The 134571-nt window shown below is 42.8% G+C and overlaps 8 protein-coding genes across 41 annotated transcripts; 5 read left to right on the top strand and 3 right to left on the bottom strand.

Moving 5' to 3' along the window:
• Positions 1-1577: 1577 nt before the first annotated feature.
• Positions 1578-5882, bottom strand: vps29 (VPS29 retromer complex component). 3 transcript variants are annotated; one of them, XM_026331558.1, is made up of 6 exons: positions 5804-5867; positions 4254-4265; positions 2757-2948; positions 2433-2668; positions 2009-2152; positions 1578-1696 (listed from the first exon to the last, which is right to left on the bottom strand). In XM_026331558.1, the coding sequence occupies exons 1-5, from the start codon at positions 5804-5806 to the stop codon at positions 2035-2037; spliced, it is 561 nt and encodes a 186-aa protein (XP_026187343.1). In that variant the 5' UTR covers positions 5807-5867; the 3' UTR covers positions 1578-1696; positions 2009-2034. The 3 variants fall into 3 exon arrangements, with proteins under 3 accessions (XP_026187343.1, XP_026187265.1, XP_026187424.1); XM_026331480.1 differs by having other exon boundaries at positions 1632-2152; XM_026331639.1 differs by lacking the exon at positions 4254-4265 and having other exon boundaries at positions 1632-2152; positions 5804-5882.
• A 383-nt stretch (positions 5883-6265) lies between these two features.
• Positions 6266-13696, top strand: eif5 (eukaryotic translation initiation factor 5). 4 transcript variants are annotated; one of them, XM_026331355.1, is made up of 12 exons: positions 6266-6361; positions 6960-7183; positions 8730-8870; positions 9085-9166; positions 9590-9762; positions 9945-10056; positions 10465-10595; positions 11325-11486; positions 11708-11869; positions 12105-12269; positions 12584-12724; positions 13258-13696. In XM_026331355.1, the coding sequence occupies exons 3-12, from the start codon at positions 8799-8801 to the stop codon at positions 13354-13356; spliced, it is 1299 nt and encodes a 432-aa protein (XP_026187140.1). In that variant the 5' UTR covers positions 6266-6361; positions 6960-7183; positions 8730-8798; the 3' UTR covers positions 13357-13696. The 4 variants fall into 4 exon arrangements, with proteins under 4 accessions (XP_026187140.1, XP_026186920.1, XP_026187000.1 ...); XM_026331135.1 differs by having other exon boundaries at positions 8591-8870; XM_026331215.1 differs by having other exon boundaries at positions 6356-6443; positions 8591-8870.
• Positions 13697-15469: 1773 nt separating this feature from the next.
• mark3a (MAP/microtubule affinity-regulating kinase 3a) lies at positions 15470-56948 on the top strand. Of its 23 annotated transcripts, none has more exons than XM_026302008.1 (19): positions 15470-16031; positions 20621-20803; positions 22000-22053; positions 30248-30296; positions 32101-32166; positions 35318-35388; positions 36286-36342; positions 37643-37879; positions 38108-38248; positions 39324-39423; positions 42143-42255; positions 42880-43027; positions 43762-43979; positions 44241-44344; positions 47240-47512; positions 48456-48482; positions 51811-51890; positions 54408-54452; positions 55845-56071. In XM_026302008.1, exons 1-19 carry the CDS (start codon positions 15981-15983, stop codon positions 55919-55921), a joined length of 2094 nt encoding a protein of 697 aa, XP_026157793.1. In that variant the 5' UTR covers positions 15470-15980; the 3' UTR covers positions 55922-56071. The 23 variants fall into 23 exon arrangements, with proteins under 23 accessions (XP_026157793.1, XP_026157809.1, XP_026157661.1 ...); XM_026302024.1 differs by lacking the exon at positions 54408-54452 and adding an exon at positions 52076-52123 and having other exon boundaries at positions 55845-55956; XM_026301876.1 differs by lacking the exon at positions 51811-51890 and having other exon boundaries at positions 55845-56948.
• Positions 56949-57572: 624 nt separating this feature from the next.
• ckba (creatine kinase, brain a) lies at positions 57573-60584 on the bottom strand. Its single transcript, XM_026302078.2, has 8 exons — positions 60417-60584; positions 59943-60144; positions 59205-59359; positions 58987-59119; positions 58546-58717; positions 58336-58459; positions 58044-58233; positions 57573-57917 (listed from the first exon to the last, which is right to left on the bottom strand). Exons 1-8 carry the CDS (start codon positions 60573-60575, stop codon positions 57739-57741), a joined length of 1314 nt encoding a protein of 437 aa, XP_026157863.1. The 5' UTR covers positions 60576-60584; the 3' UTR covers positions 57573-57738.
• Positions 60522-72716, top strand: trmt61a (tRNA methyltransferase 61A). The gene is made up of 4 exons (XM_026302092.2): positions 60522-61353; positions 62343-62689; positions 67258-67524; positions 72061-72716. The coding sequence occupies exons 2-4, from the start codon at positions 62359-62361 to the stop codon at positions 72372-72374; spliced, it is 912 nt and encodes a 303-aa protein (XP_026157877.1). The 5' UTR covers positions 60522-61353; positions 62343-62358; the 3' UTR covers positions 72375-72716.
• An 11870-nt stretch (positions 72717-84586) lies between these two features.
• Positions 84587-97218, bottom strand: bag5 (BCL2 associated athanogene 5). Of its 3 annotated transcripts, none has more exons than XM_026301082.2 (3): positions 97163-97218; positions 90841-91737; positions 84587-90175 (listed from the first exon to the last, which is right to left on the bottom strand). In XM_026301082.2, exons 1-3 carry the CDS (start codon positions 97216-97218, stop codon positions 89635-89637), a joined length of 1494 nt encoding a protein of 497 aa, XP_026156867.1. In that variant the 3' UTR covers positions 84587-89634. The 3 variants fall into 3 exon arrangements, with proteins under 3 accessions (XP_026156867.1, XP_026156868.1, XP_026156869.1); XM_026301083.2 differs by lacking the exon at positions 97163-97218 and adding an exon at positions 94471-95292; XM_026301084.2 differs by lacking the exon at positions 97163-97218 and adding an exon at positions 94933-95291.
• Positions 95583-100699, top strand: coa8 (cytochrome c oxidase assembly factor 8). 2 transcript variants are annotated; one of them, XR_003295349.2, is made up of 6 exons: positions 95583-95888; positions 97788-97985; positions 99452-99515; positions 99833-99923; positions 100239-100347; positions 100559-100697. XR_003295349.2 is itself a non-coding variant. In XM_026301086.2 (5 exons), the coding sequence occupies exons 1-5, from the start codon at positions 95730-95732 to the stop codon at positions 100674-100676; spliced, it is 630 nt and encodes a 209-aa protein (XP_026156871.1). In that variant the 5' UTR covers positions 95584-95729; the 3' UTR covers positions 100677-100699. The 2 variants fall into 2 exon arrangements, 1 of the variants encoding a protein (XP_026156871.1); XM_026301086.2 differs by lacking the exon at positions 100239-100347 and having other exon boundaries at positions 95584-95888; positions 100559-100699.
• A 1273-nt stretch (positions 100700-101972) lies between these two features.
• On the top strand, positions 101973-133697 carry klc1a (kinesin light chain 1a). Of its 4 annotated transcripts, none has more exons than XM_026303932.1 (16): positions 101973-102407; positions 107926-108193; positions 108755-108985; positions 110000-110078; positions 112549-112777; positions 113640-113727; positions 115744-115845; positions 118267-118440; positions 118785-118884; positions 119225-119277; positions 119789-119856; positions 120225-120333; positions 121197-121331; positions 127756-127889; positions 129800-129866; positions 131535-133697. In XM_026303932.1, exons 2-16 carry the CDS (start codon positions 107927-107929, stop codon positions 131598-131600), a joined length of 1902 nt encoding a protein of 633 aa, XP_026159717.1. In that variant the 5' UTR covers positions 101973-102407; position 107926; the 3' UTR covers positions 131601-133697. The 4 variants fall into 4 exon arrangements, with proteins under 4 accessions (XP_026159717.1, XP_026159631.1, XP_026159796.1 ...); XM_026303846.1 differs by having other exon boundaries at positions 121197-121358; XM_026304011.1 differs by lacking the exon at positions 129800-129866 and having other exon boundaries at positions 121197-121358.
• Positions 133698-134571: the final 874 nt, after the last annotated feature.

The raw sequence follows: 134571 nt of genomic DNA, 5'->3' as shown, positions 1-134571 counted from the left end.
TGTATTTTGTTAGTAACTCGATTCTGAAAAGTAACTAAAGTTCAATTCAGTTTTATTTGTATAGCACCACACCACAATACAGTCATCTCAAGGCACTTTACAAAAAAACAAAAAAACAGCCCTAACTATACGCTTTGTCAAAGAGGAAGGTTTTCAGTCTAGCCTTAAAAGTACAGAGAGTGTCTGCCTCCTGAACCCAGACTGGGAGCTGGTTCCACAGGAGAGGAGCTTGATAGCTAAAGGCTCTGCCTCCCAGTCTGCTTTTGGAAACTCTGGGAACCACAAGTAGACCTGCACTCTGAGAGCGAAGTGGTCTATTGGGATAATATGGTACTATGAGGTCTTTAAGATATGAAGGAGCTGGATCATGAAGGGATTTGTATGTGAGAAGAAGGATTTTAAATTCTATTCTATATTTTACAGGGAGCCAGTGAAGAGAAGCTAATATAGGAGAAATATGATCTCTCTTGCTAGTTCCTGTCAGGACTCTGGCTGCAGCATTCTGGATTAACTGGAGGCTTTTTATTAAGATATTAGGACATCCAGATAGTAATGAGTTAAAAAAAATATATAGTTGAGTACATTTTTGTTTCTGAAATGTAGTGAAGTCAAAGTATGAAGAAGAAGTGAATAGAAATATTCAAGTAAAGTACAAAGTTCGTGGCATAATCAGGAAGTTTTCATAGAAAAGCTGCAGCAGGTTGTTTTGTGCTCTGGTGCCCCCTAGTGTCAGGCAGAGGAAACGTTTCCACTTCATTTCCAGGAAATCACATTATTTACTGTTAAAGCTGAAGCATTGCCTCGGTTTATAAGTGTTAAGTGTTTGTATGATTGTCTCTTTGATGAGACAACTATGGAATGAGATATGTGACGATAACAACTGAACAGAAATATGGTTTCAAGTCTCATTTTCTCAGTTTCAATTTTTCATTTTTCAGTTTCTTTTTTTTTTTTCAGTTCTCATTTTTTCCGTTTCAGTTCTGACACAAACAAACACAAAAGTTTGCATGTTCTCCCTGTGCTTGTGTGGGTTTTCTCCAGGTCCTCTGGTTTCCTCCCACAGTCCAAAAACATGTATGTCAGGTTGATTGGTGACTCTAAATTGCCCATAGGAGTGAGTGTGAGTGTGTGAGGTTGTTTGTCTCTATGTGGCCCTGTGATGGACTGGGGACCTGTCCAGGGTGGACCCCTGCCTTTCACCCAAAGAGCGCTGGGATAGGCTCCAGCAGATCCCTGGGACCCTGGTTAGGACTAAGGGGGTACAGATGATGGATATGTTGATTTTTTTCTGCTGTAGCCTGTTTTACTGGTTACAGCCAGTGTCACAAGCCAAACATTTACCCTTTCTGACACCTATTGTGAGTGTATTTCATTAGCTTCTACTCATTAATCTTAAAGTCAGGGCCATAACCAGGTTTTTAGAAAGAGCCCAAATTCCTCCACTGGAGCTCAGCCTCAAACTTTTGTCTGTAAAATTTATTGTTTTTCTCATTTTTACTTTCCCACAGTATTTTTTTCTTCCACTGTAACTACGTCTGAGTAAAACAACATCACACTGCAGACTGTGCACTGCATTATAAAGTATGTCCCCTTAGCTATATGTTTATTAGACTTTATGATAACAGAAGAGATGGAGTGAAATTAGATTTTTATTGTGGGGAAAATAACTGAAAGGTCGACTACACAGAGCTAAACCCTGGTGGTTACATGGACAGGACAAGGGTGGAAATTAAAAAAAGAAATAAAATGGCACCAAATATTTCTTTTGATAACAAATACATGTGACATTACTGTATTCTCTACAGTTACCAAAGGACAGCTTAAATGCAAGCAAATGCCGATGACATATAAACAATATAATACATGTGTCTTAGAGTTAAGTTAGCGAACAGTTTGTTACAGTGTGGACGTTGTGGTGACTGGTGGAGCTACTGGTGGAGCTACTGGTGGAGCTGCTGCTGCCCAGTGGAAAGGAATGAAATGATAAACTGAAGCACGTTAACCTAACTCTTCCCCTCTGCCTGTCGCCGCCCTTTAAGATTTCTTGTACTCGATTCGTTCAACTTTGACGTCGTCACCGATCAGCTGATAGACGTACGTCACCACCGTAGACGCCTGGATATCCATTAATACAAAAGACGGGATGATGTTGCTGTAGAGAGAGAGGTCGTTTTAATATTTAGCAAAGAATATGAAAAAAAAAATCATATTTTTGAATGTTATCTACGAGCCCCACTGTAAACATCTTGTAAAATCAGTTCACTCAGTAACGACTGGTATTAGATAAAACATCCTACAGTGGAAACAGGCTTGTAAAACAAACTAGTCTTAACATAATTAGAGATGAAACACAAGGAAGTGTACATGTGTGAACGCAGCCTTGGTGGCTACAGGAGCTGAAAAAGCAAACAGGGTTTTGTCAGTGGTTCTACCTTTCCAGTGCGCTGTAGGCTCCTGTAGCAGAACCAGGGTTGATGTAGAACTTGTTTTCGTTCTCGAATGCTTCAAACTTGTGTGTGTGCCCGGAGATGAGGATGTCGACGTCCAGCTGTCTCTGGAGCAGCGCCAGACTGGCCATGTCGCCCCATGGAATCACCTGGTGGCCGTGGATCAGACCGATCTTAAACTGGCCCACAGTCACCACCTTCTGTTCTGGGTAGTTCAGGTTCTGATAGGGGTCAAAAAGAAAAAAAGAGAGAAAGACAATGAGGTATATTCACTTGTTTTCATTTGACAGGGCAGTATTTACTACATACCTCATCAAAGTCCCCTCGGACTATGTGAACGTCTCCAGCAAGTGTCTTCAGGTAGTCATAGCTCTCCTTGGTGCAAAGGTTTCCTGTGCAGAGAATGTGCTGGATCTTCCCCGGGACCAACAGCTTCTTGAACTTGGCTGGCAGAGTGCTGCACCGGTGGGGGATGTGCAGGTCACCTAACACCAGGACCAACTGACAGCATCGCACAGGACACACAGACAGGTCAGTCACCATCCGATGAGCCCTGTAGTGTCTGAACACTGTGAAAGGCAGTGGGCCAAGAACAGAGCCCTGCTGCAGACAGTGATGCACACAGACTCCACCAGAACCACTGTACTCCACAATCATTTTTGTTAAATTGTCTGGGATCTTTATCAATATAGTGTCAGGTTTAATGTTATTGCACTCTATAATAATTTAGTACAGCGGATCAAGAGGCTTAATTCATAAAGCTCAAACTTGTAAATAAGCAATGTTTGTGAGTAAGAAGCTAAGTATATTAAGTGTCTGAATTCAAACTGGCTTTTAAATATTACTAATCAGAAAACTGCCCATGGTGAAGTATGAACTGAATCAGCACAGCTGGATTTCAGACACTCAATAACAGATGTACGACATGAGAGAGAAAGATGTTTGCTTTCACACAACACAAGAAGTCAATACCAAACAAACACCAATAGCCTGAGGGTTCATATTAACATGAAACCCATATATAACCTTATAAATCCATCAGACATCATCGAACGCTGTAAATCAGGGAACTCCAGTCCTCGAGGGCCACTGTCCTGCCTGTTTTCCAACTCTCCCTGTCCTACCCACTGTTGACTGCCTGGATCAGGTGTGTTCAGCCAATCAGAAGACAGTGTTTCTCAAGGACTGGAGTTTAACATCCCTGCTGTAAATGTTAGTTGTGGTAGTGTCTTACTGCTTTGGCGAATAACAAACCAACATGTCATGGTTTCATCGTACCCTAAATATCAGTTTAGGTGAACACGGGTGAAGATGTTCTGAAATAAACCAGGAATTGTTAAAAACTGTGAAGATGTTCAGTTGTAACAATATTTTTGATCAAACCAGGTGGAAAGTCTCCAGATTTGTAATTAATGAGTCACTCGTATGGATTTCCAAAAAAAGGAATCATTTAATTGGTGAAACACCTTCAGGAACATGGCCATCAAACCCACCTGAGTATCTGCAGACTTCTATACAGGGTCTTGGAATCTAATATGGGGAATCTTTAACTTTCCTAGTCTGACTTCCTGCCTCTCTGGGTAGATGAGTAATTACTATTTTGTTGTTGTTTAGAATAACAGCAAAGAGCAGGTGTAACTTAAGCACCAGAGTCTGCTGGGCGCCGGATTAATGCACTGCAGTTGCTGTGCTAAAAGATGCAAAAACAGCAGACCTCCAAGGCTGTGCAATCCCAATCCCATGTTAGTGTGCCAGGCAGAAGAGCGAGCAGAGAACAGGGGTCCAACACAGAGCGAGGGCACTTACCCGGTGACCAGCCTGGTAGATTGGAGACAGGCAAGGAGTAGGGATGGAGGAGGAGACAGGGGAGTGGGTGAGATAGGGAGGAAGGCGTGATGTGCATGGAGAGAATGACGTGAGGCATGATCAAAGATTGGGAGGAAAATACGCACATACACACAAAAAAAAGATAAAGGGGTTGGGACAAGGGGTAAACTGAAATTAGAAATTAAAACGTGAATGGATTAAACAGACAATCATTCAAAAAAAAAAAGTTAAACGACAGTGTGGTTGAATCAGTTGTTAATGATGGATGGTTAGTGATAACGATAGAGCAAAACCATTGTAATCACGTGACTGAGTGAGAGCAAAGGCAAGAATTATGTGATGTTGATTTTGAGCTGCACCTAAACATGGCCTTTATACAGTTACCAAAACACACAGAGTGCCAAGAAATGGGTGATCCTTCATATGGAAGCTCCCTATCTAGACTGAACCGTCATGTGGCCCCAGAGAGGGTGGGGGGTTATCAGGCCACGCTGTCACAATCTTTAAGGCAAGACTGTGCTCCAACCCTCCCTATCCTAAACCTGGTTGCACATTATATCCTATGTTGCTGACCGCGCTGTCTCCACTAATCTACTGATGTTGTTGCTTTCATTTCTTCCAAGTAGGGTCTCAGTGTGGGTGGGAGGTCTACAGGGCCATCAGGTGGGCACCCTCTCCATAATGGAGACAGCTTCCCCAGAACCCCCTTCAACTCTTTGCAAATATCTTCCTACAAACTAGAGTTGAAAACTATTACCTGATTGACAGAATCGGCACCTATTTTGGTAATCAATTCATCATTAAGTGACAAAAGTAAATGCACCTACACTTCCTGTCTTCACTTTATGTAATTATAGGCTCAACACTTGTGCAATTTGAACTGTCAAACTAAAAATACACCAGAAGACATAATCTTGGAGTTATCTGACCAGCATTTGGTCATTTTATAGCTCAAACACCAATCAGGTTTATTGATAATAATAGTCAGTTGCAGCCCTTCTCCAAACTTCTGTGCAACCTCTGCAGATTTCAGAATGAATGAATGAATGAATGAATAGTTGTCCTAATATGAAAACTGTAATTTCTAAGAACTTATTATTTATTACTATTATCATACATTAAAAGTGTCTCATTAGATGAAGTAGCTGTTAGCCTGTTAGCCCAGCTAGCTAACTGTTTGCAAACAAGTTAAAAGAAAAAAAAACGCCGTGATCTCAGCTAAACAGAAAAAGGACAAAATGACAAACCGAAAGAGAAATGGAAAGAGTGACTTTAGGGCTGCTCACAGCTTGTTGCAATGAATTTTTGGGGGACTACGTTGCTCAACTGTCATGTGATCGTTGATCCTTTCCAAAATGGAGCTTCACCTAAAAGAAAAACTATGAAACTGATCCTGTGTGAACGAGACGAAACAACGATCTTGTTCCCCACGCGTCGGTATCTAGTCTTAGAGAACCTCCCGCGAGTAAAGTGGTCGAAACGCCTGCTAAATGTGGGAAATCGTGGTCTTTTCGCCATTTTATACTCACCATCTTCTATTTTGCTGTTTCTGCTAGTCAAGTTGCGGAAGCACATACGCACGTACAACGTCACGCCGTCAGCCAATGGGAGGAGAGTGTTTTAGAGCGTGCGTCAAGCTATATAAAATACGTCCTTTGGTCCTTTCAAAATAGTAAAGAGGTCAACAGATACTTCTGCTGTAGCTTTCGCCATAAGGGCCTCGATAATGGATGAACCGAGCCCGGGGATACAAGACTGACCTGACGTCTGAATATCCCTAAATGCTGAGGTGACTATTATAGAAAACTGGAAAACTAGCAAAAAAGATCATTCCATCATCATTTCATTCCGGTCTTAATCATCCATACATTCAGTATTGTTTTACTGAAAATATTTTACTAAATCCATACTTCCGTATAATATATATATCTTAATGGAATCAAGTACCACATAAACATGTGACGTATAACGGTAAACGCTGGCGTTTAATTTGAAATATCACCGGAAGTAGCTTGTAGCTGTTAGCTTGACAACGCCAGTAAAAGCGACGTGAATAACAGCATCGCGCAGAACATTCGAGAGGAAAGGTAGGAATTAATTTCATCACATTTTCCTCGGCTCACTCCGACGTGGATTTTACATCCATTGTTGTAGTTCCACGGAGAAAATGTAGGTAGTTAGCTAGTCATAATTAAAAAATGCGACGTTGTTAACGTTAAGTTGTTTTCACCGTGTCGACAGCTCTCGGCTACCTATTAGCTTCACTTTAGCATCTGGGCTCTGACTATTACCTGGTGTCCTACTGTTATGAGCTTTCATAACGGGTGAGACTGAAGGCGAAGCTGTAATTAGATATTTATTTGTAAATCGTATCACATCTCTTTAAAACTAACCGTGGTTTCATAAATTACTAAGCGTGTTTTAATTCTGGGGAATTTAGCGAAGAAACACGTGTGACGTTAGCTTTAGCCAGTTAGCTTCTTACTGACGTAGATTTTTAAAGCTGCTTGACGTAGCTGTTTAACTGTAACTGTTATTATTTTAACGGTTATTTCGCTGTAGTGGCTTTTACTGAGCTACTCTCACCCAGATGAAGAACGGTCGTGACACCTGACGGTGCTAACGTTAGTATTTGGTTTGTTGTTTAACAATAACGTTGCGCTTCCCCCCCCCCATCCCCTAAAGGTTCTTCTCCCAGACCCCAGGACTTTCCAGATACCCTCTTTCTGTGTCTGAGTCTGGCACCTGCACCGTTTGACGCTTCAGGGTGTTTCAGTGTGCGTCTTTGAGAGCCACAAGCCCGATCAAGACCCAGCTGCAATCAATACACCAGCCCCAGCCATCGACCACCGTTCACTGCGGCTCTTGGACGATCAGCGTTGTGTTTATGTCTTTGTTTTGCAGAAACGGTGAGTTGTGGGAACAATTCAAGACCTGTTTTAAATGTGTAGTGAGACGTGTGGTGGTGGTCCTAGTCTTCCTGGCGATATTTTTGCAGCGTGACATGTTTTCTGTTGCTTCAAAATGGCGTCTCCCACCCCAGTCACTCGTGTGCACTGACTGTATGACGCACTCTGCACCAAGCAGCCAGTAAAGCGAACCAGCCTCCTCCTGAAATAGTCCTGACCTCTGCCCTTCTCTAACGCCTGGCCCTGGACGCCTGTGTGCCAAGACGAAGCCGTCGTGAGTCATTTGATGTGGAATCACACTGACATGGCTGAGGAAATCGCCACCACAGCCTGGGTGGTTGGTGTTAAAGCAGGGGAGAGTTGTTTGGCTGCTGGGCCTCCTGTTGGTGACCTGTTAACAAGAGAAAGCCGGAGGCCCCCCCCCCACATGTAGGACAAAGGGCTTTCACTAAAACCTCTTTTGTGTATGTATGGTCCAAAAAAAAAAAAAAGGCTTGAAAAGGCGTCCACTCTTGTCTGGGTTTTATTTTTCTACTTTGGACTAATCTGTTCTTGTTTTTTTTTTTTTGCTCACATGGGTATTTTCTGGGTTTGGCTTTGTCATCTGTCTTCTGTCTTTATATTTTAATTCAACTGTTAGTCCAGGAATTTATGCTCAGACTTGATAAAGAGCAGAAAGATTTGTGTAAGGCGCCCTGCAGTATCCTTCAGCTGTCTTTGGGTCTGGGCTCCTCTGTCGCTGCAGAGAATCATTGCGTACAACAAGAAGTAGGTTTATTTGGTTATTGTGTGTTGTGAGCTGTTACTGAACGGACTACATTCATTCTGAAATCAGTCCTATATGTACGACTGGATCCGCAACTAATAAGTGTTAACTATTTGTTCTGTGAACTGTCATATTGATTTCACATTAGTATTTGAACTATACGAAGACAACAAATATCTACAGTTTGACCCACAATTAAAGCTCAAATCAGATATTTTCAAGTTAAAAGTCAAAGTCTGCTTTGTTGTCTGTTCTGCCGCATGAAGAGCAGATACCAGGAATCGAAATTGCATTACTCTCAGACCCTTGGTGCAAACAGATAAACTTTAAATGGGGGTAACAAAGTGATTAAAGTCATGAGATTCAGTAAATACAGTAGATGTTTCTCCCTGAGCACTGTTGGCTACTTAAATGTCATAACTGCATATCCATACATGTTACTAGGAAGACCGCACTTCATTCAGTCTAGGGTACACAATTAGGGCTGCAGCTGATGGTGTCACATTTTCTCAATATTATTTTATTAGTTGCAGCTGTGCATTACACAAAATAAATGGTTTAAGCTAAAAGACATGAAGTTACTGTTAAACCACTTCTTTTTTTATTAAACATGGCTTGCTTTTGTCCCTGTCCTCTTTCAGAGCTGTTGCGCAGCCGTTGGAACCTGTGTGGTGGAAATCTAGCCTTCAAGCAAGGAGCTTGCGGCCACAGCGGCACAACGTTTTTCATGTCAGAGACCGAGCACGCTTGCAGTCGTTTATGTCATCCCCTCTTTTCCAGACAGAAGATCCCGAAAAATCCCCAACCAAGATCCTTTTATTTTGCTGATAGTGTTAACATCCAGCCAAAATGTCTGTCAACGTCAACCGCAGCGTGTCAGACCAGTTCTATCGCTACAAGATGCCCCGTCTGATTGCCAAGGTAACACTTCTCAGGGTTTTGAGTTTATGTGTCCAAGCTGATATAAGTGTCTGAAGTTTTTACAGGAGAGGAACAAACCACAGCTTTGTCAATTTGACAAAGACAGCAGTGTGTTGGGGACTGATGAATGGAGGCTGTATCTTCTCTCTGAAGGGAAAATGCATTTTGGACTTGAGTTGATGGTCTGTATTTTTTGCTTTTATTCTCCACCCAGGTTGAAGGCAAAGGGAATGGAATCAAGACGGTCATTGTCAACATGGTTGATGTTGCAAAGGCACTGAACCGGCCTCCAACATGTAAGTAACAGTGTGTGTAGTATCATCTCATCAGACCAAACACTGTGGTAAAGTCAGTTTGTAACGAGACATCGACCTAAAAGCACCACAGGTGACTTACCCTGCTACAAAGCTGCGCTTCTGTTTTGAAATTCTGATTTGCAGTGCACCCTCAGTTATCACTTCTCGTAGATGTACTGCTCAGCCAAACAGTGTTGATGGATTAAAGTAAGACTGATTTAGTCTCCCCCCTTGAGGCAGGATTTTAGTGGAGGAAAAGGTTTGTATTATGCGAAATGTAAAACACCTAACTGATGAGGGAGGATTTGTGTGAATCACATAGAAAACAAGGTTTAAAAAGTCTTTTCCTCACATCAGGATTATCTTTGTTTTTTAAGATCTGGCCACAGGCAAGAGTCACGTTCTTCTTGCTCTCTTTCACAGACCCGACCAAGTTTTTTGGTTGTGAACTCGGCGCTCAGACCCAGTTTGATACCAAAAATGACCGATACATCGTCAACGGATCCCACGAGGCGAACAAGTTGCAGGACATGCTTGATGGGTTCATCAGAAAATTTGTGCTGTGTGCCGAGTGTGACAACCCTGAAACTGATCTGGTAAATGTTCTGCAGCAGCTCTAACCCAAGTCTGAGGCGTGAAGTGCTGCACTAATGTTTGGTCCCAATAAGACCTTTGTTCCAGTCTCTGTTGTATTGAGTTCATTTGAACAAGATGATTGGAGGTAAATGACAATTGTTTCTCCTTGTAATTCTAATAAAGTTTTGTGTGTGTCTTACAGCATGTCAATCCCAAGAAACAAACTATTGGCACTTCCTGTAAGGCCTGTGGATACCGCGGCATGCTCGACACCAGACACAAACTCTGCACATTCATCCTCAAAAACCCACCAGGTGAGGTTTTCCTTGTTCGTGTTGATCAAATGTGCACCAACCCAACTGGATTCGATGGTTGGCTTCTCTTCTCTTCTCTTATCAAATGAGTCAAGCCTAAAGGATTCTTTAAATTGTTACGTGAAAATGTTCTTTTCAGTGTTTAGTTCTGTCGTTTTCTCTCCTTAGTCCACCAGTTTTCCTTTTAACTGCCAAACTTTAAAAACTCAAGGCACTTTGTGAAGCGCCAGTGACGTATGAAGCTTCACACGTGGGTTTCTTCATTTAACACAAACCGCAACACAACGTATGAAAAGATGGGACTGACATTGTCGTCCACTCACTTCCACTCTTTCATGCAGTGATTAGTGTAAATGATGCTCAGGCAGCAGGACAGTTCTGATGAAAGCAGTTTGTTTCTCCCAACAGAGAGCAATGATAGTGGATCTGCATCTGTGAAGAAGGAAAAGGAAAAGAAGAACCGCAAGAAGGACAAGGAGAACGGCTCTGGCAGTGGAGAAGCTGGGAACCACGACAACTTTGACGCCCCTCAGGCTGTGGTGGGTTTTTCCTACCTTACCAGGTTTCTTACTGGGCTCTGAGACCCACCAGGGTCTGGTGCTGGATTGATGGGTCACCAACACAGTCCAGAGCTGCAAAGTCTTAATCTTGGTCATGTGTTTTCTCAGACCCTGTGGTCCCTGAGTTCAGTGATGTAGTTAGTCAGGTGCTGGTTTTAATCATGAGCACTCAGTCAGACCTTAGTCAGTATTTCAGTCTGTCGTTCTCATTGAGTTAAGGGAACTCTCATAATTGTTCACATGCTTGTTAGATCCCAGAAGGACAGTAACGGTTCATTTTGAGACCAACCTCAAACTCCTGGTTAGTTCTGCTGAGGAATCCTGAAGGTTTTACATAGTGCTGACCTGTTGACTCAGCTTCTCTTGTAGGAATCAATCGGTCATTTTTAACAGCCCACTCTACTGTGTGACATATTTACACTTCGTTTAAATCATTTTTATTAAAATCCAACTTTTCTTTTCAAATAGATCAAATCTTTACAACAGGATGACAAACCTGCACAGATGTTTGCAGTGCAGCCCTCACATCTGGAGGTCATTTTGAGCTAATCTTTCTTCAAACAGTTCAGACTGTCAGCTCAGGCTCACAAGGAATCACTTTAGTCTGAGCACTTGTCTCTCTGCCAGTTTGGGAGATGTTTTACTCTAATTTAGCAGAAGTCACTTTCCTCACTCGCTGAATGTCACTTTCTTCTGACCGTCCGTCAGGACGGAGACGACGACGACGAAGACTGGGCAGAGGAGACGACGGAGGAGGCCCAGAGGAGGCGAATGGAGGAGATCAGCGACCACGCTAAGAACCTGACGCTCAGCGACGACCTGGAGAAACCCCTGGAGGAGAGGGTCAACCTGTTCTACAACTTTGTAAAAGTAACAGCTCTGAATTAGGTTTACCTTCTGCTTGGACATTTGTTTTCCTCACATATCTGCCAGTGTTACCCAGAAGAATCTTGAGGAGTTTGAATTATGGAGACAATCATAGTTTTATTTTAGAATCTAATTAGCTTATCGGTTTAAAGTTTCAATTTTTGACATAAGAATTAAAGAAAACACTTTATGTAGCCACCTCCTAACTTTTCTTCTATCCACAGCAAAAGAAGGAGAGTGGAACCATCGACGGGGCTGATAAGGATATCTTGGCGGAGGCTGAACGTCTGGATGTGAAGGCCATGGGCCCTCTCATCCTGAGCGAGCTGCTCTTCGACGAGAACATCCGTGACCAGATCAAGAAGTACAAACGCCACTTCCTGCGAGTACGTTGGATGACCATAGTTCGTCTTTATTCTGGGCCCACGTGAATTGAAAAGTTCAGCTGTACAGGATCATTTTCTGACCTTTTCTGCTGCACCTCTAAACATTTCAGTAACTGCAGCCTGACGTTTTACACGTGAACTCAGTGAACCGTGTCTTAGCTCTCATCAATATGAAGACTTAGGGTAAACTCTTTCTTCCTCCCCCTGACCTTTTTCTGATTGCATTCCACTTCAGTTCTGCCACAACAACAAGAAGGCCCAGAAGTACCTGATGGGAGGCTTTGAGTGTGTCGTGAAGCTGCATCAGGTCCAGCTGCTGCCACGAGTTCCCATCATCCTCAAGGACCTGTACGACGCTGACCTGCTGGAGGAGGACGTCATAGTCGCCTGGGCAGAGAAGGTGGCTCACTGACACTGGCTTCCTACAGATTAAGATAAAAATCCCTTAAAGTTTCTTTAAATTTAATTTGATGAAAGTTAAATTTGTGCGTAGTAACTGTGGGTTTGTCAAGTCATTGTTTGATTAAAGCTGATTTTGCTGATGGTGATTAAGCTGTTAAGCTGATGATGAACAGTGCAGGAGATAAAATAACTAATCCCAACACTCATCAAACGTTGTGCACGCAGGCGTTGGGATTCTCTTTTTGCCTTTGAACGCACCACGCTGAACTTAGGAGTGAGATAATTGAAGTCGCCTTTGTTTTTCTCCACCAGGTTTCTAAGAAGTACGTCTCTAAGGAACTTGCCAAAGAGATCCACGCCAAGGCCGCGCCGTTTGTCAAATGGCTGAAGGAGGCCGAGGAGGAGAGCGGGGGCAGTGAGGAAGAGGAGGTGGAGGAAGATGAGAACGTTGAGGTAAATGGACAGAAATAATGAATCGAAATGATTTTATGTAGAAAACAAATTGTTTTAAATTGACATTTTGTTTACATGCAAATGTTGAATCTACTTTATTTCAGTAATATTTTTAGTTTTACACCAGAATATAACTTGAGTTATAGTTAAGGTTACTTTGGTCTAAATGTGGTTCAGGTTTACACCCCCTGAAGGTCACGTGTTCAGTGTAAAATGCTGAAGACACTGACTTTCAATCAGGATCAAAACATTTTTGGTACCAACACTGAATTTTTAACTCAAATCATTTTTTTTATTTTTATTTTTTTCTAATTTTACATAACGTCCCGAGACACTTCACTTCATTTGTCTCCTCAAACCTTCAGTGGTTCAGTAGAAGCTTTAACATGAGAACTGAAACAGATGAGTTAGATTAAATTATCAGAAAATGTGTTGGCAAACACATTTTTACGTATCTTTGGAGCCGAGCGGTGAAGGTTCAGTGAGTTTTAGCTAATGGAGGAGACGTGTGACCTGCTGTTCTCCGTCCTCAGGTGGTGTACTCGTCCTCTGCCCGGGAGCTCAAAGTGGAGACTGTGAAACCACACACGCCTGAGAAAGAAGACGACGACATTGACATAGATGCGATCTGAGCGACTCAGATGATGATGATGATGATACTTTTCTTGTTGTGGCTTTGACCTGCGATGCTCTGTAATGACCTGAACAGCCTGGCTTTTCCTTCCTTTACTACCTTCCCCACCCTCACCCTCCTCTGCTTTGTGGCATGATGTAACGTAGCGCTTTACTTGCGGCACATTAACTCGCTCGTTTCGAGATGTATTCAGTCCATGAAATGAAGTTTGCTTTGGGGTTTTAATCATGGGTGTTTTCGGGTATCAATTTAACTGCACATGTTTTGGTTTTTTTTTTCTTTTTTTTTTGGTCCCTGTATTTTTCCAGTCAATAAAGAATGAATGTTTTGCTATCCTACCACATGGTCGTTTGATTAATATCCTGCACGTCGATCATAGCTGCAGGTTTTCCATAGTTAAAAACAATGAATCGCCAGCAGTTAACAGGAAAGTCTTTGCTTCCAGTGTCTTAAATGTGAGGATTTGCTGGGGGGGGTTTGTCTTGTAAAGTTATGGTCCATACAGTTCGTCTATAGTTTATATATAGTTCATTGAATTTCTTTGGGTTTTGTTCATTGGACAAAAAAAATACATCATCTTAAACTCAATAAAGGAATTAATAGGTCATGCATGAGTTGGATCATTTAAAGACTTTTCCTAAAACCTTTTGAGTCTGAAGGCTTTCTGTTGTCCACAATGAGATTAATGTGGAATTACATGTCTTTGGTTGTGGTTTTGTACAATTTTGCTGCAGCCTCTTGGGCGTTTTGCAACAGATTTTACATTTCTCCTAAAGAATCTCTGTTTAAAGTTGTGTTTGTGTCAGAGGGTGGACAGTTAAAGTTTCTATCAGGAAATGGTTCAACTAAATATTTGTTCATATGATTGGACAGTTTAAGCAAAAGGAGAATGCGTATTAAACATAAGTAAATAAATTGTTGATGCACGTGGCTTTTATTTCACCTTTTCCAGGTTATGTTAATTAAAAAAATGAGAGTATTTAAGTTAAAATATAAATCAGCTGGTGTGAAAACAGGTTTGATTAAAAGGGGGTCTGGGTCTTATCCACAGTACATATGTTTCCTCTGAAACCAAATAAATTCCTGCAGAGACGTTTCCTCCTGAATGATGACACAGTCTTTGTACTCGGGTCCGATGGGACTGGGGTCAACTGGTTTCCTCACGTCCTCCCGTTCAGCTGGACACCCCGCTGCTGCGTTCAGGTGCCGTGGGACATTACATGACATTTCCCGTTCAGCACAGCAAACCTGCCACAGCTTCCCTGAAAACCTTGAAATCAGTAGTACACAAACTGGTATACTATTTTGCTTTATTGGTATGAAATACAAATAAATATACTGTTGGGAGTATAAATATATATATTGTTGAGAAATAATGCACATGAAACTGGATTCAGAACAGTTTTTTGTTCCACATCCCCTGGAATAACTGGAAAAAGCAAAATCCCCAACCCTGCTTTAATTAGCTCATACAAAGATATAGTTTAGTTTAAAATGAATTTTTGTCATAATCTTTAAGTGCTGAAAAAATTTATTTATGATGATGATTCTGGGCGGAGCTGCAGCTGCTATTTTGATAATAATTCAAGTAATTTCCATCCTATCCATCCTTTTTCTTTGCTCCTTATCCTGAAACATCCAGGTTAGCATGGACCGTACACCCTGGACAGATCACCAGCCTGCTGACACACAGAGTCAGACAAACACATTCAACTAGAGTATTAAGCAAAACTTCCAAACATTCCCTTAAGTTCAAAGTACATAGGCAAGAATTTAATAAAAAATTAACTTAAAATGAAATGACAAGAGAACGAATGCAGATAAAACACTCTCAGCTGCCACATGCAGAGCTAAAAAGAAGTTTTAAACCTGGACTTAAACATGGTCAGAGTCATCAGGAAGACTATTCCAGACTTGAGCTACATAAAACCGAAACGCTGCTTCTCCCTGTTTATGCAGGAACGATGGGGGTATTTAATTAATTGACCAAAAATAATACATTTAATAAAATAGAAATAATAAAACAGCTGTTGGTTGGTCGGCGGGTCCTGAAAGCTGTGTTTTCAGAGCCGGGGCGGGGTCCGTGAACGCAGCCTAATCCAGCCCAGCCGCTGAGTAGCCATTTTGGTCCCACCTAAAACAGACGAACCAGCTTCACTTTGGGCCGCCGGAGATGGAAGAAACCGAGCCCACTGCGAGTCTCTCAGCCGCCCGAGCCTTTTGAATCCCCCCCCACGAAACATCCACCGGTGACACCGGGCGCCATGGCTCGTTTCTAGCTAGAGTTTTTTTGTGATTTTTGGAAGTGGCGACCGACAGCGCCTCAACGTTAGTTTAGTTAGTTAGCTTCACTGACCCGAACCCAAACGGACCGACGGACTCTGGTTTCGTTTGAACACCGTGTACTCGCCATGTAAAGACCGATTGTAAGATTATTATGCTCGTTTTTTTCCGGTCCCTAACGGCTCAGGTGCTCGGCTCGAACACGTCCGGTCTGGTTTGAAGATCGTGTCGGTCCATGCTGAGACGGTTTACCGGGGCAGAGCTGCAAAGCGAAGCTATCGTTTAACTTCGTGTCCAAGACGGTGCCGGTGGATTTTGGACCTCAGGAAGGACTCGAAGATGTCAACAAAAACTCCTTTACCGACGGTCAACGAGAAGGTGGCGGAAAGTGTAAGTATCAGTGGTTGTTTTTGGGCTGTTTTGCTGCTTCGCGGCCGCAAAAAGAAGGAGCAGGTTAATATTTGTATTTTCTAATAATTGTGAATTCTATTGGTGTGTTTGTTTGTTACTGGGCAGGATGAGAGCTGGTTGTCTCACACTGGGGGTTACACTTTGTTGGTAAACCGTAAACAAGCATATCCTCTATGTCCAGCACGCCCTGGGATTTTCCTCTTTGTTAACGTGGGGACGTATTTTCATATTATTCGTAGTTTTCTCGTAGAGTAGTGATTTTTACTGTGACTGCAGGTAACTGGGATGTACTCAGGAGGAGATATAGGCCCAACCAAGAACAAAACTACAGTACTTTGCCTGCTGGTCCTGGCAGGCAGCAGTAGTTTCTTCTCAGCCTGGCTATTGGCTGTCTCAGCTGTCACTCAAAGATTTTAACCGCTCAGCTTCCAAATATGGACTCGTTTGTCCCGCCCCCTGTGCACAGTAAAATCTTCATCAGGAAGCACTTCCGGTCAGCATTTTCACAATTAAATTAAGATTTTTATCCCTAGCAGCAAATAGTTAAAAAAATGATCGTGTCACAAATATAGAATCGATAGACATGTCCCTAACAATTATTAATATCGTTTTATAATTAATTATATTTCACGTATACTATTTCATTCCCACAACGCACATTTTTGTCATATTCAAATGAACAGTGGCATTAAAAATGCCCAAATTAATGAGTTAAAATTGATTATTTCCTCAGACCAATAGTTTAAAACCAATAATATATTATATTAAGTTTGAAGCAAAAGTGGTGGAAAATGTGAACCTAAACAATAATTGTTACATTGACAGTTTTCAGTCCATCATATTGATTAGTCATTTGTCATTTTCAGTTATAAAAAACATTTACTTCTCAAATGTGCGAATTTTCTGCTTTAACAGTCAACTTGTTTTTGTCTGTTAGCTGAACAAATCAAGCAATTTAATATAATATATATTAGTAATTGTGCAAATATTTGACAAAGTAATTAATATTGAAAAGCTGTTGGTTGGTGTCATAGATGTTCCACATATAAAAACTTTTAAGTTGATCTAAATGTTGTAAATTTAAGGTTTGTGTCTATTAGCTGCTTTGTCCATTTCTAAAATCCACAATTTTTCGTTCTTGCGCTGTTTTTGCCACATGCAACTGTTGAATTTATTTAAATTTGCATCCTGCTTATGTCCATGGTGCTGTAGCTTTGTCATGCGTTTATTTTTCTCCCCATATCCCATCTGTGAAGCTGCAGCCACGTAATTTCTACATGTGATATCATCCGAATCTCATGACTCATCATAGCAGCAGAGGAGAGTCAGCTGGAGATAAAACTCTCAGTGCACAAACAGGGCACTGAGGCAGATAAGATGCGGTGAAATTTTATTGGGCCCTAGGGGCAAATTAGGCCATTTAAGTGGCAGCAAATGTAAAGCATCAGTAGCTGGGGAAGCCACATAAAACCAGTGGAAGCAATGATGAAAGCAGGGAAAATAATATGTTAAATTAATGCTGCAGTATTTCAGCAGGTGAATCAGTTTTGATAATTAGTAAATAATTAGGCAACGCTTCATGTGGAAATACCAAAGATTTGATGGTTTCAGGTTCTTGAATGTGAAAATGTGCAGGTTTATGGACAATTTTATATGTTTGGGTTTTTGACACAAAGACAGTTGAAGGCTTCAGCTCGTGCTCCTAGTGAACATAGTCTCACAGTTTCCTGGTCTTAAAAAAAAATCTAGGGCTACAACTAATCATTAGTTTATTGGTGATTAGTCTCCTGTTCATTTCTACGATCAATCAATTAGCTGTTTGTAATCTCATGGAAATTTGGACTTTTTTCACTATTTCCTAAGTCCTATGTGACATCAGATAGACCAATAATTCCAAACCCAAATATATTCACTTTAAAGTGAGGTTAGATTTTTTTGGAACTGGAAAAATTTCAGCATCTGTGCTCAGAAAACGGTTGAATTATAAATTATCAAATGACTGTTAATTATAATTGTTAGGTGCAGGAGTAATTAAACAGATTATGAAGAAGTAAAACCGTGTTTTAACATTTCGTTAGCAATTGTAAGCAAGAGAGTCCTAATCATGAGCTGGGCACAGAGATGGTGTCTCACTAGATGCTTTTAATCTGAAAGGATGAGTTCTGGTTTCCGGTTCTGGTGTCCTGGCCATAGTGGGCTTGACTGGGACCTGAGCGTTCCCCCTCCTGCTGTCTCTCTGTGGTTATCGGGGCTCTGAGTTGGGAAAATCTGGTGTTGTGGGAATCTCTATGGGAATCATCAGCGTGTTCCTGCTGAAACATGACGGGCGCGCAGGCTGCCAGGAGACACCGCAGCTTTGTGAGTAGCCACGGAAAAGGAAAGGATCACATTAAACAGGATTTTCTTTCTCCTACAGGAAGTTATTAGCTGGAAGAATGGAAATGGTGTTTTTTTTTTTTTGTTTGTTTTTTTAAATGCAGATGTCCTGAGGTTTCTACAGGCTTTTTGAATGTTGTTTTTGTTTTTTGTGGTGTGTCTGTGGTATTTAATGCTGACCCTATCCCAGTTGATGGTATTTTTATCTCCACTGCTATCACTGTAGAAGTCCTAAAATACTCTTTAGTGACTTAAAGTGTGTCTGTGCTGCTTAGGACAGTTTAAAGTGGCCTTATTTCACTTAATGGCAGTCAGCAACTCCTGTTGTGTTTTCTTCTAGAGATTTTAACGCCTGTGGTCTTAATTACATTTATTGTGACCTTGGTATCTGTGCTAATCCTTAATTAAAGCTGATACTATTTCTAATATTTACACAGTATCTTTTAGAATTAATTATGTGATGCTCTTGTTAATTGGAGAGATGCTCTATGGAGTAAAGTACAGTTTCTTGTTTATCATGTTCAACCTCTGCTGGATTTATGTACAACTTCACTTTAGCGTGACACTTCACTGTTCAGGGTGAATAACGGGGTCAATGACGTTAATGATGGGGGTGGGGGCAGGTGGAGCAGGATGGGGCAGAGGACACCACCACTGTTAATGAGGCCTTAGCCAATCGATACTGAGGCCACGCCAAGTATCTATCAGGTTTTTTTTTTTTTTTTTTTTTGGCTTTTGTAGTCGCAGGACCAGGGAGGGCTGCCGCCAGAAAATCAATCAGTGCTGTCAGTCCTGTACAGCCCAAAGTCACGACAGCAGGCCTCTCTGATACAGACACGATCCAGTTTGTGTTGGGTTTTATGTGCGTTTATCTTTCTGAAGTTTCTGTTCTCAGCTTTACCTCCTGAATATGTTGAAATTGTTTTTGTTTTATTTATGCAGTATATATTTTCTCCACCAAAGTGTGGCATTAAAATCAGACTTAGTGAGGGTGAAAAACATAAACAAGATTTTTTTTTTTTTCAGTGATTATTTTTGTAAAAAATTGATGAACAACAACAAAAAAAAAACAACAGAAAAAATCCCTCCTGAAAGTAAATATGGTCTTGAAATTGTGTGCTTTGTCCCACCAACAGCCCCAAACACCAAGACCATGAGTTTACTATCAGGTTAGAAAGAAGAAAACAAACCAGTGCGACGCTGGAGCTTAAAGACATTTTGGCAATTTTAATGAAAAATTCAGAAAACTATTGCTGAATAATCAGTCAGTGCTAATGTCATTCAGTGGAAAAGGAGCAGACAAGCTGTTTCACACAGCAAATGTCAGAAAGGTTTAAATTACCATCTACTAACTAAACTGCTCCTGAGGCCTTTTTTTTTTTTTTTGTTGTTTTTTTTTTTTTAAAACCACCTCTGCTGCACAGTTTCTCAGGCTGCATCATCTGAACCAGACTGCTCTGATGAACTGACCCTTTAACTTTCACTAACCCCTTTGAAAGCTGATTTGTTTCTGTACGTTCGACTGTGTATCCTGTTTTCAGAACATCTATGTGCCAACCACAGGATATGAAGCTGCTGCCAACCTGATGTTGTTCAATTTGAAGTTTGTTTTTTTTTTTTTGTTTTTTTTTTTTGTTTTTTTTTTTGTTTTGTTTTTATCTAGTCTGTGAATTGTGCATCAGTGTGACTTTTATTAGGTGATTTTAATAAAAAAATAAATAAACCACACTCACATCCAATGTCCCTAAACTGATAATCTGTTTATCTTCATGGTGATTATGTTCATACGCGTTGTAGTCAAACAAATATGAGGATTTTGTGCTTTTTGAGGTTTTATGTGATAGGAAACCTTTTTCAATATTTTCTTATTATTGCTCTGAAACTGTTACCAAACTGTTGTAAAATTGGAAAGGGAGCAAAAAAGTGCCTCTGGCCTTGGTGTCTCTGATGTTTGCATGATGAAATGGTCACACTGGTGGGAAAATCCCAGGTTTATCAGCTGCCTGTGGCTGCTGGGAGAAAAATTTTCTCCGCTGGTCTGGGACCAGAACTGTAAATGTTATTTTTCCTGCAATGTCTTAAGTGGACAAGTCACGGTGGGTCAACATGAGTCTCCACTCACACGTGGAGGTTTCACAGTGTGTACGATTCAGCGACCTGCTCTCCTTTTAAACGCTGTGTCTCTTCCACAGCACACGTCTCACACTAATGGACGCCAGGAGATCAGCACGCGCTCGGGCCGGACTGGCGTGCGATCCCGCAGCTCGGAGGAGCCGCAGCAGCCGCACGTCGGCAACTACCGTCTGCTCAAAACCATTGGCAAGGGCAACTTTGCCAAGGTCAAACTGGCCCGACACATCCTGACCGGCAGAGAGGTGAGACGCACACAGACCGAGACAGTTAATTGATTAAAACAGCAACAGTCCCAGAAATATTGGAACCAATATTCCAGCGTTTTTGAAATTTATTATAATAATCAATGAAATTGTATTTAGCCTAGTAGATGTATGTAGTATTTCTTCTTAAATACATTGTTTACACTCTTTTTAAAGTAAAAATTTAAAACAAATTTAATCCACTGAATAGTAAAACTCAAGCTGGTGAGATTTGTGCTCGGTTTAACCTCTATGAATAACGTAATCTATATAAAGACGCCTCTTTATTCCTCTGTAATCCCAATGAAGACGTAGCTACAGCAGGGAAACATACATATGCGAGATAAGATTAAATACTATTTCATACATGTAACCGAAAGAAACCCCACTCTTTCCTGTTATGTGTAATATCAGCAGCAGATATATCTGGCACCAGTGTTCTCATTACGCTTCACTACTTTCATGTTTAAAACTTTACCTGACTTTGACATTGCAACACAACAAAGCTCATACTCATAAAAACAGAATTTCACACATCAGCATGTCTCTGATATGAAAACACAGCAAATCAAAAATGAACCGTGCTGCGTCAGAGCCAAAAGCTGGCACCAAACGTTTGGTCAGATTTGTGCACTTGTTTACTCATTCAATTGCTGATTTTAAGTCAGAATTGTGTTTTTGTATACCTGCTTGTGTCCTGGTGTCATTTATACAAACCAGTAACACATCAACTCAAGACGACATCAGGTCCTTTTCAGCCCGGACGTCTCTCTGTGCTGCCTGACTGAGGGCTCTAACCCTCGTCGGCAGTAATGGCTGTTTTCATGCAGAGCCGACGCTGCTGAGCCTTTGATTTGTCCATAATTGATGAACAGAAAGAGCGAGCTTCTTCTTAACACGGCAGCTGACATTTAACAAAACAGCGTCGCTCTTTTCCCTTCAATCCACCCTGATTCTGTTAATTATTCACCAATTGTGTGGCCATATTTTATCTTGGGGGAGGATGTGGTAACTTTCTTACTGCTCTTTGAGTTTTCTCTGGAAAAAAAAAAATTCTGTGCTCCACAGAGTCAGTGTCTGTGCTGGTGGTTAATATTCTGTGTTCATATTCCACTTCCTCAGTTTCACACGTCTCTTCAGCTGTTTTGTCCCATTCAGCTCAGTTTCTATGCTGTTTCTCTTCTTCTTCTTCACAGGTGGCAATTAAGATAATAGACAAGACGCAGCTGAACCCAAACAGCCTTCAGAAGGTAATTTACCCCCTTTCCTTTTCCCCCCTCCCTTCAGTTACACTCTCACACTGTGGCAGAATCCATTTACTAATTCATGAAGCACAACAGATTGATTATTAATTGTGTAAGTGGGAAGCAGGGCGTGCTGGGGCAGAGTGTGTTCTCCATATAGCTTCAGGTTTGTAGCAGTGGAAGGAGATGATTCAGCTTCAGCACAGGCTGTTTCACAGGTTTTGCATGAACCTTCTGGACTGTAAAGCTTGTTAAAGGAGGCTGTGTCTGTGTTAGAGCTGGTTTAATCAGTTCTGTTCAGCCAGTTTTGGAAAAGAGGAGTAAATCTGAGAGTTTTTAAAATGCTCTTCAGGTTTAGATTAGTTCCCATGAAGGCATTTCTCTTTTTAACTTTGTCTCTGAATGTCTGCCCCCCCCCCAGGGAGATCAGTTTTTTCTTTACCTTGCTCCAGTTCATGCTGCTCAGTTGTTGTGCAACTGGGAGTGACAGTTTTGTTTTCCTTGTTATAGCACCCACATGAGGAAGTGGGTTTACTTTTAAAATGCAAATTTCACAGGCTGAGAGTGAATGCTGCCTTTGCTGCCCAGTGAATAGCAGTTTCACTTTCCAGTTTGAAGTCAGTCAGAGTTGAGAATGAGCTGCCCATAGCCCCGTTTCTTTTTTCTTTTTGTGTGTACTCATTAGTAGGGGAGATGTGTGTGTGTGTGCGTGTGCATGATTGTTTTGATCTGTGCTGCTGTACATTTTGGCTCCGTTTCATGGCCTGGAAGTGGTTTCGGGGAAGTCAGAGCGATATCGACTGGGCTGCTGCAGCTCTGGAGGCTTCTTTTTTTTCCCCTCATCAGACAGATAAGAGCGGACGGGGCAGAGCACAGCAGCTGCTGCTGCTGGTGGTGATGATGTTGGGTGTTGATGTTGAGCTGGCCCCCGCCGCCCGGCTGCTCTCTCCCTCGTCCCTCTCAGCGGTCGGCTAGTGGTTTTCCATCAGTTTTTCCAAAGCTCCATTGATTCTGGCCTTTGTATCGCAGGCGCCCAGGCCCTTTGGCATTGGCTGGGACACAACACTGACAGAAAAACACTGAGTCATGACAGCGCTGTGCACCGAAACACAAAGCGCGAGGCTTTTGTCGGCGGTCCTTGTTGTTTTTAGGTTACTGCTTTGTCCCAGTGAAGGAAAAATAAACTCTTTTAGGGATTAGTCAGGTCATGTTTCCTGTTGTTCCACCAGGGATTTAGATTTTCTTCTGATGTTTATTTTAAGAAATTAGGACTTGCTTGAAAAAGAAGATAAATTCAGTACTTTTTGGTATTTTTACAAGATCGACACATTAAACATTCCTGCTGCTGTCATGTGTTTCTATTTCTAGTTTTTGCTTTTTGTGTTTTTTTGTTTTTTTTCTGGTTGAGTTGGAGGAAATCCAAACATAGATTTGATTTGTGCCTTAATTTAAACAGAGGGACCTCAGTGATTGATCCTGGTCCTAATCTTGAGGGTTTCATATCAACATGGGTCACTCATGTTAAAGGAGTAATTCAGCTTTTTGGGGAAGTGATTCACTTTAATACTGAGAGGTAGATGAGAAAATCAGTCTCCCCAACACTCCCATGTGTCTACAGTAAATATGAAGCTAACGCCAGCGGCAGAGTGGAAACAGGCTGGAACTGATGACTTTCTGGAAAGACGCTGGTCCTGAACAAGATCTGCTGTGACACACAACCTACAACATTTAGTTCTTACGCTTCAGTTTTATATGGATTAAGCAAACGAGATGTAACGTGTTAATGAGCGTTAGAGGTGCTTGTATTGGGATGATTTCCCTTTGGACAGGATTCTCCTGCGTCTGTCTTTAAGCCAAACTAACAACCTCTGGCTGTAACCTGTTTTTCTATAGACATGAGTGTGGTATCCATCATTTCTAGTGATGCAACTATTAGTCAATTATCAGATTAGTTGCAGACTCTTTTTTTTTAATTTTTTTTATTTTACGATCACGTAATCGTCCAGTTTCTTAAATGTGATTGAGACTTTTTGAGACAGTTAATCAGACAAAGTAGGATATATAATATCAGTTTGAGCTTTGGGAATTCATAACCATTATAGTTATTCTTGTTTGGGTTGTGTGTGCTAATACTAGTCTTCGGCTGTTACTGAGCCTTTTAAAAAAGTGATCTGTTTTTAATGAATTTATGTCATCATTAACAGTGAGAAAGGCTGTACCACACATATCCTAAATATATGGTATGGTAACTCCAATTTAGGATGTGTTTAGGTTCAGATGAGTTTCCAGTGATTGGGCTGTGTGTTGTTTTTCTCTGTGCTCATCTTTCCTCTGAGCTGGTGCTACAGCCGGTGCTCCGCTGTGTCCTGATCTCTTATGTAACTGGAAGAATTGGCGAGAGGCTGATAGCAGGGATATCGTCTCTGCAGCCTAAATGTTTATTTTCAGTCTCTGTTCTTAATAGTTTGGAGGAGCTGAGTCGACGTTCACATCTGTCAGTGGCTCCTGGCAAACTGCTCTCAGCTCCCACTCTGTCCTCATTCAACCTGCTGGGTGTCTATTGTCATCCAAGTCAAAGGTCAGAGGAGTGAGTGTGATGCTGGGAAGTCTTGATTAAATGTAAACAGAGTCAAAGGGTTGGAGTGTGGAACAAGAAGAACCTGTGCTCTGTGTGCGCTGAGGTTTTCCTTTTTCATTAAATGTTTTTAGAGCAGTACCTTAATCTGCAGTTCTCATTTGTCACACAGTTTCTCAGTGTTTTAATTAAACAGGAAAAAACTGACAGTAGCATCTTATATAAGAATCTTACATGTTTTCTGTCAGCAGCACCCATGGTGGTTTCAAATGACACTTATGGGCTAATGCTAATTGCTAAACATTAGCTCAGCATTACCCTTGGTTAGTCTCCTGAATGTACTGGCCTGATTGACACTAGAACATCTGGGAAGTTTGTCTTGTTTTGGGAACCACTGTGCTAAATTAGTGTGGCAAGAGAGAAGTTAGAAAGTTGGTGGTGAAGTTTCTTCTTCTTTACGTCTGCAGTGGTCAGACCACCAAAAGGCATGTCTTCATTCCCGGCCTCATAACTTTAAAAGACTGAGCTGGACCTGTTTTCTTTAAAGGGTCCTGGCAGCAGTAAATTGGAACCAGTGTGTTTATTCCCCCAGGTTGACTTTGTTTGTCCAGATGAGAATAATAACATTCAAGCTTTTGCAGTAAGAATCAGTGCGTCTTGCTCAGAAAGCTGAGCTGAACAATAAACTCCAGGGGTCAGTTACAACGGGGTGCTGACATCCATCGCTCCTAGCTGACGTTGCAGGGGCTCTGACTCACCTGAAAGTCTCTAACCTGGAGTCTTGAAAGTTTACAGAAAACGTGCACTAAATAATAATAATAATACATTTTATTTCATGGTGCCTTTCAAACTCTCAAGGTCACCTTACAGAGAGAAAAAGGAAGCATACAGCATGAAATACATAGTGTATTAAAACAACAATAAAATCAACCATGCATAAACAGAGGGCCAGAATGTAAAGGCAAAAGTGCGGAGCATCCAGGAAGTGGGCGATGTACAGCAAAAGCAAATTGAAACACAGAAACCCAGATGACAGAACAACAAATATGAGACAATATGAAATAGGCGGAGGGTGGTAGAACATCACGGGCTGCTATGAGAAGTTAAGAGAGTTAGGTGGAAAACGCTATACGGAACAGATACGTTTTGAGTAATGATTTAAAAGTTGATAAGTCCGGAGACGACCGGATGCGATGAGGGAGAATGTTCCAAAGGCGGGGCGCAGTGTGGCTGAAGGATCTAGCGCCCATGGTGGCCAGGCGCGCTGTAGGGGTGCAGAGGAGAGTGGAACTGGAGGAGCGGAGAGGACGAGGCGGAGAATAGATATGAAGTAGTTCAGTGATGTATGGTGGGGCAATAGAGTGGAGGGCTTTGTAGGTGAGAAGGAGGATTTTATAGTTTATACGGAAGGACACAGGGAGCCAGTGAAGTTGTTTAAGGACAGGGGTGATATGATGTGAGAATGGAGTTCTGGTGATGATTCGGGCAGCAGAGTTCTGGACAAGTTGAAGTTTATGAAGTGATTTGAGAGGTAGACCAGTGAGGAGTGAGTTACAGTAATCCAAACGAGAGGTGACAAAGGCATTAACGAGTATGGCCGTGCTATCGATGGTGAGTGAAGAACGGATGCGGTTTATGTTACGGAGATGGGAGTAGGCCGACCGGGTAGTGGTATTGATATGCTGAGTGAAGGAGAGAGTACCGTCTAGGATGAGCGGGTCCACGGGAGTTTGTTTACAAGCCTCACATCACTTGTAATTGCGACAGTGTTTACTGAAACTGGAAAAAGCAGGTTATGGAAAGTTTTCCACTGGAATCTGGACTCATAGAAGCCCAGTCTGAGTGTGACTTCATCCCCTAGCTGTGTGTAAGCTGGCCTGAAGATGCTATGTATTGATCACATGACCTATTGTGTAATCTGGGCAGCTGTGCATCATTGTGGTGGCATGATGGGATCACCAGCAGGTTTATGCCCTCGACCTCATGGTTGTATTATGCAGTGAATCATCAGTCTCTCCCTCTCCTCTCCTCTTCTGTTTACTGTATACCATACCTGACAGAAGTATTCCCATATACCTGCTGGTCTGTTGCTTCCCACACCACCCAGGTGTCTATGTAGGACAGAACAGACTGTGCCAGAGACGCAAAGGAAAGGGATTAACTTAACTGTCCTCTTCTCTCTAGTAACCAGATGAGGTAAAGTTTCTTATTCAACAGCAGTGATGTTGTTTCCTCTGTCACACAGAAAACCAGCTCAGATTTATTCCCCTCTATTTTCTGGGAGCTCAGGAGAATATTTTCAGTATAATGACGGGCAGAGCGGGATCACAGGCAGAGTGTAATGACAGTGAGGAGACCTCAGGCTCAGTCCTGAGCTCTTCTCCTCCTCGTTGTCAGCAGCCACACTCACCCTGGCTCCGTTTGTTAACGTCTTCCAGACCACTCGACTCCATCCTCAAGGCCTTGCTGACCAGAGTTCATAATTAACCCCTCAGTTGCCTTAAAACCAGGAATGAAACAGGGTTTGTTGTTATCTCAGTTACCTCTTCCAGGCAGCGTCTATTTTAAAATAAGGACATTCCTGCGATAATATTTGTCTCTGTGGGTATGCCTCTGTTTTTAAGATGGACTGAACATGTAGAATATCACTTATTGACAGTTTTTGGGAGAATGATTATATATCTATGTATTTTTGTTTTGTGTTGATCATTTTACACAAAGTTACTAACAGGCCATCTGAATTCCTTAGGCCCAAAGCAATGACTTAACATGGCTTGTCATTTTTTCCTGTTGTACTGTAATTTGTTATGATCAGGTTTATGTTGAATAGAGTCCGATGTATTAGCTGGGCTGATAAACAGTGATGCACTGCTAGTCACTAATTTGACTTTTAACCACTGATTTGACTACATTTCCAAGAATGCTTTTAACAGCCCTGTGAAATAGTCTGAGCCTGTGAATGCATGTTTGAGTCTGTTTTTGGTTTTAGAAAGTTATTGGAGCAGCACAGCTAACAAAGTTAATCCACGAGAGTTAAAACCAAATGCAAACAAAGACGTTTCTTTCTGTGATGTAAATTAACTGTCTGTGCGTTGGACCCGTTAACCGAGGACCCAGATCACAGGGCACAGGTTGAAACACGAGGGACCATAAACAGTATCGGCTCTGCACATTTTACCGGATTGTGTGTGTGTTCAAACAGCTCGGCCCGCTGCATCGCGCAGAATCCAAAAACAACACCCGCTGTTCGTCACCATCTGTTTGCCTGTCGGGCAGACCCCAGCAGTTCTGGGTTCAGGACAGGAGGCTTTGTCGGGGCCTCAGTGGATCAGTGGATCCGTGGGTTCAAATCCGTTGCTCACTGAGGGAACAGATTCAGGCTCAGGGATAAAAATGAACAACACACAATTAGGCAACTATTTATCATCACAACAAGATGTTTAAGCTTTACAGTCAAACATTAATTTTTAAAAGCTAACCTCCCAGTAAAAATCAAGGCTGTGTAATCAGTACATTCATTTCTGTAATATTTAGATAATAATAACCTAAATGCAGCCAGAACACGCTGTCTGACAGAGATCATCCTGTGGCTGCACAGCCCTACGATCTGCTGGTCAGTACACTGTGGCTGCTCCTGCCTCATGAAATATTGAAACCTTTTTATATTTTTATGGAAGGGAAGAAAGTGCGGTGTAGTTAACAGCCGATCAATAATAAATAGCACTCAGTTCTCTTCGTGCCTCGCTCAGCCGAAGACTAAAAAGCATCTTTGGCCATTACAAATCTGCTTGTCTGGTCACTCTGAGCACTGATCGGGATGAGAAAGTGCATAGACGCCGTCTTGTTATTAAAGTGAGGTGGGGAGATACAGTGGTGCATGTTTAACTTAATTCAGACCCGGGTCTCCACACCGCAGCTGGGATGTCAGCTGTTGTACGAGCACTGCGGGGGATCCCTGTTGTTGTGGTTCTGTACTGGTGTTGACAACATGATCACGTTTCCCTGACAAATGTGTTGAATTTAGAGTAATGACCAGTGTTTGGTCTGAGGTTCTAAACTGTCTGAGAATAAGTTAAGAATAAGAACAGGAATGTTAAAGGGGAACCTGGTGTTTCCTCATTTCAAGATATATATGAAGATGAAGAAGACGGAGACAGGAAGAGAAATCTGCCATCAGAAATGAATGTGTTACCAAGTATCAATTCAATTCAATTCAATTTTATTTGTATAGCGCCAAATCACAATACAAATCATCTCAAGGCACTTTACAAAAACTAAAACTAAAAACCCAACAATTCCCTTATGAGCAAGCACTTGGCGACAGTGGAGAGGAAAAAACTCCCTTTAACGGAAGAAAAAAACCTCCAGCAGAACCGGGCTCAGTTTGGGCGGCCATCTGCCTCGACCGGTTGGGGTGAGTGGATAGAGCAGAGAGAAAAGAACAGCAACAATAAACAACAAATAGACACTGCAGGTTGGTGGGGCCAGTAACTGCACATCAGCGATAAACAGCTCCAGGACCAGGGACACCTGCAGAAGGTACAGAGAGAGAGAGAGAGAGAGGGAGGGAGAGAGCACAAACTAGGGGAGAGAGAGAGCACATGGTTAGTAACATTCAATTGTGGAATATACATGAGGTGGGAGAGAAGGGGGGGGGGTAGGGTAGGGGAGCGGAGCTCAGTGCACCGATGGTCCTCGGGCAGTCTAGGCCTATAGCAGCATAACTAACTAAGGGATGGTTCAGGGTTGCCTGAAGCCAGCCCTAACTATATGCTTTGTCAAAGAGGAAGGTTTTAAGTCTAGCCTTAAAAGTACAGAGAGTGTCAACTCATTTAATCCGGTCTGCAGGCAGTCACTATTCTCATTGATTAATTTGCCATTAAATATCAGAAAATACTAGAAAAAAGAACATTTTTAACAAGTCAAGCAAAGTTATTGAGATTGTCTGAAAAGTAACTAAATGCATTGATTAGTTTATCAATTAACTAATCAATGCAGGTCTAAATTTAATCATTGCTTTATTGTGGAGAGTTACTATGTTACACGTCAATGCCCCTTAATAAGTGACTTTGTCTGAAACCTTGTGGAGACTTTCACATTTTCAAAGTTTACTCTGAGTTGAATCAATAAGTTGATTGGTTCTGTATTGGTAATTAATTATTGTTAAAGTCTTTAAGCAATAAATTCCAAATATTTGCTGGTTCCTGAGTCTCCAGTGAGAACTTTCAGATGTTTACTGCATGGTAGCATCTAAATTGACCAGTCAACAACATTCAACAGATTGATTGATAATTAAGATCATCAATAGTTGCAGGTCTGTCTATAACGTCCACATTTAGGGCTGAAGCTGTAGAGACAACTTGGGAGACAATTCCTCGCCCTTTGCTTGACACGTTCACAGCTTTTGTGTAAGCAGCACCACACCTGTTGTCACATGTATTTGTCTTTTGTTTGTAGTGCGGTTTTTACCTGGTGTCATCAAATAACGTGACTTTACCTCCTATTTTATCTTTTGTGTTGGAAGTGAACCACCAAAGCAAAATATTTGTGGTAACTATGTTGAACTGGCTATAAATCATTGAATATGGAAACCTGAGTGAAGTATGAACTCTGTTTCATTTTCAGCTCTTCAGAGAAGTTAGAATAATGAAGATCTTGAATCATCCCAATATAGGTAAGTGGATATTACAAACACACACTGTCCACGTGAGTTTTACTAGTTGATGATTGGAGAGGAACGTGTCACCAACATACTGCCACCCTGAAGTCGTCAGCTTGAAGTATTGTTTAAGCATTTTAGTGCCTTTTAGTCTTGTTTTGGTTTAGATAGGTTACTGAGAAGATGGAGTGTTCTTTGAAACCAGATAATCCTGTTGAGTTTCTGTCAATATGGACAGAGGAGGACATGTTTTGGGAAAGTTGAGGTGAAATGTTACAGCCTTGGAATAATCTGAGAATAAAATGTCCCAGATGGACTCTCGGGCCTGACTCCTAGGATCAGAAAATAAAGCAGTTTTCATCAATAAACAAAAGAGTGCAGTGCCTGAAGTAGTAGCAGACTTTGGCATCAAACAAACAGCTGCAGGAGGAAATACCAACTAACACCAAACCACTGCAGCAGCAAGAACCCAGCGACACAAAAAACCCTCAGCTGCTGAAGTCTTTAACCACGACCCAGGAGCTACAGGGACGGGAAATAGCACTGTGGTCTTAAACAGGGCTGCAAATAATGGTTATTTTAAATATTGATTAGTTGGCTGAATATCTTCCTTCTCTGATTGGTAATTGTGATTGATTTATACAGAAGTAAAGAAAACAGTACAAATGCCCCACACAAGCTTTTTATGCAGCATATTTCATAGAAAAACATCCTGTACTGTGATGAACCAAACTATTCAGAACGGTTTTAATTTTTCAAGAATTGGACCTATTGAGATTTAATTATTTGCATTATCAATGTGATAACCTGCATTGATGGTTTCGCCTATACAACAGTAAAAAATTAGCCTCAAATGCCCTTAAATAGCTTCTTTTGTCCTAAAATGCTACAAGTTATGGACGTGGGAACATTTAAGCCGGTCCGCCATTATTTTTGGCTCTTCTGAGTTAACATGTGCTGGACATGTCAACAGTGCTGCTGCCGCCCTGGTGTTGTTGTTGAACTGTATTGTGTTAAACAGAGGTGTTTATTTCTATAACCACCCGCTTTAGGACAGTGGGACTAGTTTATAAACAGAAACATCTCTGCAGAGCGGAGTAGGGTTCAGCAGCAGCAGCAGCACAGACCAGCAGCCTGAACACAAACTAAATTTGATCCCCTTCATGGACGAGGATTTACTGCCTACAGTGTTGGATTAGACTCAGTTTAGTTTAGCTGGGTGTAACTTATAAACTGGTAAATTAAGATTATAACACCCACGAAGGAAGAATCTATATCAGTAGACTCTTCTATGACACAGACATGTACACTCATCCACCACAACAACAAACAGACAAAACCTGCCATGTTGCGTTTGATTTTCAATATGGGATTTCCTGCTAATTACGTTTAATTTCCTTTCACTGCACTCCCTGATTTCCTCTGCAGAAATGTGATTATTATTATTACAGTGAGAGCTTACCAGCCCATACACTTGTCTTTGTCTTCCTTCCCACTTTGTCTATTTTTAGAGTGCAGCCCTCAGCCGCTCATCACACACTCCTTTATATCTCTGAGCTGAACACACTGCGGTAAAAAAAAAAACACAAACAGGACTGTACAGTAAATATTGAGCGCTGCTCGGCTCGATGCTCCGCTCTACACGGTCATGACACGCACGCACAGATCCACGTGACTTCACTTTCCCCCTTGAAATCTCTCTGTGTCTGTCTGGAAACACGTTTATGAATTTATTACTGTCTGAATCGCCCCCATCTGTTGACATGATTAAATATATAACTTCCCCTTTTTTTTCTCCTCACTCTGTTTCCTCCTTCAGTCAAGCTTTTTGAGGTGATAGAGACGGAGAGAACACTGTACCTGGTGATGGAGTACGCCAGTGGAGGTGAGACAGTGTTTTCTTTTCTTTTTTTGCTGTAAACTGTTAATTAAGAGAAATCTAGAAATCTAACTCCTTTAGTAAAATGAAAATGCAGTTTTAGGCATTTATATTTTTCATATTGAGCCCAAGGAAATTTATAATTCCCCAGATAAATAAAACTGTACAACAAAAAGATAAGTGGAGAAACATTCTCAGCCATATCTATACAGCTGCTGTACAGATCAGCAGATACAGGCAGTAGAAGTCTGCACACTGTGTGCTGCTCCCAAGGTCCCAAGTATAATTTATTAAAAGCAAATGTGATAAATGTGGGTGTTTAATAATTTATGCATGTGGGGGGCAGCATGTAGTCTGCAGACTCTGTTTCTACCTGAAAGGACAAATATAGAAGAACGCAGATCTGAGGGGCGTTTAATGAAAATGTGTTAGAGGTGATTCATACTGATGCTCCTTATGTTGTTAGTTACAGAAAACATAGATGTGCATTTGAGTCCACAGCCTCAGCATCTTCACAACCAACCCTACACTAATGGTATATTTAGAGTAGGTTTATAAGCAGTCCCTGGATGAAATGTTCCCTTTAAGCTCCAATATTTATTCGTCATTTATTCTGTACATCATATACAGTCCTGTCCTGCTGCCTGCAGACCTAAGGGTTGGGTTAGTTTCGAATAAAATGGGAATAATTGACTGGTGGTGTATCTTGTTTAGATGTGCTTTTCAGTTTGCACATTAAGATGCTTCACATAATTTCTTTCATGGTCAGGTATTTCAAAAGGTTTTTATACTTGACTGAGGTTGAGAGTTCAGTCTGATGATAAAAACAAAGTGAGATGGAAACAGACTTGGTGAATAAATCAGGACGTGCCCGTATCACCGAAGAAATTGAAAGTATCAACGATGAGAGTACACTAACAAGCTGACATTGTCATATTTGCATTTTTGCATTTGTGGTTTGGCTGGTGCTTTTTTTTTAATGACATCATCTTGTGTCTTCTGCACTGGCTTGAGTTTGCGTCACAGACTAACTTTTAATAACCACATAATGCTACTGGATAGAAATTTGCATTAGTTTCTGTTTGAACAACTTTCACAAGATTATTTTGAAATATTTGAGTTGTTTTATCTATAACTAGTCTGCACGTTCACAGTTCTTTCCAGTCCTAGATGATTGTGGGAGAAATTTATCAACCCCCATTATGGCCATAGTCTTGATCTCGAAGTGTGAGAGCTAAGCTTCCTTCCACCAATCAGGAGATTTTCAGTTTCTGACTTAATGCAGCGTCACGCATACCCAGATGCTAAAAGGCGCAGCTTGTCATTGATTCCTGGAAAGGTCGCGTTTGGGCTGCTGAGCCAAGCAGAGACGACAAATTGTGAAAACCTGCATGTTGAGGACCAAATCGTATTACCCCTGAGATGGGAGATCTGATCATAGGCCAATTGTGTTAGATCTTGAAGTAAATCTAATATTTCTTTCTGTTTGGCATTGATTCTCTTGGAATTGAGGCCGAGTCTTAAGGTGACCCGTGCTCTCTGCGGCACAGCAGATCGCCTTCTAACCCCGAGCCAGCACATGAAGCCTGACGAGATTGTAGATCTCACTAACTGACCTCGTCATGAAAGTTGTTGCACAAATACATCATCAGATCAGTTGAGTGTAAAGTGACAAACACATGATTCATTTAGAGAAAAGTCTCTCACAGGACAGATTCTCCACCAGAGTGCTGCTCCAAAACTCTGTGCTGCCTCTGGTGGCTGGAAGCTTTACTGCAGAAATCCAGAACCTGGTTTAGTTTATCGGTCTGTGCCGTAGACCTCCATTGTTGTCCAAAAACTATTGGAAACGCAGCAGTGAGCCACACCGCTACACTGGGTGACTTTTGTACGTGGGGTATTCTAACTGTTGCATGAGAACTAGGAGCTGAAGATCACATGCACATGAGCCCATACAGAGCGATGGCCTTTTTTTTGCATTTGAGCTCTTTAACTTCATTATGTTAACAGTGTAAACATGTTAGCTTGTCAATGTTAGCATTTAGCTCAAAGGTACAGCATCAGAGAGCTGCTAACATGGCTGTACGCTCAGTCTTATTGTTGTTTACAGCCTGCTGATGCATTTTTTTTTTTTTTTTTCCTCAGTTCATAGGTTGATTCAAAAGATTTTTTTGGATCTAGTACTGTGCTTTTTTTAAAAAGTTTGTTCCAGGAACAAATCTTTAGGAGCAGATCTGTGTGACTGAAATGTGCAAGACCATGAAATGCAGTTTAAAGACCTGGACCAGTCTTCAAACAGTAAAATGGAAAATCTATGGGGCAATGCCATTTGTCAGCACAGCTCAAGATGTTGCCGGAGAATTATTGAATTTACAAGAATGTCATAATTTAAGTCTGTGGCTCACAATCCTATTTCCATCTTTTTTTTACATATGTGTTTAAACTTACACATTCTTATCCCAAAGGTTGTTACAGTTTTCATTCGACTTTCCAGATTTGTTCCATAATCTCCTCCCCATGTGCAGCACACGGTGTGCCCTTATCTCTGACATACAGTGTTAGCTGGCGTGTTCTGTCTTTAGCAGTTGAGTCAGAGAGTGGCGATGAATTGTTGCTTTTCTGAGGTTCTGAAGTACAGAAACACACACTCCGACCGCCCCTGCAGGTCAGCGCTCAGCGAGTGGGAGGCGTTCAAGGATGAGGAAAAGTGGGAGAGGTGTTTTTTCTTTTCTCTCCCAGGTTTCGCTGCTCGTTATTTTCTCTTTTCGCCTTGATGTGGACACACACATGCCAGCCACTCGAGTTCAATTAGCACACGAGCGTTCATAATCACGTTTTGGCTGGAATATGCACAAGTGTGGGCCGAGGGAAGGGTCTGCTGCTGGAGCCGAGCTCGGCAGCAGCTTTGTGCCTCCAGGAGAGACTCGGTGTAGAGGAAGCAGTGCTCAATATGGTCAAGAAACACCCTCAAACTGTGCACATGGGTGACGGTGCAGGCCAGCTGCAGAGAAAAGTTTATCATGAAGTTGTTTTTATAAGTTTGTTTCTCTGCTGCTCTTGTCTCTTCCTTATTCTCCGCCTTCTCATTCATTGCTCCTCCTGCTCCCTCGTTTTCAAACACACTTTCTATAATTCCCTCTCCTTCCTTCCCTTGCAGGAGAGGTGTTCGACTACCTGGTCGCACATGGAAGAATGAAGGAAAAAGAGGCCAGAGCTAAATTTAGACAGGTACCCAGCTTTCTCCCCCTGCAGTGTTCTGGTTTTACACCTCTGCTCCCGGCTCTGCCTCAGACAGGCTGCAGTCCTCTGTCCTACCTCAGGGACGGCACCTCCTCTACAGTCTAAAGACTGATGAGAAACATCCACACCTGCCTCCTTCCCAAATCAGTTAACTTTCTCACACACACACACACACACACAGTCCAAGGTCACCGGCTGTTGTAGGAACTGGGTGTTTTATTTAGATCTGTAGAGCCGATTTAATCAGCCCAAATTAGGACCTCTCAAAAATTAGGTGTTTTGTGACACTCACTCTGAGGTTTTCATTGTAAGTAAAGCAACCAGATGTCATGTTTTCAAATCACAGAAAGAAATAAAAAATGAAGGTTTTTGTTATAGCAGGCTGAAATCAATTCTTTAGACTTAGTGTGTTGTCAGGTATTCATTCTCCAGGGTATACTGTCCAATAGCTTCGCTAGGCATTGTGGGATTCCAGGTAACACAGCACTGGCCTGTAAAGTGATCAGAGAGGAGTGGACAGAAGTGAAAAGAAGGAGTGTGGATTGTGCATCATGTGGGTTTACATGAGGATCTTTAAATGTGGAGCTGAAGATGCAGAACAATGAGATTTGAACTTATAAAGTGAGAATGTAGGGACCATGTGGGCCCTGATGTTAATGTGACACAGGACTTTGGTCCAGTCTAAGCTGTAACAGACAGAGGAATATACAGTAGTGTCACCGCACAGAGGAAACCTGCTCTCTCACCCTCTTCAGTGCCGTCTTTGTTTTGTCTTTCTTGTTCTTGTCAACCGCACCTCCTCCTCCTCACCACCATTTCCTTTATCAGTCTGAGAACATGACACCAGACATTTAACTTAACCCTGCTTCTCTTTTCCCTGTGCAGATCGTATCGGCGGTGCAATACTGCCACCAGAAGCACATTGTTCACAGAGACCTCAAGGTGAGTTCAGAGAAGCCACAATGGTTTGTAGTCAGTTCAGTAGCTGCGGGAAACTATCTCAGAAAAGGCTGAAGCAACAGCTTCTCCACTGAGCCCAGTGTGTGTGTTATTGGGCTCTATCACAGAACCATGACTGTTCTCAGACCTTCTCTGAAATCTGAAGAGATTATTTTAAACACAAATTTCAGGCGAAGTTATTCATCCCTGCTGCACATGATGAATAACTTTTTAACTTGCTTGTACCTGTGTTACACCATTTATAGCTTCTTCTTTTTTTCCAGTTAAACCTGTGATGTTTGTGTCTTGTTGGATTGACTGTGTTCTTACTTTTCACTGAACAACCGATCAGGCTTCATCAGTATCAACTTGAACATCTGGTTTCCAAATTTTCCACACCAGTGCTGATGTATCTGTGATCTGCTGTCAGCTAATCAATACCTTTACTGATGTCTCATTGATTGATCATATGTGTTTGTCGGGGTGATTGATGGTTTAGTTCCTATTTCCAGCTCCAGAACCTTAAGATTGTTTAGCTAAGTGATTTCATATTTTTAGTAATATTTGTTTATGAGTAGTCAGTCAGCAGAGTGTATTATAATTACCCCAATTCACAGCAGATGGAAAGGTCACAGTGTAGGAAGCTGACGTTAGTGTTGCGTGTTTCATGACTTTCATCTTAACTCCCATATTCCCACGTGTCTAATTCCAAAACACCGTGTCTGCTGCTAATGAGGCTCGACTTTGCCCTTTTCTGACGTTCTCCATAACCGCACAACGCCTTCAAAATTCAGTCAGTGAGGGAGTGTCTGATAATGCAAACAGCATGCAGCCCCTCTCCACTGCTCACATGTTCTCCACCACATCACCCACTGGAGTGTAAATGGACCTCCTCCATTTTGTAGCCGTGATGCGTTTTACTTCTCCAAGTATAAATATTGATGCGTCTGTATTTTTATCTCGGCGTCAGTGGGAGAAGCCTGTGTCTGTTCAGCTGCACGTCCAAACTGTTTCCTCTGCTAAGCTTCATAAATGACCCATGAGGAGGGAGACATGAGTCTCTTCTGCCACCGTTTCAGATGCAGTGAACTGCATGTGTCCTTGTGTGTGTCCGTATCTCACAGGTGTGATTGTGTAGACGTACCCCACAGAATATAATGTCCACAGTTAGATTTGAGCTGCCAGGTGCGTTCAGATGCGTCTTTGGTCGTAACCCCACAGCTGCATGTGAGCAGATTTTTTTTTTTTTTTTTTTTTTTTTTGATGATTTGATAATTGCCTCTGACCGTTGTTTGTCTCACAGGCTGAGAATCTCCTCCTTGACGCGGACATGAACATCAAGATCGCCGACTTTGGCTTCAGCAACGAGTTCACTCTGGGCAACAAGCTGGACACGTTCTGCGGTTCTCCACCGTACGCTGCACCAGAACTTTTCCAGGGCAAGAAGTATGATGGGCCGGAGGTGGACGTCTGGAGTCTGGGGGTCATACTGTACACACTGGTCAGCGGCTCGCTGCCGTTCGATGGGCAGAACCTCAAGGTGGGTTCTTTTTTTTTTTTTTTTTTTTTTTTTTTAATGCATAGTTGTGCGGTTCTACCTTGTCCCACTTTTTTTTAATAAATTAAAGCCGTGTAGAACCTTATCTCTGCATTGGGGACACCATATTTCCATTGTCGGTAAATCCGTTTTCCTGACTTCAAACAAGAATCTGACATGCATGTCTCGTATGTCACTATTTTTATAACTTTGTCGTCCCGCTGTCTGCAGGAGCTGCGGGAACGTGTGCTCAGAGGGAAGTACCGCATCCCTTTCTACATGTCCACCGACTGCGAGAACCTCCTCAAACGCTTCTTAGTGCTCAACCCAGCCAAGCGGGGTACTCTCGAGGTGAGGGAGGACGCAGAAAATGTAAATATACCTCTCAGTTCTTAACAAACATCCCCAGCACGTCTGCACCACCAGAGAATGCCATCTATCCTCCACCTCCTCGCCCCTCCTTCTGGTCCCTGCATCCCCCTCTGCATCATCTCCTCTCAGGCCCACAGTGTCATATTTTATGTGTGCACCTGGCCCACACTCCTCCTCCTTTCTGATGTTGTAACCATAAATAATCCATTGTCGTTCTTGTTCGTCCGTGAGTCGAGGACATCTCATAGTTGTTAGGTCCGCACAGTCGTTCTAAAGGGGCTTTATCCATGACGGAGACAAGGGTGGATTAAATCTCATGTGATGGGAAAACACCCAAATCTGCATTTTATCGAGGAATTACATTTTATTTGACTTTGACTGAAGGTTTTATTATGAAACTAAAGTATCTAAACTTGGCTTTTTAATGTTGGTCCATCTTAATGTGAATTGAGCTGATTTAAGCATTTTCATGTGTAAAATCTTTTGTAACTGGAGGAGAAATAGTCTGAAGAGGCCAAAACTCCAGCAACACTCGTAGCATGAAGAACATCTTAAAAGTGATTAAGATGATCCAATAGGCAGAAAGGAAGGAAGGACATGTTCCTCAGGTCAATCACAGCCGTGATCAGTTAATGATCATTTCTTTCATCTTTATATGTTCTTGCCTTCCTGACACCCAGCAACACAACATTATAACATTAGCATATGAAATACAAATTTCATTTTTGCAGCAGCATCATTTTAAATATGGCAGCTGTTTTGTTCCATTTATGAGAAGGAAACTGTTTTATTGCATCTAGTTGAATTGAATTGATCTAAATGTAAGTGAATTAAACTGCGGTTGGCTTGACTCAGTCACGTTTTGGCCTCAGATGCCACATGATCGTCTTGGATCATAAACATCAGTTACAGTGGAGCATGATCAGTGCTAATTGGTTTGGCCTCCAGCAAGGCCATTGATCAGCTGCAAATTAAAAATAATTATTAATTACAGTGTTACAGAAAAACACAGGTTAATATTCTTGTAAATGTAAAATAACACACAGTCTCTAATTGTCCTGATCTGTTTTTGCAGCAAATTATGAAGGATCGATGGATCAATGCAGGATTTGAGGAGGATGAGCTCAAACCTTACACCGAGCCAGAGCTGGACATTACGGACCAGAAGAGAATAGGTACGAAATAAATAAAAACCCAGACTGATGCTTGTTAAACTGTTGACGTTTCCAAACCGTGTTTGCTTAGTCATTCTTAGCGAGCTTTACGACCACTGGGCCTGTGGTACCCAGTTGCGTAGTTAGAAAACTGCACAAGTATCAGAAAAGCATCATCTCCTTTTCCTTTATCACGGTCAAAACAGAGACTGTGGTTTGTGTCCAGTGGTGAGGAGATGTGTGAGGTGTTATGGCACTGAGGCGATCTCATTATTTCGGTGCCGAAGAGCTTTAAAGAAAAGATGAAACGTGATGATGAATGAAAAAACACGAGCAGTGCTGGAGATGCGTGCAGAGAGTGCAGATGCGGAGAGAAGCTCCCCGTCGTGCTCTGCATGAAAGCTGCAGACGGTGGGGGCTCTTACATAACAGCAGCTGGGGTTGCCTGTCAGCGCACATGTGTCGGTGCAAACTCCCAGTCACCCAGGGGAAAAAAGAAAAGAGGAGCAAGGTCTTTATCTTTCTGAGGAATCCCTCCATTTTAAATAATACATGAAGAATTTTACATAAAACATTTCCTTAAAGAAGAAAAAGTGTATTTGTGGAGAGATGGTGTCTGTCGCAGCAAAAGGCTTTAAGGTGTCATGACTTCAGACAGGAGGGGTACCAGCAGGATCTGCGAAAACAGACGAGACAGGCTCTGTGTTATGTAATCGTTACAGCAGTTTACATATCGATCTAATGTCTTATTAAAGCTCTGAGTAAATTTAACCCAAAAGTCACTGTGGCAAAGTCAGAACTAGAAACGTTTCTGACTTTTAAAGTGAAAGCTGTCCGATTAACGTTAAGGCTGTGGCTTCATAACATCAAATTTACAGCAGGACAAAGATTTTAAGGAGAAATTCAGAGTTTTAACACTAAATAAGATGGTCTTCATCTGTTGGGCAGATCAGAGCTGAAAGGATTAGATGATTGATTAGCTGATTGACTGAACATTTATCTCCAGCTGTTTTGAATAATCGTTTGTCATTTTTTTAAATCTCATAATAATCTTCCAGCCTGTCACATGTGAAGTACTGCTCCTTTGCTTGGTTTTCTCTGATAGTAAATCAGTCTGGGGGCTTCCTTCATTGACACGAGCTGAGAGATGAGAAAGTAATGTTCTTTCTTCTTTTCTTTGGTGATACTTTTAGTTTTTATTAGCAATCGATTAATCGTTTTGGTGAATTTTAATGCAAAACTAGTGAAATATTCTCTGATCTCAGCCTCTCATCATTTGTAAAGAAATGTTTTTGTGTTTCTAGACTTTTGAAGGTGATATGTGCAGCATTTCTTTTACAGGTTATTTAAATCTAATCAAAATCTGACCTCAAACATATCATTGTTGTTTGTAATGCCTCTGTGGTGAAACATGTAATGAACAGAAACTGAACTGAGAAGCAGACGTGCTGAGGGGGAGCAGGAGGGTGAAAGTGAGAAAGATGAGAAGGAGAGAGGGCGGCAATGGATGAGAAAAGATGGTTATTTCACGTTCTGCCCGGTTACAGAGGCAAGAGCTCGTTTCAGTCGCTTTTACATGAACTGAATCAAGTGGTGGTTTTTAGGTACAGAAGAGTGACAGAGGTTTTGAAGTCCTGAGTCATGCGTGTGTTTTTATTAGTGCACTTAGATTTGTCACGTCTGGCAGAGCGAATTACTCCACGCGGCTGTGGAAGGATTTAACATGGCCAAATTAGAAGGAGGCAGTCGGTAAAAACCTGCGAAGGAAAGCTGTTAACCCACTGAAAATAATGGCATTAGTACGGTTTTCAGTGGAGAGCTTCAGTGTGACATGATGATCAGAACGACGCCTGAGAGGCTTTTCCACCCTAGTAGGAAGAAAGCTGTCAGACAGGATGAATCAGTTTTATTTCCAGGGGATTTGGTTTCTGAAAACATTATACGTAGAGAATTTTCTGCTCAAAAGATGCAACTTTTCTTTCAGCCTGCTCCATAGACAAGTGGTAGAAGCTAAAATCGAAATTGAAAGGGTTTGTCGTTAGATTATGAAATGAGGTTTTACTCTGATTATTGGCACGTTACAGGTCACTATGGAGCTCATGAGTCATTTTTACACATTTTAAATTAACAGCTTTTAAAGCTCAGTGCCTGAAGACGTGATCTGCTCTGCTTAGAAATGTTCTCCAGCATGTTTCCAATTGAGGAGGCTTTTAAAGAATGAATTGGGTGTACGGTGCAGAGATGATGGGACAAAAGCCTTTTGCTGCTGCAGATGTGATCAGGAAGATGGGGAGGTTTCACGTCACGACCACTTGTGTGTTTCTGTCGTCATGTGGACAGAAAACCCGTGTGTCACATGACGAGTCTTTGGTCTTTCTGCTTCTCATTGATCGAGGCGAACCTGAAGCTGATTACCTGAGCTGCACCACTGTCACACTTCAGCCAATCACCGTGCAGAATGTTCGGCTTGGCATGATGTGTAGTTAAAGTTTGTGCAGCACTGGCTTCAGTGGTCAGTTTATTAGGTACACTTAGCTAAAGCCTTGTCAGACCAACCCAACAGTCTGCTAATGCTGTTTTTCTGAAACCGTTTTAGAGACGTGATGATTCTTTTGGAGGCCACTGCCTTAATGTAATTGTCAGCAATACAAGTCTTTAATTAATCACTTGTTCTTCAGATTTCGTTATGATTTGCTTTGTTGCTCTGCTGATGATAATGTTTTTGAATGTGTTTGTGCAGATGTGATGGTGGGGATGGGCTACAACCTGGAGGAGATCCAGGACTCTCTGGCCAAGATGAAGTACGACGAGATCACAGCCACCTACCTGCTGCTGGGCAGGAAGGCCTCTGAGGTGCGGCCCTCAGCCAGTGGTTATTATTACACTGCGATAGAACACATCAGCTGAACGTTACTGCAAAGTCAACAGAGGGGAGAGCGGGTGTTGGGCTGGAGACCAGTGTGTGACTCCAGTTTGTGAAATCCCCATCGTGGCTTCTGGTTTATTGGAGTCTATAAAACATCCTGAGCCAGGCTCGGGTATTAGTTACAGAGGTCGTTGTTTGATAGTTTAATTTTACGCAGATTTTCAAATCGGCAAAAATAACATGCTCTAGGGAAAAAGAAGTGTCACATTTTCCAGCTTGGTCTGGGTAGAACGCTGTTTACAGCAGTATAGGCATCAATTCTTCACTTCCTGTAAATTAAGTTATGGCTCTGGGGGAAAGTACGGAAAGTCTGAAGTTGATGGAGATGAGATGTTTTCCTGTTTTCTTCAGACAATGGTTTTACATGAAACCTTAGTTGTTTAGTCTGTTTCTGACCTTAAAATAAATCAGTTAAGTAGATTTGTTCTCATGCATGTAGAATTTGGAGTTCTCGACTGTAAGGAGAGTGAGGCCAGGTAATTACAGTAATCAGTAGTCAGAGGTTTTGGTTTCTGCTGGATGTTTTGACTCGGTCTGTCTCTGTTCCTCAGCTGGAGCCCAGCGAGTCAGCGTCCAGCAGCAACCTGTCTCTGGCCAAACCGAGACCCAACAGCGAGCTCAACGGCCAGTCGCCCTCCCACCTCAAAGTCCAGAGGAGCGTTTCCTCCAACCACAAACAGAGACGCTACAGTGAACAAGGTGAGGAGGACACGTTTCCCAGGCAGATCTGTTTTTCTCTGAGTCACATTTGAAAACTAAATACCAAACACTGAAATAGCTCTGTTGGTTTACAATAAATGTTTACATTTAGTTCTTATGTTAAACGTTTCGTTGCCGTGCTGGTTTTCCTTTTGCAGCATCAAGTGAAAACGAAGCACACAGTTCAGGCTCCTGATAAAGGTTTCTGTCAGGAGCTCATTGTCAGGCGGATAAAAACCATTCAATTGGCGGAGGCTTTTAACCTTTGGCTTATTTACGCAGCTCGCTGCTGTCCGCTGTGATATAATGCTTTGTCAATAATCTCCTGTGACTCTGCAGCTTAAATACCAACACAGAGAACCTGTAAGCTCGGACTCTAACGAGCATTGGTCCCCATGTTTTTGACTCAAACCACAGGTTTTTAGTCTCTGTGACACAACAATAGTTCAGTTTATGCATCACTGCACCAAATTAGTCTTATCACCACTTCAGCTGCCGGTTACTTTCTCAAGCAAACAGCCAATTTGTTTGGCCTAAAAAATGTCTGAAATGGTGACAGACTTCTCAAGTTCACATTTTGTTATTTGATTATAGAAAAATAACTCGCTGTTTAATAATTAATCAGCTGATCACTATGCACCTGTGTCAGTGTTGTTCTTCCTAAAATGTAGGTCATTTCATTTTAAGTAAAATTGGCCAGATTAATAAACGGTGTCTGCTGTGTCTCTGTGCAGTCGGTCAGAACGTCCCTCCAGGGATGGCTCATCCAAAGAGGAGTCAGACCACAACAGCAGAGAACAGCGCGAAGGAGGAGAGTGGAGTCCAGCTGCGTAAACCCGGCACCCCAGGGAGCCGCGGCGCTCCACCCTCCAGTCCTCTGCTCGGCAACGCCAACAACCCCAACAAGGCCGACATCCCTGACCGCAGGAAAGGCGCCACCACCGGGCCGAGCGTGAGTTACAAATAAAATTACAGCTTAGCTCACCCACGTCAGGAAATACTCACTCAGCTGCAGCGTCATGTGCAGCTTCATGTCTCCAGAAAACTCTGAAGTCTTTACGGCAGAGCTGAAATACAGCAGCCAAAAACAAGCTTCTGATTATGTGAAGGAAGACGAACGATGAAATAATTTTTAGACGCTATTCTATACAGAGCCCCTTCAAATCAGAACTGCCCCAGCTCACACTAGATTTTTCCTTGTCTTGCTTCACAGAACATCACTGCGTCTGCAGGTATGACCAGGAGGAACACCTATGTCTGTAGTGACAGAAACAACACGGACCGCCTCTCCGTCATTCCCAACGGGAAGGAGAACAGGTGAGAGGAGGAGGTTTGCTTTCAGCACGGAGTAGAATTGGGCTTTGACCTGGCACCTTTTTGATTTCTCAGTAAAAGTTTCATCATTTTACTTTTTAACTGAAGGACATTTTTAAGGAGGTTATTGATCTTGTACATTTTAGTGGAACCTGTTATTGAGGTCAGTGTGTTTAATTTCACCATCAGTGAGGGTCGTCCTTTGCCAGTGCTGTGGTCTGCACTGTGTTTTAGAGCATTTTATATCTAACAAGAATGTTGTTATATGCATGAATGTGGTCAAATCTAAGTCTATTAAATGTGAATATTTGTAGGGTTTGCACAAAAGTATCAGTGTCAACTGTCCAAATTCATTCTGGTTAAACTCTTAATAGTGTTTCAAGATTTCAGCCCAGATTTTCTGATTTTTTTTTTTTTCCCCTTTATTGTTAAAAAGAAAGTCCATACAAGATCCCTAGAGATTTCCTTTGTTTCATTCCTTGATTTTCTTACTTTCTGTTCCTTCTTTCTTTCTTTCTTTCTTTCTTTCTTGTATTTACGTTACCATTTTCCCATCATCTTATTTTTCATTTGTGCCTGTGTTTGTGGTTTGGGGTGGGGTGCGGATGGTTTTGTTTTTTTTGTTTTTTTTTTGCCGTGGCATGACCAGCATGACTGAGATGGCTTGTGCCACTAGCCCTTCCTCTGCCTTTGTGGCTGCTGCGTTCGGTGCCTCGTCCAGTTCGGTGCGGCTGAGGTATCAAACCGTCGGCCCTTTGTACGCTTGCCAGGCAGGCTGGGCCACGCTGCCCCACTCCTACTACGCTCTGGACTACTGCTCCCCCAAGTAAGACGGCAGGGCCTCCAAACCCCCTGTCTGTCTCCTCTCATGTCTCAGCCCCTGTTTGGCCCCTCGCTAACCCACACATCCAGCCAGCTTCACACTCTGTAACCCCCCAACTAAACCATGGACCATTTCCTGCAAAGACCAGTCAGAACCCTGTGCATCCAAATGCATTAATCTTTTATTGCCGTCAGTGTCTGAAATGTTTAGTCATCAGCCCCGAGCAGGTAAAAGGAAAGATTTTTTTTTTTTTTTCCTGTCAAGACAAAAACAACTAATGTGCGTTTAATTAAAGTTTGCCACCCCATTTGTTTTTAGTGTTGTGCTTACTGTAAAATGCGACGCTGTGTGAAACAGCTGCATATGAGCTGCTATGAATTTGTAGTTAAGTCCGGACACTGGAACAATAGTCCCTCGGACTCTCAGACTGAGCATGCTGCATCTTAGTCAGCACTCGTCACCCACCGGGGCTCACCTGGTGAATAGGTGTTCACAAAAAGAGCTTAATATCACAAAAAAGGCTTATTATCAGTGAAGCGCATGAAAGTGGATTTTTCTACAAAAACAGTTTGGTTTATTTCAGACACTGATAAAATTGGAGGCACAAGTGGAGAAAAATATGTACACACACTGAAATCAAGCAGCACTGAGAGGTCCAGTCCTCTGTGTGTGATGATATTTTTCATGTTTGCATCATCCCTCTGCCCACCATAAACTGGAGGACCTTTTGGCTCCACTGCAAACATTTGCAATAACAAACGTTCTCAGCTCCTGGTTTCTCCTTCATCCTCTGCTGTGAACTTTGACCCTTGATTTTTCCCATCTGGATCCCTCACCTGTTCGTCTCCGACACGATGGCCGAGCTCCATCACTCAGTCCCAGCACCCTCCGACCATCGTCTGTTTCTGTTTAGACTCTAACTGATCAGGGACACGACTCTTCTCGCTCTTCTCATTGTTCAGAGCTTTGATGTCCAGGGTGGGAAATTACCAACAGCTGGTGAATTTTAGCTTCAGCTGCTAAATTTATTTACACTCTTTTCTAAAACTCATTTCTCCCATACGTACTAATACTCCCATACTAATCTTACTTAACGATGATTTGATCTTGTTACCTCAGTAACTTTGCCAGTGGTTGGAATCTTAGTCCTCATTTGACTGGAGGAACCAGCATCAGTTGGTTCTCCTGCCATCGTTGTTAACTCTCCCCACTCAGGGACTACTTGTGTCAAAATATGTAATTACTAATGTGTGTCTGAAAGTTCCTCATCATCACAGGTAACAAGACCACATCATTTTTAGGTAAGATTTAAAAGATAAGCTGGACATGCAAACAGAAAACCTCAGAAAGGACATTTTGCAGCTAGGATACTAATCTCAGAGTTGACTGTTCATTCTGTTCAATTCAATATTTTTATGCTTTTTACTTGAGTCCTGGTAGGATCAAAGTTCAGACCAGTTTTTGCCAAAACCATCACTGACGTAGTATCCACCTCTGGTCACTTTCAAACTCACACTGCACATGACTTTTGGAGTCGAGCTTTTGGCTGCACAGCTCTGTCAGACTAAAACATTTCCTTTTATTTATAATATAACCTCTAAAGTTAAAACTATTTTAGGAGTTAGGTTTTTTTTCCACCTACAGATCAAGTTTAGCAGCCTCATCATATCAGTTTCTTACTGAAGTGGCAATTTCCTACCCTGTGGACATCGAACAGCCAGAACTAATGCATTTAATCCATGTCAATATTAGAAATCCATGTAGGAATAACAAACTGTCCTGTCCAAGATAATGAGGGGGTGTTATGTAAGGGCAGTGAGGGTTTTTCCGCTGCAGCAGGATGCTTGTGTACCAGTGTTGGACCTTCTCTGTAAGCACTGAGCAGGTTTCATCTGTTTCTTTTAGAGAAGACGACATTTGAAACTGTGTCTCTCTAAAATTAAACCAAATTATTTGGCTGTGTCACACGGGTAGACGTTTGGGTACATTGAAGTATACATCTGCAGTGGAAAAACTGAGCCTGTGTATATATTGTATTGTATATATTGTAACCTCTCCCCCTCCCTCCACCTCAGCAGTGTTGCAGTGTCGCCCGGTGGCCAGAAGAACCCGGTGGCGTCGACCCACAGCGTCGCTAACGCCACCACGCCTGACAGACTCCGCTTCCCCCGAGGCACCGCCAGTCGCAGCACTTTCCACGGGGGGCAGCTGAGAGACCGCCGCACGGCCACGTACAACGGGCCCCCGGCTTCGCCCACCCTGTCCCACGATGCCACCCCTCTCTCCCAGACCCGCAGCCGTGGAACCAGCAACCTCTTCTCCAAACTCACCTCCAAACTGACCCGCAGGTACGTAAGGAAACACCTCACATCAGTGAAGCTCCGAGGGGTCGGGCTGTAGCTGTCTTTCTGCTCTGTCAGCCTTAAACCTAAATTTTACAACTGTCATTTTCACGCACTTCTTCACTTCTTCTGAGGTATTTCTGTAAATGCTGAGACCCTCCTCAGGCCTTAAATACAAAGTAGAGAGGCTGCAGCCCTGCCCTCTACGGAATAATCTCCTGACTCTGTTTGATGGAGAAACCAGTCGACATAGTGCCTTATAGGTGTAGGATGATTGATTTCACGCTGGGGGAACACTTCACTGTCCCGAAGGATGTGATTTATTCTGAAATCTAAACTGCTTATCTGTCGCTGTCTGGTTGCCTGCCAGAGAGAACTGAAGCTGCTCTGAATGAGCCACAGTTTGACCCCAGTGTCACTTCCTGGGCTGTAACATAACAAGTCAACAAGCTTTTCTTGCAATACAGAGTTTAAACACTAGCAGCTTGTAAACAGAGCTGGTCAAAAATCCAAACTACTGCACGTTCCCCAGCTCCAGCCTCTTAAATATGAGTATTGGCTGTTTTTCACATTTAATGTCAAACTAAATAATCCTCACATCACTTTGGGCTTGTCACTTGCCAAAATAAACATGGAGAAAATAACCAGGAGACAGTTGAAATGATTTTTAACAGCAGCCCTGATTTTAGTAAAGCATCCCAGCAAGACCTCACAGATGTTCTGTGCTAGAAAAGGCTCGAAGCACAGCCAGACCAGCGACATCACTCCTGCAGTGACTGACCTCAAATGAGGAACTGATCCGATAATCAAGGAAGAAAATGAATCTTCCCCCTTCAATTGTTGTTGATTCCAATCTCCATATTTTTGTTCACTCATTCAGACTCCTCATGCCTTCCCCTCCTCCCCCTCTCCACTGTTTTCACTGTTTCTTTGTCTGATTCTGTTGTAGAAACATGTCATTCAGGTTTACCAAAAGGTAGGACTCTTGTACTGCCTTTCGCTCTGTGCCAGAAATAACAAAAACTCTCTCGCAACTTCCTCCTGAAAGTTCAGCCGCGTGGGGCTGCTGGCACTGAACTAACACCCCGCTTAGCCAAACTCTCCCTGGGTACATTTACACACACAGGTTACAGTCAGACTCATGTGATCGGGCTTCAGTTGTGACCAGACTCAAAGTGATGTTTCTGTTTAGTTAAGTAGTCCAAGCTAACATCTCAGTGGGCTAGTTTTATTCTTACAGAAATAGTTTGTCATTTCGCTTTTTTGCTTCTTTTGAGTTAGATCGATAGATAGATTGATGCTGCAGCCAGGAGCTGGTTAGCTTTGCTTAACACAGTGCTAACCTGGACCTGGTGCTAACCTGAACATGTCCAAGGCCAGCACCTCTGAATCCACTGTTAATGATAACATGCAGCTAGCCCATTAGCTCCACCGATACTTGAGTCTTTTGGCTCTCTGCAAAACCAGACTGAACTCTGCCAAAGATTTTGTGAGTGAGAAGACACATCACTCTGTACTGTTTTTGTAGCGTTTGGCTTCTTGATGTATTTCTCTAAGGATGACTTAACATTTTTGATTCCGATTTCAGGAAAAATTTCTGTTCAAACTTTAATCATGAATAACTATCTCAGCTTTAAACAAAAAAAAAAAAAAAAAAAAAAAAAAACGCTCTAGATTAAATTAATGACATGTATGTTAATTAGACACTGGTAGGCAGATGTCAGCCCCTTAGGCCTGAGCCAGGGGAGCTGTTTCCTCCTGTGTCTGGTCTCTATGCTAAAATAAAATAACCTGGCATGAGGATTATAGCAATATTCCCACCTGACACTTTGCAAAAAAAGCAAATAGGAATATTTTCCAAATCTGTTCCTTTTAAGAGGGATGCAGCACAGTGAGGATGTTGTTCTTAATTTCCACCTCACACACCAAAGAAGATGACACTTGTGTAAATCTGGCCTCGACTTATTGAGGATCACCTCATCAGAGTCTTCCATTAGTGGGGTTTTAAGTCCTGTTTCTGTGTGTGTACATGTACTCACCTGGCTGTGGTTGGTCTGAGCAGATGAGGCTGATTGGGAGAGCCGACCACACTCCTTCAACAATCAGTCGATTAACCAACAGCAACAACAAAGCCGCTTGCCACTAATCAATCCCAGTGCATGCATGGGGTCGCTTCTTACTGCTGCCATTCATTGTGGTTTGTTTTCTCACCACAATGATATTTGTAGCTAGATGGACACATTAGTGCTTTAAACATTATTCTGCTGTATTATCCACCAAAACACTCTCTCTGGCTCAGAAGTTATTTCTTATGGTTGTCACATCGAGCAGAAAATCCTGTTTTCAGACAGTAAAGAGGAAAAATGCCCAGGCTATAAAAACCTTTTTTTTTTCTTTTTTTTTTTTTTGTGTCCTCTCTGTGTAGGACTTCGATTTAACTGATGGTGTTAAATGTTTCGTTTTGTCGTTTATTGTCACTTAAGTTTAGACTGAATATTTGTCGTCGATACTTTTTTTTCCATTTGCAGTTTGCTGTGGAGTTTTGGGAAAGGTTGGTGTTCTTGATCAGGTTTTCTGTTGGGGAAAAAAAATGTAATGTTGAAACAAAACCATCAGAACCTGATTTGTTTTCAGCTGTCAGCTCCATCATGGTACTGTCTGAGGCTATTTCTGGTTTCTTTTTATGTACTTTATCATCATTGTCCAGAGAAATGGGGGTAAAAAGGGATTTATGTAGTAAAAAATAAGTCCGCACACCATCTACTTGATTTATTGAACACAGAATACTGAAGCCTCACTTTATCTGCTGGCCTTGAAATGTCAATTTCACAGAAAAAGTGGAAGTGAAACAGCTTTTTCAGGGTTTGTATAAACAGGTGCTTCTGTGTGTGGAACTGTGGGGATAGAAAGTTGAAAAAAAGGTGAATTTATCCTTTAAAACATTGGTCCCTTTGACAAACACTCCTACTGCTCTGAAACTAATATTTGAAAACAGATATGATCAGACTGTAGCTCCTTATTAGCCCTCCCTGTTTAGAAATCCAGGACACCTTTGTCTTCAGGAGCAACTTGTCTTATTGTCCCAGTTTATGAAAAGGCTTTTCAGACATTTATCACATGCAGACTGGTGGTTTCCCCCACTAATGAGGACCAGTTTTAGAAAAAGAGGCTGTGAAACTGATCTGTCATCAGTTAAACTTCACAATTGGTTTTCTGAAATAGATATTGGTTAGCTTTTGGATTTCTGTGGTCAAACTGTGATTAACAGTATCAGCTGTCTCGAGGCTCAGCAGCGCCCCCCTGTGGCTGGTTTGTAGACGGTTTTCTTCCTCTGCCAGCAGCAGCAGCATCTTCATCATCGTCATCATCAGAGATTTATCTCAGCCAACTCTGATTTCGTCTGCCATCACCGTCCTCTCGTGTCAGTCCCATCACCTCACGCTGGTTTTGTCTTGGTTTCTACGGAGGCCTGAAACTGACGAGATGTAGTCGGAGGTTTTCAGACAAGTCAAAAATCAGACTGAAAACATGAATCGGTTATTCTGCTGGTTCAGACAAATAAAATGGAGTCTAAAGAAATATAAAGGTTTATACATTTACTCTTAACCTCCACTAAGTTGATTAAAACTTTAATAGAATAAATACATACCTCAACTTATTTTTTACTTCCTTCTTTTCTCATGACCACTGAACCAATTAGTGCTCTGCAAATAATTATATTCATCATCAATTAATTTACTGATGTTTTTCCTAATTATTGATTAAAAAAAAAATCATTAAACTAATCAGAAGAATCTCCCCCGTTGGATTTCAGAGCTGATGTGATCAGAGTCGAAAACCCTAAAATATTCAGTTCATTATTAAAAAAACAAACCAATGGAGGCCAGTACAATTAATTTTTAATAATTAATATATTTTTATGTGTCTGTTTTGATTTGTTTCCATCAAAAAAAATACACTAAAATTGTTTGTATATCTTAATCTTATTGACCAGCTGATTGGAGGGTGAGGGGGGAAAAATATAAACGTTTATTTCTCTTTCAAATCCATTTTATTTAACTAACAAGGATATTTTTCTATCATTTTATTCAGTTATATTTCTGTCTTGTCTGATAACTTCTGCCTCTACTCAGTCAGTTTGGAGCCTCCATATTGTTTCTGTTAAAACACATTTTGGGACTTAAGCACCTCAGGGTGTTTTTCGGTTCAGGCCCCTCCCTCCTCACGGTTTGTGTGTTGTTGTCCTTCCTAACCTTCCTGTGTCCTTTAACCTTGACCTCTTGCTGCTCTTCCTCTCCGCCTAGGGTCAGTATTGACCCGGCCAAACGGCAGACGGCCAAAACAGGGCCTGCCATCCCTTCTACCCAGGGAGGAAAGACCCTTAGTAAGTCCTCTGCCCTCCTCTCTCTATCAGCCTTTCTTCCTTATCTCCATCTGTCCATGCCATTTCTCCATTTGTTGGCCTCTTGTCATGTCATACATTTTATTCTTTCCCTCTCTCTTTTCTTTTCTTGTCATGTGTCCATTTTTAAATTCGCCGTCTCCTCAGATTCCCGTTTTTTCTTTCAGATTCAGGAGCAGAAGATATAGAGAGTTGTAGGACGATGAAGATTTAGAGTAAGGGTCTGTTTTTCCTCTGAGACAAATGAGTAATGTGGAGGGACTCCCCCCCCACCCACGCTCTCACCCTCTCCTGTCACCCTCACCCTGTCACTCCTGTGACTTTCACAGCCTCCCGACCGACCCAGGACCTGCTGTCAGTCCTGTCTGTCCGCTCGTCCTCTTGTTTGTCGAGTCTCTCGAGCCGTCAGGAGTTTGGAGCCACTTCCTCCTCCACCCGTCCTGTTTTTCTGTTCTTCGGGCTGCAGTGCATGCTGGGAGCCTGACACCATTAAATCCATCCTGTCACAGGAGCAGGGAGTGTACTGCTTAGATGCTTTTGAATCTTCTGATATTATTCTGACATTTGTCGTCTGATTCGAGGACCCATGTCGCCAGTAAAAGTTTTTCTTAACTCATACATGCACGTTAGCACGCCGCTAAAAACAAAACCTGACCGGTGTTTTCTTGGTCCTTTTTAGTAACCCTCAGTGGGAGTGAGTGATATGGACAGAATTCTCTTTATGTCATTTTATATCACAGATTTAAAATAATGTCATAATATTGTACATTCTACTGGAAAATCACTGAACCCGTCTCAACCAGAGCAGGTCAGAACTCCAGCAGCATAAAAACCAGCAGCAGGGTCATCGTGGGTAAAATAACCAGACAGAAATGTGTGGTTTTTATTTAACACCTGTCAAAGTAGCTCCTTACATTGAGGCGTAGGGTCTTTAGCTGTACCTCAGTTATTCTGACAGACTAACACTGTGTGTGGCTGGAGCTGCAGGTTTCAGTAGCTTTTATTAAAAACAACAAGCAGATCTTGACCCAGTGGTTGTTGCTGCTGCTTATTTTGAGAGTCAGACAGTTTGATTTACAGCAGCTGTTTTTTTTTTTTCTAAGGTTGTTGATGGCGTCATACGTGGTGCTCAGCTGTAATTGGATGTGACGGTTCATTAGGAAAACCCTGAATGACCTAGTGTCGACCTCAGGATGTATATTCCTGTATTTTTTTGTCCCTGTAATCAAACCAGGACAATGATTGTATGAAGACAGATGAGGAAACGTTTCTTCTTCTCTCACCTTTAATCTGTAAACCTCAGTAGCTTCTGGTCGCTAATATTAGTGAGAAATAAAAGCATATATTGATCAGAAAGATTTCCCGATTAGGTTCAGAATAGACCTAAATGCAGCTTCTTCTTGGCTTTTCACCAAGTGTCTGATCATGTGCTGACGAGCACGTCGAGCCAGTTGACACCAGGTCTGTGCTCGTCAGGAGGATCCTGCCGAGCTGTTAAATGTGTCGCTGCTTCAGTCACAGGCGCCGTTTACTGTCGGTTTGAGCTTTAGAGGCTCCTGTTGAAGATTCAACCTGCGTCTGTGTCCACGACGTCCCAGCTGTGGATTAATGGAGGTGCCAGGGTTCAAATGAAAAAATGTTTTATTCTTTAAATCTAATCACAGTGGAAGAAAAAAATATGCAGCCAGTGACCACAGGTTAACCAAAGTCTGACGACAGACGATCAAAGGACAGAAAGGATCGATTAAATCTGTTAGAGATCTAAAAATATCAGAAGGGGCTGGATGATATTTCATTGTTATTGACTTTCCTTTAAATATCAAAAAACTATTTTAAGTGTTTGATGTACCAGGTGGAACAGTTTAAAGTTACACTTACTTTGGTTTAGGATTTTCATTTCAGTGATGTATGATGCTGTAAATCTCTAAAAATCTACCTTTAACTTCTTCCATATCACCCACCCCGACTTTAAACCACCCAAAAGAGAATAAACGGGCGTAGATGAGAAGCTTTTCAGGTCAGATATGAATGTGAACAGTGTTTTGGATTAAAAAGTATCTGAATTGAAATAAATACGTGAGGGATCCTAGCACTGCACCGTCGTCTCAGTCCTTTTCTCAGTTTCTGTTTAAAACTGTTGCATTAACATAATTTCCCATCATGCTCTGTGTGAAAAGGTGTTTTTCTGTGTCGGCTGCTTTTGGTTTCAGTTTGGGATCATTCAGTCTGAACGTTCATCGCTGTTTCTTTCTCCCATGATCCTTTTCTGGTCATGATGGAAGTCAAATCTCCATTTTTGTTTTTCGGTGGTGGCTGTCATCTTTGTTGGTTCAACTCGGTGTCGCCCTCCTTATTCCACGTCACATATTCTCTCTCTTTTTTTTTTTTTTTAAAATTCACTGGAATTGATCTAAAATTATTTCTCGTGCACAATCCACATCTTTTTCTTCTTCTTCTTCTTCTCCCCTCCTCCCTGTCTGATCTTCTCATGCGCCTCAGAGTCTCAACCGAGTTTGAGAGAAGCGGGAGACTTGAGGGCTCAAGGTGAGGTTACCTGCCCCCCCACCCCCCACCCCAAAAAAAATCCCTGCAGGCTTCAGTTTGTCCCGTTTGTCGTGGGATGTTTAAATGTGTCGGGCCGTGTGTTATACTTGAGCTTTGCCTTTTGAGTGTTTTTGGCCTGGTTTAATTTAATGTAACGTTTGCATGGCACTGTGCTTGTGTGCTGCTCTGTTAGCATGGCACGTTTGTATGAAATGCTCCAAACAGAAAAACAAAAACTAGTTATTTCAGCATGGATTTAGCCCCACTTTACGTTCACAGTCCCAGAGGTGAGTTTTCCAGAAAATAAACGCTCTCTGTTCTGACGGCATTTTCAGAAACCTTTTCTAAACTGGAAAGAGACGATTTCAGCCTGTTTGACAGTATTTCCTCTGCTTTCAGTTTATTCTAAAGGACAAAAACGTAGAATTTCTGTAAAAAGAGATTAATTTACTGTAACATCAGTGGACAGGGTTAACTGGTAATGAACCGCTTACAGACTGAAGAAGCTGATTTACAGCTGAAATAATTAGTCGATTAATGAAAAAGAATCAACTTTTGACTAATAATCATTTTAGTCTCAAATGTTTGCTGGTTTCAGTCTTATTGAACGAGACCATTGGATTCTGTCCTTTTCTACATGATAGCAAATAGAATAAATTGAGTCAGACATTTTCAGTTTTTATCAGGTTAATATATAAAGAAAATGATAATTAATTGTCAGTTGTTGGTGCCTGGAGAGGAAACGGTCACAACATCAGAAAAAAAAAAAAGTCTAGTGTTTAATTTATGGACCTGACAATAAGGAGATATTATTAATGATTCTGGAAATACCTTCAACGCAGCGATTTGTGTTAAACAAGTTCATTGTGTGTTTTATTTTTTGGAAAAAACAAATGTTTAGCTCCGACTCTGCAGCATGAGAGGCGCAAACTGGGGCTGGGATAGATCCTGGGTGGAACCAGCCACTTATGCTTAAAGGAACAGTTTTGGGAAATACACTGGTTTGCTTTCTTGTTGAGAGTTGGATGAGAAGCCAGTCCAGAAAAAGTCCAGGGCAACTTGAACGTTTAATTTTTACCCTTCAGTTTCCATCCAGCTTAAAACAAAAGAGTCGATTGGTGATTGTTAGTGCTAAGCTAAGCTAACTGGAGCTTCCTGTTTACTGTACAGACAATAGGAGTGACACGGATCTTTTACTCTAACTCTCAGCAAGAAAGTGGAAAAACACCAAAAATGTCAAACTGTTCCTTTTAAATCTGTGGCTCATAGTTAGATCGTTCTACAAACTGCTGTGACTGATGGAATCACTTTTTTTTTAATTTAGATTTTTTTCCTACAAAAGCACAAAAAGCTGGTTTCTTTCAACTGATGCTCATCTTTTTCTCCCGACAGTCGCCATGTACCTGGGGATCAAAAAGGGGAAAATAAAGACAGTAAACCCCGCTCCCTCAGATTCACTTGGAATATGAGGACCACCAGCTCCATGGAGCCTTGCGATATCATGCGGGAGATTCGCAAGGTGCTCGATGCCAACAACTGCGACTACGAACAGCAAGAGAGTTTCCTGCTTCTTTGCGTCCACGGGGACGAGCGAGCCGAGAACCTGGTGCAGTGGGAGATGGAGGTTTGCAAGCTGCCCCGCCTCTCCCTCAACGGTGTCAGGTTCAAAAGGATATCTGGATCATCTATCGCTTTCAAAAACATTGCTTCCAAAGTTGCCAACGAGTTAAAGCTATGAACAAAAGGGTTTAAAGTACACACACACACATATATGTGTGTATATATATATATATATATATATATGTGTGTGTGTGTGTGTGTGTGTGTGTGTGTGTAGAGAGAGAAAAAGAAATATTTAAACTGTACAATCATCCTGGTAGCAGTTTCCAAATGTCTCCTTTTTTAAACAAAGTACAGAGTATGTATTGAATATTATAATGTATAGATTAAGGCTTTTGGCAATAATCACTGAATTACCTACTAATATCTGAGTCTGTTCTGGCCACACGGGGTCGACATTAACGAGTTGAATATGATTTGTCATGCTGTGAATGTGGACAAAAAAACATTTCTAGTCTTATTTATTTCAGTTTTGTTTTCGTTTTCTCTCCTGGAAAAAAAAAAGAAAATGACTTAGCGTTTTGTTTTCAGTGTAAATAATGTACCTTTTCTTTCAAGACAGTTTCACTGCAGTACTCATTTTTTGTTTTATTTCCTCTTTTGTATTTTGTTAAAAGTTAGAGGTCGGGGAGTCTGTAAATGCCCACATGGTTAAGGGTCACTTGTGTCGCAATTAAAGTGTCTTGTCAACTTGAATATCTCACGCTGATCATTTGTATCAGGACACGATCGATGTGAAAGTATGAAAATGTTTTGGTTTGTGGCTTCAGTGAGAGTTTTGTTCTAGTATTATATTAATCATTGCTGAATAAAATAACAGTTTAACCATCGATATATGAAAAAGGACAAATATGGTCAAATTAAAAGCTAATGAATCTGTACGTCAGCACACTTGTCTTCCTGATGTCATATTTCAGTTACGTTTATTTTGCACATTATTTCAGTATTAGATTGAAGTAGGAGCCTTTGCATTGTAGAAAAACAAGAAATGAATACACCCTTTTTTTTTTTTATGGTTTTAAGCTCCAAAAACTGGATCCTATAATTCCCATGATGCATCTCAAACCATTTGGAGCTGTTACTTTGTAGTGCAGGCTTTGTTTTTAAAGTTTCCATCTCAGCCTGGTCACATCTGGTAGCAGGTTTGTTTTATTCAGTCAAGTTGTGCATTTTCAGTGATTCCTGGTCTGAATAAGTTCAGGCTCCTGTGACTGAAACATTCATGTACCTGTAAGCAGTTATGTTTCTGTGCTCATCATATGCTGCGTTCAGGGACAGAGGTCAGTTAAACACTGGTGCTAAATTCTCCAGTGACTTTGGTTTATGGACAAAATTCTCCAGTTGAGTCTTTGTCAAGTGAAAACACCTGAATCTGTAACTTCGTCTTTGAAACTACAACACTGAAATCTCCCACTGATCCATGTTCCTGAACAGAACCACATTTAGAACCAGAGGCGGTTTGTTTAGAGTGAATGCTACAGAGCACATAGGGTCACAAAGTTCAACTTCAAGCACATTTTTATTTTTTCCATTTCAGATCCATCCGGACCTCACAGGGACCAATTCATCTTAAATAAATCCAGACAGTAGTATGGAGTCAAACATTCAGAGGGGAGGGGGGGTGCTGGGGAAGGTGTGAGGGGAGGGGGGGCACAGTAGGATGGTTTCACTTCTGGGCAGGTATCAGGTCGTCGATGGACTGGCCTTTCTCCAGCCTCTTCTCCATCTCAATCAGCAGCTTGATGCCGTCGACCACCATCTGCACCAGCTCCACCTCAGAGAAGCCCAGTCTGTCGGCATTAGAAATGTCAAACACTCCGCCAACAGCAGCCGTGTCCACGCCACCTGATGGGGAAAAGCCAAGGTCTTCAGTCTCTGCTAGACAAACACCTGACCAACATTTACTGCTCTTCTAAAAACAGAAACATGCAGAACGTAGATGAGAAACAGTGACGAATGTGAGGGTTGTACCAGTTCCACGTTTCTGGAGCCTCAGCCTCTTGAGAACCTCCTCAAACTTGGCGTGTTTGCTCATGTTGGGCAGCTTCACGTGCACACCTGCACGCAGGCCAGTGCCCAGGTTGGATGGGCAGGTGAGGACATAGCCCAGGTGCTCGTTCCACATGAACGCGTGGCCTCTCTCCTTGAACAGGCTCTCGATCTAAACAGACCCAGGCTGCTGAGGTCAACAGAACCTCCCACTGCAGAATAGTGACTAGTTCTGAAGCAAAATAATGAACCTCATGTTTTTTTTTCTACCAACCTTGGTGAGACCAGTGCAGAAGCGTGTGAACACTTCCTTCATGTTGCCTCCTTTCTGCATGGAGATCACACGCAGGTGGTCCTCCTCGTTCACCCACACCAGGAAGGTCTTGTTATCATTGTGCCTTAAGACAGAAAGACAAATCCAGCTTCCTTCAAGAGAGAACACTTGACACAAGGTTGGTGACAAACGGCAAAGATCAAGCCTCACCAGATGCCCCTGGCGTCGGGCCAGTCACGGGCCATCCCCGAGGCCAGCAGCAGAGGGGACACTGGCTTGTCAAACAGGAAGTGGTCATCAATGAGCTGCTGCTGCTCAGCGTCCGTCATGTTCTTGAGGGCGTAGTATTTCCCCTTCAGGTCTCCAGTCAGGGAGGCCAGAGCTGCAGAGAGAAGTTTTAAAGCCATTTATCTCAGATTCCAAACAGCATCAGCTGAATTAAGACAGAACGTGTTATTCTACCTGCTGCCACTAGAGGACACCCCTTGCTACAAAGACCAACATCACGCCTCACCTCTGGCCGTCAGAGTTTCAGGCCACAGACTAATGTTCCAGTGTTTTACAAAACCACTTCTCCATCCGTGATGGAGTCAGACTGAAAGACAAACATTAACCACTAGCTCTTCAGTCACAGGTGGAAGTGGCGTCTACCTTCGATGGAGAGCTTCTCCACAGCGCGTCTCTCCCCTCGGCTGCAGTGTGGGGGCAGGCAGAAGCCGCGGACGCTGCGTCCTGTTCGGACACGGGAGCTCAGGACGTAGTTGGGGTCGAGGTCATCCCCGCCCTTACAGAGGAGGACACGCGTTAGTTGCTCTGTTCGGGTGCAGCGTCACACTGAGCCCGGTTAGAGGTCAGCGGTGCTGCGGTACCTTCAGGTTGCTCGGGTTGAGGTCAGTCTTGTGTTTGTCTGTGGGTTTGTATCCTCCGTGTCTGTCCTGGATCACAGGGTCCAGCAGCTCCTTGAAGACGTCGTATGTCTCCTCATCTCCAGCGACACAGCCCACGGTCATAATGAAGGGGTGACCTACACACACACACACACACACGGTCAGAGGAGACACTGGGCAGAAAACACACACTATAACACCCTCACTAACTCAGTGTGCTGAGTGGCAGCAGGTCTCTCTGTGTTACTGTACCAGGATTATCAACCCCTGTCTGAATGACTCCATCTATGGTGAAGCCGTTGGGTGTAGCCCGCTCTCTCAGCTTCCCGTACATGTCCAGGGTTAAGAACTTGGCCATGTGGTTGTTGTGCTGACTGAGGTCTGGGAACTCGTCCTCAGCCGACAGCCTCTTCAGCGTCAGCTTGGCCACACGCTTCGAGCTGAACAGATACAGTCTGCAGGGTGAGAGGTCACCTGGGCCACACAAACCCTCAGAGCCCACATCATGACTGTGACAGCAGCGCTGGATTATCAGCCGCTGCCCTGCCCCCGTCACACACAGCCCTGCTGATCTTTAGGCTTTGGGAATATTTGACATGTTTTATTTACAAGGTGTAAATGCTCGGTACAGTTTTGTCCAGGTCACAGTGCAAAGAGCTGCCAAGTCCCTGCAGGAGTTTTTATTATCATCATCATCATCATCATTATTCTTATTATTACCTGGGTTATCAACCCCGGTCTGAATCACATCATCCAGAGTAAATCCGCTGGGTGTCTGTTTGCTCCTCAGCCGCTCGTACACAGCAGGAGTCAGGACCTTGGCCATGTGGTTGTTGTGTTTGCTGAGGTCCGGGTACTCCTGCTCCGGGCTGTACTTCAGCTTCGTCTGGTTGTGCGTGTTACCGAAAGGCATGGCTGATCCCTGGGCGGGGGGTGGAGGGAGGGGACGGTGAAAAGAAGCGGACAGTCAGTACGGACCGGCGCAGACCGACACTATTATCATGGTCGTTAACATTTAGCGCCAGTGACTACACGACTGCACACAGACGAGTCAACATCCGGACCAGCACTTGCAGAAATGTGCATCAGTGGCCAAACATCAGCTCATTTTATATGGGACTGGCCCGAGTTAAGCGCCGCACCGCCCTGCAGTCGGTAAAAACACATTTCAGCCTGGGTTAAATGAAATCCTACCTGGTGTTGTCGGGTCTGTGAACTACTACTACCAGCGGTCGACACAAAGATCCCTATGTTTCCAGCCGAGCAGCTCCCGAACCTCCAGCAGCGTCCCAGCAGCTCAGGTCGACCCGACGGCTTCAGGCCGGATTTATAGGAGACCGTCTCCCTTCCCATTGGCCGCTATTTGCAGTCATTCATTCAATTGGACGCGGGGCTTTGGCTCCGGCCACTACACACTGAGCCTTTACTGCTAACTCACAATTAGGCAAATCAAATATAATGAAACGACAAACTCCAAAAACTTTCAGTTTTTTCAGGATAGTTCTCAGTGGCAGCAGCATGTACGGACTCTACTTTGTCAGTGTACATCTAAATACTACTGGATGGATTACTTTGACGTTAACTACCTTATATACTTCGAATTTGAAGTACTTTATATACTGCTGGGTTGCTGATGTTAACTACCTTATATACTTCTAATTTGAAGTACTTTATATACCCCCGGGTAGCTCATGTTAACTAGAGTATTGACAGTACTTAGCTAGTAACTTTCCACCACTACTACTTTGTAAAATATACTGTAATGCATGTACACGATCATCCTGATCAAAGTGGGAGAAATAACATATAAAGTGTGATGATGATGATGATCATCTCCAACAAAGTGTGTCAGTTTAAGTAAAAGCAAAACTACAGACGCTGCAGTGAAGCGCAGATCTACAAATCACCTGGACGGCCATTTTGAATAGACTTTGTCTACGCAGGGAGTTTACAGATCCGTGAACCGGCTTGTCATCCGGTCTCGTCGACTCAACTTCCCCTGAAAACAACACCACGTGTGGGGAATGAATGGGTGCTGCTCAGACGCACCAGCGTTAATAGCAGAAGTTATTCTCCACTAACTGGACTCTGTTTGCGCTTTAGACCCACAAGGACTTGGCGCCTGGAGGAGGTGAGTTAGGCCGAGAGTCTAAACCAACGGTAACCTTAGCTAGGCTAACGTTGCTAACGCTAGCATGTTAGCACTAGTTAGCAAGTTGGACCTACATTTAACATTCAAACGTAAAACTGATTAAAATTAGTTAATAAGTTAATAAGGCAACCTGTTTGCACTGTGACCCTTGTGTCTGAGCAAAATAGCGTCAATCAAGTCCCAGGTCTCTGCGGTAACGGTAGCTAGCTCGCTAACCGTCGTACAGCTAGCTAGCGAGCTAGCTACCGTTAGCGCCAGTTGGCTTGACGCCGTTAGTCAAATGGGTTAAAGTTACAGAAAATCTTATTCAGTCGGGGTTTGTGTCAAAGTATGTTCGTGTTTTTTCTTTTCACTGGGACATATGACGATACGTGAACGTTGCTAAAATAAATAAATATCCACCGAGGCTAACGTTAAACCAAACCAGCTGCAGCTGAAACTAGCTAACGTTGTTATTAAAGTGGGAACAGACTCCGACACAAACACAAACCCAGATGTTCTGACTTAAATCAGAAGTGAAACTTTAGCTGAACATCTGTATCAGTCGTTCATCCCACTCACATATCCTGCATGTTGTCGGTCCGTCTCCTCTGCGGTATCCAACCGCTGAATTAAACGTTTTCTCGAGTTTCTAAGACAAAACGCTGATTTTGAAGAATAACCGAATGTGATGTTTTGAAACGGAGAGGGTTCCTGTCACTATGGCAACGAGGTCTACCCTGCCTCCCATCCAGTTCCCGCAGCATCAGCAGCAACAGGGACTGTGTTGGCATAAACTGCTCAGTCCAGCGTCTGTGTGGTGAAAACGCTGCAGAGAAACTGGAACTAAAATAGTAGAAGTGTCACATAGTTTTGTGCTCAAACAACAGGGTGACCTGGGTTCTGGTGTCTGCGGTCATAAGCCTCAGACATCCATTCTAAATACAGTAAAGCCAACCTGTGTTCTCCTGTTACCTTTTTGCTTACAGGGTGACTGGGCTCATCATGAGTTTTGTGGAGTACTCAGACTTCATTCAGGACGGGGACGTTGCCATCATTTACCTGGGCCATGACTCCATGATGCCTGTCAAGGTGCAGCAGGGCGCCCAAACGCAGACTCGCTATGGCGTCATTCGCCATTCCACAGACCTGATAGGTCAGCGTTATGGGTCAAAGGTCACTTGCAGCAAAGGCGGGTGGGTGCATGTGCTCCACCCCACACCTGAGCTGTGGACAGTCTGCCTGCCACACCGCACGCAGATCCTCTACACCACGGACATCGCCACCATCACCATGATGCTGGAGCTGAAGCCGGGCTCCATCGTCTGCGAGTCAGGTGGGGGTGGACTCATACTCAGTTACTCAGTTACTAGTTAGCCATATACTAACTAGTCAATACAGACAAATAATGCACAGCATAGTCCAGTAACATTTTCAGGTCACTTATGGTTTATGGGCACAGTACGGTTTTAAAGGCTGGGCACACACTAGATGATTTTAATATCTTAAATGATTTTTAGAAGGTGGGAGATCACTGACATAAGGACAGTTTCAGCTGATTTTAATTGTCTGCCTGTCTGTTGGTTTCATTTTGATTCTCTACCATGTTTGTGAGGCGTAAAAGTACACAACATCCGATTGGTGACGTTTTTCGGACTGCTCTCTCTCATTGGCTATCGAGGGCATTCTGTTGGAGACTCCCCGATTATGAATCAAACGTGTGGTATTTACAATCGAGGCTCCGACCCGACCAGGAGCAGTAAAATAATCGTGTTGACACCACACACTTGAGGATTCTTTAGACAGATAATCAGTTGCCATGCCCCCACAATCACTAAAGGGGGCAAATCGGGCATGTAATCGTTTAGTGCGTGCCCAGCCTAAGCTGCAGTTTAACAGTCACATAATAACCACCAATGCCTGCACGATCTCTGCACGTTCACATTTTGTAAGTCCAGTTTATACGTATTTGCATAGAAAATATATAGCTCTGAACAGTGAGTAGAAACATTGCAAACCAAAAGCCTTTTTTTCAGCCTGTCACACTGAATGTCAGCTGCAACAAAAATGCTGCTCGAACAGGACATCAAGAACTATGAAGCAGATTTCTTGCCGTGACTCATACTGTTGTGTTCAAAATGGTTAAGAAAAATTTGAAATGACTTGTGCAGAGTCATTTAGCAGCACACAGCATGTTGATGTTGATATATGTGGAGCTTTAGACCTGAGGAAATCACCTGAGCAACACAGACAGAGCCGTCTAACCTGCCCTGTAGCTCATCTTGTTTCATAACAGCAGCATTTAATTTGAAAGATTGATCAGGTTATTTTCATTATTATTCTAATCTGCTGATTATTTTCCCAATTAAATGATTAACAGTTTGCAAAAAAAAGCCTGTCAAAATGTCTGATGTCACATTGTCAGTCATTGTCTTGTTTTGTTCAACAAACTTCTACAGGAATTTTGTTTGTGTATCCAAATCCTCACATCTCAGAACCTGGGATCACATATAAAACAGGATTTAATGAATTGAACATCAGACTAGTTTCTCATGTCATTTTATTTAGCCAGCGACTCACATTGAGTAATTGGCTGCAGCTCTACTTATGATGATTAGGCCATGGGGTGGGGGGTGGTGTATTCCAGTTTATATTTTATTATTTAGTAAACACTGATATTATTTTTTTTCCCCTTTTGCTAGTGTTTAATTTTAATGTGTTTACTCTCAGCCAGATGTTTTACCCACAGAACCTCAGCTGTCGATACTGAACATCATGAGAACACTCAGGCGTTATGTAACATGGCTTTTTTTTTTTGTTTGTTTACGTTGTCACGTCCTCCCCCTTATTTTCCCCATGGTGCGGCCTCAGACCGCTGCGTCTCCAGCTTCATCCTCCATTTCCATTAGTGTAATTGCAGCCGCTCAGAGTGTTGCATGATCTGGCAGTCCAGCAGCAGTGAGGGGGTGGGAGAGAGCGTTTGGCTGTGTGGTGCAGTGCTTCATCATGTCATGTCACGTTATTGATTAGACTTAGTGCTGTGTGTTTGTGTTTGTGTTTGTGTGTGTATGTGCATGTGAGTTGAAACTGGAGTGGTGTCTAGGGTGATGAATGACTTCTGGAAGAACTCTGTTTAGTCAGCACACCATCAATACAGAAAGGGCTGCATTCAAATGCACTGGTATCACATTACTCCGGTGGTTTTTTTTTTAATGGCTGTTTCAAACGGTTCATACACATAGAGCGGGTTCAGAAAGCGTTCAGACTCTTCTCCTTTTACCCACTTTGTGTTATAAAACCCACAATGTGCCCACAAAGTTAAAAACTGGGGAGAAAAACTAAATCTGTCGTTAGTTACAGCTTCAGATTGGCTTGGTTAAGTGTCTCCAAGCTTTACACACCTGTGTTTGTGCAGTTTATCCTGTTGTTATCCTCTGTCAGACTGGATGGGAAGTGTCTGAACTACCATCCTCAGAGCTGTTTGCTTCGTGTCATTGTCGGGCTGAAAAATGAAACTGACTGTTTTATTCCTTTAAAATAATATCTAGAGCATTAATTGTCCAAGGGTCTCAGTACTTTGTATATTGTACTTTATTTTTTGCATTAAAACAAAACCATCTCTTCAGAACTCTTACCATGTCTAAATCCAGAGAGTGTCTGAATAGCAGATAAAATGCTTGGTTTATACATTTCTGGGGGAATGTGTCATTTTATTAGCTGCGCATAATTACATGTGTTAATGAGGTGCTAAAGCAGTGTTTGTGCAGCACCATGGTGCCTCATAATGTTCAGCCTAATCGGTCCAGTATGTGCTGTGGAGATCACAGGTGATAATAAATGTGTTGGCTTCTCCGTCAGCGTTCGGTCAGTCAAAGGAGTCACCTTGGGCGCAGGTTAGTTCTGGAAATCACCCTGGCTGGTTGTGTGTTAGACGCTAATTATTGACTGTATGGTTTTTGTTTTTTTCACACGTGTATCAGTTCCTCACATCCAGCAGGTCCAGTGCAAGTATACTCAGCAAATACTCACTGCAGCTCAAGGTCTGCTTGTGTTAGTGACCTCCGTGGAAGTTAGGGTGCAAGAAAACAGCTAATTCTGCCCTTTACGTGCAGGCAATGACAAATTAGGTCGAAATTCGTGGAGATATTGTTGTGACAGGATATAAGATTTATTTAAGATTTTACACATCATCAAACTGCGAACTGAAGAGCAGCAAAAGTGTGCGTGTGTTTCCACTTGCTTCTGCTCGGCGCCCAGTTCCTACAGCTGCAGCTCAACTCTCTCTCCCTCATCAGCTCAGGTGCAGTGTGACATCCCCATCGTGCTCCAACCTCGAAGCTGAAATAACTTCTTAGCTTCTGTCTCCTTATCAGAACAGACAGGCGTGACTTTAGTAACAACATTGACTTTTCCTGTAGTGACAGCAGCAGGTCGACAGTGGTGGTTTTGAGTGAAATGTCTCGATAACCAGTTGCGGCATGAACTTTGGTTCTCACAGTTGGTTTACGACCAAGTACCTGCAAATCTGTTGACATCACGCCACATTAGCAAGGTCAAATAAGATGAGGATGGTGAACACAGCTGCCAAACATCATCACTGTATGATCTTCATGAGGATGTTACAGTAACACGCTGACGTTAGCAGGTAGCTCACACTGAATGGAGCCTCATGGACACATTACTACCGGGGGGGTCTTGTCCTTTTTCTCAGGAGAACTGTAATTGTAAGTGATCCTGTCAGCACGCTGGCTTCAAGCCTCAGATCCAGAGTCACTTCTGTGCTGATTGTCTGTTCGTGCAGATTGAGTTGAGTGTTGGACTCATTCGTCTCAACAGTAAACTCTACGGTTGAGGATCAGTTTCTCTCTACAACACATTTTCTGTGTGAGTCTGTGTGAGAATTCGTATTACACCTAAAGCAGAAATTATACAAGTGAAGAAATCATTTGAAGATTTACTGATTAATTCATTTGTTTTTTCTTGAGCCTGGGTCAGACAAGTGTTTGGTTATTTTCTAGGTTCTTGTAAACCTGTGAGGTATGGTAGTTGTATTAGATTATAAGCACTTAAAGCTTGTTTGAGTGTTTGCAACTCGCTGTCTCCGTCTCTGCTGTAGCTTCATATGGGGCTTTTTATTGTTTATTAATTGACTTTGTATCTCCCTTTTCCATCTGCGTATCCTCGTGCCTACAGTGCCTACTACGATCAGAATCCATCCACAGTTTTACCCATTCACTGTTGTTTCCAGCCCGAGAGCATTTGGTTGAGCAGTGTGAGGTTCTAGCGAGTCAGAGTGCTGCTCTGGGGTAAACACTGACCTCTTTGTCGCCATGCAAACAAAGGCGGCAGTGACGTAATGTCAGGAGGAGGTGTGGAGGTCGGGATGTGCTCCATTCCTCCACCCCAGCAAGAAGTCACATGACTGAGCGTTATTACCCTTCTTGTAAAATCACACACACTTGCATCCTCACTCTTTCCCAAAGTGTATTGTTTACAGCCTCAGGGCAAAGGAGGCCCACTCAGACATGTAGCATCCACTTCTGAGCAGAGTGGTGAGCAAAGCATTGTGGGTGTGTGTTGTAGTAACAGCTGGGAGCTCCTTGTTTTAAGCGTCTTAGCAGCACAGAAAGTGTGTAATGTCATTTCAAGACCCCAGTTTTAGTTTTTCTGAGATTATACTGCTTTATGTCCACTCTGCTGCTGGAAAACATTGTTCAGTACAATTTTATCCTTTTAACTGAATGTTTACAGTGACCCATAATGTTTTTGTCTGGCTCCAAATATTGTTAACAGAACACCCATATTTTTCTGGGCTTTCTGTGTGAAGGAAATAGTGTAATTTTCTTGCATGAACTTTCAGTGTCTTTATCAAACATGCACCAAACTGTGGTGTCTGTGCTGCAGGTACGGGCAGCGGCTCTCTCTCCCACGGCATCCTGCGAACCATCGCCCCCACAGGTCACCTTCACACAGTGGAGTTTCACCAGCAGCGGGCGGAGAAGGTAGCTGAGGAGTTCAAGGAGCACCGGGTGGGACATCTGGTCACCGTCCGGAACCAGGACGTGTGCAAGGATGGGTTTGGAGTGACGGGGGTGGCGGACGCTGTCTTTCTGGACATCCCGAGTCCCTGGGAGGCAGTGGGGCACGCCAAGGCTGCTTTGAAGACACAAGGTATGCTGGTCACCACCATGTAAAGCAATAATTTAATTTTAGGCCGTTAACACAACACGTTGCCAACAGCAGCTTCTTCTCAGACGTGTTCTGGACTAGAAGCAGCTAGAAACCGTCTGTGGTGTGAAAATGGTCACAAACACTGCTTTGGTTACTCTTTGTATATCTGCAGTATAGGTCTTCCACTGTCCCTTTTTCAATCACCAATACAGACTACTGCCCCCTGCTGGTGTGGAGAGGTATTTCCTCTCACCAGGCGCAGAACGTACGAGCTGGGTGGCTGTTGGCTGGACTCTGTGTGGTACGTTCATGGGACAGTTTGTGGTCCAGACAATGGGGACGTTCAGTGACACAATAGTCGTCCTTTGTTACAGAAGTTAATTGCTGTGGTTGGTGTGTTTCTGCCGTTATGGTGACGACCTGTTTGAAGGTCAGGCTAAGCTTTGGGTTGGGGTACGTCTCTGGAAAATGAGTGTCATTAAATGAGAAACACAAAAGGAGAATACGTTAGTGTGTTTTTGTGGAACAGTCACCAGCACCTGATGATGACTCTTCTCTGTGACTGTGGCACCACAGTAACGTGTCAGTGACTTGGTGCGGTAAAAATACCAGTCAATCAATGTATTTCCCCCCCAGCCCCATCACCGCACTCTGCACTCCCTGGATGGCCATTGATCTTGGCCACGACAGCTCTCATTATCTTTGCCCTTGTGTTCATCTGTTAGCTCCTGGCCCCAGGGGACCAACGTGAAGTGAACCACTGTTTGGGTCTCTCTGACAACCAGGAGCAGCAGCATGTCCAGGCAGGTTTGTAGTTCACTGAGGAGGTCAGTTCTGTATTTTTCAGGCAGGGTACCTAGCGACTGAACGTGTCTGTAAACATCCAGATTATCCTGAGAAGAAGCCTTTTGGCTCTAGCTCATAACTCTGGTCTGTGCTGAGAGGTAACTCTACATTTTACAGCTAGAAACATCCAAATGAGCAGAAGAGAAACTGAGCCAAGGTTAGAGAGGAGCAGACATGATACAAATGGCTTTGCCTCAGCTGTTGGTTTTGGCAGAGTAAAGAGAATATGAGGCCTGTAGTTTAGGGTTTGGTTTGGGAAACACTTTGGAGCCACATGTTTGAATAGGACCTTCTGCTTTGTAGAGTAGAAGAAACAGGATTTGGAGACTGATGGTCCAGGACAGACTAAAACACACCTGAGGAAACGCTACCAGGGCTGAAGTGTCTCACGGAGTGTCAGTTTCTTAAAGTGTCTCATCTTCTCTCAGATTTTACTCTCAGATTTGTTACACATGCACCAGTCAGTCTTTCTCTCCAGGAGCAGATTTGTGATGCACATGATCAGACATTTATGATTCTAAAATCATTTCTATTGCAGCATCATTTTATAAAGTGGGGCCCAATATGAAGAGGAATGCAGGAGGAGCGAATATGCCGCTCTGAAAATCTTCCCCCACCTCCTCTCTGAAGCCCTTTTATGGTGCCACTGCTACATATTCCTTTCATTAACATGCACACACACACACACACACATGCAGATATAGATAAACAGAGTGCAGCTATTGTAGAAGCAATCCCTTGACCATACAGGGTAATGCTGCAGGCAGAGCTGGTGAATGTGGCTCCATAAGGAAAGGTCTGATTTACTTCCCCCTGCACAGATGGGATGTTTTCTCCAGAGATCTGGAGCCAAGATGAAAACCGCTGCCCCAAAATGCTTCAGCAACCAGAGACCAGAAGCTAGAAAAGTTAACAAAACCAACCCAGACTATAGTGTCGTGTACCTTATGAGAGGACGTTACCTCCACTAAGGCAATCAGACAGGGTTAGTGTTGTAGTTTGTCCTGCAGATCAACACACACAGCTCATAGTTAAGATAGTTAAAAACACAGCAGGTAACAACTCCTCTACTTTCTGTCATAACTCGTGTTTTTAGCTTCAGGGATCTCAGCCATGAATCTGTTTAGAAATCACAGGAAAAACTGCCTGTTCAGTATTTAGCGTTTTCTGTTTACATCTCCCAAAGCATTATGGGAACAAGATTGTCAACATTGACAAATGGGGCTGCAACAAATGAATATTTTCACAGTCAGTAAATCTACCAATTATTCTTTTGATTTTTCATTTGGAAAATAGTGAAAGATGAACGTAATCATTTCCCACGGAGGTGAGAAGAGACACAGGAGAAGCTGCAACTTTTAAATATGTTTGTGAATTTAAATAGTTATCAAGATATTTCCCTGTGACCCATTCAGTTCTAGTAAAGTTTATTAATGTGAGTTTGAAAAGCTGTCGGCTGACTAATGATCTCTGAGGCTGCAGAGAGCGGGTTTACAGTGGTCGACAAACCTTCAGACAAGGGACAGAGAAATATTTCTCTTTCTTTCCTCCCTGTTGTAATTCTTCTAATGTTTTGGCCTCCAGCCTGGTTCTGTTTAGCTGCTCTGTGGATCCGGACAGAACTGACCCTCCCTCCTGGCTCACTTAAAGACTCAGGAGTCTTATTGTGCACACGTAAAACGATCGTGCCATGGTTACAGTCACTCATGAACTCTGAGTTTATGTTTCATGCATGTGTAGATGGAACAGCTTTCTAAAGCGCTCTTGTATAACCATCAACCAGGCCCCTCCCTGTGTGTTGCCTGGAGAGCGCTGAGTTGTTTTGATGGCGTGTGGAGGAAACACTGGGCTGCTGGGTCTGAAACAGCCCAGCTCCTCTGTAATGTTCAGACACTATGGACTCTTTAACAAGGCTGCCCTCTGCAGACTGGTTCTGTTTCCTTAACTCTGCACCGTGTGTTACATCATGGTTGCTTCTCATTGAATTTGAGGGCTCCATGACTGACGGACACTATTTCCCATCAGCCATCTGTTTGTCTGCGTTTAATACTGCAGCGTTTTTCCCCATGTCAAATGAAGTGGGCAGGTTGGAACCTGGCTGTGTGGATGCTCAGTCGGTGACAGGATTAGAGTTTATCCTTTAATGCTAGTGTTCTGCTAAGGTGCCGCTTTCACTGGGAAGACCAGACGCTTCCTAAATTTTAAAAAGGTCATGTTGGAGTTTTTGACCTTTAGCAGCTATGAAGCTGTTTGGTGATGGAGACAGAGCAGGCACAGACTGGAAACGTGGATCTAAACACTGCAGGATGCAAAATAACCAGCTTCTCAAATGGTTTCTGAGGGAATACACACGAGATCTTTGTTAGGTCCCATAAACACACTATTCATCCCATGGATCTGAGTGCCAGGTTTTTAACAGTTTGGCCATGAGGAGGTCTCTGGGGAGCAGGTCCAGACCTGAAAAAACAACTTCATTTTTAAATCCAGAAAAATGTAAAAGCACAAACTTCACACTGGGACCCTGTTTACATGACAGCTGAGACCTGTCCCAGCTTCAGGCTGGACTGTGTACAAGTCCAGCTATTTTCCAACCAACGTGAAGTTTGACCAGTTGTTTGAAGCTTCACATCCACTTGAGTGCCAGAATTCAAGACCCAGCCTTTAAAATGTTTTCAGAGTAGAAACTAGAAACCGAGGTCATTGCATTAAGGCTCACTGTTCCTCTGCACATCTGTCCTGCTCAGTCACATCCTTCACTCTTCAGGTCAGCCGGTCTAAGTTTTCTTGGCTCGGTGCTCCACCTCCCACTGCGATCACCTCAGGGTTTCATTTGGAGACGAGAGGCCGCAGCTGGTAGTTGATCTCTTTGTCCTGATGATCCACAAACTCCATCCTGGAGCCCCACGGGTCACACGGCTGCTTTTAAGGAAAGCTAATACACTTTGAAAGTGCTGTTGGCTGTTGGGTGTAAGAGAAACACGTTATTAATAGTAGTGATGTGTGATGTGTTTCTCTGGAGTGAGACTAAATGTCTCCAGTATGGTATAAAGTTTTCTGTCAGTCACTGGTTTTTTAGTGTGATCTTACACACAAAGGAAAACTGCAGCTGCTTCTACAGCCTTTTTCAGACGAGATGCTTTGAGGAAGATTTCATTTGCCTCAAGGTGTGATCACGGATGTCTCAGCCGGAGGAATCACACTGGGCGATGTGATTTACCCTGAAATCTTTGGTTCTCTGTTGTCAAAACAAGCAGCAGTAATAACAGCCTGTAGGACCATGTTCATGTTGATGCAATTTAAATTTGGACGTCATGAGCCTTTTCAAACAAATGTTGGCTGTTCTCATCCAAAAAAACCAGACCCATCATTTTGGTTTTTTCACCTGAACTTTATTCAAATGCCTCAAAGCCACAAAGCTCTGTCTGTGTCTCTGTGAGAATTAGGATCAGCGTTTTGTATCGACGTCCACAGCTCTGAAAGGATTTGGTCATAACTTAAAGAAGAATTGTTACTGGGTTTCTGCCCAGGCCTTTAAAAAGAAGATGTCAGGTGTGTCAGAGAGTTAAAACGGACGACTGGTCCTTTCTGATGGAATCAAAGAACTGGACGTGCTGCTCAAATGAAGTTGGCGTATTTACCGACTGTATCTATCTACTCTTGTCTTGTCCTCTCTCTCATCTCTTCCTCCAGGGGGGCGTCTGTGTTCGTTCTCTCCGTGCATTGAGCAGGTTCAGAGGACGTGCGAGGTGCTGACGGATCATGGTTTTGAGGAGATCAGCACCATGGAGGTCCTGCTGAGAGTCCACGACGTTCGAACTGTCCCTCTTCCGCTGCCCGATTTCGGTCCTGATCCCTCTGCTCAGACTCAGCCGGAAACTGGAGAGGAGCCGCATCCCATGTGCTCCCCAAACCCCCCCTCCATCACCATGAAGACCACCACACCCCCCAGAGAAATGCCAGGTCACACAGGGTACCTCACCTTCGCTACCAAACCGAGAACCTAAAGCTCAGAGCCCAGACATGGTTTATTAATATTCTGCCTCGCTCTACTAAGTTAATAAGACTGTGATAATCCTGCAGGGGGGCCACAGTCCTCTGGGTCCAGACCGGCACTGCATCGCTAAGAGGACTCACAGTTCTGTGTTACATAATTTTGTGCTCCTGTCACTTGGCACCGGTTTGTTGCTTGCATCAAGCAAGAGTGAAAATTACATTGACAGCGATTTCATTTGATTGTCTCCTCTTTAATAAAAATCAGTTTTCATCGGTGCTTTCATTTCTACGAGGAGGAGCAGTTTTTATTTTTGCCCTTTTGTGTTCAAGTAAAAACAAATGTGTGAAAATGTCGTTGGTTTTCTTGTGTGTTGCTCCACAGGCCTGAACAGAAAGCAACGAGAGCAGAAAATGCAGCAGCAGCCCTGTAGGTTTGAAAAGCTAAAACCAAACTGATGAACCAAAGTGCAGTTTTTCCAGCCGCAGTGACGTCTGACGGTCTTTGTTAAACCACCCTCCTGTCTCTGCGCCGACAGGTTCGATGTTCCTGGTAATTTGTGAGCGTCTGTCCCTGTTGGCTGCAGCTAAACACAGAGCAGCTTCAGTTTTCCTCCTCCCAGTCACAACCACCCTGACTCACTACGGAGTCCAACTCGTCCGTTGAGCTTTTCCATTCGCCTCTGACACGACAGATCCGCACCGGAAAATCATTACTGCTATATTTAATTTTTTGTGTTCTCGTTCGTCTTTCCGAAGCAGCGCAGGAAGGAAGCATGTCCCAAAGTGTTGTAAACCAGAGGATTCTCACTTTGTGTCACTTGTGAGGAAATGACGTTTTTTGTGTGTACATGTTAAATCTGACTGATTTTGTGTTTGTTCCAACATCCGACTGCTGCTGCTGCTGTTAGTCAAAGCCTCCTGCTACATTTAGAGGCAGCTGGTGTGTATTGGAGACAGTATGAGCCGGTTAACAGCATAATCCCCGATTTACTGTGGGTTATAAAAAGCGCTGTGGTTGTTTTGGTCCACTGTGTCGGTCTGTGTGTGGAGACGAATTGTTGCCTGAGTGTGTGTTTACCCGGGCGGCTGAGTGAGCACAGCCAATTTTCCACCTCGGGACCTGAGCAGCAGCCTGGGATTGGAAAATATTCAGCTTAACTGTCAATATGTTGGCAACAACACAACAATCAACCAGACGCATGTAAACAGAGTAAAACCAGAACATACACAGATCAGAACTAAGCCCCTGTGCACTGTGGGAAACAGGGAGGTCCTTGAATTAGTGAAATGACTGTTTAAGTGTCCTGAGTGTGTGTTGCCGCTGCAGCAGCGAGTGTGTGGGTGGAGGAAGTAACGGTCCTTGTCGAGGAGGTGGGTGTTGCTGGGATTAAACCGGACTCTGTGAATCCTGCAGCTGGTTTTGTGGGTAAAGCTGGAAAGAATGTGCTTACAGTTTTACTCTAAGTATTGAATGCATGACCTTACACAGAGTATTTGTATTTAACGCAGTTAAGTGAAGATAATTTAGTTTATGACCAATAATAATCAAAAGACTGTGAAAGGAGTCACCAGTGCCAGATCCAGAGAATGAGACAGCAGACTGATGATGATTATCTGCAGTCGACGTCAAATAAAGACACTTGTTTCTTGAGACATGTTAATTGAGTGAACACTGAAATAATCCCTGAGTTCCAGTGAACCATCTGACCCACAGAGCAGCAGTTGGCGGCTCTAATCTGCCCGGCTGAGACCTGGAAAAGCAGCTCTGAGCTGCTGGAAATCGTCCTGGTTAATCAGATTATCTCCTGGATTCCTGATACCCAGCAAACGTCCAGGCCTGAAGACCCGCTGCCAGAGAGCGTGCACGAGACAGGACACGCCTTCACGCTGCTGCAAGGTGAAAGGGCGTGTCCTGACCACTCAGTTGTCTGGTGCTTCTTAGGGACAAGACTGGACCAGGAGGGGTCAGGTGGAGACCTCACCTCTGTGGATGCAGCTCTGCGAGCCAATAGGAAGAGACCATGTGGACCATATGAAGTGGGTTGGACTCAGTCAGCAGCTTCTTGTCAGTGGTAATGTGTGTAAGGGCAGGAGGTCGGTCTGCAAATGCAGTTTATGACACCGGATAATTAATTATATTAAAACCAGAGCAGTGTTGGAGAGATAAACCTGGATAAATCTGTCGTCACATTGATGAGAAACTTATTTGTTCCAGTTGTTTCCTGTTACAGTCGATCAGTTTTGATTTTCATCCTGCAGAGAAACACAAAAAAAAAAAAAATCCACATTAATCACATAAAATATTTGAATTGGATGGAAAGTTTACATCCTTGTTGCTATTGTCCCTGCTCTGTGTGGATATAAATTGATTATTCATCTTCCATATACGATCAGCTGAGACCTGAGAACCGAGTTGTGTGTCTGAGAACAAATGGGCTGGGAAATAAAATTGGGGATTAAAAAGTTGTTTCTCTGTTTTCGACCATCTGCTGAGCTTTAAGAGACACTCACCCTGGGAACCAGGCTCATTAAAACGCGACACCACCCTTGTCTTGTCGTGACCCTCGGCCGACATTCCTGCGACACAGTTTGGATGCAGGCCAGCCGTTTTCAACGCTGAGGTGTAGCAGCACAACAATGGAGGCTTCAGCGGCGTTTCCCTGCAGTGGCTCAGGGAGGGCGGGGGCCACTCATCTTTATTTAATGGAAGAACTGGTTTGGCAGTGGTCCACCAGTGAGAATGGGCACTCAGCGGTGGGTACACTGGGGGCCGTTATGGGCCTGGGAAAACAGGGCCTGTTGTGAATGTTTGAAGGGGGGTTTTCTCCAGCAGGAACACAACAAAATAAAAGCCCAGTGTGAGATTAAAAACAGGCTACACACAGTCAGAGCAGGGTCAGGTCAGTGAAAAGCTGCAGACTGTCTGAAATCATGGAAACTCACTTTGACTCCACAATGTAGTTAAATTTACATGAATGATGCTAGAAAATACCACATGATCTACACACGTTATAGTAAAACAACTAAAACTAGGTCCAGGTCTCAGCTTCATTGTTCTTTCTGTTTAATGTGGACTATCGTCCCCTGGACGGGACTTTCCTGTCAGAAACCCGGACCTGCAGACAGGATGTGTCCAGGCCTGTGAGGCCACGTGTCTCCGTGTGGTCGATGTGTGTTATCACTGGTGATTTCTCAGAGGTCAGAGGTGAGGCTTTGTTCTGCTTCGCCCTGACGTCACCGACCCGTCAGCTGAGTCTTTGTTACAGTTCCTGCAGCTCTGAAAAAGCCTCCTGTCTTCTGCGGGGCTGACGAACAATAAGCAAAGTTAATGAAAACGTTACAGAAGAATCCATGACCACAATGTGTCCACTCCAGCTGAGCCCTCACATACTGTATGCACCCATGGGAGCAGTAGGAAAAGCAGGGCAAGTATCTTATCAGGACAAAGTGGAGCCTGTTCTGCGCCTGCAGACGGAGCAGATATGCTGCTTATCTTCAGTTTGTCAGTCACCGCACCCCTGCAGAGGTGAGTGCTGAGTCAGAACCTGGAAAGGTGATAATGAAACGATGCAAAAGGAGGGAAACGAACATTTGCATCACTCATTTTCTGTCAGACTCAGCTTGATAACGAGCAGTTAGGCATCAAAATGACTATTTAATGAGTAGCAGTGCTCCATATAGTTTCCTCTCACTACACTGCTGCTTCGTCATAATGTGCTTTGGTGACAAAGCTGAAGTTGAGCAATTAGTTCAAAGCTTTGAACATTCGAGGCACAGTAAATGTATTACTATTATTAAAGCATCAGAATTAAAGGCACACAGCTAGTTTCCATCATGAGTGAGAGCATGAATAGTGCATGCTGGGAAGTCAGAGATCATTGAATCTCAGCATGACGATCCTCAGTGTTGTCTGCTGACAAACAATCCTGGACCTATAGGAAGATCCACATTTTCAGGACTTTATCGGTAGATTATCAATTTAATACAGAATTATTGGTAATTATGAGAAATATTCATTATTCAGCACAACTCAGAACAAAGATTATGACATTTCCAGGTTACAATTAAATAAAAAGTTTTTATAGCAGAAATCCAGTAGAATGAAATACACCACAATAATATCAGACAATCAAATCATAAAATACAAAACAGGAAGGACGTTTGAACTGGAAAAATAGTTTCGAGTTAACATTTAACTTTTTACAACCTGTTCAATTTAACTAAGCTAATGATGAAAACATGAAGACCTGTCGCAGCTTCTGATTGGCTCCAGGTGACCTGGCATGTTTCAGGTCTTGTCATTGAAGCCAGTAAAGTCATAAACAGGTGAAACGTGACGTGCGTGTTGGCTCGGTCTAATCGCTGCCTGCTGGGCTGTGCATATTTACAGTCACAGGTTAAAGTGAGAGACTTCAACCTTGTGATAAAACAGGACGACACGGTTTGAAAGGGCAGCAGGCGAGTGCAGTGACAACATCGCTCCCTGTGACCTCCCCAAGCTCTGACATTACTAAACTCTCAGACCTACAGATTAATATCGTCTTATTCTGTCACACACATGTAGATTCAAGGTGGTTAAATCACCAGCCGCATGTTCAGGCCAACCCGCTGCACGACGGCTCAGTGAACTGAAAAAGTCTTTGGATAAAAGCAACTGTGGGTTGAGGGAGAACCACATTTTCCAGATAGGAAATTATTTTCTATGTCAAACACAGGAGTCGCTCTGATTCGACCCCATCAGAGAGAAACGACAGCTAAAACCAGATGTGCATTTTCCGTGTTTGTGAGTACGTGCAGTTTGTGTATGAGTCACTGTGTCATGGGATGCAACAAGCAGAGCGTTGTGCTTTTCTCAGAAAACAGAAACATGGGGATGGGAGCTCTGACTGATGAGCCACATGCAGAGACGTCGGGCTAACAATAGAAAGAATATAAGAGAAGAGCTGGAAAAAATAAGTGACAGATCCCACAGGCCGACTGCAGAAACACCTAAACACTGGCTGAACCTTATGTTGATATTAGTGATTAGTTATTTGAGTCCTAATATTCATTTGATCTTTTGTTGAGCATTTCCATCCCACTGTTTTCATGTTTCCATATAACCTGTGAGGCCATAAACACTAGTTACTTACAATGAACCTACTATTGGACTCACTGTGATTCAGAAACAGCAACTAAAATATAAACCTAAACAATAATAAACCTGGAGTCTGCAGCTCTCGGGGCTAAATGCTAATGTCAGCATGAGAAAGTGGGTCATTACAGTGGGCTCTACAGTCCTGGGAAGGGCAGAAATTGAAATAGATGATAATAAAGTTGAATATTATAAAAACCATAGCATGCTAAAATGTGCTAAACGCAAAGTTCAGTTGAGGTCGACAGCGATAAGGTTATTTTGCAGATTGTCACAGTTTTCTGGTGATGGTGCTGGAGGAAAGTCAGAGGAAGTCGACAGTTTATAGATGCATCACTAAAAATGTAATGTCTCTTCAGTGAACTTATTTATGTATGATCTTTGTGATCAGTGTGAAGTAAACATCACTTTGTGCATCACTCGTAAATATATTAATATCAGAAACCGTCTTTTCCTGCCTCCTCTCTCACCTCTACGGCCCACACCACCACCGGCTGCATACTTGTGGACATTTTCCCAGACTTTGTCATCCCACACCTGTCCAGCAGCAGTCTTCATAACATAGTCTCTGTTTTTCAGTCACATGACCCTGCACACCTGCCCCTAATTACCCTCATTACCTGCAGTGTTACTACAATCATTTACGGGCCGTTAGTGGTGCATCAGTAAAGTTCTTCCCAACCTGTTTCAGTTTCCCTACCTGGACTTCCCTTCTCGCTCGATCACATGTAATAATAATCAGATTTTACACCTCGACCACATGACAGGGCCGTTAGATTAAAGCTGCGTTCAGGTGTAGAGGAGCAGGAGCTTCTCCTGTTTTTACGGGGCTATAAAAATATTTTATTGCTATTTTAGTGTAGCAGATACAACTTCCTGGTCAATCATCAGCCAGAAAACGCATGTTCCTTCTTCCACATGGCACAGATCAAACTTATAATAGTCTCAAACAGGAGCCAGACCCACCCCCACCCTCTTTAGGATGCCCAGACCTCCTGCCTGGATTGAACTGAAAGTAATTACAGAACTAGGTACAATTACAAAGTGGTTATTTTCCCTCCTCCTACTTTTGCTCCAGTAAAACATTTGTGTCACAGCTCGGGGACAAACTGCACAGATTCCCACAGAGGGGAGGAGAGGGAACAATAGTCCCCCCCCCCCCCACATCCTGAAAAACCGAACCACAGCACACGTCTCGTTGAGGTGAGGACTCAGGCGTGCTGATCGGCTGCCCTCTGCAGCTCAGACTGAGGTGCTCCAGCCTCAGCACAGTGTGGCAGAACTATACTCTGGAACAGACACATCCACTCTAAGTGGAATATTTTCCCAGCTCTCCCATCAATGGCACTTTACATTAGAGCACATGGATCTGAATAAAATATGACATTGAAGCTCTCACCCATGGGCACTCGTGCTATTCCTGTGTATCTGCAGATGCCAGAATACATAAATGATGCAGTGCAAAGTAGATACATCTGTATATACATATATATATATATATATATATATATATATATATATATATATATATATATATATATATATATATATATATATATCAGTAAGAGCCAACTTTAATGGTTAGCAATGACCTTTATGATGCACTTGCTTGTTGCAAATCACCATCACGTTAGGTAACTCCCTCACTATTTGTGCCAGTGCTGGTGCACTTTGACTCTTCCTCGGATTAAACTGGAGATGTAATACGTGGGAGTGGAGACACGGTAACATCCGCGGGCCAAACAGAGACGAGCTGCTGCAGAGGAGGAGGAGGAGGAAGAGGAAGAGGAGGAGGACTGACTGATTCCTGCTGTTGCTGTGGCAACCGGCCAAATACGGCACCGTCCCCATCACTGTCAGGTACTGATGTTAACAAGCACATAAACAGTTGATCAGAAGGAAAATCTCAATCCTCATTCATGCAAAGATTTTATCGCTGTTGGTCAGAAAAGCGTCTGGAGCTGCAGTTTCGACCTGTCATGGAACAATGACATTTAGCTGATAGCTAATCACAATATGTGAGCATTAATGTTCTTGTCCTTGATATTTAATAGCAGAATTGTTTTTCACTGTGAAACTTGTGAAATATTCTGTGCCACATTATTGTGAAACACCTGTAAGTGGAAGAAGGACTCAGATTCTTTACTCTGGTAGAAAAACCACTGTTTAAAAATTCTCTGTTAAAATTCAGTGCAATCAAAATTTGACTTGAGTAAAACTGCAAAAGTTTTAGTATCAAATCTACTTGCAGCAGCTCAAGTGCTCATTATGTCGCATGCAGGTAACTTTGATTGGAAATACTGATGCATTGATTTAAACTGGTTCCACTGCATTATTATGATTCTCCCTATGTTTCCCAGAGGAACCGTCGTCTAATTAAAGCAATAAATTAACATTTAATCTTTTTAAGCTGAAGAGAAATTCTCCTCGGAGCTCATACGTTCTCTGAATATATATGTAAAGCAGCATTTAACTTCGACTGAGCATGAATCAGTGCATACTTTTCCATTTAAAGTGATTATTAGAAAGTGTGTGTGTGTGTGTAGATGAAGAGAAGAATAACACAGTTTGCTTGGACACTGAGCTCAGGCTGCAGCTGTATTTATTTTCCCTGCCAACAGGGTCACACATGCAGGACGTCCAGGATCGTTGAACTGACATAGTGGGGAGTGAAGATGAAGAGTTCAGCTGTGAATTAATGCTAAGGAGTTTTGTTATTCTGCATTTTTATAAGCTGCATTATTATTGTATTATGTTATAAAACTACAGCTCCCATGAGGCTTTGAGGGCATGCCAAACGCTAATAACTGTGGTTTCCCACCTGTGATTCTAGCAGCTTTAAAATGAAGAAGACCAGAACAATAGTCAGATTTCACGTTCAGGGCACATCTCAAGGTCATTTAGAAGAAATGGCTGCATGTTCCACCCACTGGGATAAATCCTGCTGGAGCTGTAGTTCATAACTTAACTTTGTTCTCTTGGTGCATTTTGTGTGTGTGTGTTTTGCAGATCTAAACACACTTAGTGAGAATATTAACACACTGATCTTTAGCAGGTGTGAGTTTAACATGTTCATTCAGCGTGTTAGCAGGTGTTTTGTAATAAAAGCCTGAGGTAAAGCTGGAGCTTGAAGTAATAATGAACCGAAGTGAAAAACTGACCTGATGATGGTGCTTCAGTCTCTCAAAACCAAAAGATGTCACTTCACAGGAAAAATCAGTAGGACTCGTCGTCTGAGAGCCGTGATAACGTCCACCCTGAGGTTATTTCAGATATGAAACCCACCTGGCAGAACCATGTGCCATTGTCTGTGTTTTGGATGAGAACATGTTCTCAGTCTAGAAACATTGAGCACAACAAGAGTGAACATCTGAAGCCACAGTCACCAACCACCATCAGTGACGACAGGCTTGTGTTTCTTTAGCACAGGTAGAAGAGTTTAATCAGACTCACTGTGTGTATCTGCCAACCATTTTATTTGAACCCCCTCGGCCCTGTAGTTAGAGCAGCTCCACTAATCGATGAAGGCTTTTCTCGCTCAGCAAAGAGGCTTGGGGAGTATTACATAACACTCCTCCTCCTCTGTTTCTGCACAGCTGACAGTGGCAGAGCGCCTGCTGCATACTGCATGACATAACCCTCCACACTGTCCTCCCTTCATCCTCTGAGTTTCCCCCCGGGCGTTCTCTGCAGCTCTCCGCCTCCCTCCCTGCTCACACTGATTCTTCTTCTACAAGGAAAAAGCATTCCTGTCCTCAATGGATAGGAATTCAGTATTCATTTTCAGACCCTGCACCTCCTTCTGGACATGTCGCGCTTTAAGGGTCTAATGCTTCTTCAGGATTCATTCTTTCCCGTCTGGATGTTATGTTCCTCATGACTTAACCACACAGTCCCTTAATCTCTGCATGTTTATCATGTTTATTCCTCTTTTTCCTCTTCATGATGTTCTCCAGCTTAGTCTGACCCTCGGGTCAAACATGTTTTGTTGTGTCCAGTCAATGTGTAACAGCTGTAAACAGGCAGAAAATATAAATGAAGGACTGTAGTGTTTGATTCTGCTCTTATTATTATTATCTGTATTTCTGATGAGGGGTTGACTGTGTTTGACTCTAATCTCTATTGGTTTAATGCAACATCAGCTTTTTTCTGCTTTTCTTCAATCAGTTGTTGGTTTTTTAATCTCTATTCAACAGACCAATTATATTTGTCGACCTTAAAGTACTAACATCGGCTAAAACACAAAGGTTGAATCTGAAGTACATTGTTGACAACACACCAAAGAGTCAACAGGATTTTATTTTAGGCCTTAAAGGTAACAACAAATCTAATGAAGTTATAGCTAAAGCATATATTTTAAGTGTTATTGGTGGATAACTTTAGCTAGCTGAACATTTGCTAATTTTATTTATCTTATTTTTTTAGAAACAATATATTTGGCTGAAGTTTTGTTTAGACAAGACAAACAATTTGCAAACTGAGGCTCTTAATGTTTAATGATAATTCTTCACTTTTGCCTGGTGTTGATAAACAGTCAACCCAATAATACTGAGAAAGTCTTACCCTGAATAAATTCATGCTAACATTTGTCCAGCTCTTCTACTTTTGTTTTTCTGCATTTGGGTCTCAGGACCTGCACTTCATTAAAAACTACATTTCCCATGTTTACTTGCGTGACAAAGCACAGCTGTGCTCAATTTGGTCTCATCAGATAGTGATGGATTTCTTTTCTATCTAATCGATGCTTTGGACCTGAGCCTGCAGAACCTTCTTTCTGTAATATATTGGATTAGAAATGTTTCCAGCTGGAAGGTGCCTCAAGATCACAGTGCTGCTGGTAAGCAACTTTCTAATTAGATAAAATAAAATATGTTTTTACATTGACAATGAACTTGTCACTTTAAATGAGCCCATATGTATCTGTGCGTTAGAAATGTTGGTATTTTAATATGTTTTAATATATATATATATATATATATATATATAATAATGTGTGCAAGCTTATGAAGTGATTTTGGTTTTTCATTTAATAGTGCAGGTTTTGTGCCTGTTGCTAATACAACATGCAGCCAAACCTGAGAATGACATTAATGAACTTTCTCATCAGCACCAAAAAACATTAAGACTGACTTTATATCATCCATCCATCATTGGACAGCAGTGGTTAGCAGTGTTGCCTCATATCAAGAAGGTTCCTGGTTTGAAACCCATCAGGGGCCTTTCTGTGTGGAGTCTGCATGTTCTCCCTGTGCTTGTGTGGGTTTTCTCCAGGTCCTCTGGTTTCCTCCCACAGTCCAAAAACATGTATGTCAGGTTGATTGGTGACTCTAAATTGCCCATAGGAGTGAGTGTGAGTGTGTGAGGTTGTTTGTCTCTATGTGGCCCTGTGATGGACTGGGGACCTGTCCAGGGTGGACCCCTGCCTTTCACCCAGAGAGAGCTGGGATAGGCTCCAGCAGATCCCTGGGACCCTAAAGAGGACTAAGAGGCTTAATATCATGCAGCACTCAAATAGATCATTCCTCAAAAAATGCCATGAAACCCTTGTTGCTACGCTGCTCAGAGCGTTTATCACCCGGTGAAGTCAACTCAGCCTCAGCTGTCACCAACACTAACTGGAGCGTAAGATAAGAAAACCTTTATTTGTCCCACAACGGAGAAATGTCATTGTTGCAACAGCAAAGTACAAGTACACAGCAGGGAGCCAGAAGTAGCAAAGATGTGAGATAAATAAAAAGTGGAATAAAACAATAAAGCTCCAAGAACTATAAGTGTGTACAATATGTGCCTATGAGTCCAGAGGACAGCCCAGGACAGACCTAGACTTCTTGATGACCTTGTCCAGCTTCTTCCTCTCCCTCTCCGTGATGCTGCTGCTCCAGCAGACCACACCGTACAGGACGGCTGATGCCACCATAGAGACATAGAAGGTCCTCAGGAGTGCCCCCTTCACCCCAAAAGACCCCAGTCTCCTCAGGAGGTAGAGCCGGCTCTGGCCCTTCCTGTACAGTGGGTCTGTCTGGGTCCTTTCACACCCTGGTTGTTGCCCACAGAGCTGAGGATGTGCTGCCCTCTGGTGGCTCATGAGAAACTTGGATGTCATACTAATAAAACACTGACCTATCTTTCCCCTTTCACCAGCTCTACAGAGAACTGCACATCACCACCTCGGAGTCTGGAGCAGGAAGAGATCCAGTGAGTACGTGTTTATTTAGTGAAATGGTTTTTGACTTCCTGTTTATAAAAGCAGTGGAAGCACTTTTTACTGAAGTCAATGCACTGACTTTTAATGTTGAGCTCCTACTTGAGTGTTATGGACCTCTCTACAGTGTCAGTCTTCATTAGCTGATTAAATTTAGTCGGTTAATTAATTGACACTGCAGAAAATTAAACTCCAGTCCTCTTGGCCCACTGTCCTGCCTGTTTTCCAGCTGATTACCTGGATCAGGTGTGTTCAGCCAATCAGAGGCTGCAAGGGCAGGACAGTGGGCCAAGAGGATTGGAGTTTGAGACCCCTGCTACCCCACATCTCTGGGTTTTGGACTATTAGCTGGACAGTGTCATCTTTGGGCTGTGGCGGACTATGACGACTATAATCTAAGAGTTTACAGCCAAACAGTTTTCATTAAGAAAATAATTGGCAGATACGTCATGGATCAAATGGTCCATTAACTGAGCTGAAAGATCACAGGTTTGATTCCTGCACCAGCCAAAGTGCCCTTGACTAAAACATTAATGCACATCTCCAGCAGAGAGTGAGCCTGTGGTGCAGGGCACATCTCTTATCCAGAACTATATGTTTTCTTAAAATAATCACTTTAAGTTTGTTGATCTTTAAAGAAACCAGTCAGGTTCCTCCCCAGTCAACCAGTCAGGTTCCTCCCCAGTCAACCAGTCAGGTTCCCTCCCAGTCAACCAGTCAGGTTCCCCCCCAGTCAACCAGTCAGGTTCCCCCCCAGTCAACCAGTCAGGTTCCCCCCCAGTCAACCAGTCAGGTTCCCCCCCAGTCAACCAGTCAGGTTCCCTCCCAGTCAGGTTCCCCCATGTTTTTTTGTTGTTGCTGTCAGGAATAAAAACCAAACACTCTAATTTAACACTGATCACTAACTTTATTTTGCATTGGGAGTACAAAGTCAAAACACAACCATCCATGGAGCACTCACACTGCTTATTTTTTCCAGTGTGTGCTTTTTGTACAAGCGCGTCTCGGAGGAGAAGCAGCAGAAGCCCGTCACAATCAATGCAGTTAAAGGCGACTTCAGAGAACATATTTGAAAAACAAAATGCAGCACTCTCTCTCACATTGCAGTCGTTCGTAGAAACAAAGGCAAAGCAGTGATAGCCAGCAGTAACTAAGGAGCATTAAAAGTGAAGAGGACTTTTTGAAAAATGCTCAGTAATGAGTTTTTCTCGTTTAGTGAATTTCTACTGTTGTAAATGTGCAGCTCCATCATTCTGGTTTTCTGACAGCCTTCGTATGTCACATCGAAGTAAACGCTGGATCACTGGTTACTGGATCCAACCAGATTGTACCAAACCAGTGAGTTTTGTCAGATGAAGCTACATCCTCATGTCTGTACAGTAAATATGAAGCTACAGTCAGAAACTGTAACAAAACCTGCTTCTGTTTAAAGTGAAAATCCACCTTAAAAGCCCACCAGCACTAATTTCTGTGTATTTTATGTTTGACATGTGCTGACGGACTGATGCTGTTTCCTTTGGACAGAGCCAGAATAGCTGTTTCCAGTCTTAATGCCAAACTGGGCTATTGTCCTAAAGTTCAGATCTGTACTTAACATACATGTGTCAAGGTTTCTCACCTTATTTTGACAGGAAATAAACATATTTACCTTTAGCTTTGAATTTGACGCTGGACCAACTTGTTTGTTTGTAACAGATCCTAAATATCGCTCTTCATAGTGTTTTTATTTTAGCGTAGTTTTTGTGACACTATGACAAGTTTGACTTTACTCTTCGACTTTTATTTCTCTGGTGCAACCGGTCATTGATCTTAACACCAAACTCAGAAGCATCAACTTTTTGGTTGATCCTTTTATGAGACTTTGTACAACCCTCTCCACCCTCATATTTAGGGTTACGCAACAATCACGGACTTTGGTACAAAAACAAAACATTCCTCAGTAACTACATTCAAAATCAAATATTTAAACCTCTACATCTCCCGGTCCCTGCACCTATTTGTTGTGCAGTATGAATTCAGGTGGCCACCTTTAAATACCCACTGCATCTCAGGCTTTTAAACTCTTGGTCTAATGGACTCTGGTGCCACCATGTTCAGATAGTCCATCACAAGGAACCACGAGCTGCTTTTAGTGGTCCAGCTGTGTGTTTGGGGGACACGCAGAGCATCTTTGTGGAATAAGACACTATTTTAGCTTCAGCTTTGTTTAAAGTCTTTTAATAACTGGTTTTCAGGTTGGTCTGGAGTGTCCTTACTAAGGCTTTGGGTTTGAATTCTACCACCACCAAAGATCTTGTCATTTTGAAGATGTTTGTCTTTACAGTAATAAAACTGTAGAATAATTTGTACCCAATCCCCAAAATTATCCAATGCATGTAAAACCTCCAAAATGATTTCACCACACTGTTCCCAACTCCAACCCCCATCTGTTCTTTAGTCATATTGTGGTAATCAGATTTAAGAAATCTAAATAATTTAGCATTTTATTATTATTTTTATTGGTTTTTTTTTATACTCCTTCATGCCACTTTTTTAGAATAAGTAACATCATTCACAGAAAACATACAAATATTTTCTTTTACAAAAAAAAAGTCCAAAATATTTAGAGTAAAGATTCTGAATTTAGTTTTGATGCTAAATATTTAAACATTTTCACAGATACTTCCTGTGATATTTTTCTTATCAACAAGTCCCATGAAAAGGCCAAAACCTGTTGCTGGTCTTGAAAACATAGCAGGGATCTGGACTTTTCTTAAGACCTTCAGTATAAACGTTTACACTCATGCAAAGTCACTGTACTCCTTATAATAATCTGCCTGTTGACTCTAACACACATTTTAAAATTCATTTTCCTTCCTAGTGCAAAGACAGAAACATCAGGCTGTAAAGAAATGCCAAAAAACCAAAACAATTAATAACAGGACACATTTAATCTTTAATCTGGTTTCAGCTTCTCAAATGTGAATACTTTCTATTTAGAGTAAACTGATTTTAAAACTGACACTTTTCATAGTTTCTGTTTACCAAATGATTATTAATTGAAAAGACTTAACAGAGTAACAGATTGTAAAAACACCCGCCAGCTGAAGCCGAGATATTCCACCATTATCAATTAACACTGGGCCTTTTTCTTTTTTTCTTTCTTTTTAGAGGAGCATTGGTGACGTGGAAAACATTTTAAAAACGGTGCTTTACGTCACTGCCGTGCTCCCTTTAAGTTTGTTTGCCCGCCACTAATACACAAAAACAAACAAAAACAAAGCTTCACGACACTTTTTTTTAGACAAAACAGAAAAACATTTTCCTTATCGAGTGTAAAACTTGATAAATTATCCAAACAGATGCTTCAAAAGGAAGCAATGTACAAAAATGTACTGGGCGTACTCGTACGTGCTGCTGCATATACAGAAGAACAGCCTGTGGACTTAAGGTGTGTGCGGGTTGGTTTGGTCTGAGACAACATACGGTTCTCTGCTAGAAAGCATGTGTTGCAACAACAGCCAGGCAGGCTGACGGAGTTTGACCAACGCCGTTTAATCTCATTCTCTGCTGCGTGAGTCAGCTCCACACCCAGGAGGCCGAGCGTGGGCGTGGGGCCGGAAAACGCTTCCAAGAGCAGCTTAATGCAGATAGAAAGGGTCTGTGGGAGTTGTTGTTTTTTTTTTTTTTTTTTTTTAAAAAGGGGTGACACACAGGACATGCTTCAGGCAGCTGGGAGGAGAAACAAAGCCCCAAAGATTGAGCTTCAGCCCTGTTGCTTCAGTCATATTTGAGTAAACTATTAAACATTTGCCCCTTTGGTGCGTGTGGTCACATGGTGAGCAACCAAACCCCCCCACTGATGGAAAAGTCTCAGCCTCAACTTCACTTTTCCATAGATCTTTCTTTAGTCGGCAAACAAATTCCCACCTCAGTGTTGATTTAGTAGCTTCTCTGGACATTTCTGTCGTGTCACATGATCCTCGTCAGCAGAGGAAGATGATGAGAGCAGAGGTGATAAAATATCCACTTAGAAGCTGCTACACTGAGAAATGTTTCCCATAATAAACACTCTGCGACAGTGTGATTAATTAAATGAACATGAATTGGATATGAAGCAATAAATGGATGGATTCATTAATCAATTAAATTAAAAAGGGCTGATTTGCTTAAGGAGAAAAAGTCAAGACACAAAACATTGAGGATTTAAGATGTTTCCCAGAATAAAGTGAGACCACTCCTTTCCCACTTTAGCTGATATGTTTATTTCTACATTCCCACGACAAAAACAAAGATCATGCGATCTGAGTGAAAGCTCCAGAAAAGCTACTGAACAAGGTGTGACTCCATCAGAAGTCCTGAGGGGGTCAGAGCAGGAAGCTGTGAAAGAACTGGATCAGCTCATTGTGAGAGTTGATTTCCAGCCTCTGTTGTCTAATTGGTTCTGGGGCAAAAGGTGCCGAGACTGTTTGTTTGCAGTGTGAAAACACAATGTGACTCATCTTTTCGTTTTCATTTCCCACTGCAAGAAGCGCCGCCACGAAAACACTGACCAGGCCCCGCCGCCTTCCTTACAGAGTAAATACTGATTTGGAAAAGTGCAAATGTCTCGTGGAGATAAAGGATAAGGTGCTCTCCAGAAACACATTCAGCGCTTCGCTCTCCTTGTTCTTCTGCAGACCCAGCAGCTGCTTTTACACAAACCGGTTCAAAGGGAAGGGTGAAAATAAAGGCACAGAGATTTGGACTTCTCTTCCAGTCCTTTCCCTCCGTCGACCGCGATGATCATCAATACTCTACCGCACAGGACCCGACTGTCAGCCCTGCGAGCTTCAGCCTTGATATGTCAATCCAGTGAATATCACCCCCTCCTTCCTCCTTCTCTTCCTCTTCCTCTCCCCTGGGATCTCAGCAGTGGCTAAAAACAAAAATCTAAAGCAGCAGCAGACTTTCGCCTCCTCTCCTCTACCACGGAGCTCTGGTCCATTTATAGCCGAGCGTGATCATACAAAGTCCCAACAAACATTTGAAGCATAGCACAGACTAACAGCGACACAAGCAGCGAGGGGAAAGCTACTCTCATCTTTTCAAACGTCCTGCTCTCAGCTCGCAGGCATCTCAGCGTCGGGTTTAGTTTCCGGCTAACTCCTGGAAACAGCGGCGCCTTTACTCCTTTGCCATTTCAACCACGACGGCTGTGGTTTGCGGGGTTTCGGGGCGTTTGCCACCGTCCTGTGGACGGGAACGCTACCAGAGACGTGGACCAAATGCTAAAAGGGGGTCACACAGGAGTGGACGGTGTCTCTCTCATTACTGGGCCTCAGCAGCAGCTGATGTTTGCTTCTAACCTTCTAACCTCACATTTTAAATCACTTTCTGTTTAACATTTGTTTGGACCTTCTGCTGAACAGAATCAGAACAACTTTCATTTCAAACTGCAGTAAAAAGATCGATGTTGTTCTAAATAGCAGCGGATGACGATGGTGTTTGAAACGTGTGTGTGTCTCCATTAGCAGCTGACACTCAGCTGTTCATCCATATCTGGCATTATTCAGTGCTGTGGCGGCAGGCTTCAACACACACACACACACACACACACACACACACACACACACACACACACACACACACACACACTCAGACACACACACACCAAATATGACGACGACGACAGCTCACATCCGCAAACAGGAGAGTTGAAAAAGAAAATCTTGAAAAAGGACAAAAACTATTTGAAAGTGTGTTTCACAAAAGGAGTTCTGTGTTGGTGACTTCTCAGCGGGTCTGCCACTACTACCACGGAGACTAAAGGAAAGCGCTGATGCAGTGCATTCTGGGAATTTGAGTCAATATTTACAGCCCATGGAATGATAACGTATCAGTTTTATTATTAACGCACATTATCAGCTCCTGTCTTTGCTGCAGGTCCACGTCCCATCTGCGGTTTCTGATCGGATCAATACTCCCACTCGTCTGTCTTCATGTCCAGGTAGTTGAGAATGTTCTGGGCAAACTTCACCGCCTGCTTCCGAGCCACCTTGGTCATCTCGTCACCCTGTGGGTCCACGGCGTCCAGCGCCAGCAGCTGTTTGGTCAGCAGCTCCTCCAGCATCATGTAGCTCTTGTCGGCCCGCTTGCCGTCGAAGCCCAGCACCTGGGCCTGAAGGTCCGACAGGCTCCCCAGGACCAACCACACGGCCCGGTGAGACGGGTGCTCGCTGGGGCCCGGCTGGCGGCGGGCTAGGGCCTCACGGAGATCCAGGAAGGTAATGATGGCCTGGACCTCCACCACAGCGCGACGGCGGGCCTCTCTGATGCACGGGTTCTTGGCCGTGTCCACCTGATCCAGATGCGTGAGGAGGCTCTGCAGCTCGGCTTTGGGTCTGAAGCCGAGATCGGCCATGGCACAGTGTCGCAGGACGCCCTCTCGCAGGTGGGAGACGTGAGCTCGCACGGCCTCGATCTCACGGATGGAGTTGTTCTGCGCCAAGTCGTACCTGGAAAAAACAACAAACAGGTGTGGTTAGTACTGGATTTCACAATAAAAGACAACGTTTTATTTAAGGAAGTAAGATGAATTAGATTCAGCGTGTAAAAGCATAAAACCTTTCTATTTCACTTGTATTGCAGTTTCAGCACATACTCTATCAAACAAACTTGATCTCAAACACATTTTTCTGTAACAGGAAGCCAAACTCAAGAGTGGAGCGGTGCTTTAATCAGCTTTAATCAGTCTGCTGTGCCTTGTAGGCGGACCGGCCTTGTAAAATGTTCATCAGTGATTCTCTGCTGAAGTGAGACTAATTCACTCCTGACAGTGCAGCATGACTCTAATCACAACACGACGTTCCCCAGTCCCTCCTACTACTCACCGTCTCCTCTGGAGAAGTGCAATAACATTAGATGTGCAGCGTGATGACAACACGGGCACATGCTGAGGTGTAGAAAGTGTTAAGGCAGTAGTTCATTAATTAAACCTAACAGGACTACAGCTGGAATAATTAGTCAGTTAGTCAATAAAATAACCAACAAGTAATTTGATAAAGTTATTTTTATGCAGAAGTACCAAGTTTACATTTGAATTCTTTTATAAATGACCTGATCTATGAATCTGTAGATGAACCAATAATTATCTTTGTTTGAAGTCACTTTTATCACCTACCTGCGTGTGTCGTCTCCCTCCCCCTCCAGGTCCAGGTGTTTCAGCAGCCCGTTTATCTCCTCCACAACCTGTTTCCTGTAGTTTCTGATCGCTGCGTTCCCAGAAACATCCAGAGCGTCCAGCTCTACCTGCATCTCAGTCAGGATCCGTGACAGGTGGGTGCAGCTGTCCCTCCCGCTCAGGCCCATGAGCAGAGCCACCAGCTGACTGCGGGCCACGCTCACCTTCACCATCACCTGGTTGATGCGGTCTACGGCCTCATGGGTGTCCCCCGAGAGCGGCAGGGAGAGGGTCTGCTGCTGCGTGCGCCCTTCGATCACGTCCTGTACGGCGCACAGGCGTGTCAGCGCCCGGTAGCGCGCTTTGCGAAGCGGCACCCTCCCTTCTGTTTTGATCTGGGTGAGTCTCAGCACCAGCTCCTGCAGCGCATCCACCAGCTCGTCGTTGATTTCGGCTACACCGCCGGTGCGCTGAGGCGCCACCACTTGCTCATCCACCAGCTGCCGCGCCTTGTTGCTGAGCTCCTCGATGGCCACACGAGACGGATGGGTGGCGTTTTCCTCCAGGTAGCGCAGGAGCCCCTCCACCTCCTGTGCTGCCCTCTTTCGTGCCCCCTGCAGCTCTGGTTTGCCCTCCGTGTCCACCTGGTCCACCTCCAGCAGCAGCCGCGTCAGCTCCCGCTCTAAACGTTTGTAGTCACGGTCGTTCTGCAGGCCGCTGAAGGTGCAGACCTGAGGCCCCAGAGAGGCCACCTCTTTCTGGACTTCATACAGCCGCATCATGGCAGGGTGCTGCGCATGGCACGGCTGCTGCTGCTCCATTGGGTGTTGCTGCTGCTGCTGCTGAGAGCCGCCATGATCCATCCTCTTCCCACCATCAAAGGGCTTCCCAAACAGGCTGGAGAACAGAAAATCAGAACAATAAGCGACAGTTCAGAGCAGGGAGAAACAACATTGTTGAATAGGACCTCCAACTATTGTCTGGACCCCTCCCACAGCCTCAGCCAGGAATTTACAACAATGTGGTGGAAATGTTATTAGTACAGCCCCGTCGTCACACAGGCCTCAAGAATGCTGTGGTATTTTCTGCTGGAAGACAAAAGTCAGACTTCTGGAAATCTTTCTAGCGTCAACATTTCTGAATAAAGCAAACAACTCGGTGAGTCCTCCCTGACACAAAACGACCTCAGCGGTGGAGACCTTCGCCCACGACCAAAGAATAAAAACCAAGAAAAAAGAAAAAACTGTCGAGGATCTAATCTCCAACTTACAGACAATTCTGTCATGTTCAACATGTCAAACCCAGTCTGGGCGATCCGGCTTGGTACTGGTCTCCAGCGTCACATTCAGGTTCAGTTTGTAAAAAGAGGTTTGCTCCTTTTTGTCAAACCGTATAGTGATTCTGCGATCAATATTTGAGAGTTCAGATAAGTGATAACCAATATTCATACGTCACATAAAACACAGCATAAACCTTTTGACAGACATCCCTGTGTGTGTTTTTATATTAGCTGTAGTACTGAAAGAGATGCACACCAGTTCAAACCTGGCAACACACTTAGACAATCTGAAGCTGATGCCTTTGACGTCTGAAGTCTAACTAGTAAAAACTAGTACAGATAATGTGTATTTTGCATCCTTGCAGTTGTTTTGCATTTTTCTTTAGTCTTTGTGGCCATTTATTGTGTATCAGTGATTTTTCTTTCGTGTCTTGTTTGTTGCTGGTCTCTTTGCAGTCGTTTTGCGTCTCCTGGACGCTGCTACGTGTCCAGCATGTACGTCCACGCTGGTGGAGAGAAGAGAACTCACACATGTGGTGCAGTTAAAACAAACGGAGACGATATTCTTAAGAGGAAACTTGCTGCTCTTAACAGAAGAGTCTGTTCTTGACCTTGACCTATTTTGTGGATTTGGTTCTTATTCCTGATTAATTCCAGATCGACCAGATGTCAGTCCAGCTCAGACGAGAACAAATACGCACAAATACTTTCTTGTGAAATTCTGTCCTTGACATCGTGCAGGAACATGAATAAGGTTAACCTACATTTTTTGCCTCGACAGGAACAACACCCACATGACAACCATTCAGAGCATCGCTGTGCATTTCTCTCAGGCCGACACGAAGATGATCGTGCTCTAATCCACATAACAAGGATCCGACTGACGCTCCCGCGTTAAATATGGAAAACAAAGTGAATGCAGCTGAAGGCCAGCATCTAAAACATGACACGCTCAAAGACTCAGCCTCGTAAAATGTGTCACAAGCATCTCGCACTGTGAAACAGATTCATCAACAAAATGTTGCTGCTTAATTGGATCAATATCAGGATTTTTAGGTTTTTTTGGATCTTTTTCTAGAAGTTTTCTCTCTTTTTCTACATGTGTCTCTTTTAACAACAGGTTAAACCAGGTGGACCAGGACATCTGGGTGCTGCTCTTGGATCAAAAGCAGAACATGAGCACCTGGGCCTGAAGGTCCGACAGGCTCCCCAGGACCAACCACACGGCCCGGTGAGACGGGTGCTCGCTGGGGCCCGGCTGGCGGCGGGCTAGGGCCTCACGGAGATCCAGGAAGGTAATGATGGCCTTTTTTCTCTCTTTTTCTACATGTGTCTCTTTTAACAACAGGTTAAACCAGGTGGACCAGGACATCTGGGTGCTGCTCTTGGATCAAAAGCAGAACATGAGAACTTAGTGGCGCTGTTGTGATTATAATACTTTACTACCTTTTTACTGTATTTTGATGAATGAAATTTGACTGTAGCCTTGCTGTGCTGTGTAACATAAAGGAATAAGGCTGGATTTGATTTGCAGACACTTGATATTAGGACTCAATATTCTTTATACACGATCATGAAAAACAACCTGCAGCATTAAAACAATTCTACTTTGGATTATAGACTAAGGAAAGCAGCCATAGTGTTACAGAAGGAAATCTTTTCATCAATTCCAAAGTGAACTTTCCGTATCTACAGGGGAACAATCAGGATTAAGATGAGGAGGAGCACAGCTCCGAGGGGAACATGCATCATGACACAGCCAGGGTCCCTGAAAACATGATGTGATAAATGCTTTAGTCCACAATGTGATGATTTGCTATTCGCAGCATCAGTAACATTTATTGGAACAGACAGGATTACGTATCAGTGCTCCCTAAAGGACTTTAATGTAAGAGGAGCAGAGCATGGGCATTTCCAGAATAGTGGCTGATGATAATCTGAGCAAAACTCAGTCCAGCATGGAAACAAGAAAACAGACTCCAGGCTGATCCGAGGAGCTGGTTTGGTAGCAGGAACCAGCCTCCCTCCCTTGAGCCACACTGGATAAGGGCTAACCGAGCTGGGGGGGAACCTACAACGAGCACCCTCCTGCTCAAATCCTCCCCAGATCGGCCGTGCACCTTCCCGAGCCCCAGGCCGCCTGCACCGGTCCAGCTCGGCTTTGCGCATTATGCCACCGAATAAAAACCCCGTTTATCCAGCTGTTTGCAGCTGTCAGCACATGCACGTTACCACACCTGCAGCTCTCACAAGCATCTATAGAAGCTGTCAGCACGCACACGTGCACACGCACACGCACGCACACACGGTCCAGTGAAAGCAGCCACATCTAACAGCGTCGTTTCTCTCACCTTTTCAAAACCCCGAACACATTCGCGCACATTTCTACGGTTTTCTGTTTCCATCAGCCGGACCAGGGCGTGAGGAGAACCGGTATCCAGGAGGATAATCCCAAAAATCGGAGAGATTTCGATGGAGGCGTCGGTATCTCCAGCTCCGGCACCGCACGGATGGCTGGCTGCGGTCGGGCTGGGTCCGCCCCTCCCACAGACTATCTGAGGGGACCCTCACTTAGTCTGGCCTGAAAACTCCTCCGTTTAAAGGTCAATACGTCGTCGAAGCTTTAGGAACATTTAAATCAGCGCTTTGGGTTTAAAAAACAACAAAAACAGAACCCCGTCCCCACGAACACCGCTCGGTGCCCTTTCCTACCGATGATCACCTGACTCTGCCCCACCTTGGCTGAATATCTTCGGGTTTTTGGACTCAATACATCGACACCACCCTGGTCACATTAATTGTTGGGTTCCTACCTGCACAGCCAGCGGACAGCCATCTGATCCGATGCGGGAAAGTGCGTGGCTCCTCTGATTAAAGCTAAACATTAGCCTACTTAGCTCCCTTCTACTTTGCTGCTCACAAGTATGAACTAACACGGAGTTCGTCTTTGTTTACTAACGTTGAATTAAACCGGTTTTATCTGCGTTTCCTTCACGTTACAAATTAGACCTGTCGGTTTGTGTTTAGATCATTTATCATAGATTGAAGTCGAAGTGAAAAAAACGCAGACGCGTCTTATCTTGCGGGTTATAGAGTTAACGCTTTTTACCGAGCAGGTTTTGGTCGGCCAACTTTGGTGCGCTTCGTTTTCTCATGCCGTGGTCCCGCTCGTTGGCGCTAGAGCTGATCTCCCTGTATTTACAGAACTGTACTACATAACGTAGTAACTCCTGCGGTACCATGACATTGTATAATAACGTTTTTAAATCAAATGTGTTTCATATATATATATATATATATCCTAGTTATGCATTGGGGTGCGGGGTGTATGTATGTATGTGTATGTATATATATATATATATATATATATATATATATAAATAACTAACTATAAACTGAAAATAGCTAAAACCCCTCCCGACCGGCTCAGTCCGTGGCTGTGCTGGTTTGGATTTGGAGCGCACCAATTTCGTTTTACGGCTTGTCACGTGACAGGATTGCTGGTCGTGCAGAGGACACGGACATGAACGGAACCGAGGAGTCACGTTAGCCCCGGGACTCTCTGCTCCGGGTCGGTCACTAACTTCACGTTTAGAGCCGGTGAGTTGAAATGTCTTCCCGGGCCGCGGCGGTGGCGGCGGGCGGTTTAACCAGGAGGATTCGCACTTCCGTTCCCTTCCACGTTCCTCTGTTCCCACACAGGTCAACAGCCGTAAAAAGGCGTCTCTGCAGCTCCGAACAGGCAACCCAGCAGGACAGCACAGCAAAGGTTTGTGCAGTAAAACCTGATCCTCTTTAGGTCACACATTATTAGTATGCAGGGGCGGAGTCTTTGACGTCCAGGTAAAACACCTACACAGGTTGTCTGCCTGTTTTGGCACCTGCCTGTTTTGGCAGCAGCATGTTCATGTGCCCCGATAGTATTTCCCTTTGAGATGCAGAGGTGGGGGCCCAGAAATATTGTCAAGAATATAAGTAGACATTGTTAACAGGACTGAAGCTGCAGGATCCTCTGCTCTGATCAGACCCAAGCTGAACTCCACCAGGTTCTGCTCCATAACACCATCCCTGTTGTGAGACCAACATAGGGGGACTGGTCCGAGCTCAGGGGAGGATGAATGCATCCAAACACTGAGAGGTGTTTGAAGAAAACCTGCTGCAGAAACCTGACCCTGGGTAGGGCTGTAGCTAGAAGATTCGGGGCCCCCTGAAAAAATATTAATGTGGGCCCCCACACGCTAACAAAAAAAATGACAGTACTGATTGGTCCTATTCACAAGCTAAGGTGGGACTTAGGATTTATTGGGTCCCTCAGATGTTTGTCACTGACTGAATAATTAATAAATACCTCATATCGGACTAAACCATTTTTAGGGAGGGGTGAGGAGCAGATATTTGGAAAAGTTCTTTCATCAAATTGCAGGTTTCTGTGGTTTTCACTAAAATCTCTGGCATACAACTAATATAAATATTAGTATTATTCACATAACAGGGGCCTATAGAGTATAACTGCTGGATTTTGTGGGGCCTCCTGGGCAGTGGGGGCCCCTGTAATTGTCACCACATTTCACCCCGCTAGCGACAGCCCTGACCCTGGGGTCCAGCTTTCAGCACAACAACCTGAAGCAAACAGCCAGGACAACACTGAGGGGTCAGTCCCTGAGGGGCCCTGCCAATATCCAGAAAACATCTGTGCAGAGACCTGAAGCTGCAGCTCATCATTTAATCTGACGAAGGGTTTGAGAGGAAGAAGAAGAAAAACTGCAGGAAAACTCCTCCTTGAGGAGACTCACCCAAGAAACTACAGCTTTAACTGCTGCCGAGTACTTTTACAAATGACAGATCTGTGTTGTTGATTTTTTTATTAAATAAGACAAAAATATCTTATAGGTTATTGAGTTTAGATTAAATAGGAACTGGTTAATTTTATCACTTTAAAAATAGAGCCCTGTAAGTTCTGGAGGGGCCGAATGCTTCCTGAAGCCACAGCCTGTTTTAATTATTTCGTTAGCAGGGTTTCCACTGTTTGACGAACGTACCTACCTCTCTGCTGCCCGCTGAGTCCTGGAGCGTGTTCGAGTCCTCGCTGCTCTTCTCATCGTGCAGTCTGGTTAGAAATGATAAGCAAACTGGTCGATCAGCTGCTTCTCAACGTGATAAACGTCCGTGTCCGCATGTGCAAACTTCTGCTGTTTACTCCCGTATTTAAATGAAACGTTCCCTCCCGGACTCAGTTTCTCACATAGAGCTGAATCTATATGTCAGTTTATTGATCATGGGAGAATTAACTGGTAATTTTCATGATCAAATAATCATTTCGACTTAATTTCTAAACACAAATGAAGAGAAGTTACTGGTTCCACGTCCTAAATGTGTGGATTTTCTGTTGTTCTCTGTTTTTGAATGGAACATCTTTAGGTTTCAGTCTGTTGGTTAAAGAAAATACATCGTCTTAAACTCTGGGAAACAGGGATCAACATTTTTTGCTGCTTTTCATTAGTAGTCAGTGAAAAGTTTTTTCAGGAAGTAAAGAAACATTAGTTGCAGCCCTGGTTTCTGCTCTTGGATAGAAATTTATCTTAATTTTTTAATCTGCTAAAGATCCTGCCAGGGAAACAGCGTCACAGGTGACGAGATGTCTCACAGATTATTTCTCGCTCTTGTCTAGAGATCTACCTTCAGACCAGCACCCAGCCCCACACACGACTGGATTGGGCCACCACACCCTCTGTCAAACCTCCGGCCCATCGTTTATCGTGTCCCAGACAATGAATCGGAGCTGGAGAAAAGGCTGCGCCACCTGAGGCAGGAGACGGAGGACTGGAACCACGAGTTCTGGGCCAAGCAGAACATCAGCTTCACTGAGGTTAAAGTGGTTTTCAGTTACAGTTAATGTCTTGTTTTTCTCCTACGTCCTGGAGGTCAGAGGTCAAAGCTTCATGTTCACAGAGACAATTACAGCAGTAGTAAACATTTAACTAGCATTTATCAAGTGACATCTGTTTCTTTCCTTTTTCATTTTATGTTTTTACAGAACTGGACACACCAAGAATGAAATGTGTACATGATTCAACTGAGCAGACAAATGGCATAAAGTGCTGCACATAGAAACACACTGTGTACCAGACAAACCTTTTCCATACATAACTATGGAATTAAAAACAAAACATAAACAAACAAAAACACTGAAGCTAGAGGATGAAACATGCAAATAGATGAACAACAATAGAAAATGCTTCTGAGCTGAATAAACCTACTGCACTAAAGATATGAGGCAAAACTAATATCCCAAATAAAGACGCAACTATTACACTTTTTGATTAAAAGATGGTGGGAAGGGTCAAGAGACAAACACATTTAATTTGCAGTCATATGAAACAGAAATATGGGACATATAATTGATACTTGATTATTTAAGGCATTTATTGAGCAATAAGACATAGTTTATTTTTACATAAGTCAGCTCTTTGTTTTTGTGCTAATTTGAGTTAATCTTGGATGTAGACTTTCAGCAGACCTGCTGTACCAAGCTGCAGCCCTGCAGCCGACCTTTAACCTCTGACCTCCCAGATGAGGCTGGATCAGTGTCACATTACCACTGTCATTATTTTTAATCAAGTCTGTGACACTGTAGTGTCCTCGGTGTAGTTCTCACTTTGACCAGCAGAGGGCAGCACCACACAAGACTGTGATTCTGTGTGTCTGCAAATCATTAATTCACACCAGTGATAGTAACATGAGTAATAAAGGTGATAGATCTATGTAAAAAACTAAAAAAAAAAAGGAATTAAATCCCATTACTATGACAGAATGTGATGCTAAAGCCATTTAAAAACAGAATTTTATTTTATGGAAATGTGTTAGTACGCAAATATTGTATGTTTTTTGAGATTGATCTATTCTTTATATCAAAGTTTATATCTTTGCCATCAATAAACATTATTTTGTGTTTGCTGTTATTCAAGGGTTTGTGTAAATCTACAGTTGCATCACTCCGTGTATTTAGTAGTATCTGCTGCACTTGTTTAAAATTGATATTGTCCTTTCCATTAATGTGGGCCAAAGCTTCTTTGGACCCTTTTCTAGAAGAGTGAGAGCAAGGAATATTAAATAATGTAATTCTGTGTAATATGATTATGTATCAGGTTTGCTGAGTCTTTTGACTTCTTTAAACAGACCATTTTGATCCTACTGATTCAGTTTTTGAATTGTAGTCTTGTCTGTATTAGATATGAGCCGTTGTGTTTGGTGTTGGCTCTTTGTTTGCATTACTGTCACATCTAAAGAAACAAATGTGAGATAACAGTTTTTTTTTTAATATGCTCTCTGCAGGAAAAAGATGCTTTCATTATCTCACAGCTGAAGGCAAAAGGCTTGAGTCTGCGTGATGAGCAAGGTGAGGTAGATATTATGCTGCAGGTGGTTTATCCACAGGTTGAATACTAAACACCCTCCTGCATTCAGGCGAGAAAAGAAGATTAAAACTCTGACGTGAATAAAATGAAACTCCTGCAAACTGAGCTTCATGCATCGAGCGTTTATTCCACACCTATGAGCTCCATGAGCCAGCCGTCATAGCATGTCAGAAATGATGCTGAGATAAATCAAAACCATTTAAACACAGAAAACAGAAATGTGTTTTACATGCAGCGATTTAACAAGAAAACCAGTCCTGAGAGATTATAATATTTATCGTCTCCCTGTCCCCCTCAGGACGCCGGCGCTGCCTGAACAGTGAAGAAATGGCTGTGTTTTACAAAAGCTTCCTGGACAAAAACAGAATACGACATGCAGATTACAACAAGTGAGTTGTTTTGCAGCCGGGTGTCTCCCCTGGTGCTGCTGGGTGCTGCTCCCTCCTCAGGAGCTGTGGGCTTTAACTGACACTTATACGCTGCACTGTCCCACCCTGTGTGCAGAGAACAACAAACACGGCGGGCTCCGAAGGGCTTTCTGTGAATTTGCATTGCAAAGTGGCTGACCTGTTCTTAGGTTAATGACTCCTCCACACAGAAAGACGTTTTCTGCCCACACATCACCTCTATATTGTGGTTTCTCTTCTCTGTGTGGGATTTAATTATTTATTGCACATCCTTGTTGTTCTGTTATTGTCTCCCAGGTGTTATTGCTTTGTTGGCTCAGGCTCATGTTCATAATGAGCTTCCAGTGAGGCGTCACTGTTTTATCCACCTGCAGTCCTGCTTTCTGCACTGTTCTTCATTTTAAAGGTCGCTCATCACTGTAGCATCATATATTTCTTCTTTTCTCCTCCTTGGGGTTTTCTGGTAAACAGACAAACTTACTGTTTACCTTTAGGTCTGACAAAGCTTCTTTTCAAAGCTGCTCAAATATAATGATGCAATCAGAAAGCTATTCTATATGAGGGATTTTGTTTTTCAGATTCACTGGTTTTAACTTTTTTTTTCTTTTTGGATCCAGGGAATGGTACAGACGAAACTTCACCATCACCTTGCTCATGGCCAGAATCGCCCTGAACAACATGTGGAGGACGATCTCTGACCGACACAACAAGAGAAGCAGCACTCCTACCGCCTGATAATAAACTATTCACTGACGACTGCTTGTATTGACTCTTGTTATTGACTTGTATTTTAATTTCCGAGAATTAAAAAACCACCACCTCTTTAATTTCTTAGTGAAATTGTCTTGGAGACAGACAAGAATCCCCATCTGCCTTATACTGATAAATAATTAGAGACCTTGTTAGAAAGAGAAGGGCGTTCACAAGAAACATCACGTAAATAAATGGATCCATAAAGTTTGTTCACACCTGCCTGCTCTTCACTGTCAAAGCCACAATGGCCCTTAACATTATCTACATTTCTGAGGATGAGTTGTGCCATTAAATGTCACACTAATCAGGGAGTAATGTAGGTAAATGGATAGAGCACACAATTACTTGCACTGGTTTTGAGTCGGTTTATTGCTTTGTCTGTTTTTGTGATAGAAAGCTGTAGGTTTTTATTCAGAAGTGAAGCAGGTTGGGATGGTCTGAAGAGGGAACTGCCTGCAGGCAACATGGCTGATTGCAACTTTGATTTGAGCAGTGTCATCCTCTGCCAGAAGTTAAAAGGTTTTCTCCTGGTCCTCTGGTTTCCTCCCACAGTCCAAAAACATGTATGTCAGGTTGATTGGTGACTCTAAATTGCCCATAGGAGTGAGTGTGAGTGTGTGAGGTTGTTGGTCTCTATGTGGCCCTGTGATGGACTGGGGACCTGTCCAGGGTGGACCCCTGCCTTTCACCCAGAGAGAGCTGGGATAGGCTCCAGCAGGTCCCTGGGACCCTGGTTAGGACTAAGGGGGTCTAGATGATGGATGGATTGTCAAAATTCAATTGTAGATATTTTAAATTACAAATTACATTTAGTCAAAATGTAATTACAGATATTTGGAATTCACATAATGTTGAGTCAAAATTATATTGTAGAGGATGTCGTAGTTTTCCCATTCATGTCAATGAGCAATTCTTACTGGTCAAAATGTCATTACAGATATCTGTAATTACAAATTGTTCTGGTCAAATCAATTACAGATATCTGTAATTACAAATTGTTCTGGTCAAATCAATTACAGATATCTGTAATTACAGCTGTGAGTAATCAGGAATAGCATGAATAAATAAATCACAGATATCTTAAATTACATATTGTAATAAATAAATCACAGCTGTCTTAAACTAAATATTGTAATAAATAAATCACAGCTGTCTTAAACCAAATATTATAGTAATAAATAAATGTGTGTCCGTCTATTTATTAAGGATGAGACGTTTTTCTGCAGCTTCTCCTTTATCCGGGCAGCGGTGACATCATTGCCCAGGAAGAGTGGGGGGGGGCGCCGGCTAACGCCATTTTCACGCACCGCGCAGTCTCTCAGTCATCCATCCAGCGGACCAGCGAGCTGTCATCTTCACGGGCCACCAGTCTACTTTTAATCCGTGCCCATGAAGCCTGAGTCCGGTTAGTTTTCCGGGAGCTGCCGGTCATGGAGGGGAACGGGCTCCTTCTCCTGGAGGGCTCCGTCTAACGCCAGTGTTTTGGCACATAGCTAGTTAGCGATGCAGCTAGCTGGGGCTCAGTCGGCAAAACAGACCCCGGAGACAGTTTGGAAAACCGGTTTTATAACTTATTTATAAATTTACGACTAACGGGAAAAGTTGTCTGCCGCAGGAGGAGCATCTACATCAGGAAAAGACGTGATTTAAAAAGAGGGAAAGGAGAGGAGAACCAGCGTTATTACCCTCTAGCTACGGATGTCCTAAGGAACGGTAAGAATGGCTCCATCTATGTCTCGGAACGGTGTCATTAGCTAATTAACCACTTTCTCCGGTGTTTATATTGTACCAGGTGTTTCTTTTAAGCGTCACCCTGTCAGACCACAATCACCTGGGTCTTTATATAATTCACGTACTCGTGTTTTTGGTGTGGTAATGTTTAATAATTAGGCTAATTGCAGGACTTAGACGGCACCAGTTAGCAGTGTGTGACAGGAAAGTATTGACCCACTGGTTTTACTGGTTCTACTGGTTAATCCATGTGCAAAGGACGAAGCAGCAGGAAGTGTTGGGGTAATGACGCGACTAAAACACGACTGTCAACCCGGTGGGAAGATGCTCTTGTCAGGGCACCGCAGCCCCGTAAACCGCGGGGGGTGTGATGGTGATCCAGCCCGGATCATTGATATTCAGGTCGGGCTGGGTGCTGTGAAAGCTGCCTGTGTTGAGCAGACCGCTCCTGGGGGACAGTGGAGCCCAGTGTGGCCCTCACAGCTGGGACCAGAGCACTGAGAGGTGTCTATGGATAATTCAACACTAAGGGCACATGCAAACACACACGTGTGTTGAGTCTACATCATAGGACAGCTCATGAAATCTCACTTGTGTTTGTCCTGCAGTATTTAAGGTTTAATCCACCCTGAGGAGTGGCAGCCTGCAGGGTTCTCCCCCAGGACAACACTGCTCTGTTCCCCCTGGAGCAGCTTGTTGTTGGCTCAGGGATCCCAGAGGTGTGTGTGTGTGTGTGTGTGTGTGTGTGTGTTGTGGCCTTATAGTTCTCACTGCCCGTGGGAGATGATGATTATGTGTTGTCGCAGCAGATTTTGTTGTAATGCCGCAGGTGTTGAGGAGGAGTGAAAGCTTCTGCAGGTTAGATTGAACTGCACTGATTGATTTTCTTTCTCTTACAGATTAATCTGCCAAGTACATTTTTAAATTAATTTGTTGATCAGGTAAAACAAGTTAATCTTCAGATGACGTTTTCTGTCTGTTCAACATTTGAAAACCTGAAACGCTTCAGGCTACAATCCTAAGAGACATTTTTGACAGGAAAATGTTTTGCACAATTATCTGAACCATTGCTGATTTTGTTGTGACGCTGCGGATCGTCTCAAGAAACAGGGAAAGCTCTTGCAGGGGAGGTGGGGCTGCAACTAACCGTTGTTTTTATGCTCCACGTATCTGCCAGATTGATTGTTTGGTCTATTCGGTTTCAGAAAACAAAGTGAAAATGAAGATCCCAGAGTTTGAGGTGACGTCTTGATTTCTTAAGAAGCCTTACATAATCACTTATCATTTTTATAAGTGGATCTGGCTGAAGCTGGGTAGTGTGAAATGATGCTGTCAGTCTTTAGAAACGTCTGGAAGAGAAGCACAGAAATACTTTATGGCTGAATGAGGGAATCGGGTGGAAGTCTTAAGGTTTTCTAACCCAGGTTTGGTAATGCAGACTGAAAACCTAAAACTTATTCTGTGAAGAGTCGTATGTCATAGTGTCTCTGATTGTCTCAGCCCTCAGCGTGCTGCACCACTGCTGTTCTTTGGTTCAGCGCATCTTAAATGACTTAAGTAATTTGGCAGATAAATTTGACCTCTTGCCCGAGGCTCATGGAAATACCATTAATTATTAGCACTCTTTCATGTAGGAGCTTTTGGACTCATGTTAGGCAATGACACACAGCTCAGTGCAGCATATTAATGTGGATAGCTACTGTTGATGTCTGTCAAATACAGATGATTCAATCTGTTCATTATTAATACCAGTCATACTTGTGTCTCCAGTGCTTCATCTCTCGTGACTTCCTGATTTGTTAATGCTAAGTCTCGTCACATGACGTTAGGGCCTGACAGTTGAGTAAAACTCATGTTTTGCTGGAAGGATTACCACACGAGGAACTTGAAACTTTTAGTGAAAAGCTCTCAAACAGCCCACACGTCACTTGTCCACAGTGCTGCTCATCCTGCTTCCAGCTCCATCCTCATTCACGAAGGCCAGAGCAAGCGCCCACTACTCCTCTTCATCACTGGACCCAAACATAACCCATCCACTCATCCTTCCCCCACCCACAGCGTTTGTCTTCCCTATCACTTGATATGAATCACTGCAGCGTCCCTCAGGTGCTCGACTTCCAACCAGCTATTTACATTTCAAAAGTTAACATCACAAATAGTTTTCCCTGACTCGCCCTGTGACTCATCTGATGCTAGAAATAAAAGATTGTTGAATCAGAACGGGGGGGGAAAGGATTGTGCTGTCACTTTCACTTCTGTTTCACACCGCCTGCAGTGATAGTTGTTGCTTGTCTGGTTCTTTGCAGTTTGGGACATTTCCAGTGCTTAAAGTTTGACCTTGCTCTGTGTTGTTGGAGTATGAAGTACAGACTTTGGGTCACAGCTTGGCCCTTTCGTGGATTCATTTTGATCAGCTTTTACTTTGATGCTTACATCTTAAAGAATATTTTAGCTGTTCTGTCACCTCTCATTTCTTTACTAACCACAGTGGTAGGTGTTTCCACACTGGACTACCTTATTAGGTTTCCTCACCATAATTAAAAGATCCAGTGATAGCTGTTTACCTGCTTTTTGTAGAAAACCATGTGTTTGTTCAAATTTGCAGGTATGACTTTTGTTATTCTGAGCAGATAGTTTGAGTTGCTGCCGTTAGTTACGCAGCTTAAACTGTATCTTGATCAATTAATCTGCAACTATTTTGATCATTTTATTGTAGCTTTAGTCATTTCTTAGATTAATTTCTTAAAACTATTAACTAAATATTTTCTGGTTCTCTTTGAGTATTGAGCAGAACAAAAGCAAGCTGAAGATACCACCTTGTTCTTCAGGGATTCTCTGATATTTTATAGCGAAAACTATCACGTAAACGAGATTAATCAGCAGGTTATCTGGGAATAATTTAAAAAATGACTGATATTGCACACACAACTGGGCTGTATCTGACTTTACATGTTTAATCAGAAGTGATCAGTGTGACTTTTTAGGCTGGTGTTAGTGCTCCGCATTAAAAGTAGGGTTCAATGACCAAAGGACACCACATACAGTAAAATGAAACGGTGCAGGACTAATACAGACTATAAACATGTCCTCCAAATGCTCTCAATGATGGGCTGTGAGTGAACCAGTCTTTTCTTTACCACCCTTAATAAAAAAAAATCAGTTAATGAATAGTCAATAGTTTAATGTGACAAAATGTTGGGTTATCAGCCTTTTGGTGATTTTCCAATAATAATTTTGAAGGCCTTCAGACCAGTAAAATCTTGACTTTAATATTTTCTATTTTTGGTCACATTTGTTCCAATAAAACTGCGCCTGGTCTGCAGAGCTCCGCTCACCTGGAGCTGCTGTTTTCCACCTCGTCCTGCACACAGCGTCATCTTCCTGCTCCGCTGTCAGCTGATAGGCTGCAGGCTGGTTGCTGAGTCACATGGAGCAGTCGGGGCTGTAGCTCTTTGTCTGTCTGCCTCGTCTGCTCAGGGCGTCTTCAGCTAATTGGTTCGTCTCACACTGAGCTGAAATGTGAACTGTGAGGCCGTTCAGGACCGGACTGCTGGTTCCATGGCAGCGTGTCTATTGAGGTGGGCTCTAGCTCCTCGTATCATTAGAACATCAAGGATAAGACTAGTGTTAGGTCAGTCGCACCCATGAGTTTCATTGCTGTATTTTATTTATTTATTTATTTTAACAGAGCCATGCAGTAAAAATCACTCCAGTGTTTCTGTGTTTTTCTCAGTGTGCAGTTTCAGCTCGGTGAGCTGACTGAGATGTTTTAGGCAGCTCGCTACAAGTGCTACCGAAGCGCTCAGTCATAATCCTCTTAAGTCGGTGTGTAATGAATACAAAGCAAAGAAAGTCGGGATGGAGTGGGATTGAGTGCGTGCAGACAGTGTGCCTCTACCTGCAGTCTTTGGTTAATGTGTGTGTAGTAATAGCTGCTCCGCCTAATAGTGATGTTTATTAATCACTAAGGCTGAAGCTGTTCGATCATGTGTAATGACTGTATCATGATATTGGATTCATCAATATGAATGTTTAGAGATCGGTCCGCTGTGGATGATCCATATTAACATTTATTATACCAGACTAAAACCATATTTTACTGGATTTTATGAAAAATTGCGTAATATTTTTTTGACTACTCAGAGTGAAAATGCCAGAAAATATGCGACATCTTAAATGTCTTGTTTTCCACAGATGGTTAGTTTACAGTAATTTATGTCAAAGAACAACATCAAATCCTCATACGAGAAGCCAGATAAACCATGTGATTGACATTTCTGCTTAAAAACGTTTTTTTTGATTAGCAAATGAGTTTTTTACTCTGTCAACTGACATATTAATCAACTAATCAATTGCAGTTCTGCAAATAATATAAATTTCAGCGGTATATTGGAATATTTTCAGCCTCTCAGTGTGATCTATACATTCTCTCTGAGTGTTTCTGTTTGAGGTTTCTGTCAGTTCCTCTTCAGTTCTCCTCACCTCCTATGCGTTGTTATCTGTAAACCACATGCAGCCCACAACTCTCACATCTGGATCTGAACTGGCAGCAGGCAGCAGATTTAACGTCTGCGGTTTGGTTCAAACCTTTTATCACACCTCAATGAAGCTCCCTCTTTTCTTTAAGAGCACTTGACAGAAGATTTTACGAACTCTACATCACATCTAACCTTTGTTTACACAGCTTTTTCTGCTGCTGCTCACACACCGTTCTAATCTTCTCAAGCTGAGCGCCGCCTTGGCTCAAAGGCATCTTCAACGTTGCTGGAGAGGGAACCATCTTATTAATTCTCCCAACCAGAACCAACCTGACTCCTGAACCAAAACTGTTCGGTCCTGGTCTGCAGTCTCCTTTAAGAAAATGTTGTTTCTCTCAGCTCAGTGTTAATGGTAAAGGGTCTGTAAAAACCCATGAACAAGCCATAAAACCAGAAGATTCCTTTTGTTAATGAAACATCTGGAGGCCACGTGTTTGCTCACTGATGATTTTTATACATTTATAAATATGCTACATGTTTCTGTTGACATCAGATTTCTCTCCCTTTTCCACGTGGTCCTGTTTCCGACCTTTTATAGTTTTTATTAACAAACATTATCCCCAGTTAAACCTTTGTTGCATAAAATCTCATTTATTTTTCTTGTCGGGACTAAATGTAGAAATCATAAGATGAGTGGATACTAATATCAACAAGACGTCTTTAGATGACAACAAGCTGCTTTGACTTTTTAGTTTTTTGCCTGGATTTAGAAATGATTTGCCCATCTGCATTCATCAGAGCTCTGTTTGTGCTCCTGGACTTATGAGGACATCCAAGACTGATTGATTTTCTACAATGTTTTTACGGTCTTATTTAAATTCATACAGTGTTTTGGCTTTGATTTGATTTGTCTGGTCCCTGGGGACATAATTTGTAACACTGCATTAGGTCAAACATCTCAAGCCCCTGTAAAATGGATTTACGACACTGAACGTTTGCTTTTCCTGCTGTAAAATCATCAGGATGCGTGAGGACATGTCCACCATGGTGTGTGTGAAGGAGGAGGAGGATCCTGGAGAGAAGCTGTCCCAGGATGAGATCATCTCCCGGACCAAGCAGGTGATACAGGGGCTGGAGGCCCTGAAGCAGGAGCACCACTCCATCCTGGAGGGCCTGCTGGGCACGCTGCGCTGCCTGAAGCAGGACGAGGAGGGCGTCCTGGTGGAGGAGAAGTCCCACATGATCCGCAAGTCCCTGGAGATGCTGGAGCTGGGCCTGAGCGAGGCACAGGTATGTGTCCATAGCATCCTGGTGTCTGTCAGTTATTATCTGCTGAAATATCAGGGCTTTTTATGATTTGTAGGTTGTAGGTTGTTGTGGAAGGTCATCATCAAGCTTCTTCATCAAGCTCAGGGGTTATGAACAAAATAACCTCAAGTATTTTCAGGTTCCTGTCCTACAATAAAAAAAACATATTTGCAGAGACACTTTATAAACTACTGGTTTTGTCATTGCTCAGCTGGCAAAACGATGAGTCACTGTCTGATCAATACACTGCACGTCTAATATCTACCTCCAGCTTTTTGCTTGCAGTTGTGCTAAAATGCAGTGTGAGTCATATCTTTTATGCTCCAGCACCTCTGATGTCTCTCTGCCTCAGACTCTGTAATTACCCCACTCCCAGCCTTTCTCTTATCACCATATTCTCTCAGATTGGTGTTTTTACCCAAAGTGCCTCTCAGTAACATTTCTGTGCACACATTTACTCGAGAGAGAGAGAGAGAGTACTCTTGATGTGTCGGTGAACACTGAAGCAACTAGTGTCTAAAGAAACACCTCCTCTTTGTCCAGGTGATGATGGCACTGTCGAGCCACCTGAGCTCAGTGGAGTCGGAGAAGCAGAAGCTGCGGGCTCAGGTCCGCCGGCTCTGCCAGGAGAACCAGTGGCTGAGGGACGAACTGGCCGGGACGCAGCAGAAACTGCAGAAGAGCGAGCAGAGCGTGGCCCAGCTGGAGGAGGAGAAGAAGCACCTGGAGTTCATGAACCAGCTGAAGAAGTACGACGACGACATGTCCCCATCTGTGAGTCTCAGGTCTTTCTCAAAACGTGTTATCACGGTAAATGGTCTTATACTTGTTTCTACGCTTAAGTGCACTCAAAGTACCTTTACACTATTTTCCCCTTCGCCCATCTGCTCACAGTCGATCACACAGGACTGAACTAGGCTTCCTAAACTAAGAAGCTGCTGTAACAGGGCAGAGGTGTGCACCAAAGTAGTATGACAGCTGAGTATCTGCTGATACTCTCTTACAAAGCACATGTTTCAGCATGATATTAAAATTCTGTTTTCACTATCACTCACATTGGTTTAGTCACAGCCAGTCACGCTTCCTCACATTAAAGTTAATTAGTGATAAGAGTTCGTTTAGTTATGGAGAAATATTCTAGGGTTTGAAAAACAGAAGTCTGTATCAGCCTGTGGTATTGGTTGGATCGGTGCTTCCCCTTAGATCAGGAACTAGTTATCATTCATAAACGGTTAGGAATAAAATAGATGACGACAAACTAGTGAGAACGAAGAGGACAACATGTTGGTGTCATATCAACATGATATCATGACATGTTTACATTTGCATAAAAAAGGTTGATTTTTTTTTTTTAAATTTATTTTTATTTAGAGGAAGTGTAGCAGTTTTAAAATAATAAATAAAGACAGTTTTACTGGATTTTTACTGTCTGTCAGTCGAAAACTGGAAAAACAAGTTTGTTGTAGCAGCAGCTGGGCTTCATCAGCCACAGTAAGTGTCACTTTGATTGTTTGTGTAAAGTATCTAGATAAGCTCAGCATTGGTTTATGTTGCACCTTCTCTCCCACTGCTTTTATTTAATGCTGTACAGTCACTTTCCTTAACAGCAGCAGAGATGAATAAAAACTGCCGATGTAAACGCTCTCCAGTATTTTAAGTACTGTACTTTAAAATAAGCTTGACTGGACCCAGAGTAGAGTATCAGCAACGTCAGCACATGAGTTGATATCATTTCTCTGTGGATTTTGGAAACAGTCACTTTTCTGTTTTTCTTGTCTCCTCTCTCAGGAGGAGAAAGACTCCGACTCCACTAAAGAGACTCTGGATGATCTGTTCCCCGATGACCAGGACGACCAAGCCCCAGGCAGTAAGTGTCCCAGCTTCACTTTCTTCCTGCGACTCTGGAGGGCACTCAAGCATTTTCAAGCCTGCACCCAAATATGAAATATAGCTTGTAGCCTTGGGATTTAGATTCAGTAGGATGGGTGCTCTTTTTCATGGAGTCTGAACCTGAAATAGATCAGTGACTCAAATTAAGTCCTTAATCTTTCTGCATTGCTGTAATAACAGAAGTTGCTGTAATAACTGAAGTGGAATCTACTCAGGAGTCACCAGAACATAACACATAATATATAGAGATAAGTTTCTCCCCTTGTTCGTTAATTTTTTTGCCTTATGACTCTTTATCTCTTCACCACTTCACCCTCTGTACATACACTCCTCAGTCCGTCTTTGCTCCCGATCTTCACCCGTCTCTCACCGTTTGATGGCGAGGCCTGTCCAGCCCTGAGAGCTGTGTTGGCTGTAGAGGCCCATTAGTCAGGAGTTAGTTCAGCTGGGAGAGATGCCAGATGGAGGGAAAACCACCCAACCAGACTGGTGTTATGAAGTTTCAGTGTTCCTAAAGTGTGTTCTGTGTTGTTTTAAAATCTAAACGTTTGTACCACGGCAAAAGGAGAAACCAACACAGCAGTTCACTGCCAGATTTAACAGTGAGAGTGTTGCTTAAACCATTTTTGCACCACAATGATTCCTGTTTGACTCCTGGCACCAGTTCGTCAGCCAGTTTAAATTGCTGACAAAATGGACAGCAGACTGGTTCACACCCTGTCTGAGCCAGACTCCAGCTCTGTGCACTCCAGTCCTCTTTGTTGCTTCTTTGTTAAACTGCTAAATTAACAAATGCACCATTTACTCCTGTTTTAGTGACAGAAAATGTTTTTAATGTTTTACATTAAGCTCGTCACTCAGCGTTTCCCCCTAGCAGTTTTGGTAGAGCCTTTGCTGTGTTGTCCAACAGCACTGAATGAATTCTGACAACCTTCAGCAACATAAATCTCAATCAGTTTGAAGATGTGGACGCAGTAGAGCACTGTGAAAATGAGCTGTTGGGTATTTTGAGATAAATGCAACCAAAAATCATGAGGCCAAATGGGACAGTGCATAGTGCATACAGTAATGCAGTAATTATACACCCACACCCATTTCCACATAAACACTCGTTGTTGCTTCTTGAGGTAATACACACACCCGCACATTCCTTCTCACACCTACATCTGTGCTTACAGTAAATACATGAAGTAGCTACATGTGAGGACGGTATATACAAAACTAAAAACAGTGGCAGTAGTTTTTGGTGTCATTTTTACAAATTGGACACAGTGCAAACAAATGTCTGCCTAATGTAGAGGATAGAGTGGGAAAAGAATAGAAATGAAAATGTATGCAGAAAGAGAGCGATGGGGTGTGTTTAGGATCTGTTGGTGCAGGGAGAAGGAATGGATCATCGAATCCATTGTCAGTGTGAGACAGAGCTGCCTGTGTGCACTAGATTGGATGGCTTTCCTTCACAAGCCTATTAGGCCTTTGAGGGTTTGGTAAATTGCTGTCAGCAGGAAAAAGATAATGGTGATGACAGCTCTGCCTTTCTTAAAACTGGCCTCACATACAGTGATTGAACTATAAATCCATCCATCCATCATCTATACCCTCTTAGTCCTTAACCAGGGTCACAGGGACCTGCTGGAGCCTGTCCCAGCTCTCTCTGGGTGAAAGGCAGGGGTCCACCCTGGACAGGTCCCCAGTCCATCACAGGGCCACATAGAGACAAACAACCTCACACACTCACACTCACTCCTATGGGCAATTTAGAGTCACCAATCAACCTGACATACATGTTTTTGGACTGTGGGAGGAAACCAGAGTACCTGGAGAAAACCCACACAAGCACAGGGAGAACATGCAGACTCCACACAGAAAGGCCCCTGATGGGTTTCAAACCAGGAACCTTCTGGCTGTGAGGCAACAGTGCTAACCACTCAGACACCGTGCTGCCTGTGGACTGTACAAACATTTACATTCCAGTCATTTAACCAATGCCTTTCTTCTATTAATTGTTATATAATGATAATTATATAATTATATAATTATATTTTGTATAATGAACTTCAGTGTTGTTAGTGCAGTGGCCGTATCCTTCAGAGTAAATCTAGAGCTGGCTGCTTTTACTCAGGTGGTTTCCTGACCTCCTGCTCACACAGAGTGAGACATGTCAGGAGAGACATGTCAGTCCTGACCCCGCTGATCGTAACACACAGAAGGCTGCTGTGCATTTTGTTCTGTTTGCATTTTAAAGTCGTCATCTTGGGCTTCAGGACATTGTCTTGATTATGTGACATTTTGGAGAGCAAACAGCTCATTGTATGAAAATTACTGCTTGCAGCCCATAATTTACATGAACGTAACTGTATCAGCCACTTGTTAAATACTGTGATATTAGCACAGAGGTTTGTATCCTGGTGTCTAATCTTTTCTAACTTTCCTCCTTGTGCCTCCAGTCCAACCGGCCCATGGCAGCGCCGCGGCAGCAGCTGCCCAGCAGGGAGGCTACGAGATCCCAGCCCGTCTGAGGACCCTCCACAACCTGGTGATCCAGTACGCCTCGCAGGGCAGGTATGAGGTGGCTGTGCCCCTTTGCAAACAGGCCCTGGAAGACCTGGAGAAGACCTCTGGACATGACCACCCAGATGTGGCCACCATGCTGAATATCCTAGCACTCGTTTACAGGTTAGTGTGTCACATCCATCTAATCATCATTCCAATGAGATTAAGGTGTGTCTGTTTAGACGAGATGAAATATGTTGGTTTTAGGGTTAGTCCACATTTTAAAATATGCCATCCCTGCTGCATTCTTCAGAATCGATGCATATTAATGTATTGTGTATTTGTATATTTTGTGTCTTTGTATTTTTTGTAGTGTGCTCTGGTTTATGAATCCTCAATCCTCAGATTGAAGTAAAAGCTTCTTAATGAATGCTGGGACAGTGTTCGCTTTTACAGTGGTTGGTAGATTTCAGGCAGAGGGATGTTTATGACCTTGGCGCTTCCATAGCACAACTTGGCTTTTTCAGAAGGATGTGATAGCAGACCGGCATGTTTTGTCCCCTCACAACACGGTGGCATGTTCCTCCTTGTGCTTTGTGATTGGCCTACAAATGAGAACTGGGTGCTTTTCTGTGTCAGCAAACAGAGCCTGACAACCAGAGATATAGGGTACAGTAACAGAAGTGGGCGAGTGTTCATTTCCCAGCCCAGGAAGAAAAGAACTAAAGAATGACACACAAGCTGGAAAAGTATTTTAACGGGTTGGTCCAATGTTTTTTCACATCCACAAATCTCATCCACTGAATAGACGGTGCAGGTTTTTGGCTTTGTTACTCCACGGGAATGAGAGACTGGGTCAACTTATGTGTTGTTGCATTGACTGTGGGAACCTCTGCAAAGCTGTTTTGACCACGTCAGCTGAAAATAATGGGCTGTTAGTGGAAATTGTCAGTATGGTCCATGTTTCTTCTCTTTATGTGCTGGTCTGTCTGTCATGCTGTCCATGTGTGTAGATTGTCTGACTGTGTTTGCTTCTGTCTGTCAGGGATCAGAACAAATACAAAGAGGCAGCCAACCTGCTGAATGACGCTCTGGCCATCAGGGAGAAGACTCTCGGCAGGGACCATCCAGCTGTGAGTACATCTCTCTCTGCGTTGCATCAGTCTTACTCAGTTGTTCAGGGTTTGACATTGATATAATCATTTTTATCTCAATATAAAGCCTCTATCTCAGTTTCATCTAAAATGTTGTAGATTGAAGTCATGTGCAGAAAAAAGCAGAAACTTAAAACTCAACAATAAATTGAACCCAGACAAGAAACACGTGTCATGTTTACCAGCTTTGTATTTACCGTAGAGAAATCAGAGCAGCACTGATCTTCTGATCTTCCCAATATTTCTTTCATATATAAGAGCACCAACAATGGATTCCTTTCTGTAGTTTAATAAACACCTAATCAGAGCTGGGTATTTAATGTAAAGATAAATAGGTTTTTTTTTTTATATCTTGTTAGACACTGCTCTTTGCTCTGCAGCTGTTCTTCACTGCTGCACTGCCCCTGTTCCCCCCCAGGGATCAATAACATTCATTAAAAAATATTTTTGCCTTCAGGTAACACATATAACACCAAAGACGGCCCAAACCCATTTATTTGAAATACACAGGGTGTTAAATATACATCGAAAGATACTAACTGCTGATATAAAGTGCTGTGCTGGGACTGCTTCCTGTCTTATACATTTAAATGACCTAATTACACGTCTCCCAGACAGCCCTAATGTATGTGTCCACGACGGTCAATGTGAAGACGGAGGACTTTATAAATATTCCTCAGATCCATTAACCTGTGTTTGTCAGTGCTACTGTAAACACACAGCAGGTCGACTAACTGTGTTAACCCCAGCAGGCCTGTGTCTCCACTGTCTGGACCTCCATCACTCTCCACACTGTGACGCTGAGGTTAGCCCTCCCCCTTTACCACCTCCATCCTCTTTTCCACGAGGAAGTGATTTTAGTCAGTGATTTGCAAATCAGATTAAATCATTTGGCAACGAAACAGCAGCGATTCACTCCTGCGCTTTCTTTCTTTCTGTCACATTATTTTTTATTGTGAATCCATGTTTTTGGTATCTCCCTCCTCTTTTCAGTCTTCATGTCTCTTTCTCTTCTTCTCACCTTTGTCATCTCCTTATTTGAGGATTCTACACTTGAACTGGTTAGAATTTAATTGGGGTCAGGTATTTGTTTTAGTAATGCTGGAATCACGTTTGAATTTACTGGACAGTTTAATTTGCTGGTTATGATGCATCAACGTTTCTGTAATTCCAGATCAAGTGGCTTGAAGCTTTGCCACATGTGTCTTTTATCATAATGAGTCCTGGCTGTGAAATGTGGAAAGTAGAGTGGTTGGACCTGCTCTAAGCTTAATATCACCTTATTCAACTGGCTCTGCCCTGTCCACAGGGCCAGGCACGTTGTGGTTTCTGATTATGCATCAGACAGACTGAAGGATCCAGGGGTTATGGACAGGGAGCTTAGCCAAGAGGGGGTGACTGGGAGGAATAGCTGGTCTGATCTGGATCAGAGTAGTGTTCTACTTTTGGACCTCTCTCTTATCTGTAGGGAGAGTTGGAAAACAAGCAGGGCAGTGGCTCTCAAGGACCAGGGTTGGCCACCCCTGTTATAGGTGGGGGGTGAAAAGTGAGGATACACATAAATCATAGTGAACACAAAGCTAGACCTAGAGCTGTAAGAGCTCTGGCTCCTCCTGTCCTACACTTTAAGTTTCCTCCTTGTTCCCTCTTACTCTTCTTACTCCTCCATCACTGCCTCTCATCTTCCTGCCCTTCCTCCCTCTTTTCCTCCCACTCTGTCCACATGGCCTCCAGATCCTGGTCTGACTCAGAGATCAGAGGTGACCTCCTCCTGAATGCACATGTTGGAGATTCATCACACATCTGATTGGGATCAGATCACTGCCCACCATAATCACTTCCAGTTTCCGCTCGGCCTCTCCTTCCTCGTCGGTCACCAGATCAATGGCACTGTGCTGGTGTGGCGGATCTTGCGGTTGCACACGCGGGTGAAGATGATTGAGATTTGAAAATCTGATTATTTTAGAATAATAAATGTGTTTGTATCCATGTCAGGTCGCTGCCACCCTTAACAACCTGGCTGTTCTCTATGGGAAGAGAGGAAAGTACAAGGAAGCAGAGCCTCTGTGCAAGAGAGCGCTGGAGATCAGAGAAAAGGTGAGTTAAAGGTTAAATGACAACTAGATTCAGTCAGAGTTCAACAGATAATAGAAATAATTGACTGAGTGGCTGTTTAAACATCTGTATTTACTTCCAGAACTAACAGGTGGTCGTTTTTTTTTCTTTTTCTTTAGCAGACTAAGTTTTAAACCAAAGTTTAGTTTCACACTTTCAGTTAAACTCTGTGTCCTGGTTAGGGACAAAGCAGTCAAACACTAGAGATTTCACTAAAGAGCATCTCCATGAGTCACTGGTTTAAAGGCAGCAGAATGAAGCACAAACACTTGGTGACACGTTCAGGAACACCAGCTCTGTTTTATTCTAGTAGCGTAAAACAAACAGATTATATCTTATACAAATATCAGATGAGAACCCTAAATGTTTTCTTAGTATTGCTTACATGCATAATTAATTTTACCTCATTTTCAGCTCAGGTTCTTCTGTTTCGAGCTGTTCCTGCTCATTTTCTCATCACTTTGCCTTGTTTGAAGATGGTACTACATCCAGGAAGACCATCATTATTTTGCCTCAGCTCTAGTTCATTGCTCAGCAATCCTGAAAATGTGGAAGATGCTTTCTGTTCACTAATCTGTGTCCTCAGCTCTTCCCTCTGAACATATCATCCTCCGTTTCCCTCTGAGAATGAGACGTCAGCTTTGGTTAAGCTGAATGATTTCATTTTTTTCATGCTACTTAAACTCAGATGACAGTGCGCTCTCTTAAGCTGGAAGATTTGCCACAAAGTTTTCCTGCACAGACGGGGAAGTGTAAGGAGGCTGCAGCAGAGCTGCTGAATCTGAAGAATTCATTCTCTGCTGCAGTTTTGTCTTTTTTTTTTTTTATAGAAGCTCGGAGCTCAGCTTCAAACTGAGTCCAGGGACAGTGGAGACTGGGGGAATGAAATAATAAGCTGCTACTGATGCGTTTCAGTGGGGATAAAAAAAGCATCACAGGAATATATTGCCATTATTTTCTCTGCACGAGAAAGTCGTGGCCTAACCTTTGATGAGGATTGTAGACATTTCAAATTATGTGTAATACTTATTATAGGAGTCTACAAAGTGGTGAAAATATTATAATTTCTCAGAGCCTGATGTGACGTGTTCACAACCCTCGGCTTCTCTGAAAAACAAAAACCCACAGGTGTTCCTGTGTTTCTGTTGTATGTTACAAAGAAATCCTGCAAATCCTTACAAAAGCTGAAATTAGAGAATATTCAGTAAATATTTTTGTAAAACATAGATTCAGTCATTAATTTTGAAAGCATAACAGACTGCAGCATATTTGAGGGCATGGCATCCATCAGTAAACTGTGACCTTCATGCAGCACATGGCTCATGGCAATGCTTTTTCCAGCTGACATTGTTTACAAGAAAGCTGTCTAATGTGTTGTTCTGCGTGGGAGGCCAGGACTGAGTGAAAACTGTAGGTAGCAGTGCTCAGAAAGCTTTGCAGCATCCTGGCTCCCACAGGGAGGACGTGATCCTGAAAGGCTCAGCAAGAGTTTGATATCAGACCTCCCCCAGATGTCGGCCTCAGTGAAGTGAAGCCAGAAATTAGAGACAAAGACAAACCACAAGTTACTGGGCTTACTTTTTATTTCTGATACTATTATTGATTATCACCTGATGCTTTTCTTTCTTAGGTTTTGTCTGATCTCCTACTGTTTACATCCCTTTTCCCAGCTGTTTGTAATGAATGTTTCAAAGAGCTTCACTGGCTTCATTCGTTTTCTCTCCTCCATCTCCTCTGCCTCTTATTCCTTCCTGGTTGGACTCATGAAATCCTTGCAGCAGTTTTCTTGTTCTGGTTAACTCTTCTCTAGTGTTTCCGCTACATGTCGATCATGTCTGAATTTCATTTAAGCCTCCTCAGCACACAGGAAAAGCTTACACCGCTCTCAGATCCACATTAATGCAAAGACTTCCTTTTTTAAAGATTGTTTTCACTGTTCTGCATTTTTAGGATGCATGTGCAGAGAGGAGGATTTAGTTTTCTGTTACGCTGTTTTGTTGCTACTCTAATCTTTTTATTTTCTGTACTCAGCTGTTATTTTATTAAGCAGGTCAGTCATTTGTCAGTCGTTTGGCCCAGCTCAAATTTAATTATGTAACACCTACTGTATGTCGTTCACGAAGCAGATGGGGTTGGAGTGCTAACGTAGGTCACAGATTAAATTCCCAATATGCTTGGCCAAATGAAAGTGGCTCGTTTTCAAGATTTGCATTTTGTAGAATAGAAAACAGTTTGAGCTCCTGCTACGAGAACAGATTCACCAGCTGGCTACAGGCTGGGGATCATTTCTCATCTTGGATAAGAGTCGTTGACCAAATAACACTTGCCTGAGACACACTGTTGTTTAAAAGATGTTTTGTTTGCTGCAGCGAATGTTGTTTTAACCCTGTGTGTGCTTGCCAGGTGCTGGGGAAGGACCACCCTGATGTGGCCAAGCAGCTGAACAACCTGGCCCTGCTGTGTCAGAACCAGGGCAAGTACGAGGAGGTGGAGTACTACTACATGAGGGCACTGGAGATCTACCAGACCAAACTGGGCCCCGACGACCCCAACGTGGCCAAGACCAAGAACAACCTGGTGAGGGTGAAGGAGGGGTGGGCAGCAGTAGTTGCTTTTATCAGTTTGGGTTATTTAATTACCTATAAACTCAGGAACTAGAGTCATGATAATGGGATATGAAGCTGTGAGAGTTTACTTTAAAGACATGTTGGTGCCATAACTTCCTGTGAACCATGACCTTTCTGTGGAGCAGTTTGTTACTCCAGCTCAGCACAGCTACAATAACTCCTTTTGTTTTGGACTCTTCAGCTCTCTGTTCCCCTGAAAGGTCAGCAGTGTCGAGGCTGCTTTCGACTGGTCGCAAATGAGCGTGTCTTATAATTTCCAGTGTTATGCTGACTCTTAATGTCTGTTGTTTTTAGGCGTCTTGTTACCTGAAGCAGGGCAAGTTCAAGCAGGCCGAGACTCTGTATAAAGAAATCCTCACCCGTGCTCACGAGAGGGAGTTTGGCTCTGTTGACGGTATGTTGACTGATAACAAAAGTGCACAACCCAGTTTTGCATTTTAAACACTGCAGCCAGTGTCCTCTTATCAAGGGTGACTTAAAAGAAATACAGTACAGATTGATTTGTGCTGGTTCACAATCACTGGCATTTTCTTCTTCTAATATAAAGGTTAATGTTTTCAGGCTGCTGTTATCATTTTCATAGCTGTAAACAAAAATGACCTTTCAGCTGAAAAACACTCAACCTGAAAGTCGTCTTAAAGCGCATCCTCTCCTGCACTTTATCTGAGTGAATGTTTGTCATACCTGGTTTATATTTTTCTATGTGTCTGATGATTTTGTTTTTTTTTCTGCAGATGAGAACAAACCAATCTGGATGCATGCTGAGGAGCGGGAGGAACAAAGCAAGGTGAACGTCTGCAGCTGCTGATTCAAATGCTGCTTGTTTTCATCATTTGTAATTCAAGGAAAATACTCATTACACAGTGTTTCCCAAAGTTTTATCAAACATCTGACCCTTCACTTGTTGAATATTAGTTTAACAAAACATATTTAAGATGGATTGACTCTACAAAGCAATGGATTAGCAGATTAAGTCTCAGGACTAAGCCGCCACTGCTTACAGGGGTGTGAGTAGCCAACTTTTCCACCTACAGGTTTATTTCTTCATGGTTTTAAGGGTTTAGTTGTTCAGGGGAAGGAATCCAGATCGCACTATAATCCCACAACTCAAATGCCCTTCATGGTGCCTTTGATGGTATTTAAAACAGCTCCAGTTTAGAAATAGCTACATTTGCATTTTTAAATGCACGTGAAATTTCATATTTTAGTTGATGGGTTTTTGCTTCTCATCCACACTTAAGTTCTTGTTGATTCCTTGCTGCATGTTTTTGTAAACTGCTGATGATTTTGTCTCCTAGGGAAAGCCAAAGGACGGCTCTCCATTTGGTGAATATGGAGGCTGGTACAAAGCGTGTAAGGTCGACAGGTCAGTTCGTTAGATGTGAAGATGAGTGATGTAACCAGCAGCAGGACAGAAAGATGGGTCTAAATCTATTCAAATGTTTTCTTACAACAAGAAGTCTGCTTGACCCTCATTAATAGTTGCATATGATTATTACATCTCACCAGGTAAAACTAAAAAGTGATTCTTTTCTTCTAAAGAGTTAAAAATCATCTGTTCTGCAATCAAACCCTGGTACAAACCTGCTGCTGTGTTCTGTTATCTTCATCTGTTTAAGACAAATTCAAACGATGGTGTCCACCGTTTTAATATAATGTGAGTGTGTTAATCTTGGCTCTTCCTTCACCAAAACCTTCCACGTGATGAGATGTTTCTACTTCTTGTTTTTGCAGCCCCACGGTGACCACCACCCTGAAGAACCTGGGCGCCCTCTACAAGAGGCAGGGCAAGTTCGAGGCGGCCGAGACTCTGGAGGAAGCTGCGATGCGTTCCAGGAAGCAGGTGTGGTCTCTAGATGATGTGACTAATAACACAGGATTCCTAGCCAGCGTTCAGACGTCACTGTGGATGTCTGGACTACAGAGAGAGTGCCTGACTGTACCAGTTCCCTGACCAAATGGGTCAGAGCAGCATTTAAGGCAGATTAACAAGCAGAAAATGCCCATTCTGGTGTAACATTAGAGCTGAGATGATACACTTAGGATGCTGCAGAGCCTGGAGTGAAGCTTTCTAACTCTCTCTCATGGTGTGTTGCTTATAAGACTTAATGGGGTCTCCTGTGAAGATAAGAAGTGGTGAAGCACTGCAGTTTTTATCCTGAAGTAGGATTTAATGTCAGGTATCTCACATATGATACTGCACTAAGAATTTAAACAGGATTCCTGTGGTGCCACTGCAGTTAAAGCTGTAGAGAGTAAAATGACATTTTGGTTAAGATGTTGGTTTTAATATAGAAACCTGCTGAGAATCTGAATTGGCAGAATTAGCTTTAGTACCACAAATTGCAATTACAATAAATAAGTTAATGCACAACATGCCCCTACTCACTTGCAGGAGTAAACAAACAAAGTTTACAGGCTGGGTGTGCATTTTTTTTGTAGCTTATTTGTGGAGAAAACACTGTATGTAATGTCTGCTGAGTTGATGGAGTTAAAGTGTGAGGTTCTGCTGGGTTCAGTGTAGCAGGTGGCAGAAGTGTGTAACGTTAATATTAATTGGATTGGATGAACTGGTACTGTGCAGTGTGTGTGTGTGTGTGTGTGAGTGACAGTGCACTTAATTGGATTTGTTGAATTGGCATTTATTGCTTGTGTGTGTGTGTGTGTGTGTGTGTGTGTGTGCGTGCACGTGCGTGTGCGTGTCAGGGCCTGGACAACGTGCACAAGCAGCGCGTGGCCGAGGTGCTGAGCGAGCCGGAGGCCCGAGAGAAGCAGCGAAGTCGTGAGAGTTTGAACTCCGACACGGTGAAGTACGAGAGCGGGCCGGACGGTGGCGAGGAAGTGAGTATGAGCGTGGAGTGGAACGGGGTAAGTACAGTACACAGCCCTCAACACGTCACTGCGAGTCTTCAGACCTCCGACACAAACATGTTTAGGCCAACAGCCTGTGTCTTTCTGGACAGAAGTCACAGACAGACTAATCTGGTCTGGCAAACAGGGGTCTTGTTGAGTGTCTAACTTTATAAGTACTGTAAACACAGAGCAGTCAGAACCAGCCCTGTGTCCTCATCACTCCACAGCTCTTTGTTGAAATTTGTATTGTTTCCTCAGGGAGTTTCTCTACATCTTGACTGATACTAATAATTATATTATTCTAAATTAAGAGGATCAGTTTAGGTTGGGTGTTGGTCCAGCATTAGACATTAGGAGTATTCTTACTGATTCCTGCCTACATTCACCACTGGCCTTGTGTTTGGCACGTCCACATATTCGTAATCTGAATTGTGGTTTCTGTTAAGAAAGACACAATGAGGTTGTCACTTAAGTTCATTCAGGGACTGTTCACATTGGAGAGTTTACCAGTCCAATTCCTGGTCAAAAAGACTTTTACACTGTGCTACACTGAGAATGCTGATTGACTGTCACAGCCGCTTTAGTCTTTTGCAGTAGTTATTGCTTGTACTTTACTGTTTGAGGGACTGTGATTAATAATCACTTGGCTGAATCTTAAATCTCTGACAGTAGCTGTTTCAGTCGTAGTGTTTTACATTTACGTAGAGCTGTGATCACAATAACCATCCTTTTTTCCACTAAACTCTCTTCCTGTAGAGCTTTCCCAACTAACCTCTAAGTCTCATAAAGGCCTGTGGCTCCGCGTGTCGACCCCGCCCAGCTAACCCCCCTCTGCTGCAGAGCCACATTTCAATCTGAGCTGCTCCATTTCACAGTGTCTGCAGTGGTTTCTCAGCCTCTAGTGAATATACCACATGCAGATGTAGGGTCGCTGTAGGCTGCTCACCATCACCATCTAGTTTCTAAAAGGCTGCTGCCTGCTCACATAGCAACAGTAGTCATAGCACCCTGAACAACCAATCAGCATCTCCTCCGGTACCTGTGGTTGTGGCTGTGGGAGGTTTGGTGTGAGACGCATCGAGTCCCCCCCCCCCAGCCGGTCATTAGCATACAGCCTCCTGCAGACGGTCTCACATCGCCAGCTGATCTCTGGACCTATTTATATCAGGGAAGGAGCCTGCCTGGTCTGGAAAGAGCTTTAGGTGGATGTTTTGGTTTTGCCCTTCAGTCCTCTGTAATCAAACAGGAATTTAATTTGTGGCTGAAATGTCACCACAGATTCAACAAAATGACAAAACGAGTGTGTAGGTGAATTCATTTTTTATTTGCTCTGTGAATCATTCAAGCTTATTGATCCAAGAAGCAATAAGAAGAGGATGGTCAGAGCAGCAGTGCAGGGAATTAAATACAAGGATGAGTTAAAAAAGTAAATAGCAATAACTTGAGTGCTATGTACCACGTGTGCAAAACTGATTTATTTTAACACTGAATATAATAGAATTAATAATATAAATAGAAAATTAACATACAAACATGTTTAGAGCTGCAGTGAATAATAGTTATATCAATTAGTCAATTAATATTCTGACAACACAAGTCTTTTCAGGTTTCTGAAATGTTGCTTTTCCTGGTCAGATGTGATTTTTACTACTAAAATTAGATAAAATATGAGACATGATTAACGGACAGTCATTATTAGAAAATACTGGAGTAGCTGTAATATGCAGCTGTCTGATATTACAGGCTATTATTACCTTACATGACTCGTATTAGATGATAAAGTTTCCAGGTATGTTGAACTTCCACTGCTCCCCTGCAGTTGTCCAACTACATTCAGTTTCTTAATATGTCAAAAAAATCATCACCTCCACTTGAGCTCTCTTCACAGGCAGGTGTGACCTCAGTTTTCTTCTCACTTGTTATAAATAAGTCCTGACAAGCTCCGTGACTCATCAGTCTGTTCATCAGACTCAACCTGGGCTCTGTACTGTACTCCTGTGTCCTATGGACACTTTGCTGATGTTTGTGGTCCTTGTCCACTCTGTGTGTGCGTGTGTGTGTGTGCGTGTGTGTGTATATACATCTCTTCTTTGCATTTGTATGATGAGCCTCTGCCTGAGAAAAGACAGTAAAGTGTGGTTTCTTTTTCCAGATCTTTATTTCTTCCTGTTACCTGCTTTGTCGACATGTTAGCAGCCAGGGAGGATTGAAACCTTCAAATGCTATTATCATCCAGTTGACTTGTGTTAAATGCTCTTTAGTCAGACTCTATAGTGGTTTTCCTGAAAAGAGCCACTGCTATTATTAGATTATGATTAATGTATTGTTTTCTTTACACTTCCGTCCTCTACATTGAGCTGTTTTATCCAAGTGTTGTAATCAGAGACCGAACTTCATACAAATCAACGTGAAAACCTCAAATAACAAATATTAAGTTTGTAGCTGCCTGGCTGCTCCCATGTGTCTCCTCTCTGCACCCCCCTTTGTGTGCTTTGTGCTGGTTTAACAAGGATTCACGTCCCAGTTGTGTGGGTGCGTGTTGACAGTGCTCCAGGTACAGACACATTATCTCTGCTGCCAAAGCGTCACCTAGTGGTCTGTAAGCGGTGTTACAGTCAGGTGGACTGAATCAGGGGTTCTCAGTCTGGTCTGTGTCACCCTTCCAGCCCTCAGTATCATGATGAATCTTGGTTGTGTATCTGTATTTGAGCAGAAAAGCCACACACCGTCCTGACTGTGACATCCTAAAGTTGACAATTTGAATGAAGCTACATGAGAAGAACAGTAAGTGTCATGTGAAATGGTTTTCAGACCTTCATGTAATGGCCTGTGTTATTCCTCACCCTGTTAAAACCTGCTCAGGCTGGATTTGAATATCATTTAGACATTTAATTAGATTTGTACTGTGACACCTGAGGCTGGAATCAGGAGGTATGAAGTCTGTCTGACCATCGGTGGTAACAGCTCTGCCTCCGTCCTGCTTCTCAGCCTGTTCCTCCTCACTTTGTTTCAGCTTTCTGGGTTTTGGAAGGAGTCTAGAGGTGAGAGCAAGGCCATCTGGACTGCACTGTGGAAAATGGGCTTAGAGAACGAACACAAACACAAAAAACTGTGGAGTTTAGCTGCAGACAGAAATAATTGTCTAGCTTTTTGGCTTAATTTTGATTTTTTTTTTTTTTTTGGAGATAGGTGTGGTCCATAAAGGCCAGTTATAGGAGATTCTCACCTTATTAGCTTTAGCCCACCCTGCTAGATGCATCCCATTGGATTAGAACATTTAGCCACTGTATTTTGGATGGACACTATATGAAGCAATGCAGTCACTTACATTTTATCACTTACATTATCACTTTAAAATTTTACTTTTGAGAACATTTTTGTTCTGTTTGAAGTTTTTGTGGACTTTTGTCTTAGGTGATGTGTTTATTATTTGGTCCAGTCAGAAGAAACTTCAACTATATCAACAAGAAGCAGATGAATAATAATAAAATGCTAGTTTATTCTCAGTTTGGCATCTGCACATCAGTAAGTGATGCACAGAAATACTGTGTCTGAAACCTGCTGAGTCTTTATCTCTTTCCCTCCATCAACAGTTTCCATCTTCCCCCCTCCTGAACGGCTCCTCTCAAACTGTCTGTTTCATCTCGCTGACTTTTTCTCTCTTTCATTGTTTATATTCCCCCCTCTCTTCTCTTCCCGCTCCCGTCTGACCGGCAGGCGTAACTCCAGATGCCTAGTAATGGTTTAAAAACTTGTCTTCTGCATGACGGACGCCTCGCCTCAGCCCCTTCAGCTTTGCCGTTTTCTTCAGCTATGACTCCCCCGTCTTTTCTCCTCCACCACCTCTGGGTTCTGGCGGGATTCTCCGCTCCGAGCTGGGGGGGGGGGGGACCTGGAGACAGCCTGTGTGTCTAAACCCAAACTCTTTCTTCCCGCTCGTCTGGAATCGCTGTGGTGGGAGAGGACTGGGGCGATTTCTTTATGGCGACAATGATCTTGTGCTTCTTACCTTGTTCTGTCTGCTCTTCTGTAACACTAGCTTCTGTTTCTCTCCTTCCTCTCTTTCTGTCACTCTCCAGTATCTCTAAGCTTTCGTTTTGGCTGTAGATTCATCTATACTGTGGGTTGTTGGGGGGGACTTATGTGGACAGGCAGACTATATGACCTAAAACCAAATACCCTGCTCCCTGCCTTTTTCTATCATCCATCCTTAAAGCTGGACTCTGAAGAGAACCGACTGCTCTCACATTAACCATAGCAGGACCCATTTATCTCAGTGTGAGCTGGTTTACAAACCAGGTAATTACTGTTTCTGTTGAGGGACAGCAGAGGTTAAAGGATAATGAGCACACTGCTTTGAGTTTCTGACACTCTGCTCCCAGAGCCAAAGGTCCTAATGGTTATTCTCATATCACACTGAATGACCTTGGATCTGGTCCTAGAGACGACGTGAAATGCATCAGTGATCAAGGAAGAGTTGTACATATCTTATCATGTAGGCTGGTACAATGTGAGCAGTCATAGTGTGTTTACAATAATCCACAGTCCTGTTCAGGGAACCAGAACCAGGTAAACATTTTGGAAGGTTATGGTCAGGTTGACTATAAATGCAAATGAAGATCATTTAAAAAAGACTAAACAAAAGAAAAAGTCCACATCCATGTCCTGTGTTTCAGTAAAGAAATGAATGAATAATAGCTCTACATCCTACATCCTATAGAACAAACATGAGAAGGCAGTGGTACTAATATATCCACGCGTTAAATGGATCACATCCTCCTGACATTTTGGTAACTTAAAAAAATGCACAACCAAACATACAATTTGACCTTTAGCAGGTGTGAGTTGTTTTTTCCTGCTCCATCTTTAGTCATTAGCGACGATTCTCAACATCCTGGGCTCATAGTGACGTACATGCTGTAAATAACATCAGCGCATGCATGATCGAGAGCCCCGCCGACTGTGGGTTCTGTTAGACTTTAGTGTTTCCCTCTGTGCTGTGTCGTCTGTCCACGGTGGCATCAGACTAACCTGCAGTGTGTTGTGTTGTTGGAGAGGACGCATTAGGGGTAACGGGATTCATGCACCATGGATTTCAATGCTCAGAGCAGACGACGTGTAATAAAGTTTGACTTAGAGCTAAATGTCAGCATGTGTAAGGAAAGAGCATCAGCCTGTTTACCGTCTGTATATCTCTGTAAATAGATGTAAGGGGGGGGGGCAGTAAACAAGCAATGTTGTATTTGTTGGGAACTGGAATAGTCTCCTTGTCTCTCTTCCTGACTCCTGCTACTAATCTTCTGCGTGTCCTGTCCTGTTTGTGCATCTTACATTTGGTCTTTCTTAACTTCTAATAAAACCTAAACTCTTTGCTCACCTGAACCTGTGGCCTCCTTGTGTTCCTCCTCTTTTCTGTGTGCTCCTTCATAACCGAGCGAGCTCTAAACCTTCACCCTTCTCTTGCTACTCAAACCGATCAGCAGCTGAGCTGAAGCTGAGACTGTGAAAACTTCAACATTACGTCTGTTCAGTAGTTTGTCTGTTCTGTAAATGATCTAGAATGATCGAATTCGGTTCATAAACATTTAACAAGAAGATTTTGAGATTGAAAGTTCACAGATTGGATTGAATTTATATTTCACATGTGACGTTTTAAAAGAAACTCTGCTCGTACAAAGACACACAAAGCCATTTTGTTCCTGCCAGCGTTAGTTTATCTCAGCTCAGTGTTAAGATTCAAAGCCATGTTCACATGTTTATTAATGTACAATATTCATTCTCATTTAACACTCAACATATTTTATATATGAGATTATTACTAGATGATCTTTCTATACGCGTTTATAGCTTATTACTGTTAATGTGCTAAATGAAAGAGTTTACTGATATATTCAAGTCTCACATATCAATATCTGTCTTGGCCTCATAAACTATGTATGATGTGGCCTGTGGTCTAAATGTTGTTGTTACGGACTCAGTACTGAGACTGGAATAGTTTTCTCAGTGTAGAGTCTGATCAGCTTCTTCTTCAGTCTGGTTTTACTCAGCCAGAGAAACAGGTTTGGTCACTGATCAGTGTGTATCTGCAGTGCTGCATCGTGTGCACGCAAAATTCTGCACAGGAAACTGTTCATATTTCAGTGCATTGCACATCAGTTTGTGTTTTCTGTCTGTTAACTACATGTTATATCTCCCAGTTACGACTAAATGTTCTTTATTGTAGTTTTACTCTCTGAAAACAGTATTTAATTAAACCTGTAAAGACAGTGAATTGTTATTTCCACCTGGCGCCATTGCTGGATTTGTATTGAAGGCATTAGTCAGACAGTACATTGGTACATTATATCTATTTGTTTTGTGTGGGCTGTTAACGTGCGCTCTAAATGAGTGTAACTGTGACGTTTCCCATCAGGACGGCTCTGGATCTCTGAAGAGGAGCGGCTCCTTCAGTAAACTGCGAGCGTCGATCCGTCGCAGCAGCGAGAAACTCGTCCGCAAGCTGAAAGGCGGCGGCTCGTCACGAGACAGTGAGCCCAAAAACCCTGGGTAAAGCCCCACACCCCCCACCCTGACACCTGACTGACCCGCTGCAGGTGACTCTGACTTTATGCACAAGAGGCCTGGAGGATCGAACTGGCCCTCCAGCCCTCAGCTCGGCGCCTGGCGTACTAACCAAAACCAAAAGAAGGGGATTCACGTGACTTTGCTGGTGGTGAAGTGGTGTAACTCTAACGCTGTTTGCACATTAAATAATCGAGGGAGCTTTTAACTGGCACGTACACACTCGTCCTTTTTCCCATTACATTGGTGTGGGTTTGCTTCTTGCTTTCCCATGAGAGCGTGTGTGTTTTAACACACTGTCGACTGCAGTGGAGTGTTAGGGCCAGAATCTGCACAAAAACTCACCTGAAGTTTATAAAGAGAAAGTTGTAGTTGTAACATTTAGAGAGAAGAATGAGGCAAGTAAAAAGAAAAGTGATTTAATGGTAAAAATATATATTAGAGAAAAAAGTATCTGAATATCCAATGTGTCAAGAAAAATGCAATGTTCTGACAAATAACTTGTTTTACAGTGAGAAAATTATTTTAGTATTTTGAAACATTGAAATATCCAATTAAAGATCTGATAATTATAGTAAAAACAATGAGAGAAAAGATTCATTGTAGGTTTAAGTTTCCCACAGCTGCAGCAGACACTTCAGTCTTAGCAAATACACGTATGCGTAACATCTGTTTTCTCTAAGTGTGGCCCTAAAACTCCACGGCAAAACAAACCTGAGCATCATTGAGCAGAGACCAAAGGTGAAGAGCCTGAAACTGATGAAATGGGAAAATAGTGCAAGTCCTTCCCTCGCATGCTGTGACAGGCGACGCGACGGGACACAAACTACTAATGTCGGCTTCTGCAACGCTTTTATTCCTGTGATACCTGTGGAACACATTTACTTTTTCTGTTTTACCCACTTATAGATCCATCTATTTACAGCATTTTATGGCTCTGGACTATTTATTTCACGCTGTTTGAAATATAGTTCAGTTTTTCTCGGCTCTGGGTTTTTATTATTTTGTTTCTGAAGTTTATTAACTTGTCTGCATGTTTCTGTTTAGACTTTTCTGCTGTGCCGGATTTTTATTTATGATTAAAGTTTTTTTCATTTGAATGTCTCCTTGCATGCTTCATCTGTGTGCTCACTGGTTTCCAGTTTCCTTTCAGTGCGGCTCTTCTCTGTGATGATGGATATGACGATGTTGCTCATCATCATCATCATCATCGTCGTCATGACGACTGATCGACTCAGCCATGTTTAATCCCTGCACAAACGTCCATTTTAACAAGGGGAAACGTCTAAAGCAGCAGCACTGACAGCAAATATCACTGCAAAATTATTTCTTATTTCTTATATTTGAGTTTGATTTGATTTTGTAGACGTCAACATCAAACTGGGGATGTTGCAGTTTCACGTCCATGGGTTTTTCCTACAGTTGCATCTTCCCACCAGCAAATGAAACCAGTTTCAGATGAAGCTGAAATGTGTCACATTATAATAATAACAATGGGAACTTGCTGTTGTCATTAGTGTTTGTTTACAGCTTGAGTCTTAAATGCCTCGAGATTTTTACAGCAAATTGCTCAAGTTAAAAACTTTTAACACATGAACATTAGTTCATCCCTGCAGGTCAGAGGATGATGAAGGAAAGACACTTAGAGTTTACACAACCTGGCAACCCAAATCGTCAGGGTGGCCTGTTAGAAAATGGTACCAACGTTTTACATTTCACCTATAAATGTCAGAACCAGGTGGAGAAAAAGTATCAAACATTTTTGTGAAGCTAACCTGTTGTCATTAACCAATACGTTCATCCAACCACGAGCTAAACTCCTCACACCTGCCTCTTCACCCCCTCACCTCTGACCTCTCACCCTCCCTCCCTGCATGTCGCTGGTCTGGGTGCAGCATGAAGCGAGCCAGCTCTCTGGGGGTTCTTAACGTGACGGACAAGGTCGCGAGTGACCACTACCAAGTAAGAAACCAACACCTGAGTGTGGAGCCCAGAATTACCTGCAGAGTCTTTAACCTGCTGCTGACGGGGGGAAATGTTTGTGTCATCAAACTGATCTGAAAATATGTTCAGGACAATATTCTGTTTTCCAGGAATATATTTGTTACCCACCGTCAGCAGATGTAGGAAAGATGGAAGTCAGTTCATTAAAGAGAAATACACAGAATTTGACTGATTTTGCTTAAACAATCAGGAATCAATTTTTAGCATATTTATCCTAATTCTTAGTTAATTACTTGTCAAACAAATACTAGATAATCTCTAGTTCCAGCTGCTCAGTGGAAATATTTTCTGTGCTTTGTATCTTAGAAAATTAATATCAGGACAGAAAAATTAGAAATTTAAAGACAGAAACTTAAAATCTTTTTTTTTCCTGGTGTTTTATAGACTAAACACAATGTCAAGCTCTAAAAAGGAAAACAAAGAAGCTTTTTCAATATGATTTATGGATTAAATGATCATTGATTATTTAAAAGTGTTAGACTGATTAGCAAATAATGAAAATAATCAGGTTGTTATAGCCTGTTTCTATTTTTTAGGTTAAATCTGTTGCTTTTTTTTTGTTTGTTTTTACCTGCTCATGTAGTCGAGCTTCAGCTCCCAGAGCTAGAAAATAATACCAGTAAAAATAATTCAGTAAAAGTCTGTTAACGTTCATCAAACCCAGTTCACTGTTGAGATCAGAGCCAAACATTTGCAGACACTGACTCAGCCTTTTCTTTTATTATCTGCTGCCCTGAGACTAATGACATTTAAATAACATCAGTGTGACTCAAACTAACTTCACTTCATTATTGTCACTAATCAACACAAACTATTAACACACTTCACTTAGTGCAACACAGACACTTTTAATTCAAAACGTTCAGAGCAGAAAGTTTATTACATGAAGCATCTTTGTGAAAAACATGTAACAAACACACACACTGACAACTACCTGCAGCAGACAGCACAAAACACACACGTCCAGTTAAATGATTTTGTAAAAAAAAGTTAATATTAGCTCATAAACGAATAAACAAATCCCAAGCAGCCAGTGTTTCCTTCTGTTCTGACTCTAAGCGTCTAACGCCTGGTTTGAAAGGTTCATTCTGACTGGACAGTGGTGTGTGTCGCGTTTTTTCATGATTTGCTTCAATCACAACAACAACACAAACATCCAGAGTTCTGTTGCAGGTGCTGGGTCACAGGGACTCGCTCACAAATACAGAAAATATCCACACGCTGCCTCCCAGTTGGTCGAGATGTTGCAGAATAAAACCTCTGCACTGTTTTGTACTGCTGTTAACTTCCTGCCGTTTGGCTGCAGAAACTCATATTCATTTAAAAAACAATAGGCAGACGCAGAGAGAACAGCTTCTTATTTCAGCAGTTTTGCTGGAATTGTGGGTTTCACTTTAAAGCTAACGAAGCTAACATTAGGCCTGTTGTAAAATATACATCTGTACATCAGCAGTGCCATAACATCAGCCTGCAGGAAGCTCATGTTATATATTAAAGTACATGTTTATTACTGCGACCCTGGTTGCACTGGGCTGTATTATATTCAGGTGTTCCTAATTTTCTGACCATCATGTCTGTAATAGTGGGAGACTTTTGACTCATTTCCTCTCACTGCGTTTTCTGCAGGAACGAAATAATCGTCTGAGCAAAAGTCGAGACCTGAGCTCCAGCCACACGGACCTGGCGCATTGAAGGTTTCCGACCCGGAAGGACGGTGGCGGGAAGCTCGTCTTCCCGCTCAAACTCTGCTCCCTGCTGGGTGTAAATATCTGTTTGTGAAAGCTTCTTAAGTCAGCGTCACACCAAGGGCTCACCGAACAGGTTTTAATGTTTCGCTGCACTTTTAAAGGTTTGTGGTGTCTTTGGTTTTGTTTTTATTATCAGGAACAGGATTAAAAAGAACACACCCAGTGGGCTGCTGTCCAAACGAGGTGTGTGTCCTGTATGTGAGTGTGTGACGGATCAGATCAGTCTTATAAACGTCTTGTTCTGTGCTGTTGCTTGAGTCAAACCAGATGCAGAGTGAACTTTGACTTTCACAAACTTTTAAAGCTCAGTGGAAGAAAACAGACCTGACGGCAAAGACTCAGGTCACTGTCGTTTCCAAAACTCCACTTTTCTACAAAACACAGGAAATAACATTTGCAGTAACAGCTGAAGAAACATTTTTAAAAAAAACAAAACCACTTATGTTCTAAGTCCTAATGTCCTAATGTCCAGTGTGTTTGCTGGTGCTGGTCTGAATCTCTGTCCGCTGAGGTTTAAGTGGGTCGAGAAGAGTTCTGAGTTCTGCAGAAACGTTTGTTTAGTGCTAATAGTGATTTATGATATTCACATATTCTTCGTTTCAGGACCTGTTTTCCTAAAATGTTCTGTCCTGTGTTGGCTGAAGATTTAGCTTTCGATGGATGAAGTTGTATGTTTACATTTGGGGTTTTATGTTTCTTGTCTTTGTGCTGCTCTGTTTTTATTTTTCTGTGTAACGTGCCGATCAAAGCTGTGACACGTTCTCAGGTCCGAGGCCGTAGTTTCACACACCGACTGCAAAAACAAAGTCACTCCCCACTTTTTCAGCACCAACAGGAGAAATGTTACAACCTTGTTTACAGACAACACTTTGCCATGTGAGTAAAGTCGAACTAATCCAACCAAAAAGTACAAATTATTTAAAAAGAGTTATTGTGCAAGAATTTGTCCTGAGCATCTTTGGAAAATGTGTATATTTGTTATAACCAACATAAGAAGAGGGGTTTGACCTGGAGTTAGTTAGAACTAGTTCATTAAATCAAAGCAAATTACTCTTTGAGCTTATTAGAGCCAGATTTCTGTTAAAACTGGAATTAATGTTGTCATAATGACACATTAGACCTCGGTGCATCACATCAGTCTGACTAAACATAATTCTGGCTCATAAACATTTAATTATTGATGATGTGTAACAACTAAAACAACTCTGACTGAAGGTCTTTATACAATATGTGACATTTATCATCTTTTCCTGATGACAAGCAAGAACTCACCCAGATAAATGTAGAAGAGAATATTCAGTAAACTGTCCTTTAATACACAGTGAGGATTAAATCTCCTTATGAAGATCCACTGAAATAAACCAGGTTTAACTGAAAGGTTCAGTTACTGGGTTACTGGTGCTGGTCCAGTTCTTATAATCACGGCGCCTTGGGTAACTATTCTCAATATAAAATCATCTTTCATTTAACTAAAGACGACAAACTTCAGTCTAAGATTGAGATTTAATTGAGAAACTCCACCTGTAAAGAGTCTCAGTGTTTTCCTGAAGCATCAGGCTGATGTTCTCCTGGTTGTTTAACCAATGAGGGGTCTGCACTGGAAACATCAGACTGACCAAAACAAATGTTCATTGATCAGTTTTTTTTTCTGGACATTTGGTTTTTCTTGCAGAGGTTTTAGTTTTTTTGTTGTTTTTTTTTGATAGAGGTGCAATTGTTTGTTGGAAAAACATGATTTAGATTTTTTTGACACTGAACTAACAACCTGTAAAAGTAGAAGTTGAATATGAGGCTGCTCATTCCAACACGCTCTGTTGTATTTCCACTTGTTCTTGTTATTCAGAGTCAAAGACGAAGCCCTGAACTGTAAATATAAAAGCCGAGCAGGTTTGTAACTTGAATAATAGTCGCTGCAGCTTTTCCTTCTCTGTTGGCAATAATGTAGTGAAATTCATAGAGATTTTTTTTATGTCAGAAATCTCATTCTGGAATGAAATTCTTTTTTTTTTTTTCTTTATAATGAAGATTTTATTGTTACAGGTCAGAGTCGAGCTTCTCGTTGACTGTTGATCAGTCTGCTTGTTTTCTTTTTGTCTGTTTGTCTTGATGTAAAAGCTCAGCAAAGTAATGAGGCACATAATTTAATTTCTGATGGTTGTGATGAACTGGGCAACAGGTTGGGCAACAGGTTGGGCAACAGCCCCAGCAGCTGGCTACAGCTGTGATTGTTCAGGACGTGCACACACAGGAAGAGTTTGGGCTCAATGGGGAAGTTTTTAACGTTTTAATTTGCTCTTATTAAAACGCTTGTGGTTGTTTATCATCTTTAAACTAAACTCCTGATCAAATAATATTTCTCTGTATACACGTGTGTGTATAAACTGACTGTACATATCTATCGACACCAACATGTTCCTGTGTCAGTGGAGCACAGTTGCTGTTTTAGGTCAACGTTGCCCAACTCGTTGTCCTGTTCTCCGCTGCTGTTACACCACAGAGGACCGGCTGCAGAGACCGGGACGCTCATGTAGAGAAAACCTGTCCAAGGTCTCTGACTTCTCATTTCTGGGTCACGATGACATGAATGTAAACGTGTGAATTTATAGAAGCACAGACAACAATGAAAACAGTTTGAGATGTTTTCTGCAGTTTTTATCTTCACGTTCTGAATAGTTTTAGTCGGAGTGTCCTTTCTTCTCGCTGGCTGTGGGTTTGTAGTTGTGTGGAGCGGTGATGTGGATGGTTGTTGGACAAATAGTTTCTCGGGGCGACAAAAAGACTTTTACAGCCATTTCTTTAGAAAAGAAGCAAAGATGTGACGTCTGTTGGCTGTTGATGAAGAACTGATGTCCACAGACAAAGACTCAGACAGAAAGTTCAGAACGTTTGGGAAAAATCTGAAAAGATGAGCGTTC

The sequence above is a fragment of the Mastacembelus armatus genome, chromosome 22 (genome assembly GCF_900324485.2).
Source record: "Mastacembelus armatus chromosome 22, fMasArm1.2, whole genome shotgun sequence".
Classification (NCBI taxonomy): Eukaryota; Metazoa; Chordata; class Actinopteri; order Synbranchiformes; family Mastacembelidae; genus Mastacembelus; species Mastacembelus armatus.
This window is presented reverse-complemented; position numbering and strand designations above follow the sequence as displayed.

Excerpts from the sequence above, each read along its gene's own strand:
- vps29 (XM_026331558.1), bottom strand. Across the intron at positions 2,669-2,756 it reads TCCGAGGGGACTTTGATGAG|AACCTGAACTACCCAGAACA; the intron begins GTATGTAGTAAA and ends GACCCCTATCAG. Across the intron at positions 2,153-2,432 it reads GCCTACAGCGCACTGGAAAG|CAACATCATCCCGTCTTTTG; the intron begins GTAGAACCACTG and ends CTCTCTCTACAG.
- eif5 (XM_026331355.1), top strand. The coding sequence starts at position 8,799 with ATGTCTGTCAACGTCAACCGCAGCGTGTCAGACCAGTTCTATCGCTAC. Across the intron at positions 10,057-10,464 it reads CATCCTCAAAAACCCACCAG|AGAGCAATGATAGTGGATCT; the intron begins GTGAGGTTTTCC and ends TTCTCCCAACAG. Across the intron at positions 12,270-12,583 it reads TAGTCGCCTGGGCAGAGAAG|GTTTCTAAGAAGTACGTCTC; the intron begins GTGGCTCACTGA and ends TTTCTCCACCAG.
- mark3a (XM_026301876.1), top strand. The coding sequence starts at position 15,981 with ATGTCAACAAAAACTCCTTTACCGACGGTCAACGAGAAGGTGGCGGAA. Across the intron at positions 20,804-21,999 it reads ACATCCTGACCGGCAGAGAG|GTGGCAATTAAGATAATAGA; the intron begins GTGAGACGCACA and ends TCTTCTTCACAG. Across the intron at positions 42,256-42,879 it reads TGGGCAGGAAGGCCTCTGAG|CTGGAGCCCAGCGAGTCAGC; the intron begins GTGCGGCCCTCA and ends TCTGTTCCTCAG.
- ckba (XM_026302078.2), bottom strand. The coding sequence starts at position 60,575 with ATGGGAAGGGAGACGGTCTCCTATAAATCCGGCCTGAAGCCGTCGGGT. Across the intron at positions 60,145-60,416 it reads CACAGACCCGACAACACCAG|GGATCAGCCATGCCTTTCGG; the intron begins GTAGGATTTCAT and ends CCCCCCGCCCAG. Across the intron at positions 59,360-59,942 it reads GACCGGGGTTGATAACCCAG|GTCACCCCTTCATTATGACC; the intron begins GTAATAATAAGA and ends GTGTGTGTGTAG.
- trmt61a (XM_026302092.2), top strand. The coding sequence starts at position 62,359 with ATGAGTTTTGTGGAGTACTCAGACTTCATTCAGGACGGGGACGTTGCC. Across the intron at positions 62,690-67,257 it reads CTCCATCGTCTGCGAGTCAG|GTACGGGCAGCGGCTCTCTC; the intron begins GTGGGGGTGGAC and ends TCTGTGCTGCAG. Across the intron at positions 67,525-72,060 it reads GGCTGCTTTGAAGACACAAG|GGGGGCGTCTGTGTTCGTTC; the intron begins GTATGCTGGTCA and ends CTCTTCCTCCAG.
- coa8 (XM_026301086.2), top strand. The coding sequence starts at position 95,730 with ATGTCTTCCCGGGCCGCGGCGGTGGCGGCGGGCGGTTTAACCAGGAGG. Across the intron at positions 97,986-99,451 it reads AGAACATCAGCTTCACTGAG|GAAAAAGATGCTTTCATTAT; the intron begins GTTAAAGTGGTT and ends TGCTCTCTGCAG. Across the intron at positions 99,516-99,832 it reads GAGTCTGCGTGATGAGCAAG|GACGCCGGCGCTGCCTGAAC; the intron begins GTGAGGTAGATA and ends TGTCCCCCTCAG.
- bag5 (XM_026301082.2), bottom strand. The coding sequence starts at position 97,218 with ATGAGAAGAGCAGCGAGGACTCGAACACGCTCCAGGACTCAGCGGGCA. Across the intron at positions 91,738-97,162 it reads ACTCAGCGGGCAGCAGAGAG|CCTGTTTGGGAAGCCCTTTG; the intron begins GTAGGTACGTTC and ends TCTGTTCTCCAG. Across the intron at positions 90,176-90,840 it reads GAGGGAGACGACACACGCAG|GTACGACTTGGCGCAGAACA; the intron begins GTAGGTGATAAA and ends TGTTTTTTCCAG.
- klc1a (XM_026303846.1), top strand. The coding sequence starts at position 107,927 with ATGCGTGAGGACATGTCCACCATGGTGTGTGTGAAGGAGGAGGAGGAT. Across the intron at positions 118,441-118,784 it reads CCAAGACCAAGAACAACCTG|GCGTCTTGTTACCTGAAGCA; the intron begins GTGAGGGTGAAG and ends TGTTGTTTTTAG. Across the intron at positions 121,359-127,755 it reads TGAGCGTGGAGTGGAACGGG|GACGGCTCTGGATCTCTGAA; the intron begins GTAAGTACAGTA and ends GTTTCCCATCAG.